The 136,710-nt window shown below is 45.9% G+C and overlaps 2 protein-coding genes across 2 annotated transcripts; both read left to right on the forward strand.

Moving 5' to 3' along the window:
- Window positions 1-58,156: 58,156 nt before the first annotated feature.
- On the forward strand, window positions 58,157-63,911 carry CIMAP1D (CIMAP1 family member D). The gene is made up of 3 exons (XM_083364992.1): window positions 58,157-58,262; window positions 61,304-61,411; window positions 63,230-63,911. The coding sequence occupies exons 2-3, from the start codon at window positions 61,366-61,368 to the stop codon at window positions 63,715-63,717; spliced, it is 534 nt and encodes a 177-aa protein (XP_083221118.1). The 5' UTR covers window positions 58,157-58,262; window positions 61,304-61,365; the 3' UTR covers window positions 63,718-63,911.
- A 9,198-nt stretch (window positions 63,912-73,109) lies between these two features.
- On the forward strand, window positions 73,110-120,073 carry SHC2 (SHC adaptor protein 2). Its single transcript, XM_083364311.1, has 12 exons — window positions 73,110-73,610; window positions 81,333-81,403; window positions 86,032-86,092; window positions 88,478-88,597; window positions 92,055-92,108; window positions 101,637-101,688; window positions 102,522-102,648; window positions 104,483-104,660; window positions 107,313-107,379; window positions 110,810-110,965; window positions 117,518-117,825; window positions 119,942-120,073. Exons 1-12 carry the CDS (start codon window positions 73,125-73,127, stop codon window positions 120,068-120,070), a joined length of 1,809 nt encoding a protein of 602 aa, XP_083220437.1. The 5' UTR covers window positions 73,110-73,124; the 3' UTR covers window positions 120,071-120,073.
- The last annotated feature ends 16,637 nt before the right edge of the window (window positions 120,074-136,710 follow it).

Here is a 136,710-nt window from a genome sequence, read left to right on the forward strand (position 1 = left end):
ATTTATTTGTTATGTATATGTAGGGGGGTGGGTCTATACCAGGGGTAGGCAACCTCGGCTCTTTTATGACTCATGGACTTCAACTCCCAGAATTCCTGAGTCAGTTGAAGTCCATGAGTCATAAAAGAGTCGAGGTGGCCTACCCCTGGTCTATACATATGTTGTATATACTGTAGTATGTTTAGGTGTGTGTCGTGTATGTGTTCCACTTTGAGAGCGGGCAACTAAATTTCATTTTTGATGTGCCCACAGTAAAAAAAAAATGACAATAAAGGTTATCTTATCTTATCTGTTGTAAGTTGAGGACTGCCTGTACAGCTGAATACATAGCCAGATTCCCACACCATGCTGAATCTCAAACTACCAGCTCCAGTTAGCCCCATTTGGGGACTCGGGAGAATTGGTCTGACTTGGTGGAAGCTACATGCCGAAAATAAAAATGTTTTCCACTAATATGTATAACAGCTAAAATGAAAAGTAGGCAGACATTTCAATTCCTTCTCCTCCTTGGCCCATAAGTCATCCCAAACTCCTTCATAGGCTTGATGGGGGAGAAAGGGGCAGATTAAGGACAGATCTGTTTTACTCTCCATTGCCTTCTGCCCCTTGGAAAAATGGCAGACACAAAATGAACTGATATTTGAATTCTAGAGGTCTCTTTATTCATTTTATTCAAGGAAATAGACACTTAATGTGAATCTTGCATTACAGTACCTTCAATTTCCTTAAAAGGCTGGAATCCTCTGTGCAGACACAACAGGAGTGTAAAACAAATAACTAAGATCAGCTTTTCTCAACCTTGGTAACTTGAAGACAAGTCGACGCCAGCTCCCAGAATTCCCCATGCTGGCTGATGTCCACCCATCTCCTAGTGGACAAGCACTTGAATATGAGCCAGCAGTGTGCTGCAGCTGCCAAAAAAGCTAGGCTGCATTAACAGAGGGAGAAAATCAAGATCATGTGAAGTGTTAATAGCACTTTACAATGCCTTGGTAAGGCCACGCTTGGAATACGGCATCCAGTTTTGGTAACCACGATGTAAAAAAGATGTTGAGACTCTAGAAAGAGTGCAGAGAAGAGCAACAAAGATGATCAGGGGACTGGAGGCTAAAACATACAAGGAACGGTTGCTGGAATTGGGTATGTCTATTTAATGGAGAGAAGGATGAGGGGTGACATGATAGCAGTCTTCCAGTATCTCAAGGGCTGCCGCAAAGAAGGGGGTGGTGGTGTTTCAAGCTATTCTTCAAAGCACCTGAAGGCAGAACAAGAAGCAATAGATGGAAACTCATCAAGGAGAGAAGCAACCTGGAATTAAGGAGAAATTTCCTGCCCCAAAGAAGAGGGAGTCAAGCTATTCTCCAAAGTGCCCGAAGGCATGACAAGAAGCAACGGATGGAAACTCATCAAGGAGAGAAGCAACCTAGAACTAAGGAGAAACTTCCTGACAGTTAGAACGATTAATCAGTGTAACAACCTGCCTCCAGAAGCTGTGAATGCTCCAACACTGGAGGTTTTTAAGAAGAGACTGGACAGCCATTTGTCTGAAATGGTATAGGGTTTCCTGCCTGAGCAGGGGGTTGGACTAGATGACCTCCAAGGTCCCTTCCAACTTTTATTATTATTGTTGTTGTTATAATTTAAAAGGCAGGAAAAACTCAAGGAAACAAACAGCCCACTTGAGTTTTGAAAAAAAGCCTTTGAGATAACTATGACCTGGATGACTGAGAATCTCCACAGACTTGGCTAAAATTGTTCGTCTTGAAATCTCAATGCAGTGCCCAATGCTCACCAGCAGGGGGAATACCAATTCACAGATATCAGCTACGAAAGTTGTCCAGGCTAAATATTTGAATTTCCCTTTTTTTTTGGCTTCCTTAGAAGCATTATTTCAAAATATTTATTACTTCAAATTCCTGAACGCTCCGTTTTGATTCCAAAAAAGAGTCCATCCCCATTTCAGGCGAAGAGTTTTATTAGCCTCGCAGAAATACTGAAGAACTTTTAAGAGACGTGTCACACAAGTTCCCGGCTATTCTCTAGACTTAGAGCAGATAAATATCTGAATAGGGAAAATCCCCCAATTTGGGCAGGCAGCCTTGATTTCCTGGCGGAAAGGTTTTACACCCAGACCTTTAGCCTTCCTTAGCTATCCAAAGCCAGAATTGCAATCTGCTGATTCTTATCGGAATGCTTAAAAATGGATATTATCCAATTGTTCACTATTGAATTTAGGCAGCGCATTAGGAGAGAGAGAGAGAGAGAGAGAGAGAGAGAGAGAGAGAGAGAGAGAGAGAGAGAGAGAGAGAGAGAGAGAGAGAGAGAGAGAGAGAGAAATGCTAATAAGGAGGATCCATTTCATCCATGCTTTGATAATTAGGATAATTGATTGCTGCCCAAGCGGCAACGTGCTCCAAGAACGTCAGGCTAAATTGGCTCTATTTGGAAGGTTATATCAGGTTGCAAATACCATTGTCATATTACAGGATAGTTCTCAGCTTATAGCCCCAACTGGAACCAGAATTTCCATCACTAAGCGAGGCGGTTGTTAGGTGAGTCGTGCCCGATTCTGCCACCTTCCTGCCGCAGTTGTTAAACGAGTCACTGAAGCTGTTAAGTGAATCTCATGGTTGTTAAAACGAATCTGGCTTCCCCCCCGCCCTCCATTGACTTTGCTTGTCAAAAGCTGTCTGGGAAGGCCTCAGATGGCGATCAAATGACTCTGGGATGTTGCAACCGTCATAAAGATCCGCTGGTTGCCGAGCACCAGAATTCCGATCACGCGATCGTAGACGCTGTGTAGATGTTGGATAGATCAGGGGTCCCCAAACCCCCAGGTTGTGGAAGCAGGCAGGCAAGCACATGCATGCAGCTCCATTTGTGCGGGGGGGGGAGGGTTTGTGCTCACCGGCTGCTCGCGTGAAACCGTCCTTCTCCCCCCTCCCCCTCCAGCCAGTCTGCAAAGGTAGAAGGGTTGGAGACTGGTGTAGATGTTGTGACAGTCGTAAGCGTGAGGACTGGTCATAAGTCACTTTTTCCCAGTGTCATTGTAACTTTGCAGAGTTGCTCAAGGAATGGGTGTAGGCTGAGGATGGCCTGCATTCGAACTGATTTACTAATCAATATGCCCTTGAACCGGGGTCTTCAGACTTGGCCCTTTTCTGACTTGTGGACTTCAACTCCCAGAATTCCTCGGCCAGCCAAAGCTGGCTGAGGATTTCTGGGAGTTAAAGTCCACAAGTCAGAAAAGGGCCAAGTTTGAAGACCCCTGCCCTGGAATCACAGCTCCAGGGCGGAAAGCCAGCATCTCCAAATGCGGTTCTCTTAATGGAAGTCAAACTCAGCTGCTTTTGCATCACGGTTTAACTCTATCCTCACTGGGGCTTCTGCAAATGTCCTTCTCACTTTTGCCTCTGGCACCTTAAGATGACAAGAGAGCCAGTTTGGTGTCGTGATTAAGGTGGTAGCTGAGAAACCACGAGATTGTCTCAAGTCCCACCTTAGGGAGGAAACCAGCTAGGTCAGGGGTCCCCAATCCCTGGTCCGTGGGCCAGTACTGGGCTGCGGCATGCCAGCAACCAGTCCACACAAACAAGCAAAGCCCAATCTGTGGGATGCAGGCAACACACAAAACCACGCACCCTCCGGTCCGCGGAAAAACCTCTCTCCACGGAAACCGGTGGTCCCTGGTGCCCAAAAGGTTGGGGACCTCTGAGCTAAGGGGACTTTGGGCCAATCATCAAGTGACGGTGAGTCCTAGTCCCGCCTTGGGCATAAAAGCCAGCTGTGTGACTTTAGGCCAGACACTGGGAGATGGTGAGTTCTAGTCCCGCTTTAAGCATGAAAGCTGCCGGGTGACTTTGAGCCAGTCAGCCAGGAGATGGTGAGTTCTAGTCCTGTCTTGCCAGCTGAGTCACCTTGGTCAGTCACACACTCTCTCTCAGCCCTAGGAAGAAGGAAACGGTGAACTACTTCTGACATCTTTCCAAGAAAACTTCAGGGACTTTTCCAGGCACCCGTCAGGAGTCAAAAACTGACTCGAACACACACACACGCACACACACACACACACACGCGCGCGCGCACACACACACACACACAGACAAAATCTCAGGAATATGAAAGACGAAGGATGATCAGGGGACTGGAGGCTAAAACACACAAGGAACGGTTGCTGGAATTGGGTATGTGTAGTTTAACGAAGAGAAGGACGAGGGGGGACATGATAGCAGTCTTCCAATATCTCAGGGGCTGCCCCAAAGAAGAGGCAGTCAAGCTATTCTCCAAAGCGCCCGAAGGCAGGACAAGAAGCAACGGATGGAAGCTAATCAAGGAGAGAAGCAACCTGGAACTAAGGAGAAACTTCCTGACAATTAACCAGTGGAACAACCTGCCTCCAGAAGCGGTGAATGCTCCAACACTGGAAGTTTTTAAGAAGAGACTGGACAGCCATTTGTCTGAAATGGTATAGGGTTTCCTGCCTGAGCAGGGGGTTGGACTAGATGACCTCCAAGGTCCCCTCCAACTTTACTGTTATGATTATGATTGCGATTACGTGCCGGGAAGAGCAATGTGGATGAACAAGGCCCTGTAAACTAAGCCCCACCATGAAGGAAGCTTGAGATGAGAAGGTGAGGGTGAGGGTGAAGATAAAGGCTGCCTTCTCAATGAGCAGAGAAGAGGTGAGCCTCTTTCACTCGTGCCCGATTGCAGGATGCAGAAGAACGGAGCTAAGTTACAGGAACGCAGATTCCTGTGGAATATTAGGAAAACAATTCCTAAATAGAAGAGGAAGAGCGGCTTGGCTAATGGAGCTGACATCCAGAGAGAGAAGGGGTGCCGTGTGACCTCCTGTCCTGGCAGCGGGGAGGAAATTTAATAATGAAGCAATTAAAACTCAGAACTTCTCAAAGTGTCCCTTCCTGTCTAAACAGACAGGCACATACATCTTCCTTTTAGTTGAACAAGCGACTGATGGCGGACCTCGGAATGCATTCATAGGTGCCTGGAGTTTTATTTTTATTTTTTTTATTTTAATTCCATTTATATCCCGCCCTTCTCCGAAGACTCAGGGCGGCTTACAAACTTAGCAGTAGCTAAGCAGTAGGAATCCAGATCATGGGAAGCCATCGTGCCAATTCTGCTCAGTTCTGGTTGGATCCTACCTGGCCGCTGTTCCCAGTTTTGGGGCATCACCCTCTGAAAACAAAGCACCATCAATTGAAACAAGCTTTCTGGAGGGCTGTTAAGACAGGGAGGGATCTGGAAACTCAGGAGTTTTGAGGAACGATTAAAAGGTCTGGGGGCTTTTAACCTGTTATGTATCCAGGTGAAGGGAACACAGACACACGTTCGTAGCAGTCACCACCAGGGGGCGTTGGACTTTTGGCGGGAACCCAGTTTCGGCGGGAAACAGAGGTTCAAACCGACTGGCCGGCTGCTCACCTGGCCAGGTATAAAAGGAGGGCAGGTAACCCCTATTCCCCAGTACAGTCACTACCACTGAATAAAGATCTGCCATGCTGTACTCATCGTCTCGGCGTCTTTCCTGCTGCCCAGAACCCACTACACAATATAACCTACAGAGCAGAAGGCCAGAGGGGAGGTACAAAGGGAGTCTTCAAAGATCTGACGGGCTGTCATAATAAGGAAGAGAGAGGGGCCTTGCTGTCTATTCACCCAGAGGGCAAGACCAGAGTCAGTGAGTTAAGCCTACAAGCAAATAGTTCAAACTCCCAACGAGGAAGAACCCCTTGACTGTACAAACTATCAGCCAGTGAAAGAGACTAGTTCACTAGCTGCTAAAGTCTTCTTGCTAGATAGAGATGGTTAGTAATAATAATAATAATAATAATAATAATAATAATAATAATAATAATAATAATAATAATAATAATAATTTGGAAGGGACCTTGGAGGTCATCTAGTCCAACCCCCTGCTAAGGCAGGAAACCCTATACCATTTCAGACAAATGGCTGTCCAGTCTCTTCTTAAAAGACTCCAGTGATGGAGCACCCACAACTTCTGGAAGCAGGTTGTTCCACTGGTTAGTTGTTCTCACTGTCAGGAAATTTCTCCTTAGTTCTAGGTTGCTTCTCTCCTTGACTAGTTTCCATCCGTTGCTTCTTGTCCTGCCTTCAGGTGCTTTGGAGAATAGCTTGGCTCCCTCTTCTTTGTGGCAGCCCCTGAGATATTGGAAGGCTGCTATCATGTCACCCCTCGTCCTTCTCTTCGTTAAACTACACATACCCAATTCCAGCAACCGTTCCCTATATGTTTTAGCCTCCAGTCCCCCAATCATCTTTGTTGCTCTTCTCTGTACTCTTTCTAGAGTCTCGACAACTTTTGTACATCGTGGTGACCAAAACTGGATGCAGTATTCCAGGTGTGGCCTTACCAAGGCATTGTAAAGTGATATTAGTACTTCACGTACTTGGTTATAGATTACTGGACGGTCAATTAACCAATGGTGCAGCTTGCTTCCAGAAGCTGTGGGTGCTTTATCTCGAGGTTTTCAAGCGAGAGATTGGATAGTGATTTGTCTGGAATGTACATAGGGCAGGGATAATCCAACCTTGGCAACTTTTAACACTTGGGGACTTCAATTCCCAGAATTCCCACCCAGCCATTCCCCATTTTTCACGATGGCTGTGGAATTCTGGGAGTAGAAGTCGACAGGTCTTAAAGTTGCCAAGATTGGACACATTTGGTATCAGGCCTCCTACCATGGGCAGGGGGTTGGACTAGAGTGCAGAGAAGAGCAACAAGGATGATCAGGGGACTGGAGGCTAAAATATATGAGGAACGGTGGCTGGAATTGGGTATGTCTAGTTTAATGAAGAGAAGGACCAGGGGTGACATGATAGCAGTCTTCCAGTATCTCAGGGACTGCCCCAAAGAGGAGGGAGTCAAGCTGTTCTCCAAAGCAGCTGAAGGCAGGACAAGAAGCAACGGATGGAAACTAATCAAGGAGAGAAGCAACCTAGAACTAAGGAGAAACTTCCTGACAGTTAGAACAATTAATCAGTGGGACAACCTGCCTCCAGAGGTGGTGAATGCTCCAACACTGGAAGTTTTTAAGAAGAGACTGGACAGCCACTTCTGAAATGATAGGGTTTCCTACCTGAGCAGGGGGTTGGACTAGATGACTTCCAAGGTCCCTTCCCACATCATCATCATCACCACCACCATCATCACCACCACATTATTATTATTATTATTATTATTATTATTATTATTATTATTATTATTATTATTATTATTATTATTATTATCAGTGCTTTTTTTGTAAAAGAAAAAGGTGCCGGAACTCACACATGTCATACAACCCGCCTTGCCTACCCTACAAGGTTCCATCCAAAAAAGGTGCCGGAACTCCGTTCTGAGCGTTCTATGAGGAAAAAAGCCCTGATTATTATGCTTCGCCCCCCCCCCCCAGACCCATCTGTGGAAACAATAGTCATCTGGCAAGAATAAGAAAGATAAACCATTTCAAGGCCGGAGATGAAGCTTGCGAAATGCCAAAAACAGAACCATTAAGAGGATGGCCGACATTCAACTCCAGGAAATGAAAACCCTGACCCCAACCTCTCCAAAATCAGAAAGGAGGCACAATCAAGGGCACGCCAGATAAACAAGGAACAAAAATCTCATTATGATTCACGTCCTTCCATGTAAACGTCTACAGCATGGCGGGCCGAGGGAGGATTCCGATCGATGTGTCAGAGGAAGACGTCACTCAGAAAAGCTAACTTTTTTTTAAATTAAAAAGTTTTACAAAAACAAAGTTTTACAATATATCCCCAAATTCCCCCCCACCCCAAACCCGCCAACTTCCGCTCAGCTGTTTTAACCAAGAGCTGAGCGACTGCAGTGGAAGAGCGTAGTTCAGTGGTGAGAAAAGGAAGGGCTCATGCAGTGGTGGGATTCAAATAGGTCAGGGGTAGGCAACCTTGGCTCTTTTATGACTCGTGGACTTCAACTCCCAGAATTCCTGAGCCAGCCATGCTGAGGGGAAAGGGAGAGGTTTCCAAGCTGAGCCATGCTGGCTCAGGAATTCTGGGAGTTGAAGTCCACGAGTCATAAAAGAGCCAAGGTTGCCTACCCTTGAAATAGGTGAACAACCGGTTCTCTGTGTGTGGATGCCGCTTCCGGAAGTCCATTCTGGGCCTGGGCAACAAAAAAATTAGCTACCGGTTCTGCCCAAGTGGTGCGAACCGGCTGAATCCCACCGCTGGGCTTGCACTTAGGCAAGAGAAACCAAACGCACAGGTATAGAATATGTGGTACCTGGCTCAACAGCAGTAATTGTGAGAGGTGTGCTAAGTGAACAACCCCTTACGTATGAGCCAGCAATGCGCTGCAGCTGCCAAAAAAAAAAGGCCAGTGCTGTCCTAGGCTGCATCAACAGAGAGACAGAATCGCAATCATGAGAAGTGATAGTACTGCTCTATACAGTACGCCACTGGTAAAGGCCACATGTGGAATACTGCATCACGATTTGGTCACCATAATACAAAAACGGTATAATAATAATAATAATAACAATAACAATAATAACAATAATAACAATAACAATAACAATAACAACAACAACAACAACAACAATAATAATAATAATAATAATAATAATAATAATAATAATAATAATAATAATAATAATATGGAAGGGACCTCGGAGGTCATCTAGTCCAACCCCCTGCTGAGGTAGGAAACCCTATATCATTTCAGACAAATGGCTGTCCAGTCTCTTCTTAAAAACTTCCAGTGTTGGAGCATTCACCACTTCTGGAGGCAGGTTGTTCCACTGGTTAATTGTTCTAACTGTCAGGAAGTTTCTCCTTAATTCCAGGTTGCTTCTCTCCTTGACTAGTTTCCATTTAGTCCATACAAAGAACGGTTTTAGGAATTGGGTTACGTCCAGTTTAATGAAAAGAAGGGCCAGGGATGACATGACAGCAGTCTTCCAAAATCCGAGGGGCTGTCATAGAAAAGAGGGGGATTGACCTATTCTCCCAAAGCACCTGAGGGCCACACAAGAAAAATGGATGGAAACTAATCAAGGAGAGATCCAACTTAGGGCTAAGGAGAAATTTCCTGGCAGTGAGAACAAGTGATCAGTGGAACAGCTTGCCTCTGGAAGCTCTGGCTGCTCCATCACTAGAGGCTTTTAAGAAGAGATTGGATAGCCATTTGTCCAGAATGGTATATGGTCTCCTGCTTGAGCAAAGGGTTGGACTAGATGACCTCTAAGGTCCCTTCCAACCCTGTTATTCTATGTTCTAAGAGCCCTGGACTGTTCTATTTTAGAGCCTTGGTGGAGCAGTGGGCTAATGCCTCCTTAAGTAACACCAGCTGCCTGCAATTAGTGCAGGTTCTCATCCCACCAGGCTCAAGGTTGACTCAGCCTTCCATCCTTCCCAGGTAGGTAAAATGAGGACCCAGATTGTTGGGGGCAATAAGCTGACTTTTGCAATAATGCCGCTTGTGGGGGGCCAAAAGCCCTAATAAGCAGGCATATACATAGAATGAACGCTATTGCTAAGCACATTGATTTGTGCTTTAAATTGTAAGCCGCCCTGAGTCTTCGGAGAAGGGCGGGATATAAATGGGATTTTAAAAAAAAATACCCCAGTTGCAACACAGTTTGGTGCCCTTTTCACACTAGTTTTGCAAGGAATGCGTCAACCTCTGAAGAAGCAGACCGCGTGATCTGAGACCTTCGCAATGTTCTAAAAAGAAGGCTAAAATAATTCAATTACCAGTTCAAGGAGATACTTCTGGAAAGGGCAAGATTAACGGTTCAAAGAGGCTTTGTTGGCTATTACGCACCCTGCGGTATTCAGGCAGGGGGCTGGGGAAGAAATGAAGTGACTATGCACCCATGACAGATTTCGTTGTACATGGTGCCCAAGGTTGTCTTTGAAAGTTTAGATGTTTTGATCGGCCCAGGTTACAGATGTTAGATCGGAAATTATAAAACTAAAAGGAGTAGAGCAGGGGTCTGCAACCCCCAGTCTGTGGCCTGTTTGGAACCAGGCCACGCAAGCAGCTGGCCGGCGCATGTGCGCACATGTGCAGCTTGACTTGTGTGAGTGATGGATCGGTGCAAGCCCATCACTTGTACTCGCCAGTTCCTCTCTCCCCCCTGCCAGGCCGCCAAGCCATAAAGGTTGGGGACCGCTGGAGTAGAACATCAGATATCTATGAAAGATTCTCAGTCATCCCAGTCATGGTTGTCCCAAAGATACTTTTCTTCAGCTCCTGACAAAATTGAAGAAGCTTCTTGGATGAGAAACGAAATGTCTTCAAGGAAACAACCCAGAAAATCCAGCTGCCTTTTGGAAAAGCCCTTTTGGGGAGCAGCATCAGATCTATTCAGGCAACAACTCCCAACTTCTGATCCAGGGTAGAAGCGCCTAATCAAGCTGTATAAAATCACGCAGGACATCAAAAATGGACAGGTTTCTGCCTTCCTCCAAATAATACACTTGAGTCTGTTCAATGGGATTGGTTGACAGCCAAAAGAAAACAACAAATCCAAATCCAAGATGTTGAGACTCTAGAAAGAGGGCAGAGAAAAGCAACAAAGATGATCAGGGGACTGGAGGCTAAAACATATAAGAAACGGCTGCTGGAATTGGGTATGTTCAGTTTAATGACGAGAAGGATGAGGTTCCAATATCTCAGGGGCTGCCCCAAAGAAGAAGGAGTCAATCTATTCTCCAAAGCGCCTGAAGGCAGGACAAGAAGCAACGGATGGAAACTAGTCAAGGAGAGAAGCAACCTGGAACTACGGAGAAATTTCCTGACAGTTAGAACAATTAACCAGTGGAACAACCTGCCTCCAGAAGTGGTGAATGCTCCAACACTGGAAGTTTTTAAGAAGAGACTGGACAGTCATTTGCCTGAAATGGTATAGGGATTCCTGCCTGAGCGGGAGGTTGGACTAGATGACCTCCAAGGTCCCTTCCAACTTTTTGCTGTTGCTGTTGCTGTTGTTGTTGTTGTTGTTGTTGTTGTTGTTCTTCTTCTTCTTCTTCTTCTTCTTCTTCTTCTTCTTCTTCTTCTTCTTCTTCTTATTATTATTATTATTATTATTATTATTATTATTATTATTATTATTATTATTATTATTATTATTCCCCCCACTGACTTCATTTATCCGAAGCCGGCTAGGAAGGTCGCAAATGGTGATCATGTGAACCTGGGATGCTGCAGTGGTTGCAAATCCGTGCCAGTTGCCAAGCACCTGAATTTTGATCATGTGACCATGGGGATGCTGTGACGGTTGTTAGGTGCAAGGACTGATTATAAGTCACTTGTTCCAGTGCCACTGTAAACTTTGAATAATCACTGGTTTGTATGTCAAGGGTTTCCTGCCTGAGCAGGGGGGGTTGGACTAGATGACCTCCAAGGTCCCTTCCAACTTTATTATCATTATTATTATTATTATTATTATTATTATTATTATTATTATTATTATTATTATTATTATTAGGACTACCTGTATCAGTGCTTCTCAAGCTGGGAAACTTTAAGATGCCTGGCCTTCAGCTCCCAGAATTCCCCAGCTAGTCATACTGGCTGAAAGAATTCTGGGAGTTAAAAGTCCACAGATTTTAAAGTTTGGACAACCCAGATACAGGGTCTCCTAGATACAGGCTCTTTGACACCCTAGATCAGACATGTCAAACACAAGGCCCGGAGGCCGGATCCGGCCTGCGAAGTGGTTTCATGTGGCCCGCGAAGCCATCCTGGAAACAGTGAGGGAATGGACCCCACTGCCTTGGCCCTGGCCCAGAGACCCTCAGATCTGTCCCAGTCCTGCCCAGGCCCCCATAGGCACCCTTGAGGCGAACGATGTAGAGCTGGCCACGCCCACCCAGTAGGCCATACGCACTCTAGCCACGCCCACCCAGTAGGCCACGCCCACCCGGCCCCTTGAGGGCAACCGCAATGCTGATGCGGCCCTCAATGAAATTGAGTTTGACACCCCTGCCCTAGATACAAGGTCTCTTTCCACGGGTAGCAGGCTGGGCTCGAAGACCTCCAAATTCCCTTCCAACTCTGTTATTCTACGTTTTATCTTCCAAGTCTGGCAAACTGCCAGCAGCAGGAATAGCCAGGCATTGTACGTCGATAAAGCCATTACTGAGTGTCTATCTTTATTTTTGGTGCTTTCCATGGAGGCTATCAAAAAAAAACACAACAACACCGCTCTATTCTCCGGTTCCATCGCAACGGAGAAGAAAAAAAAAAAAGATATTTTCCCCATTCAAGAGTTTGCTAGAAGCAAAAGTGAAGGTTGGTTTCCTCACTTCCTCTTCAGAGGAACAGGGTAGAATAAAATTTCCCACTGAGCAGGAAACAGCCAAAAAGTCTTCCTTTTTCCCCCCTTTGGGATGCCAAGTTGATTTATGGGTCATTTAGCTATGGAATCCTTCGCTAATGGGAACGGAAACCCTGTGTACACAACTTGGCCTTGGGGCATACACAGGGAGGGTAAAGGTGGGCCAAAACAATTTAAATTCTTAGATGGCTCCAGGGAACTTTTTTCCCCGTTCAGGATTATAATTTCACTTTCCTGTTCCTTGAGTGTCTGGGCTGACATAAAAACTACCCCATTCCGGTCTCATTGCTAATCTATTAGGTTAAGAAAGGTGAATTGTGAGATTTAATTTCCCGTATTATTTGGCATCTACCACAGAACACTTTCCCTTTTCATAACGAAGGGTGTTTTTTTTTTCTCTTTTTCCCCAAGAAATGAATCAATTCCCAGTATTCGCTCACAGTTCAACCCCAAAATTTCCAAACTTAGACGGCATCAAAGGTGTAATGCGGTACGGTTCCTGAAACGCACAGGAGCCAGCAAACGTATGTTGGACTGAAGAAGTAGCAAAGATCGTCATTTAAAGTTGTGTTTAACCCACTGGATGATGGGGGGGAAGAAATACAGGTAGTCCTCGACTTATGACCACAGTTGAGCCCAACATTTCCATTGCTAAGTGAGACAGCTGTTAAGTGAGTTTTGCCCCATTTTCTTGCCACAGTTAAGTGAATCACTCCTTTCTTCGTTCCCTTCCTCCCTCCCTCCTTTGTTGTTGTTGTTAGCTGCGAAGTCGTGTCTGACCCATCGCAACTCCATGGACAATGTTCCTCCAGGCCTTCCTGTCCTCTACCATCTTTTGGAGTCCATCTAAGCTCACGCCTCCTGCTTCAGTGACTCCATCCAGCCACCTCATTCTCTGTCATCCCCTTCTTCTCTTGCCCTCAACCTTTCCCAGCATTAAGCTCTTCTCCAGTGAGTCCTTCCTTCTCATTAGGTGGCCAAAGGATTTGAGTTTCCGCTTCAGGATCTGGCCTGCTAAAGAGCAGTCAGGGTTGATCTCCTCTAGGACTGACCGGTTTGATCGCCTTGCAGTCCAAGGGACTCGCAGGAGTCTTCTCCAGCACCATAGCTCAAAGGCCTCTGTTCTTTGGCGCTCAGCCTTTCTTATGGTCCAGCTTTCACTGCCATACATTGCAACTGGGAAGACCATAGCCTTGACTATATGCACTTTTGTTGACAGGGTGATGTCTCTGCTTTTTAGTGTGCTGTCTAGGTTTGCCATGGCTTTCCTCCCCAGGAGCAAGCGTCTTTTAATTTCTTTCTTTTAATTTCTTCTCCCTCCCTCGCTTCCTTCCTTCTCCCCCATTTACTTTGCTTGTGGGAAGCTTGCTGGGAGAAAGTCAGTGAGGAAGCTAGCAAGAGTTTGGAAATCCAAGGTTAGCAGGCTAGTAAGTGGCTGCTGCTGGACAGAGAAGGAGAGAGAGGGTACACGGTGTGTGCATGTGTGTGTGAGGGTTGGAAAGGGTATGCACGGGTGCATAGGAGATGCCATGTGGGTTGGGGAGAGTGCGCAGATGCGTGGTGTGTGTCAGGAAAGGTACAATGGAATGCTTGCGGTTGTGCAAGAAGTTCCATGCGGGTCAGGGATGGTGTGTACAGGGTGCGTGAGGGTGTATGAGAGATGCTGCACGGATCTGGGAAGAACACGGAGTGGGGCGGATTGGGAAGGGTGGGTGTGGGTGGGTGTACAAGTCTGAGCAAATTGGTTAAGAGGGACCCCATATATGTCCTCGAGGGACTTATATAGTTTCATTTCTGGATAGGCTCGTTAGGTGAGAAAGCAGAGAGTTATTGGGATGTAAATGTTCCCACTTCTAAATCCTTAGGGAGGTTGTTAAATGTGGCCTCCCAAGTAAACTGCGAAGTGGTCTTTATGATGATGATGATGATAACAACAACAACAACAATAATAATAAAGTTGGAAGGCACCTTGGAGGTCATCTAGTCCAACCCCCTGCTCAGGCAGGAAACCCTATACCATTTCAGACAAACGGCTGTCCAGTCTCTTCTTAAAAACTTCCAGTGTTGGAGCATTCACAGCTTCTGGAGGCAGGTTGTTCCACTGGTTAATTGTTCTGACTGTCAGGAAGTTTCTCCTTAGTTCCAGGTTGCTTCTCTCCTTGGTTAGTTTCCATCCGTTGCTTCTTGTCCTGCCTTCTGGTGCTTTGGAGAATAGCTTGACTCCCTCTTCTCTGGGGCAGCCCCTGAGATAGTGGAACACTGTTATCATGTCTTCCTGATGATTGATGCAAGAGCAGCATAAAAAATGGGGATAGGTCGTGTCTGAGGCCACCACCTGTATCTTCACTGGATTCCTTCACTCTTCTCTCAAACCATCGATCTTCCCTGTCCAAAATATGAACATTTCGTCCTCAAAGAGTGCCCTTTTTCTTTTTCCATGAAGGCAACCTGCTGATCCTGATCCTGTGATGTTGCTTCTCCCGTACTGGGCCATCCTCTTGCTTAAAGGCTGCTAAATATTGTAGTCCAGACATGTCAAACACAAGGCCCGGGGGCCGGATCCGGCCCACGAAGTGGTTTCATGCGGCCCGCGAAGCCATCCTGGAAACAGGGAGGGAACGGCCCCCACTGCCTTGGCCCTGGCCCAGAGACCCTCCTTCTGCCAGAGACCCTCAGATCTGTCCCACTCCTGCCCAGGCCCCCATAGGCACCCTGGATGCGAACGATGTAGAGCTGGCCACGCCCACCCAGTAGGCCGTATGCACTCTAGCCATGCCCACCCAGTAGGCCACGCCCACCCAGGCCACACCCACCCGACCCCCTGAGGGCAACCGCAATGCTGATGCGGCCCTCAGTGAAATTGAGTTTGACACCCCTGCTCTAGTCCAACCCTCTGATCAAGCAGGGGACCTTATTACCATCCTAGATAAATGGCTTTCCAATCTCTTCTTGAAAACCTTTGGTGATGGAAGACCCATAACTTCTGAAGGCAAGCCATTTCCACTGAAGGTTAGTCATTACCACTGTTGGGAAATTTCGTTTTAACTTTAGGTTGGATCTCTCCTTGATGACTTTCCATCCCTTGCGTATTTTCCTGCTTTCAGGGGTTCTGGAAAGTAGGTTTGACCCCATCTTCTTTGTGGCAGCCCCTCAGATATTGGAGGACTGCTATCATGTCTCCCCTAGTCCTTCTCTTCGTTAGATTAGACATAGTTCCTCAATCGTTCTTTGTACAGTTTAGCTTCCAGACTACTGATTCTCTGCCCTCTTTCTAGGGTCTCACCATCTTTTTTGTATTGTGATGACCAAAACTGGATGCAGTATTCCAAATGTGGTCTCACCAGTGCAGTATAAAGTGGCACTATCACTTCTGTGTGATCTTGATGCTATCCCTCTGTTGATGCAGCCTAGGACTGCATTGGCTTTTTTGACAGCCGCAGTACATTGCTGGTTCACACTTGAATGGTGGTCCATTTTAGGGCAATACACCTATTCCTCTCTTCCCTTCCCTTCCCTTCCCTGTAGGCAAGTAAATGGCTGCTGCTGGATGAGGAAGGGAGGGAGGGATTGCGAGAGTGGCTGGGAAACTGTCATGGAATGTTGAAAATGAGCATCATATATATATAAACCTTTATTGTCAAAGTACAACATGTGTACATTGAGATTAACTGAGCCTCCCCCCGTGCTTTCTCCCTCCAACACACAGTGACAACAAACCCTCCATCCTACCACATCATGTGAACCAACTACACCACACATCATGTGACTACAGCAGCATCTAGCAGTGCTAAAGCAGCTACAATTTCCCCAAATTTCATTCCCTTGGGAATCACGGGTCTTGAATTTTGGAGGCCTTCTATAAGTTAGCCTGTTTGAGTCACCTTTGTCGAAAAGCTATCGCCCATTGATGCACTGTTTTGCCCAGTTAAAGGTTTCAGAAATGAGACTTTTAGTAGTATATAGATTTTGAGGATGGAAATGGATCAGATGAATTGGACACTCAATATTCCTTTTCACAGATAATTATCTCTGAGTGTAGAATATCCTCTTGCAGATCTGGACTCCTATCTGATAAAAAGAAAGATCAGTGATATGTATGCCATCTTTTTTTAGAAGGATATCTGTTTATCTATCTCGGAGAGGGGAAGAAAAGCAAAATTGGCGGCAGTAGCACCAGGGCTGAGTTACAGCCTTAGGTGCTACATCAGGCCTGCTGTTTCAAAAAAACACCACTAGGAAGCCTACAAGCCTGTCAAGCCTTGAGACTCCCAATTAGCTAAATTGCAAGCGGTTCCAGGCTCAAGCCAAAATCAAGAGGAGCAGAGAAAAACATTTCACTCCAGCAAGGTATTTTATAACTTTTAATGAATGGCTGAGGAGGAGGAGGAGGAGGAGGAGGAGGAAAAAGTTGACAAGAACATCACCGAATGCTTCCTCCAGCTGGAGGTCCTTCCATTAACACTAGCACAAATACTAATTGGGATATGTTCAAGTCATAGGGCTGTGGAGGTTTTAAAAGGGAGGGAGATAATTGTTATCCCACTATCATTTGGGATATCAAATGGCATGGGTCCGGGATATCTGAGGGAACACCTGCTGCCGGCATCAAGCTCCCTTCGTCCTGTGCGCTCCCACAGGGAGGGTCTTCTCAGGGTGCCGCCGGTAAGAGATTGCCGGCGGGTAACACCCAGGGATAGGGCCTTCTCAGTGGGGGCGCCTGCCCTCTGGAACCAGCTGCCTGTAGAGCTTAGAACTGCCCCCGACCTCCGTTCATTCCGCCGGGACCTGCAGACCTGGCGTTTTGAGCTCTCTGGCCTGGACTGAGGGTATTAATTGGGGTTTTAATTGGTTTTTAACTAAGATTTTTTATATTCAAGGTTTAATATAATCATTTTAATTGTTTTAAATCTATGTAATTTGTTGTACTGTTTTAAAAAAACCTTGTAAACCGCCCTGAGTCCTACAGGAGAAGGGCGGTATATAAGTTTAATAAAATAAAATAAATAAATAAATAAAATAAATTTTGATTCCCTCTGCCTATCCCAAGCCTGGATGGGCCTGTGAAGAGGTACCCAGCTTTCAGTCAATGAAGGACAGCATACATAAGATGCAAAGCCAGTCCCGTGTTTCACTGCTAGCTTACGGAGCTAACAGGGCCGAGCCCAGAGTGACGTGGGAGCCTCAACAGGCAACTCTCAAAGTATAAAGCACCACAGATTTTTATGGCTGGTACTTGGATACCCAAGCATGGCAATTATCAGGAGTGGGCACATAATGACCCAAATGCTGGAAACCTTTTTAATTGGGATAGTTTGCTGAAGCAGTGACTTCCGAGGAGAAAAGTGAACCCGGTAAATGTCTTTCTCCAAATGGTTGTCTTCTCTCCACTCAGTGCAATCATTTTAGAACATAGAACAATTGGGTTGGGATCTGGAAGTTGAGTTATGGAAACTGGATTTCTTTTCTTGCTGGCTTGAGAGGCTTTCAGTGCTTATCCAGCTGCAGCACATGGTTGGCTTATACTTGAGTGGTGGTCATTAGGGCAATTTACCCTAGGGGAAGACAACAACCTCTGTAGCCTTGCCAAAAGTCAGCAGTGACATTTATAGAACGTAGACTATCAGGGTGTGATGACTCTCCCAGACGCTTCCCCAGATGCCTCTCCAGATGTCAGCCTGGAGGAGGATGAACCAGTTTTGGGCACGTCAGGAAGGGAATTGGCAAACTGCTCCAAGCAGCCATCTGAGAGGGATTTGGCTGCAGCACGGCTGCAGCAGGACAACCATGAGGCTTCAGGTGGAGAAAACATGAAGCTGCAGCTGGTCAGCAATGAGGAAGAGGAACTGCCTTCTGCATCCCTGATCCAAGAACACATATGTTGTGTACTGGGTTTCTTGCAAGCAGGAGGCGAGATGAGAGAGTTCAAACAGGAACAGAACTGGTAACCAAGGATTCTACGCAGCTATTTATACAGCTGGCCACTAGGCGGCAGCCAATAGGTTTGAAGGAACCTATTCCCGCCCCAGAGCCAACCAATGGTCGTCCTGGGTAGCCTACGACCGTTACACAGACTCCCTGATTAAGCAATCTCAAACAGCATTCGAAGACACGTGGAACAGTTCAAGTAAAGAGGCCCAATGCATTACAACATAGGGCAGAGAAAAGGCAGGAGCAGAGAAGGTCAGCCAGATCACTCGGGAGGAGAAAGCCTCGCCCTCCTTGAAGGGTTGCACCAGAAGTGGCTGTTTAGCACAGCAGACAGATCGAGACGATGCTGGGAACGTGTTTGTTTCCTTGCTGTGTTCTCTTGCCTTGAACTTTGGATCGTGTCTCTTCATCTGTTGCCTTTGCCTTGCCTTGCCTTTGCCTGTGGACTTTCCTTTGTCTTAGAACTTGCCTTTGCCTTGAGAACTAGCTTTTGCCTATGGGACTGTATTCGCCGTTGCTTTGAAGACTAGCGTTGGCTTCATTTGAGTAGCCTGTGCAACTCATTGGGGTTGAGCTAGTGCTGACACAGGGAATTGCTAGGGAATACCAATTCAGGCTCAAAAGCCCAAATAAAAACTCCTTACACCTGCTATGTGTGCGTGAGTGGGACAGCACACAGGGTTGGAAGGGAAATTCCTGGGAAATCATCCCGGAACGTTAAAAACGAACATCACATGACCACAGCAGCAGCCCAGAAATAGCCAGTAGCATGGAAGCACCCACAACTTTCCTGTCAGAATCCATTTATATCATATTCATAAATGTATGTTTAAAACATTATTCCATGGATTCTGCCATCTCCCGAAGAGGAGGGAACGGATGTGTATTGAGGCTGTATTAGGCATTTCAAAGGAAAAGAGAAGCCTTTTGAACTGGGGGAACAAAAGGGAGGGCTAGCATCTGGCTTGTGTCACAGAAGAAAGCAATAAACATAAAAGGTCCTAAGTTCCTTTTTCCCAAGAGAGTGATGATACGAGGTAAATGATGGGGGACTGACCAAATGGGGTTAAGGGGGGGTTAAACCGGGAACTCTTTATAAGGGTTTAGTTCGTGGAACAATATTAAGTCCTGTCTTGTATTCCTACAACCAAGCATGTCATAGTAAAGATTCTTTTTGGACTAGATTTGACTCCAAGAGTTTTATCTTCCTAAGATGTGGTTTGGGGTGGGTCCTGACATTTCCCAAATTTCAGTTCCATGGGAATCATGGGTCCCAGATTTTGGACCATTTGAGGTCCAAAACTTGATTCCTTGATTCAAAAACTGCTGCCCTATGATGCATCGTTTTGCTCAGTTAAAGGTCATGGCAATGAGAGTTTTAGTATATATGGATGAAAAGGAATCAAGCTGTCATCAAACGTGTGCATATAGGTACACGATAGCAACAACATGATGTTCAGGTCACACAGCATGCTAAATCAGAATACAGTTTTGTTTAATAACCCAGCACATCCTATTCAACCATCCATACGAATCAAAAATGTTAAACTAAAAATTAACATTTCATTGGAATTGAGGCTGTATAACTAAATGAAAGTTTAGAAAACAGCAGTTGTTGGAATGCAAGAAACCACAAAAGTTAATTATATAATATGGAATTTTTAAACTATACTTAATCTTAAATCTCTAATTTAATTTTGCATTCCCCAAATAGAAAATTGTTGATTAACACCAGGGCTTTTTTTGTCATAGAACAGGGGTGTCAAACTCAATCGACCATGGTATCTTGCTGCGGCGTCTCAGGGGATTGGGAGTGGGAGGCACAGTTTTACAGTGGTTCTCCTCCTATCTCCGGGGACGTTCGCAGTCGGTGTTGGCAGGAGGACAGAGGTCGACCGCGAGGTCTCTCATTTGTGGAGTTCCTCAGGGGTCGGTCCTCTCGCCTCTCCTGTTCAACATCTATATGAAACCGCTGGGTGAGATCATTCGTGGCTTTGGAGTTGGGTATCATCAGTACGCTGATGATACCCAACTTTTCCTTTCGACCCCAAACCACCCCAGTGATGCCCTCAACGTGATGTCCCGGTGCCTGGAGGCGGTTCGGGTCTGGATGGGGAGGAACAGACTCCAGCTCAACCCCGACAAGACTGAGTGGCTTTGCATACCTTCATCCCGGGTTTATTCGGATGTTCCACCTTTGGCTATGGGGGGTGAACTATTACCCCCCGTAGATAGGGCTCGCAACTTGGGTGTCCTCCTAGATTCACGGCTCACCCTGGAAGACCATATAGGAGCTGTGACTAGGGGGGCCTTCGCCCAGGTTCGCCTGGTGCGCCAGTTGCGGCCCTATCTTAGCCGGGATGATTTGTGCACGGTCACTCATGCGCTCGTGTCCTCTCGTCTAGACTACTGCAACGCTCTCTACATGGGGCTGCCCTTGAGGACCACCCGGAAGCTCCAACTGGTACAGAATGCAGCCGCGAGAGTTGTGTTGGGAGTCTCCCGATACTCCCACGTTACACCGCTGCTCTGTGAGCTGCATTGGTTGCCAGTTGTCTTCCGGGTGAGATTCAAGGTACTGGTAACAGTGTTTAAAGCCCTTCATGGCATGGGGCCGGAGTACCTTAGGGAACATCTGCTGCCGGCATCAAGCTCCCTGCGCCCTGTGCGTTCCCACAGAGAGGGCCTCCTCAGGGTGCCACCGATCAGAGAATGTCGATTGGTGGTCCCCAGGGGGAGATCCTTCTCTGTGGGCGCTCCGGAGCTGTGGAATCAGCTACCGGTAGAGCTCCGGATGGCGCCCGATCTTCGCTCCTTTCGTCGCGATCTCAAGACGTTTCTGTTTGTTCAAGCCGGCCTAGCCTGATGGGGATTGGTGGGGTTTTTATTCTTGTGTTTTAATTTTAACTTGGTGTTTTAGAATTTGATTCCAACTGTTTTAATATGGGCAATTATTTAATCTTGTTTTAACGTTTGTATTTAGTATTTTATTCTGCCCTGTGAACCGCCCTGAGTCCTCAGGGAGAAGGGCGGTATATAAATATTATTAAATTAAATTAAATTAAATTTCATTGAGGGCCGCATCAGCATTGCGGTTGCCCTCAGGGGGCCGGGTGTGTGTGTGTGTGTGTGTGTGTGTGGCCTGAGTGGGTGTGGCCTACTGGGTGGGCGTGGCTAAAGTGCATATGGCCTGGGTGGGCGTGGCTAGAATGCCTAAGGCCTACTGGGTGGGCGTGGCCAGCTCTACATCATTCGCATCAAGGGTGCCTATGGGGGCCCGGGCAGGAGTGGGACAGATCTGAGGGTCTCTGGCAGAAGGAGGGTCTCTGGTCTAGGGCCAAGGCAGAAGGGGCCGTTCCCTCACTGTTTCCAGGATGGCTTCGCGGGCCGCATGAAACCACTTCACAGGCCGGATCCGGTCCCTGGGCCTTGTGTTTGACATGTCTGTCATAGAACGTGCAGAACGGAGTTCCGGCACCTTTTTTGGATGGAACCTTGTAGGATAGGCAAGGCGGGTTGTATGACATGTGTGAGTTCTGGCACCTTTTTCTTTTACAAAAAAAGCACTGATTAACACTAATCTAGAATTGACTTGCTTAGGCTGGAGTTTTCCAGGACTTGGAGTTTAATTCATATATCCCAACTTCTAATTTTGAATTTTATTGAATTTATATACCGCCCTTTCCCGTAGGACTCAGGGTGGTTTACAGGGTACTTAAAACAATGATACAAAAATTAAAAACAATTTAAAAAGATTAAATTAAATCCCTGAAGAAATATAAAAACCCCAGTTAAAACTCTCAGCCTGGGCCGGAAAGCTTGAAGAGCCAGGTCTTCAGGTCCCGGCGAAATGAATGAAGATCGGGGGCAGTCCTAAGCTCCAAGGGCAGCTGGTTCCAGAGGGCAGGCACACCCACAGAGAAGGCCCTCCCCCTGGGTGTTATCCGCCGGCAATCTTTTACTGGCGGCACCCTGAGAAGGCCCTCCCTGTGGGAGCGCACAGGACGAAGGGAACTTGATGCCAACAGCAGGTGTTCCCTCAGATATCCCGGACCCATGCCATTTAGGGCTTTATAGGTCATCACCAGCACCTTGAATCTCACCCAGAGGGCAACCGGAAGCCAATGCAGCTCGCGGAGTAGAGGTGTTACATGGGAGTATCGGGAGACCCCCATCACAACTTGCGCGGCCGCATTCTGCACCAGCTGAAGCCTCCGAGTGGTCCTCAAGGGCAGCCCCATGTAGAGAGTGTTGCAGTAGTCTAAACGGGAGGTCACGAGTGCATGAGTGCTGGTGATGACCTATAAAGCCCTAAATGGCTTGGGTCCGGGATATCTGAGGGAACACCTGCTGCCGGCATCAAGCTCCCTTTGTCCAGTGCGCTCCCACAGGGAGGGTCTTCTCAGGGTGCCACCGGTAAGAGATTGCCGGCGGATGACACCCAGGGATAGGGCCTTCTCAGTGGGTGCGCCCGCCCTTTGGAACCAGCTGCCAGTGGAGCTTAGAACTGCCCCCGACCTCCGTTCATTCCGCCGGGACCTGAAGACCTGGCTCTTCGAGCTCTCTGGCCCAGGCTGAGAATTTTAATCTTAATTTTAATTTTAATTTTAACTGGGGTTTTATTTGTTCAGGGACGGATATAATTTTTTAAAAATTTTTTTAACTTTTGTATTTTTGTTTTTAATCACCCTGTAAACTGCCCTGAGTCCTTCGGGAAAGGGCGGTATATAAATGTAATAAAATAAATAAATAAATAAATAAAAATGAGTGACTGTGTGTAGGGCATCTCGGTCAAGATAGGGCCGCAACTGGCGCACCAGGCGAACCTGGGCAAAAGCCCCCCCCCCGGTCACGGCTCCTATGTGATCTTCCAAACTGAGCCGTGAATCAGAAGAAGGATGATTCAGACACCAAAAAGAGGAACATTTAAACAGTGAAAAGGCCAAATTATAAAAGAGAGAGGGGGGAAAAAGACAACAGAGAAAAGGTTACTAGCTTGGAGAGATTTACATCAAGAACAAGTGCTTCTGAACTACCTGGGTGTGTGTGTGTGTGTGGGGGAAACAGAGATATAAAGAAGGTGAGAGATGAAAGGAAGTAGGAGATGAATCATGTTGCTTGGCCTGTAGGTAGCAGAGAAACCATTACAGAGGCTCAAATGCTTAGGTAGCATCTTAAATGCATCTTCTCACATAAGGTAGTCCTTGACTTACAGCCATTCGCTTAGTGAGATTCCAAGTTACAATGGCACTGGAAATAGGGACCAGTCCTCACACTTGTGACTGTTGCAGCAGTTCTATAGTCATGTGATTAAAATTTGGGCACTCAGCAATCAGCATTTATTTATTTACTACAGTTGCAGCATCCCGAGGCCACATAATCATTATCTGTAACCTTTCTAGCTGGCTTCTTAGCAGCAAAGTCAAAGAGGGGGGGGGGAAGCTGGATTTGCTTAACGACCATGTGGTTCACTTAACAACTGCAGCAATTTGCTTAACATCTGTGGCAAAAGGTCATAGAATGGAGCATGGCCCGTTTAACAACTATGTTGCTTAGCAACAGAAATTTGGGCACGATCGTGGTCGTCAAACTACCTGTATGATTTTTCTCATACTAAATTGAATGAACTGACTGAGTATCTTGTTGACTCAAGATCTTTTGTGGTGATTGACTTACGACCGTGAAGGGCAGGCTCCATTAAGGCTGTAAGTGGAGGACTACCTGCAATTCTTCCTTATCATTAGCAATAGCACTTAGACTTATATACTGTTCCACAGTGCTTTACAGCACTCTAGGAATGGCTTACAACATCAGCATCTTGTCCCAACAATCTGGCTCCTCATTTTACCGACCTTGGAAGGATGGAAGGCTGAGCCAACCTACAGCTGGTCAGAAGCAAACCCCTTCCACGTATTAGGATAGGTTGTAAAATGAACTGCAACTCACTTAACAACTGCCTTGCTTACCAGTGGAAATTTTGGACTCGATTGTGGTTGTAAGTCGAGGACTATCTGTACAAACCATTTTTTTTGCCAGTTGTTAAGTGAAACACTGCAGTTGATAAGCGAATCGCACGGTCGTTCAGTGAATCCGACTTCCCCCGTCGTTCAAGTAATCTTTTGGTATGGTGTAATGGAGCCTGCCCATTAAGGTCACAACAGTCATAAAACAAGTCAGTCATGTGACCAACCTGATTTATAAGGGTTTTTTTTTTGTGTGGTAGTCATGATGCAAATCCATTGTTTGCTAGGGCAGAAGACTGGAAATAAGTGCCTGGTATGCTGCAAATGGACGCAAATAGAGCCATGTTGCCAAGCACCCGAAGTGTGGCCACGCAACCGCAGGAAGAGGCGACTGTCAGAACCTTGGGCCCAGGTCATGAGTCCCCTTTTTCAGACAGGTTGTAATTTCAAACGGCCGCAAAACCAACAGTCATCGGAAGTCAAGGACTACCTGAACATACGCAGGCAACAAGAGGAGGCTGCCCAGAGGGCCATTTCTGAGGCAGTGCGGACAAAGGCCGCTCTAGGAAGGGCCACACAATGGCTTAATCCAACAATGACTGACTCTTCCACTTCCAGAACCTTAGGGAGAAGGGCGGCATATAAATATAATAAATCAAATCAGAACCGACTCCTGCTGTTACTAATCCAGCCGAGGGTTGTGCAAAATTAAAAAGAAGTTAATATGTTCAAAAATCAGTGAAATCCATTCTCCATTTTTTTTTTTTAGTTTGGATGTTGCTTTTCACGATATTTTACATTTTCTAAAGTGCTTATTAAAAGCTTCTCCCCCACCCGCCCCCTTACATAATTTTTTGGTTTCTGCATTTATAGATAAAAGTTACAGACACAGTAAAGAATATTTCCCTCCACGGCAAAAAGGAGAGCTTTTACTTGACTTTTTTGTGGTTTCTGCACTGAGTGAGAAGCTGTTCTGTCAATTCTCTTACTGAGCCAAGTCTTTGAATGATGAAAACCAAGTTGCTTTTCTGAGGTTAAATGATTTGCATTAAAGGCTTTTTTTCCACTTTTTTTTTAATGTTAGCAGTGTTTTCCCTCTTTGTCTTGATACTTTTAAAAATTTAAAATCTATTTCTCTTAATTTAAAATTCCTTTTGTTGTCCTCTTATCGTTTCTTTTAGTTTTCCATTTATTTCTTGGATGGTCTAGCATTATTGTTAAAGTTCAGCGTTTGAAGTTTTTTCCTCACTCAGTTTTCCTCCATTATACAGGTAATCCTCGACTTATGGCCATCATTGAGTCCAACATTTCTGTTGCTAAGTGAGACGTTGGTTAAGTGAATTTTGCCCCGCTTTGCGACGTTTCTTTTCACAGGTTACCAAAAGTTGTTAAGTGAATCCCTGCAGTTGTTAAGTTAGTAACATGGTTGTTAAGTGAATCTGGCTTCCCCATTGATTTTGCTTGTCAGAAGGTGGCTAAAGGGGAATATGCCAGCCCAGGATACTGCAACTGTCATAAATATAAGTCAGTGTACAAATTTTGATCATGTGACCGTGGGGATGCTGCAAGGGGTGGTAAGTATAAAAAAAAAGGTCATAAGACACTTTTTTCAGTTCCTTTATAACTTTGGTCACTAAATGAATGGTTGTAAGTTGAGGACTACCTGTATCACTAACTGTATTGAAGAAAAAAAAATAAGGTGACTTTCCAGAGGAGCAAAAAAGTGAAAAACAAAAATTAATTTCTCTGCTACTGTTCTTTCCGAAAGAGTCCGGAGTATTTTATGAGAACCGTTCATGTACACGTGTCTGTATGATGGAACCATGAATTAGAAATGCGTTATAATTCTGATCCGGATAGTATAAACTCTGCAGAACAGTTTTAAACAGAAATTTATTGGTCAGGAATCCTAGGCAGACTTACGTTTGCTGTTAGGTTCATCTGTTCATGAGCATATCTGTCCATTCTAGCAGTGTAAAAAAAGAAAGGCAGATTCGCCCCATGTTCGTACGGAGCAAAGAAGCCTCGTTGCTTGGATTCAGGCAGAGAGATAATACAATGGCACGTAGCTAGGAAGTCCTGCAATGCAGGGCTTTTCAACCTTTTCACCCATTGTACCACTTTTAGGATATGGCAATATCTGAGTACCACCAGTCGCCTAGCAAGGGGTCAAAAACTTGATGACCAAAAAAAGGGGAAAAAGTGATAAAGTACAGGTAGTCCTCGACTTACAACAGTTTGCTTAGTGACTGTTCGAAGTTACAATGGCACTGAAAAAAGTGCCCCCAAGCCACAACCGAGCAAGACACCTGCCTGCCCGACTGGCGGTGCTCTTCCTCCTTGCCCAACTTTTCATTGTTGTGAGCATTTCTGTTGAGGATTGGCAGCGGACATGGGGGGTGCTTGGTTTTTATTCCCCCCACGTCCGCTCGGTGGTTGCAGCAGGCTTTGGTCACTTCACATGACCCTGGGATACTGTGACCGTCATAAATATGAATCAGTTGCCAAGCATCTGAATGTAAATCACAAGACCTGGAGATGCTGCAACATTCCAGCTGATCGGTGGTGCTAGGATCAGCACTGAGCTCCAGCTGAAGCCTGGCGCTGATCCTGGTGCTTCCGCTGAGCCCTGACAGCCCTGCAGCTCCAGCCGTCTCTCGCTCAGGCTTGTGTGCTGCTACCACCGGTTCAGCTCATTCCCCTCCCCCGCCACCACTTTTCTAGGATGGTCACGTACCACCTGCCAGGTGCCAATGTACCACAGGTGGTACCCGTACCACTGGTTGAAAAGCCCTGCTCTAACACAGTTCTTAAGTATATGATCTGGCCAGATGGTTACATACTGGTCCAGCACAGTATGCACACATGGTAAGCCGCACTATTTCCTATATATTTGGTATAAGATTACGGTTGGATTCATAGATTATGCAATTCCAGTTTTTTTTTAAAAAAAAAAAACCTGTTGTTTATAGAAGAAGTGAACTGCAGCAGCTTCTTTTTTTAACAGGAAACTAGCCCATGCTATATTATGTGGTCCCTAGAACTGACACTAATTTGATGGCACATAATTAAGCCAAAAACAGTCGGTGTTGGCAGGGGGGCCTCTTGTTTGTGGAGTCCCTCAGGGGTCGGTCCTCTCGCCCCTCCTGTTCAACATCTATATGAAGCCGCTGGGTGAGATCATTCGTGGTTTTGGGGTGGGGTATCATCAGTATGCTGATGATACCCAACTTTTTATTTCCACCCCAAATCAACCCGGTGATGCCCTCGCCGTGATGTCCCGTTGCCTGGAGGCGGTGAGGGTCTGGATGGGAAGGAACAGGCTTTGTCTTAATCCCAACAAGACTGAGTGGCTATACATACTGGCATCTCGGGTTACCCAGTTTATTCCATCTTTAGCTATGGGGGGTGAGCTGTTACCCCCCGTAGATAGGGCTCGCAACTTGGGCGTCCTCCTTGATTCACAGCTCAGTTTAGAAGATCATATAGGAGCTGTGACCCCAGGTTCGCCTGGTGCGCCAGTTGCAGCCCTATTTGGACCAAGATGCCCTACGTACAGTCACTCATGCGCTCGTGACCTCTTGGATAGACTACTGCAATGCTCTCTACATGGGGCTGCCCTTGAGGACCACTCGGAGGCTCCAACTGGTGCAGAATGCGGCCGCGTGAGTTGTGATGGGGGTCTCCCGATACTCCCATATAACACCTCTTCTCCGCGAGCTGCATTGGCTTACAGTTGCCCTCCGGGTGAGATTCAAGGTGCTGGTGATGACCTATAAAGCCCTAAATGGCATGGGTCCAGATTATTTACGGGAGCACCTTCTGCCGGCATCAACTTTCCATTGTCCACAGGGAGGGCCTCCTCAGGGTGCCGTCGGCCAGGGAATGCCGACTGGCGGCCCCCAGGGGGAGAGCATTCTCTGTGGGTGCGCCTGCCCTCTGGAACCAGCTCCCTGTTGAGCTCCGGATGGCTCCCGACCTTCGCTCCTTTCGCCGCGACCTGAAAACTTGGTTATTTGAGCTTGCCCGCCTGGAACTGAGGGTTTGGGATATTAAATTTTTAGAATGTGATTTACTTGTTGGGGCTAATTTAATTTAATTTATTTTTAACCTTGTATATTGTGTTTTAACTGCCCTGTACACCGCCCCGAGTCCTTTGGGAGAAGGGCGGTATATAAATCCAATTAAATAAATAAATAAATAAATAGATAAATAAATAAATAAATAAATAAATAAATAAATCACCTGAGAGCCAAAATAATGTTCCCTTACCTTCATTCCGTTAATTAGTCTGTTCATGTAGAATCCCTCGTGTTCTCTGAGCTTAGTTGTTTACTTGCGGACATTTCATTACCCAACTAGGTAATGTCATCAAAGAGAGTGGGGCTTGCTCTCTGTTTATATACAAATGGCTCAATGTTGGTGAAAGTGTTCAGTCTTGGGAGGGTTCCTTGATTAGGCAGCTGTTTACAGTTTGATGGTTTGTCTGAGTTAGCCGTTTCTTGACTGGGGTTTTGTTTAATTGCTTGACTGTTGGTCCAGTTAATCTTGGGGTTAATCTCTGCTGATCTGGCTGTTGATTGCCGGTGATGAGATCTTGTGGTCTTTTTATTTCCTTTTTGGCTTTTTGATTGTCTCTTTTGAATGGAACGTAGATGTTGTTGATTAACTTAGTGTGCTGAGAAAAGTCTCTAAGGCAAAACCTGTGGGGGGGAAAACACAGACATACGAGTTAACGGGATTTCAGGTCAGAATTTCAAGTAACCTTCTGCAATAACACATTCTCCAGATGTGTTCTAAAAATTGGCTTGGAAAAACAGGAAATGGAGAATGCACATATGTGTAGTTTAATGAAGAGAAGGGTGAGGGGTGACATGATAGCAGTGTTCCAATATCTCAGGGGCTGCCACAAAGAAGAGGGAGTCAAGCTATTCTCCAAAGCACCTGAAAGCAGGACAAGAAGCAACGGATGGAAACTAGTCAAGGAGAGAAGCAACCTGGAACTAAGGAGAAACTTCCTGACAGTGAGAACAATTAACCAGCGGAACAACCTGCCTCCAGAAGTGGTGAATGCTCCAACACTGGAGGTTTTTAAGAAGAGACTGGACAGCCATTTGCCTGAAATGGTATAGGGTTTCCTGCCTGAGCAGGGGGTTGGACTAGATGACCTCCAAGGTCCCTTCCAACTTTATATATTATTATTATTATTATTATTATTATTATTATTATTATTATTATTATTATTATTATTATTATTATTATTATTATTATTATTATAAAACCCTTGCAGGTAAGATTCTCCCATCCACCATTTCCTCCCACCCCCATTCACCTGCCACTCAAAACAGAGTCTCAAGTTGCTGTTTGTCTTATTTTCATTCCTTTATGACCGCATTCTCTCTCAACCAACTTTATTTTGAAAATTAAAAGACAAAAAATTGGGCATCGGCACATATATCAAATGGTTATTACAAGCAGTCCTGAACTTAGACCTCAATTGAGCCCAAAATTTCCATTGCTAAGTGAGGCAGCTGTTAAGTGAGTTTTGCTTCATTTTACGACCTTTCTTGCCAGTGGTTAAGTGAATCCCTGCAGTTGTTCAGTTAGGAACACAGCTGTTAAGTGAATCTGGCTTCCTCATTGACTTTGCTCGTCAGAAGGTCGCAAAAAGGGATCACATGACCCTGGAAGTCTGCAACCGTCATAAATACATGCCAGTTGCCAAGCATCTGAATTTTGATCACATGACCATGAGGCCACCTCATTTTTTTCAGTGCCATTGCAACTTCGAGTGGTCATTAAACAAATGGTTGTGAGTCGAGGACTACCTGTATTTGTAGCTCAGGGTTGAAATAAAGAGTCCTTGGTGCTCTCTAAATTTGTTTGATGATGATGTTACCTAGTTGGGTAATGATGAAACGTCTGCAAGAAAATAACCAAGCACAAAGGGCATCAAGAACCCCTCAAACTAGATCAGTGATGAATGAACCTTTATTGTCAAAGTACAACCATGTATACATTGAGATTGGCTGAGTGTCCCTTCGTGCCCCCACCCCCCAGCTTACAGTGACACAAACCCTCCATCTTATTACACCATGTGAGCTAATTGCACAACACACCGGCCTCGCAAGTCAATCATGCATAAAGTTTATAAAACTATATCCCGTTCAAGAGCCTAACAGCCCATGGATAGAAGCTGTTCTTCAGCCTGTTGGTGCGGCTGGCTATACTCCTATATCTCCTACCCGATAGTAGGAGAGTAAAGAGGTACCGACCAGGGTGTGAATCATCCCTGAGAATTTTCCTCACTCTTCCAAGGCAGCAGGCCCTGGCGAGGTCATCCAGTGGGGTCAGGGGACAGCCCACAATGTCTTGTGCTGTGCTCACCACCCTCTGTAATGCTTTCCTATCCGCGACTGTCAGACCAGCATACCAAACCACAATACCATACGAGAGGACGCTCTCTATAGTAGACCGGTAAAAGAGGGTCATTAGCCGTTGTTCTACCCTGTTCTTCCGCAAGACCCTGAGAAAGTGAAGTCTCTGTTGGGCCTTTCTGGCCACCTGGGTTGTATTAACTTTCTAGGTAAGATCTTCACAGAGGTAGACTCCCAGAAATTTAAAGGAGGAAACTCTCTCCACATAGTCCTCCCTGATGTAAAGTGGGGCAGGTTCCTCCTTTTTCCTCCGGAAGTCTAGCACCATCTCTTTCGTCTTGCCGATGTTCAGGTGCAAGTTGTTGTTACAACACCAAATGGATAGTTTTTGTACCTCCGCCCTGTATGCTGTCTCATCCCCACCTGTAATAAGACCCACCACGGTAGTATCATCGGCGAACTTAATTATCGCAGTAGATGGGTCGGATGATACACAGTCATATGTGTACAAAGAGTACAGATAGGGGCTAAGCACACAGCCCTGTGGCGAGCTGGTGCAAAGCTTCAGGGGGGTGGACAAAGCAGACCCGACCCTCACTGTTTGTAACCGGTCCCTGAGAAAGTCTTGAATCCAATCGCAGATGGAGAGGGAAAATTTCAAGTCAGTCAGCTTCTCGATGAGAGTGCTCGGCAAAATGGTGTTGAAAGCCGAGCTATAATCAACAAAAAGCATCCTGACATAGCTTCCAGGTTTCTCAAGATGACTTGCTACAGAGTGTAAAGCAGTAGCTATGGCATCGTCTGTCGACTTGCTCCCCCTGTAGGCAAATTGATGTTTTATCGAAATCCAGTGGGAGGCATGTCCTGAGATGTTGGAGAACCAATCTTTCGAAGCATTTCATGACTACAGACGTTAATGCAACAGGTCTGTAGTCATTCAGGCACTCAACTGCAGTTTTCTTGGGGACTGGGACAATGGTAAGCTGCTTTCAAGCACGATGGTACACATGCCATTTGCAAGGAGATGTTAAAAATCCTTGTCAGAACCCCTGCTAATTGGTCGGCACAGTTCTTAACCACTATCCCCAGCACCCCATCTGGGTCTGCGGCTTTGCTGGGATTCACAGCCTTCAACACAGTTCTCACTTGGTCTTCAGATAGGATGAGTTGCTGAAAATCAGAAGGCTGGCCAGCAGAGGCTACGGGGTCTGGTCCTTTTACTTCGTAGCGAGCGAAGAAGATATTCAGCTCCTCAGCCAACGAGGCATCGGTGTTAACCATGCTCCTCGTACTGCCCTTGTGGTTGGTTAAATGCTGCAGTCCCTGCCACACTTGCCTCGGATTGTTGTCTGCTAGGTGGTTCTCCACCTTGTGTTTGTATTACTGTTTCGCCATCCTAATGCTCTTCTGAGATTTGCCCTGGCCTCTCTGTATGTGTCTCTGTACCCTGCCTTAAAGGCAGAATCCTGGGCTCTCAGGAGTTCGTATCTCTGCAGTCATCCAGGGTTTGCAGTTCCCGTAAACTCTAATGCACTTTCCTGCTGTTACACTATCAGTGCATGTTCTAATATAAGAGAGTACGGCATCTGTGTATGCATTCAGGTCTTGGTCTTCGAATACACTCCAGTCAGTGGTTTCAAAGCAGCCCTGCAACTGGCTGAGAGCACCCACTGGCCAGGTTTTGACCCTTTTCGTGACTGCCTGAGTCCTTTCCCTGAGAGGGACATACTTTGGGCACAACAGGAGTGAAAGATGGTCGGATGTACCCAGGTGGGGGAGAGGGAATGCTCTGTATGCCTGTTTCAGATTAGAGTACACTGCAAACCTTTTACAGACCGAGTGCCCAAACTGCAACCCAAAACCCACTTATGTATTGTCGGGTGCCGGGTGGGAGAGGCCCATTGGGTGGGCATGGCTGTGTTGGTAACGGCAGACTGGGTGGGACTAGAAAGTTCAATCAATCAATTCCAACTTTGCGAGATCTTTTTTTTCCCAGCGAGAAGTTGAAATTGATTGATTGATTGAACCTTTTTTTCTTTTTTTTGCACACGGCGGCGGAGGCCTAAAGCGAACAGGTTTTATAAAACCCAGCCGAAGGCCTAGGGCTGGGGCGACGGCATGCATGGCCACAGAAAGGGCTCTGTGTGCTACCTGTGGCATGCATGCCATAGGTTTGCCACCATGGAACTAGATTAAACCAACTCTCCCTACCTTATGAATCAAGGCCTCTGCTTCAAGGCCATTCCTTGGGCCTTAGTAGCGGCAGAGGAACAAATGGTAAATCTCTCAATAACACATATCCATACACCAATTCAGGAGGAAACAACACCCTGTCGGTTTTTTCATAGCAACCATCCCAGACACAGGCAAAATTTGGTAAATTGCTCTACCTGTCGGACCACCTGAGACAGTGCTTAACCAGTTGGTTTGATTGCTGAAGCTCTGTAGATTACGGCTTGGCTTTATATAAATGGCTCCAACAACAGATGATCTGTACCTCTCCGAGACCTTGGAAAAATTCAGAAATACTTAACAGCCCACTATATGGATCTCTCTTAACTGACTCAGCAGCCATGGAAATAAAAGCTGCCCTACCAAATTTCAGCAGCTCAAGCCACAGGATACTCTGGGGGCCGCCGGCAGCCCGTGGATTACTTGATGTATCTCAAGCTAAATTATTCCACTCTGTTCACGAAACAAATTGTCTTTTGTGCATCACCTGGAGGAAAGCTTTGCTTTAAAAGGAAGCCTGGAGATAACTTTCAATTTACCCACCGCACTTGGTTCATCCCAGACGCCGCCCCAAATAACAAGCTCAGCATGATTGGAAAAGTAAACAGTTGTTCACTTTGCTGAAAAGAAATCCATTCAAGCTGGAGGCTAAAACATAGAAAGAACGGTTGCTGAAATTGGGTATGTGTAGTTTAACAAAGAGAAGGACTAGGGGTGACATGATAGCAGTCTTCCAATATCTCAGGGGCTGCCACAAAGAAGAGGCAGTCAAGCTAATCTCCAAAGAACCTGAAGGCAGGACAAGAAGCAACGGATGGAAACTAGTCAAGGAGAGAAGCAACCTGGAACTAAAGAGAAACTTCCTGACAGTTAGAACAATTAACCAGTGGAACAACCTGCCTCCAGAAGTGGTGAATGCTCCAACGCTAGAGGTTTTTAAGAAGAGACTGGACAGCCATTTGTCTGAAATGATATAGGGTTTCCTACCTGAGCAGGGGGTTGGACTAGATGACCTCCGAGGTCCCTTCCCACATCATCATCATCATCATCATCATCACCACCACCACCATCATAATCACCACATTATTATTATTATTATTATTATTATTATTATTATTATTATTATTTCATATTTATGACAATTGCAGTATCCCGGTCTCACGGGATCACCCCTCCAACAACTTCTTCTTCTTCTTCTTCTTCTTCTTCTTCTTCTTCTTCTTCTTCTTCTTCTTCTTCTTCTTCTTCTTCTTCTTCTTCTTCTTCTTCTTCTTCTTCTTCTTCTTCATCATCATCATCATCATCATCATCATCATCATCATCATCATCATTATTATTATTATTATTATTATTATTATTATTATTATTATTATTATTATTATCTTTGTGGTTTGGGGGCTTTTCACACACTGCCAGGGTATGTTAGTTCTTGTATCCGCAAAGAGCTAAGCAGTGAATTCTAGATGTATTTGCCAAGTTGTCTTGGAGCTTTAAAAACCCATCAAGAGTTCCTCTGATTAGAAAATGCCACAGAGGACATCTCATGCAGTGTAGAACAACAAACTACTTGGGACCAATAAAGTGGTATTATCATTATTAAAAACAATTGCACAAAGAAATTTGCTTTCATATTGTTGTTGTTAGCTGCAAAGTTGTGTCCGACCCATCGCGACCCTATGGACAACATTCCTCCAGGCCTTCCTGTCCTCTACCATCTTCTGGAGTCCATTTAAGCTCCCTCTTACATTCCAGGTTCCTATGGAGAAAAAAATCTTTACAGCATCGGACTTTCCTTTCACCACCAGACATATCCACAGCTGAGCGTCCTTTCGGCTTTGGCCCAGTCGCTTCATTCTTTCTGGCGCTACTAGTACTAGCCCTCTGCTCTTCCCCAGTAGCATATTGGACGCCTTCCGACCTGAGGGGCTCATCTTCCAGCGTCATATCGTTTTGCCTTTTGGTACTGTCCATAGGGTTTTCATGGCAAAGATACTGGAGTGGGTTGCCATTTCCCTCTCCAGTGGATCACGTTTTGTCAGAACTCTCTGCTATGACCTTTCCGTCTTGGGTGGCCCTGCACGGCATAGCTCATAGCTTCATTGAATTATGCAAGCCCCTTCGCTATGACAAGGCAGTAACCATTTAAACATTGTAAATTACAATTAAGAGCCAGGTTGGTATTGTGGCTAAGGAAGAGGTAGTCTTCGACCACGAAACAACCATTTCTTTAGTGACTGTTCAAAGATACAACAGTCCTGAAAAAAAAGTGTCTTAATTACCAGTTTTCACACTTAAGACCATTGCAGCATCCCCATGGTCACATGATCAAAATTCAGATACTTGAAAACAGGTTCACGTTTATGACAGTTGCGGTGCCCCAGGGTCATGTGATCACTTTTTGAAACCTTCTGACAAGTCAATGGTGAAGCCAGATTTACTTAACAACTGTGTTACTATCTTAATAGCTACGATGATTCACTTAAGGAGTGTGGCAAGAAAGGTCGTGTTGTGATTCAGGGTCAGCCTGTGGGTTCGGCAGTTGGGTCGGACGACTCAGAGGAGGAGGGGGGTGTTGAAGACCTTGCTGAGGGGGTTGAAGATCTTGCTGATGATAGCCCCCAGCCAGACCCCTCCCACTTGGTCACCATGGAGACCCAGCTGTTTGAGCCTGACAGTGTGGATGAAGATGACCCACAGCTGGCCCTGTTCAAGGACGCCCAACGCAGGAGGCAGTCAATTAGGAGTAAACAGAGGAAGGCAATGGGGCTTCTCGGCCTGAACTCTATATAAGGGGAATGTGTGGGGAGGGCTGGTTTGCTGAAGGCAACCGCTCGGATAGTGTTTCTTAAAGCTCCTGTTTCTTGGTTTGTGTCTTGTTTGTTTTTGTAGTAATAAATTTGGCAGGCGTAATTCCAGCCTCTTGCCGTTTGTAAAGGGGTTGCCTTTTCTGCAGGGCCGGTAGCAGGCTGGTACAGAACAGGTCGGAGGATGAGGCAAAACCCACTTCTGTTGCCTTGCTTAGCAACAGAAATTTGGGGCTCAGTTATGGTTGTAAGTCAAGAGCAACCAGTATCATGCTAGAAGGAAAACAGCCTAGTTTTAAACACCGGGAAAACCAAATACATCATTGTCGATTTCAGAAAAGGCAGGCACAGCCACATTCCTCTGTGCATTAATGATTCACCTGTGGAGGTGGTTACCAGCATCAAATTCCTTGGTGTGCAGCTAACAAGTAGGCTGGCTCAACAGCGAGACACTGGTGAAGCGGGCACAGCAACACCTGCATTTTCTGCGTTGCATGAGAAAAGCACATCTTCATTCCCCTTTCCTAACCACTTTCTACAGGGGAACGATCGAGAGCATCCTGTCATACAGCATCAGAGTAGTTGGGAAACATCCCTGCTTCAGACAGGAAGGCAGTGCAGAGAGTGGTGAGGATGGCCGAAAAGGTCATTGGCAGTTCCCTCCCTCCTATCCAGGACATGGCACAGGGCCCGCAAGATTGTTTTCCTTGTTACCTTCTGGGAGGAGGGGGCTTCGTGGTATCCATAGAACATCCAGATTCAACCATAGTTTCATTCCATACAGCATTAATCTTGTGAACTCTCAGGCTTCCTCCTTCCGTTATATATTTAAGATGGGCAGTATTTAATATTTAATATTTATTTGTTATGTATATGTAGGGGTGTGGGTCTATACATATGTGTATATAGTATGGTTAGGTGTGTGTCATGTATGTGTTTCACTTTGAGAGCAGGTGTCAATGCTGCTAACATCGAATGTTATTAATAATAATAAGTTGGAAGGGACCTTGGAGGTCATTTAGTCCAACCCTCTGCTCAGGCAGGAAACCCTATACCATTTCAGGCAAATGGATGTCCAGTCTCTTCTTAAAAACTTCCAGAGTTGGAGCATTCACAGCTTCTAGAGGCAGGTTGTTCCACTGGTTAGTTGTTCCCACTGTCAGGAAGTTTCTCCTTAGTTCTAGGTTGCTTCTCTCCTTGACTAGTTTCCATCCATTGCTTCTTGTCCTGCCTTCAGGCACTTTGGAGAATAGCTTGACTCCCTCTTCTTTGTGGCAGCCCCTCAGATACTGGAACATTGCTATCATGTCTCCCCTCACCCTTCTCTTTGTTAAACTACACATACCCAATTCCAGCAACCGTTCCCTATATGTTTTAGCCTCCAGTCCCCCAATCATCTTTGTTGCTCTTCTCTGTACCCTTTCTAGAGTCTCAACATTTTTTACATCGTGGTGACCAAAACTGGATGCAGTATTCCAGGTGTGGCCTTACCAAAGCATTGTAAAGTGGTATTAGTACTTCACGTGATCTTGATTCTATTCCTCTGTTAATGCAGCCTAGCACTGTGTTGGCTTTTTTGGCAGCTGCAGCACACGGCTGGCTCCTATTTAAGTGATTGTCTACTAGGACTCCGAGATCCCTCTCACAGTTACTACTATTGAGCAAGGTACCACCTATACTATACCTGTGCATTTGATTTTTCCTGCCCAAATGTAAACCTTACTTTTTTCACCATTGAATTTCATTTTGTTAGATAGCGCCCAGTGTTCGAGTCTGTCCAGATCCTCCTGTATTTTAAGCCTATCTTCTGGAGTATTGGCTATTCCTGCCAGCTTGGTGTCGTCTGCAAATTTGATGAGTTCCCCATCTATCCCCTCATCCAAATCGTTGATGAAGATGTTGAAGAGCACTGGGCCCAGAACAGAGCCCTGGGGCACCCCACTACACACTTCCCTCCATGTAGATGCAGTTCCATTGAGGACCACACGCTGAGTACGGCCTGTCAGCCAGCTACGAATCCATCTGGTGGTGATGCTATCTAACCCACATTTTTCTATCTTATCAAGTAGTAGGTTGTGATCTACTTTATCAAATGCCTTACTGAAGTCCAAGTAAATTGTTGGGGGCAATAAGCTGACTTTGTAAAAATGCCACTTGGCGGGGGGGAAAGCCCTAATAAGCAGGCATATACATAGAATGAAGGCTATTGCTAAGCACATTGATTTGTGCTTCTTAGATTGTAAGCCGCCCTGAGTCTTCGGAGAAGGGCGGGATATAAATGGGGTAAAAAAAATTATATCTACATCATTCCTCTGGTCCACTAATTTTGTCTCTTGGTCAAAGAATGCAATAAGACTTGTCTGGCATGATCTGTTTTTGACAAACCCATGTTGGCTTTTAGTAATGATTTTGTTTGCCTCTAGGTGCTCGTTGATTTGTTGTTTGATTATCTTTTCCAGAATCTTCCCAGGTATTGAGGTCAGGCTGATAGGTCTGTAGTTTCCTGGATCTATTTTTTCCCTTTTTTTGAAGATGGGAACTACATCAGCTCTCTTCCAGTCCTCTGGTAGTTCCCCAATGCTCCAGGATCTTTGAAAAATATAGTTCAGTGGTTCTGAGATCACGTCTGCCGGTTCCTTGAGAACTTTGGGGTGTAATCCATCTGGTCCTGGTGATTTGAACTCGTCTAGGCTGGACAGGTGCTCACTTACCATTTTCTTGCCTATCTTAACTTGCGTTTCTATTCTGTTTTTTATGGCACTGGTTTTGGTAGATTGGACTGTTTTTTCCCTTTGTGTAAAGACAGATGCAAAAAACGAATTAAATTGTTCTGCTTTCTCCCTGTTGCTTGTCACCTTCTTCCCACTTTCCCCCACTAATGGACCAATCATTTCCTTAACTTTTTGTTGTTTTTTATATGTTGAAAGAAGCTTTTTTTTGGTCGCAAGTCTTAGTTCATTTTGAGCCTTAGCTTCCCTCACTTCATCTTTGCAGGCACGGGCTGTTTGCTGATATTCTGCCTTAGTTATGTGCCCCTCTTTCCACTTCTTATACTTGTCCTTTTTATCTTTCAATTTATCAGAGAGTTCTTTATGCAGCCATGCTGGTTTCTGTTGAGAGCTGTTGTTTTTCTTCTTTGTTGGTATTGTGCTAGACTGGGCCTTTATTATCTCACTTTTCAAAATTTCCCAAGCTTCTTGAGTTGTTTTCCCCTTTAGGATTCTCATCCATGGAATTCTTCCCAAGGTCTCTCTAAGTTTATTGAAATTAGCTCTTTTAAAGCCCAAGACTCTAGTTTGGCTGTGTTCTATTGCTTGTGCTTCCAATATTGAATTCCAATATTGCATGATCACTTCCCCCCAAGGTTCCTGTGGCTTCGACACTTTCTATCATTTCATCTCTGTTAGTGAGAATTAAATCCAATATGGCTAATCTAATCCCCTAGTTCCCTTCTCTGCTTTTTGGGAGAGAAAGTTGTCTGCTAGGTTTGTCAGGAATCTGTTTGATCTTCCACTTGGTGCAGAGTTTGTCTCCCAGTTGATATCAGGACAATTAAAGTCCCCCATTACTATTGTGATGTGCTTCCTACATATTTTAGTTAGCTCACTAGCAAAAAGTTCATCTATTTCCTCTGCTTGGTTGGGCGGCCTATAGTATACACCTATGGCAATGTCATTTTCCCCCCTTTTATATTGGCCCAAATGCATTCAAGTTTACAGTTTTCATCATTGTTGTGCTCTATTTCTGTAGAGATAAAGTTATTTCTTATATATAGAGCAACTCCACCTCCTCTTTTGTTTAGTCTGTTTCTTTTAAATAATTTAAATCCCTCTAGCTGTGTGTTCCATTTGTGGGTTTCGTCCCACCATGTTTACATAATGGCAACAATATCATATCTGCCCTAATTTATTGCTTGACAAGAGATGCAGAAGTAACCATTTCATATGTTAAACTTGTGTATTGTTTTAAGAGATTGAGTTTAAGGTTGGGAGGGGGGAACAGGAGGATTGTACCTTCAAGGCCACCTCTAACTAAAGAAGATAAGACCTTGGTGGGTTTTCTAACCGAAGGGAAACTGATTCTTTAAATTAATTGGAGAATATGATTAATGACAAAATTAGAAAGGTGGAGAATTGCATTTTAATATATTGTGCAAGGGGCGGAGATTTCAGATTCCAGCTTCCTTCGAGCAAGCATTTGCCGGTGTATTAGGCTGAATAAAGGACTTTTAAGGTAAACAGTGCCTCAGAGTCACTTGAAAAGCCCATACGTCAGAAACCTGACAGCGGGCAACTAAATTTCATTTTTGATGTGTGCCGTTGTGCCCACAGTAAAAAAAAAATGACAATACAGGTTATCTTATCTAGAAACCATGGGAATGTGAATTCTAGTCCCGCCTTAGGCACGAAGCAAGCTGGGTGAGCTAAGGCCAGTCACTCTCCCTCAATCCTACATTAGGAAGCAAGCAATGGCAAACCACTTCTGAAAAAAAAAAAACTTGCAGGAAAACTGCAGGGACTATTCCAAGCAGTTGCCAGGAGTCAACATTGACTCAAAGGCATCAACAGGAGAGCCAATGATGCAACGGTTAAGATATCAAGCTAGAGACTAGGACCCTGCAAATTCTAGTCCTGCCTTAGACATGAAATCAAATGGAAGATTTTGGGCTAGTCCCTCTCTCTCTCCGCCCTAGAAACAGGCAATCACGAGCCACTCCCCAAATCTTGCCAAGAAAACTGGAGAGATGTGCAATAACTTGCCAGGAATGAAGACTGATTCAAAGGTATATATTTTTTTTTATTATATTTATATCCCGCCCTTCTCCGAAGACTCAGGGTGGCTTACAAGCTTAGCAGTAGCCTTCATTCTATGTATATGCCTGCTTATTAGGGCTTTCACACACACCCCAAGCGGCATTTTTACAAAGTCAGCTTAATTGCCCCCAACAATCTGGGTCCTCATTTTACCTACCTCAGAAGGATGGAAGGCTGAGTCAACCTTGAGCCTGGTGGGATGCGAACCTGCACTAATTGCAGGCAGCTGGTGTTACTTAAGGAGGCATTAGCCCACTGCTCCACCAAGGCTCAATAAGTATACACCACTCCCCCCAAATAAAGTCTGTCCATCCAACTTCTTTTTATAACTTCGGTTGGACCAAGGAAAAAAAAAATTCTGTTAGCATCATGATGGTGAGCAACCTGCTAGCCAAAAGAAATATCAACACTACTGCATTATGTATAATGGAACCACCAACTCCATCTTTATCCTACATAAGCCAGTAAATATATATTTTAATGCATTACTTACAAACCGCAAGTGAACACAGTATTAAAATAAGGAGTGACAAACCGACAATGTTCCAATCCAATTGAATTCTCTTCTGAAAAGAGAAAAATCTGGGGTGATAAGGGGGAGATTCTTATTTGGAAGAAGGAGTCCATTGGAGATGGATGGTGGCTAATAAATTAAAATGAGTTAAATAAAATGGTCTGCTCTGTTTTGTACTGAAGTTAAAAGAAATCTTCAGTTATGCTTCCTTAATTCTAAAGCTTAGTTCACATAACATACTTGAGTCACACTTTGCAGAGTGAGAAAGGTGGCATGTAAATTTCATACATACATGGCTAGATTTACTGAATCAGTCAAATGGCTGGATTCACAGAAGGTATGAGCTCTGGTTTACAGGACATAATTTAATTTAATTTAATTTATTAATATTTCTATACCGCCCTTCTCCCGAAGGACTCAGGGCGGTGTACAGGGCAAGAATAAAACACAGAAATTACAAAAGATAAAAAGTAATTAAATACATGCCCAATTAAAAAATACAGTTAATACATACTAAAACCCCAATAAAAATAATAAAAACCCCACCAATCCCCCCTCAGGCCAGGCCGGCTTGCTCGAACAAGTATGTTTTTAGATTGTGGCGAAAGGAGCGAAGATCGGGCGCCGTCCGGAGCCCAACCGGTAACTGGTTCCATAGCTACGGGGCGCCCACAGAGAAGGATCTCCCCCTGGGGGCCACCAATCGACATTCTCTGACCGGTGGCACCCTGAGGAGGCCCTCTCTGTGGGAATGCACAGGGCGGAGGGAAGTAGACGCCGGCAGCAGGTGTTCCCTAAGGTACTCAGGACCCCTGCCATGTAGGGCTTTGAACACCATTACTAATGGCTGGTTGACAAAATATACCAAGCTGTCTAGAACTCTAGAGAGCAAAAATGCTTCAATAAATGCATAAATGAGCAAATAAACCAAGCTGACTATCATGCTATCCCTTTTGAGAGAAACAGTTCCCAACTGTTGAATGATGTACCGAAGAGCAAAAATGCTGATGTGCAACATACAGTCCTCGCGTTACGATTGCAATTGAGACCCAGATTGCTGTCACTAAGCAATGCAGTCGTAAAGCCTATGTCCGTGGTGGCGAACCTATTGTTGTGATTCAGGGTCAGCCTGTGGGTTCGGCAGTTGGGTCAGACGATTCAGAGGAGGAGGAGGGGGGTGTTGGAGAGCTTGCTGAGGATAGCCTTGAGGCTCCGCAGAGCTCTCAGCCAGGCCTCTCCCATCTGGTTACTACGCAGACCCAGCTGTGTGAGCCTGACAGCGTGGATGAAGATGACCCACAGCTGGCCCTGTTCAAGGATGCCCGATGCAGGAGGCAGTCAATCAGGAGTAAACAGAGGAAGGCAATGGGGCACCTCGGAAGGAGGCAGAGAGAAGCCACGCCTTGAACTGTTTAAAAGGGGAATGCGTGGGAGGGCTGGTTTGCTGAAGGCAACCGTTTGAATAGCTCCTGTTTCATGGTTCGTGTTTGCTCTGTTTTATGTTAATAAATTTGGCAGGCTTAGTTCCAGCCTCTTGCCGTTTTGTAAAGGGGTTGTCCCTGCCTTTTCTGCAGGGCCGGTAGTAGGCTAGTACAGAACACCTATGGCAGACATGTCAAACACAAGGCCCGGGGGCCGGATCCGGCCCGCGAAGTGGTTTTATGCGGCCCACGAAGCCATCCTGGAAACAGGGAGGGAACGGCTCCCACTGCCTTGGCCCTGGCCCAGAGACCCTCCTTCTGCCAGAGACCCTCAGATCCGTCCCACTCCTGCCCAGGCCCCCATAGGCACCCTTGATGCGAATGATGTAGAGCTGGCCACACCCAGCCAGTAGGCCATACGCACTCTAGCCACACCCACCCAGTAGGCCACACCCACCCTGGCCATGCCCACCTGGCCCACTTAGGGCAACCACAATGCTGATGCGGCCCTCAATGAAATTGAGTTTGACACCCCTGACCTATGGCATGTGTGCCACAGGCGGCACGCAGAGCCCTCTCTGTGGGCACGCGCGCCATCGCCCCAGCCCTAGGTCTTCAGCTGGGTTTTATAAAACCTTTTCGCTTTAGGCCTCCACCGCCATGTGCAAAAAAAAAAAGGTTCAATCAATCAAATCAATTTCAACTTCTCGCGGGAGAAAAAAAGATCTCGCAAAGTTGGAATTGATTGATTGAACTTTTTAGTCCCACCCAATCTGCCGTTATCACCGCCGCCATGCCCACCCAATGGGCCACGCCCACCCAGCACCCGACAATACATAAGTGGGTTTTTGGATTGCAGTTTGGGCACTCGGTCTCTAAAGGGTTCGCCATCGCTGGCCGATGCTATATGATTGTACTGCTTAGTGACAGCAATCCAGGGAGTCCCAGTTGTCACTGTAACCCAAGGCACCTGGATTGTTAAGTGGAAAGTGGAAGAAGTGGAGGGGGAGGGTGCCACAGAGTTTTGTGGCAGGCCTTGGAGGCCTAGGGCAGGCCACACCAAACTTTGTATGACTGGGGTGAGTTCAAGAAAACCAGGGAAGGGGCGGGGTTTATGTGATCGCAGGGAGGATGGGGGAAGAAGAATGCAACGTGTGAGAGTGCAGGAAGAGGGGAGGGGAAAAAAAACTTACCAAAACAACTTTCAACCTTCTTGCAGGCTTCCTGTCAGGACCCACCTCAATCCACATCTTAGGAAATAAGAACTCTTGGATGCAAGTTTAGTCCAAAAGGAAAATGTTTACTAGGATGGAATCTATTGTGGCAATACAAGACGGAATCTAACAAAGTTACATTTCAACCCTATATAAAGCATTCCCATTTCAGCCCCTCCCCTCATCCATTTGGTCAGATGTCAGGCCCTTCCATGGGAAAGGGAACTCTCCTTGGTTTTATGGTTATTGCTTCCTTTTGTTGTAAATGAAGATGCAATCCAGATCTGTCCTCTCCCCCCCCCCTTCGGAGAGATGGCAGAATCCCCAGAATAAGCACATTGTTCTACCTGTACATTTATGAAATGTGATATAAATGGATTCTGACACTTCCCCATTGACTTTACCTTTGTGAAACTGGCAGAGAGGGTCACAAATGGTGATCATGTGACTGTGGGATACTGCCCCTGGTAGTATTTGCTAGTTGGTTGGCGAGGCCCCAAACTTTGTTCACCTGACACAGGGATACTGCAATGGCTAGAACTTGAAGGACCTGGTGTAAGTGACTTCTTACGGTGCTGTTGTTAACTTTGAACAGTTGCTGAATGCACGGCCATAACTTGTGGGTTACCTGTAATAATACAAAAGAAACCCCAACTTATAATTATGGGCTACTTCAGGTTTTCTTCCATTAGCAGGGATGGTGCTTTCAAATGTTACATTTTCAGCATCTGAGAACCACAGAGCTAATTATATAGTTATGTGTGGCCCACAGGAAAAAGTGACATTTTTAGCACATGTAGAGAGGATGCCTGCAGTGCTCTGGTTCAGCATAATGTATGAACCCAGCCTGTGTCTGTCACACAAGAGTCAAGCTAGTAGATCCATTGACCTGACATATGCCCAGTTTCAATCAAAAGACAGCTCTACAATAAACTATAAATGTATGTTTTTATAAAGGCCTGGTTTTATAACTCTTTAGCTTTTAATACAGTTTTTTGCATTCTCACTTAATGTTATGTACTCTGCATTAGTGAAAAGAGAACAGATGTGACCCAGAATTGATGAATTTAACTGCTCAAAATATATAATTTCACTTTTCAAGCTTTTGTCAGAGGAGTTCCAGCCATCAAACACACACACACACACACACACACACACACACACACACACACCCTCTTTACCCAGCTAGCTGAAAGTGGTTATCAAGGAGTATCAGAGTACTGGAAATGGAAGCAGCTAAAACACACAAGATGAAAACAATAAAGAGCATCACTACAACTCAGACAATCACAGATGCACAGCTTAATGTATGTAAGAGCTGATGTGAGTGAACCTTGGAAAAAATCCAAAACCTTAATTCACAAGGTAGTGAAGAGAATGTTTCTCTGTTCTGCATAAAGGCAATCTATATTGAAGAGGTGGACGTGACCACGTCCAGGAGTATAGGTTTAGGCAACTCACAGTAGCCCTAAGATTTTAAATTATTACAGTACAGATGGTTCTAGGCAAATGACCGTAATAGAGCCATAAGTCAGAATAGTTGTAAAATGGATCAATCACACGAGTGACTTGATTTTATGAGCTTTCTTTCTACTGCTCCAGAACTTCTCAAAATGAAAAAGTTGGGGAATGGGGGAGGAATTATCTACCTTCTATCTTGTGGGACTATGACTGTCCTTACTGAGGCTCAATATTCCTAAATTTGAAAGCCCCACTCAAGCATACATTAAAAAGTATCCTTCCACACCCAGGCAAGGACTGTCGTGCACCAAATAAACTTATTCCCCAATTCACAAAGGGTACTTTTCCTACTATATTATGTTCACAACCAGGAGGAAGTACAGGCAGTCCTCGATTTACAACCACAACTGAGCCCAAAATTTCTCTTTCCTAAGCGAGCCATTTGTTAAATGGGCTTTGCCCCATTTTGCAACCATTCTTGCCTCAGATGTTAAGCGAATCATGGCAATTGTTAAGTTGGTAACATGGATGTTGCGTGAATCTGGCTTCCCCATTGACCTTGCTTGTCAGGTTGCTAAAGGTGATCACATGACCCGAGGACACAACTGTCAAATATAAGTCAGTTGCCAAGTCTGAATTTTGATCATGTGACTATGGAGTTGCTTCAACAGTTGTGTGAAAAATGGTCGTAAATCAATTTTTTCAGTTCCCTTGTAATTTAATTTAATTTAATTTAATAACATTTATATACCGCCCTTCTCCCTGAGGACTCAGGGCGGTTCACAGGGCAGAATAAAATAACCGATACAAACATTAAAAACAGATTAAATAATTGCCCTAGTTAAAAACAATATAAATACAACGCTAAAAACCCCCAGAAAAATTAAAAAACAAAAGATAAAACAACCCCAACACTCCCCCTCAGGCTAGGCCGGCTTGTACAAACAAAAATGTCTTGAGATCGCGGCGAAAGGAGCGAAGATCGGGCGCCGTCCGGAGCTCTACCGGTAGCTGATTCCACAGCTCCGGAGCGCCCACAGAGAAGGATCTCCCCCTGGGGGCCACCAATCGACATTCTCTGATCGGTGGCACCCTGAGGAGGCCCTCTCTGTGGGAACGCACAGGGCGCAGGGAGCTTGATGCCGGCAGCAGATGTTCCCTGAGGTACTCCGGCCCCATGCCATGGAGTGCTTTGAATACCGTTACCAGTACCTTGAATCTCACCCGGAAGACAACTGGCAACCAATGCAGCTCACGGAGCAGAGGTGTAACGTGGGAGTATCGGGAGACTCCCAACACCACTCTCGCGGCTGCATTCTGTACCAGTTGGAGCTTCCGAGTGGTCCTCAAGGGCAGCCCCATGTAGAGAGCGTTGCAGTAGTCCAGACGAGAGGACACGAGCGCATGAGTGACCGTGTACAGATCATCCCGGCTAAGATAGGGCCGCAACTGACGCACCAGGCGAACCTGTGCAAAGGCCCCCCTAGTCACGGCTCCTATATGATCTTCCAAGGTGAGCCGTGAATCTAGGAGGACCCCCAAGTTGCGAGCCCTATCTACGGGGGGTAATAATTCACCCCCCATAGTTAGAGGTGGAATGTCCGAATAAACCCGGGATGAAGATATGCAAAGCCACTCAGTCTTGTCGGGGTTGAGCTGGAGTCTGTTCCTCCCCATCCAGACCCGAACCGCCTCCAGGCAACGGGACATCACGTCGAGGGCATCACTGGGGTGGTTTGGGGTCGAAAAGAAAAGTTGGGTATCATCAGCGTACTGATGATACCCAACTCCAAAGCCACGAATGATCTCACCCAGCGGCTTCATGTAGATGTTGAACAGGAGAGGCGAGAGGACCGACCCCTGAGGAACTCCACAAATGAGAGACCTCGCGGTCGACCTCTGCCCCCCTGCCAACACCGACTGCGAACGTCCCAAGAGATAGGAGGAGAACCACCGTAAAACTGTGCCTCCCACTCCCAATCCCCTGAGACGCCGCAGCAAGATACCATGGTCGATGGTATCGAAAGCCGCCGAGAGGTCTAATAGGACTAGGACAGAGGAATGCCCCCTGTCCCGAGCCCTCCAGAGATCTTTGAAGGGTCACTAAACGAACTCTTCTAAGTCAAGAACTACCTGTACTTTGCCACTTTCATCCTTACTGAGATTTGTTGGCCAATGTTATTTTAGGAATTCAAGCCCTCTACTAGGAATTGAACCCAGGGACTTTTGCCCACTTGAGAAGACTTGGCAGCGTGAAAATGTATGGATTTCAACTTCAAGAATTCTTTGTACTGTGTTGGATGAAGGGATATACCTATATACCTGTAAGTTCAGCGCCCATTGAAAGTGAACTGTATATACTTTTATTTATATCTCATCTTTATTATTTTCACACATAACTCAAGCGGTGAACACACTATCCTTCTATTTCCCCCCACAATAACCCTGTGAGGTGGGCCGGGCTGAGAAAGACAGGCCCAAAGTCACCTAGTCAGCTTTCATGCCTAAAGTGGGACTAGAACTCACAGTCTCCTGGTGATTACCCCACAGCCACCCAGTTGGCTTTCACGCCCTAAGGTGGGACTTGAACTCAAGTCTCCCGCTTTCTAAGACTGGTGTCTTAATCACTAGACCAAAGTGGCTCTCTAAAAATCTATCAAATACTACACACTTGTATGCACCAACGTCAAGAAGCAAGGACATAATCCTTGTATGCTGGCACACGCTTCCACGTAAGAGTTTGTGTGTTTCTCTACTGCCACTGAGCTTGGTATGTAGGTCCTGCATTGCTAAAAAGGAGCTTCCACTTTCTCCCAGGGCTGCAGACGAGATTGCCACCCAAGCAAAGATTGTGCATTTGGGAGCAATATCGAATTGCGGGCATCTAACCCCCCATAATTTTACATGGAGCCACTGCTCCCGTTCCGCTTGAAAGCACTTGTAATGGCAGAAGAGCGACAACAGAACCACACAAGAGATTTGGGGAGGGTTGTCTCTGCAGAAGTCTCACCGGCTGGATTCGTAAGACACTTTAAACACCCAGCACACAGCCTCCTTTGCCCAGATGCTTAACCAGGTTAAGGCTTCATCTTCACTGAAGAATTTTAAAGTCCAGGCTCTTCCCACCCCCACTCTCTCCCAGACTGGATGGAAACTAATCAAGGAGAGAAGCAACCTGGAACTAAGGAGAAACTTCCTGACAGTTAGAACAACTAACCAGTGGAACAACCTGCCTCCAGAAGTGGTGAAGGCTCCAACACTGGAAGTTTGTAAGAAGAGACTGGACGGCCATTTGTCTGAAATGGTATAGGGTTTCCTGCCTGAGCAGGGGGTTGGACTAGATGACCTCCAAGGTCCCTTCCAACTTCTTCTTCTTCTTCTTCTTCTTCTTCTTCTTCTTCTTCTTCTTCTTCTTCTTCTTCTTCTTCTTCTTCTTCTTCTTCTTCTTCTTCTTCTTCTTCTTCTTCTTCTTCTTCTTCTTCTTATTATTATTATTATTATTATTATTATTATTATTATTATTTTGGGACAGGATGATTGATGCTCTCTTCCTTTTCTGTTCCTCTCCTGCATTTACTTATTTTTGCCATTGTTGTTGTCTTCTGCTGCTTTTGTATTTGTTTTTGTATGTTTTTAACAATTGTAAAGCGCTCACGTTGATCGGGGTTAAAGGAAGCTGCATAGAGTAGTATAATTATTATATATCATGGCTCATTGCAGCCAGTCAGATATTTAGACATTTGTTATTTCTGTCTGCCTACTGAGCCCTTCCCAAGGAACTGGGATAGGCAGACGTTATTTATTTAATGGTGTTAAAAGATACCTTGCAGGACATAAGCTATTTATTCCATGTCAAGTTGCCTTTTGCAATTGACTGATGGGGAATTTGTCAATGCTGATGTTATTCAAACAGCGCTCCAGATGTTTTGGGATTGCGCCCCAGGCATTCTTTTGCCATAGCTGTCCCATTTTCAGGTCTTGTGCGTTTTGTGATTTTCTCCAGTGTTTCCGCTGTCTCCAGGTACTGCTGTTGCTATTACAAATGATAAAAATATTATAATATGAACCCATCCTATGTGGTGGTTTGGGTGAACATGGGAAGTGGATTTCCAGGATCCAGGCTCAAGAGGCGACCACTGCTTGCCCTCTCATCAAGGGTGGACGGTTTCCTCCGGGTTTTTGAGGGGGACCTGAGGAGAATTGCTGCTCCCCGGGCCCACCGGGCGAACCGCTCAATTCCAGGGTCGAGCTACCCATTCCCGCCTTTTTCTCTTCGCCTCAGGCAGCCCCATGTTAACAGATGACTGAGGGGGAGGCTCGCGCATGCGCGCGAGCAGACAAACAGGACGGTGTCGTTCAGAGGCTGCACATGCACAGACCCCGCCCAGCCCACATGTGTCAAACAAACTGAGCCCGCCTTTGTTTTCTTTGAACATTCGGATTCCGCCCGCCCCTCCTCCGCTCCGCCTATGACCGCTATCATCCAATCAAATCTGGATTATTTTTTTTCCTTTCCCCGCCCACCTCGGCAGATCCGCTCATCACAATCGTTCTCCACTTTCTAATCTGTTTCAAGGCTAAGACACGCCTAATCTCACTTTTCAAGCCAATCAGCCATCTCGTCACACTCATGTCTCCGCCCACTTGCCACGAGCTGGCTCTCTCAGCCAATCTTTTATCTTTCTCCTTCTTCTCCTTCTTCTCCTTCTTCTTCTTCTTCTTCTTCTTCTTCTTCTTCTTCTTCTTCTTCTTCTTCTTCTTCTTCTTCTTATTATTATTATTATTATTATTATTAATTTAATTTCTATACCGCCCTTCTCCCGAAGGACTCAGGGCGGTGTACAGGGCAATAAAATGCAATAAAAATACAATATACAAAAGTTAAGAATTAAATAGAAAATCCCAATTGCAATTAAAAAAAATTAAAATTATCCAACCTATTAACCCTCTGTCCCTCTTTCTCCAATTTTTTGTGGAATTCAGATGAGATTGGGTATCGAGAACTTATTTGGGTTTCCAGTTCTTCTTTCTCCTACATCGGGGTCTTCAAACGTGGCCCTTTTATGACTTGTGGACTTCAACTGCCAGAATTCCTCAGCCAGGCATGCTGGCTGAGGAATTCTGGGAGTTGAAGTCCACAAGTCATAAAAGGGCCATGTTTGAAGACCCCTGCCCTACACGGATTTTTCCCCCCCAGCATGTGTGAATCCCCATTGTGTTCTTCCATTTTGGAGTAAGCAGCATTGGAGAGAAAGCACAAAAAGTAATAAAATCAAAGACATTAAAGGGAAAAGTTGAGGGAAAAGACAATAATGTAGTCTGGTGTCAAACTGCCGGCCCATGGGCCGGACGTGTCACAAGGAAACCACGCCTACCCCATTGCCGGCCCCGTTGCCGGCAATGGGGGAAAAGCTCCGATATGTCATGCGATGTCATGTGACGTCGCGAGTTTGACGTGCACCCTTCTCAATTTTGGCAACTTTTAAATCTGTGGACTTCAACTCCCAGAATTCAGAAGTCCACACCTGGTGGTTGGGGAATTCTGGGAGTTGAAGTCCATGCATAGTAAAATTGCCAACATTTTTTATTTTTTATTTATTTTAATCCCATTTATATCCCGCCCTTCTCCGAAGACTCAGGGCGGCTTACAATCTAAGCACAAATCAAGTGTGCTTAGCAATCGCCTTCATTCTATGTATATGCCTGCTTATTAGGGCTTTCACACACATACCCAAGCGGCATTATTACAAAGTCAGCTTAATTGCCCCCAACAATCTGGGTCCTCATTTTACCTACCTCAGAAGGATGGAAGGCTGAGTCAACCTTGAGCCTGGTGGGATGCGAACCTGCAATAATTGCAAGCAGCTGGTGTTACTTAAGGAGGCATTAGCCCACTGCTCCACCAAGGCTAATTGAGAAAAATCAATTAAATGTACCACAGATGATCTACATGCCATGACCAACTTGGCTTCCAATACATCCATTCATTGCATCCTATTTGCCTTTTATGTAAAAACTTTCTTTTGGATGATCTCATTAATAATAATAATAATAAGTTGGAAGGGACCTTGGAGGTCATATAGTCCAACCCCCTGCTAAGGTAGGAAACCCTATACCATTTCAGACAAATGGCTGTCCAGTCTCTTCTTAAAAACTTCCAGTGTTGGAGCATTCACCACTTCTGGAGGCAGGTTGTTCCACTGGTTAGTTGTTGAACTTTGTCCAACTACAGGTAGTTCTTGACTTACAATCATTTGTTTAGTGACTGTTTGAAGTTATGACATTGAAAAAAGTGACTTACAACCAGTTCTCAAAACCACTGAAGCATCACCGTGGTCACAAGATAAAGGTTGGGCGCCTGGCAAGGAGTGTGTATCTAGGACCTTTGCAGCATCCTGAGATTATGTGAATGCCATTTGCAACCATGCTGGCTTCTGACAACAAAGTCAGTGGGGGAAACCAGATTCATTTAATGACCTCATGATTTACTTAAGTGCAGAGACTGGTCAACCATTTGTTTGAATGGATAAAGCAGGGGTCTTCAAACCTGGCCCTTTTATGACTTGTGGACATCAACTCCCAGAATTCCTCAGCCAGCGTTGTGGGAGTTGAAGTCCACAAGCCATAAAAGGGCCAAGTTTGAAGACCCTTGCGATATAGGGTTTCCTGCTTGAGCAGGGGGTTGGACTAGAAGACCTCCAAGGTCCCTTCCAACTTATTCTGTTACTCTGGTTCCAATAGGCCAGGGGTGTCAAACTGCCGGCCCATGGGCCGGATGTGTCATGAGGAAACTGCACCCACCCCATTGCAGGCAATGGGGAAAAAGCTCTGATACGTCGCATGATGTCACGTGATGTACGGTCACTCACGCCCTCGTGACCTCTCGTCTGGACTACTGCAACGCTCTCTACATGGGGCTACCTTTGAAGACCACTCGGAGGCTCCAACCGGTACAGAATGCAGCCGCAAGAGTTGTGTTGGGAGTTTCCCGACACTCCCATGTTACACCTCTGCTCCGCGAGCTGCATTGGCTTCCAGTTGTCTTCCGAGTGAGATTCAAGGTACTGGTAATGGTGTTCAAGGCCCTACATGGCATGGGTCCGGAGTACCTTGGGGAGCACCTGCGGCCAGCGTCAACTTCCCTCCGCCCAGTACGCTCCCACAGAGAGGGCCTCCTCAGGGTGCCACCGGTCAAAGAATGCCGACTGGTGGCCCCCAGGGGGAGGGCGTTCTCTGTGGGCATGCCGGATTTATGGAACCATCTTCCGGTCGAGCTCTGGATGGCGCCTGACCTCGCTCCTTTGCGCGCAATCTCAAAACCTACCTTTTCGAACAAGCTGGCCTGGCCTGATGGGATGGGGTTGGGTTTTACTAATCTGTTTTAACCTACTTTTTAATGTGTTTTAACTTATTCGTGGGCATTTTGTTTAATCGTTTTTAATTTTTGTATCTTGTTTTTTTAATATGTATATTAAAAAATATATATTCACCGCCCTGAATCCTTCGGGAGAAGGGCAGTATACAAATAAAATTAATAATAATAATAATAATAATAATAATAATAATAATAATAATAATAATAATAATAATAATAATAATAATAATGTCGCGAGGTTGACATGTCTGCAATAGGCTAAGGACGAAGACTATACATGTATTTGAACTTTAGTAACGTTCAAACTCATTATTATTATTATTTTTATTATTATTTATTAAATTTATATACCGCCCTTCTCCCGAGGGACTCATTATGCCTCATTTTAATGTGAAAACCACACCTATTTAATATAAGGATGAGCAAGAACAAGTTCATATCAAGAATATTGGGATGCTATGAAATGTTATATGTTCTATCTATATAAATCTACTGAGCATGCTTGCTTTATCATAGATAAGTGAAATGATGCTAATTAGAATAACAGAGTAACAGTTGGAAGGGACTTTGGAGATCTTCTAGTCCAACCCCAATGCCGTTTCAGACAAATGGTTGTCCAATCTCTTCTTAAAACCTCCAGAGTTGAAGCACCCACAACTTCTGGAGGCAACTCATTCCACTGATTAATTGTTCTGTCAGGAAATTTCTCCTTAGTTCTAGGTTGCTTCTCTCCTTGATTAGTTTCCATTTGTTCTTTCTTGTCCTGCCTTCGGATGCTTTGGAGAATAGCTTGACTTCCTCTTCTTTGTGGGAATGTTCAGATATTGGAACACTGCTATCATGTCCTTCTTTTCATTAATCTAGACATACCCAATTCTTTCAACCAATCAAATGCATAGGTACAGTATAGGTGGTACCTTGCTCAGTAGTAGTAACTGTGAGAGGGATCTCGGAGTCTTAGTAGACAATCACTTCAATAAGAGCCAGCCGTGTGCTGCAGCTGCCAAAAAAGCCAACACAGTGCTAGGCTGCATTAACAGAGGGATAGAATCAAGATCAAGTGAAGTACTAATACCACTCTACAATGCTTTGGTAAGGCCACACCTGGAATACTGCATCACGATGGTCAGCACGATGTAAAAAAGATGTCGAGACTCTAGAAAGGGTACAGAGAAGAGCAACCAAGATGATTAGGGGGCTGGAGGCTAAAACATATAGGGAACGGTTGCTGGAATTGGGTATGTCTAGTTTAATGAAGAGAAGGCCGAGGGGTGATGTGATATCAGTGTTCCAATATCTCAGGAGCTGCCACAAAGAAGAGGGAGTCAAGCTATTCTCCAAAGCACCTGAAAGCAGGACAAGAAGCAACGGATGGAAACTAGTCAAGGAGAGAAGCAACCTAGAACTAAGGAGAAACTTCCTGACAGTGAGAACAATTAACCAGTGGAACAACCTGCCTCCAGAGGTGGTGAATGCTCCAACACTGGAGGTTTTTAAGAAGAGACTGGACAGCCATTTGCCTGAAATGGTATAAGGTTTCCTGCCTGAGCAGGGGGTTGGACTAGATGACCTCCAAGGTCCCTTCCAACTTTATTATTATTATTATTATTATTATTATTATTATTATTATTATTATTATTATTATTATTATTATTATTATTATTATTATTATGTGTTAGCCTCTACCTCCTAATCATCCTTTTTTTACTTTTCTCTGCACTCTTTCTAGAGTCTCAACCTATTTTTTTATATTGTAGTGACCAAAATGGATGCCATATTAATCCAGGGGTTCCAAGTGGCTGAACAAAACAAAGGTAGTTAAATCCATGGTTGTTTTTAGTGGATCCGTACCTCAAGATCCCCTCCCAGCAAATTAACCACCACCTCAGTAGTCTGCTGGCTTTATGTGAGCTACCCTGATCAGATGAAAAAAGAATAATTGACACACAGAATCCCTCTTTGGCCACCTGCTGCGTCTCTGCTTACAGCTCATCTTTTTATCTCCAAGGACGCACCCCATGGAATTATATTTCACTTCTCCGAGCTTCCCCAGACACTGTTTTCCCACTAAGTCTGCTTTGGATGGTATAAATTCATTTCCCCCTCCCCCTTTTGAATTGGGTTGTTCTTTTGCTTGGAGCGGGCACATTGTTAGTTTGTTTGCTTGTTCCTCCATTGCAAAAAAATTGTTGGCCTTTTTTCATAAGTGGCCTTGGTGGGAAGGAGGGGAGGAGTGGAGAAGCAAAACAGAAGACCAGCTCTCCTTCATCAAAGAAATGTGTGGGTTGAAGATGGAAGACTCTCAGCCAAAGAAATCCCCAAAGATTGGAGCCCTTGAGACAGGTCAGGAGAAAAGGGACAAGATTATATACTTTGGGTGGTAGATTTTAAAAATAGCCTGTGTGGATTGTAAACCATGGCTTGTGGCTTGGTGTATTTTGTGAATCCAACCAGTTATGGGTTAAGCCAGGGGTAGGCAACCTGCCCTAGGCCAACCTTGGCATCTCTATGACTCGTGGACTTCAACTCCCAGAATTCCTGAGCCAGCATGACTCAGCTTGGAAACCTCTCCCTTTTCCCTCAGCATGGCTGGCTCAGGAATTCTGGGAGCTGAAGTCCAGGAGTCATAAAAGAGCCAAGATTGCCTATCCCTGGGTTAGGTGGTTTTACGGTGGTTCTCCTCCTACCTCTCGGGCCGTTCGCAGACAGTGTTGACAGGAGGGCAGAGGTCAGCCCCTAGGCCCCTTAGTTGTGGGGTGCCTCAGGGGTCGGTACTCTCGCCTCTCCTGTTCAACATCTATATGAAGCCGCTGGGTGAGATCATCCGTGGTTTCGGGGTGAGGTATCATCAATATGCCGATGATACCCAGCTCTTTATCTCCACCCCGAACCAAGCCAGTGATGCCCTCGATGTGATGTCCCGTTGCCTGGAAGCGGTATGGATTTGGATGGGGAAGAACAGGCTCCAGCTCAACCCAGCCAAGACTGAGTGGCTTTACGTACCGGCATCTCGACTTGTCCAAGAGGTTCCATCTTTGGTTATGGGAGGAGAGGTGTTGCCTCCCGTTGATAGGGCGCGCAATTTAGGCGTCCTCCTGGATTCACGACTTAGTTTTGAAGATCATATTGGAGTCATGGCCAGGGGGGCATTTGCCTAGGTTCGCCTGGTGCGCCAGTTGCGCCCCTATCTGGACCGAGATGCCCTACGTACGGTCACTCATGCACTCGTTACCTCTCGGATAGATTACTGCAATGCTCTCTACATGGGGCTGCCCTTGAAGACCACCCAGAGGCTCCAGCTGGTGCAGAATGCGGCCGCGCGGGTAGTGATGGGAGCATCCCAATACTCCCATATTACACCCCTCCTGCGTGAGCTGCATTGGCTACCGGTTGTCTTCCGGGCGAGATTTAAGGTGCTTACCTTTAAAGCCCTACATGGCTTAGGCCCAGGATATCTGCAGGACCGTCTGCTGCCGGGGACGACTTCCCATCGCCCAGTGCGCTCACACAGAGCGGGCCTCCTCAGGGTGCCGTCGGCCAGACAATGTCGGCTGGCGACCCCCAGGGGAAGGGCCTTCTCTGTGGGAGCGCCAGCCCTGTGGAACCAACTTCCCCTTGAGCTTCGGATGGCCCCGGACCTCCGGTCCTTTCGCCGCGACCTCAAAACGTTCCTTTTCCATCAGGCTGACCTGGATTGATGATGGGTTTTTAAAAGTTTTAATTTTTAACTGTGTAATTAATATTTGGGGCTGTTATTTAATTTTTTCTTAACTTTTGTACTGTTGTTTTTTATTGCTGTTAGCCGCCCTGAGTCCTCTGGGAGATAGGGCGGCATATAAGTCCCATAATAAATAAATAAATAAATAAAAAATAAGCAAAGCATGTTTTTGTACATTTTGTAAACATAACCAGGAAGTTGTTAGTTAGATGCATTGGTGTATAAATGATTTGCCTTATTTAAGAGGAATCTGTAGACTATTCAAAATGATTGTTTCAAAAAATCTCTAAAAAGGTGTTTTGTTAACATCCTGTTTGGTTTAATGGTTAAAACATCTAGCTAGAAATTAGGACGGGGTAGGCAACCTTGGCTCTTTTGTGACTCGTGGACTTCAACTCCCAAAATTCCTGAGCCAGCCATGCTGAAGGGAAAGAGAGAGGTTCCAAGCTGAGCCATACTGTTCAGGAATTCTGGGAGTTGAAGTCCACGAGTCACAAAAGAGCCAAGGTTGCCAACCCCTGGACTAGGAGAAGGTGAATTTAGAATTAGAATTTAGAATTCCACCTCAGGCATAACAGCTGTTTGGGTGATTTTGGGCCAATCACCAGGCGACTGTGAGTTCTAGTCCCGCCTTAGGCATAAAAACTGGCTAGGTGATTCTGGGCCAATCATCAGTAGACTGTGAGTTCTAGTCCCGCCTTAGGCATGAAAGCCAGTAGGGTTGACTTTGAGTCAATCACCAGGAGACAGTGAGTTCTAGACCCATCTTAAACCTGAAAGTCAGCTGAATAACTTTGGGCCCCTCCCACTCTCCCAGCCCAACCCACCTCACAGAGTTGTTGTGAGGAAAGTAGTAGGAGGAAGGCCTGTTATGTATGTTTGTTGACTTGAGTTACTCATAAGAGGAATGAAAGTGGGATAAAAGGTCTATTCCACCCCCCCCACACCCTTGCTCAGACTCTGAACCCAAACTACTTTGCAACCTTTTTCTGCGGATAAGATTGTGATCCGCTTGCAAGAAGCCCTGAGGAATGGTGGGATGTAAAATAAACAATGGCGTAGGGCAGAGGTCATCAACCTTTCTTGGTTGGTGGACCAGAAGGAAAGGGAGGGGGAAGCAGTTTATATGCACACATGGGACCACGAGCACCACATGTGATGCAAATGGGTGTGGCTAGCACTTGCATGATACTCGCTAGCCCTGTCCCGTTCTTGTGGGGCTCAGCGCCGTCCGTTTTTGTGGCCGCAGCACCGCAGCAGTGTTCCGTTTCCCCCTCCTGAGGTGCAGCGGCGTCCCATTTTTGCACCCTGCAGCGTGGCGGCAGCGTCCCATTCTCCCCCCCCACGAGGCACAGTGGTGTCCCATTTTCACATCCCGCAGTGCGGTGGCAGACTGTTTTCACGCGCCGCAACTGCGGCGCTACCGCAAGTGGGGGCATGTTCACGCACACGTGCGCGCACTGGCCAGCCTGTCCTGCGGCCCAGTGGCCAGCAGGCCACAGCCCACTAGGTTGGGGACCCCTGGTGTTGCGCTTCCTGCTTGGGCTAGACCAGGGGTTTCCAACCAGTGGTACGGGTACCAGCTGTGGTACATTGGCACCTGGCAGGTGGTACACAACCATCCTGAAAATGAAAACCTCGGACAGGAGGAAGAGCACCGCCGGGCGGGCAGGCAGGTGTCTTGCTCGGCTGTGGCTTGGGGGGCGCTTTTTTCAGTGCCATTGTAACTTCAAACAGTCACTAAGCGAACTGTTGTAAGTCGAGGACTACCTGTACTTCATCACTTTTTTCCTTTTTTGGTCATCAAGTTTTTGACACCTTGCTAGGCGACTGGTGGTACTCGGATGTTGCCATATCCTAAAAGTGGTACAGTGGGTGAAAAGGTTGAGTGACGTTTTCCTTTTTAGAAGAGGATATAATCATGAAATTAATGAAGACTAAAGAAAAATAAAAAAAAATGTTCTCATGTCCTCTTAGGTCCTGGACCTGGATGTTACAGCTTACCGCCCACGATTGGATTTGTCAACCATGATTATACCCGCTTCACCAGTCCTGCTTATTCCTTTCGTCAGAGGCTCAACAATCACGGTGAGCAACAGCATTGCTGAGCGTCGTAACCTGTAAGACGGGGGATGGTCACTCAAGAGATGCTTCCACTAAAATAGGTTCTCCAAACTTGACAGCTTTAAGACTTGTAGACTTCAAGTCCCAGAATTCCCCAGCCAGCCAGGTTTGGAGACCCCTGCACTAAAATTTCCATCGTTCGTAACTGCCTCTGATAGGAGATGGGGACAGATACAGGAAGTCCTCAAGTTACGACCACAATTGGGGCCAGAATTTCTATTGCTAAGCAAGGCGACTGTGAAGGCAGTCACTCCTGATTTTATAACTGTTTTGCTGCAGTTGGTAAGTGAATCGCTATATTTCTTTAGTGAATCATTAAATGAATCCAGCTTCCTTCCCCCATTGTCGTTGCTTGTCGGAGGTTGATTGAGAAGGTCACAAGTGGTGATCACGTGCCCCCAGGACTCTGCAACCGTCGTAAATAGAGGTAGTCCTCGACTTACAACCACAACTGAGCCCCGAATTTCTGCTGTTGAATGCAACATTTGTGAAGTGAATTCTGCCCTGTTTTGCGACACTTTCCTGCCACAGTTGTCAAGTGAAGCACTACAGTCGTTAAGTTGACAGCACGGTTGTTAAGTCAGTCTGGTTTTTCCCTATTGACTTTGCTTGTCAGAAGGTCGCAAAAGGGGACCGCGTGTCCCGGGGACACTGCAAGTGTCATAAATATGAGTCAGTTGCTAAGCGTCCAAATTTTGTTCACATGACCATGGGGGATGCTACAGTAGTCATAAGTGTGATGCTGTGGCCCGATGCCAATACAGACTGCACTATTGCACTGAAATACCTTAGGAAAGTTGAACTGGTGACTTAATAATAATAATAGAGTTGGAAGGGACCTTGGAGGTCTTCTAGTCCAGGGGTCCCCAACCCCCAGTCCGTGGATCAGTACCGGGCCACGGCATGCCAGCAACTGATCCACACAAACGAGCAAAGCCCGATCTGTGGGATGCAGGTAGCACACAAAACCACGCACTCTCCAGTCCACGGAAAAACCTCTCTCCACAGAACCAGTCCCTGGTGCCCAAAAGGTTGGGGACCTCTGTGCTAGTTCAACCTTGCTCAGGCAGGAAACCCTGGCCTATACCATTTCAGACAAATAGTTGTCTAACCTCTTCTTAAAAACTTCCAGTGCTGGAGCATTCCCGGCTTCTGGAGGCAGGTTGTTCCACTGGTTAATTGTTCTCACTGTCAGGAAGTTTCTCCTTAGTCCTAGGTTGCTTCTCTCTTTGATGACTTTCCATCTATTGCTTCTTGTCCTGCCTTCAGGTGCTTTGGAGGATAGCTTGACTCCCTCTTCTTTGGGGCAGCCCCTCAAATATTGGAACATTCCTATCATGTCCCCACTCGTCCTTCTCTTCATTAAACTAGACATACCCAATTCCAGCAACCGTTCCTTATATGTTTTAGTCTCCAGTCCCCTGATCATCTTTGTTGCTCTTCTCCGGAATCTTTTTAGAGTCTCAACATCTTTTTTACATCGTGGTGACCAAAACTGGATGCAGACTTCAGACACCCGTTCTCTGCAAAAGTGGATGGGTGCCCGATATTGGACTTTATAGACCAGAGTTTCTCAACCTTGTCAACTTTACAATGTGTGGACTTCAATCACTTTCAGTCCAAACAACCCACCTCATAGGGTTATTGTTTGGAAAGTGTGTTGGATATGCTTGTTACCTTGATTGACTCATCAGCAAGAACGATGAGTCAGCATATAGAAAGGAGGTGGAGAAGTTAATAGACTGGTGCAAAGCCAACAACCTGTCTCTGAATGTAGACAAAACAGAAGAGATGGTTGTTGACTTCAGGAGGACAAAATATGACTGCTCTCCTCTGAACATCGATGGCTCCTTCGTGGAGATTGTAAGGAGCACCAAATTTCTTGGTGTTCATTTGGCGGAGAATCTCACTTGGTCCCTCAACACCTGTTCCATAACAAGGAAGGCCCACCAGTGTCTTTACTTTCTGAGGAAACTGAGGAACACACAGCTTCCACCACACATCCTCACAATCTTCTACAGAGGGACTGTTGAGAGCACCCTGAGCAGTTGCATTACTGCCTGGTTTGGAAACTGCACCGTTTCGGATCGCAAAACCCTACTAGCGAATAGTGAGGATGGCAGAGAAGATCATCGGGGTTGCTCTTCCCTCCGTCATGGATATTTACATCACACGTTGCATCCATCCGTAAAGCCAGAAACATTGTGGCTGATTACACCCCCCCCATACACACTCTTCACTCTTTTGCCATCCGGAAAGAGGTAGAGGAGCATTTGGGCTCGGCCATCCAGATTGTGTAACAGTTTCTTCCTACAAGCCATTAGAATTCTCAACACGAAGAAACTGGAACTATAAATACTTGTATTTGTAGTTTTTTTAAAAAAAGTTTTTAGTTTAGAGTTATGTGTAGTTTGTGTTCTGTTCTTTTTTGATTCGTGTCGTCTGATGTAGCACCTTGATCCTAGGGAAACGTCGTTTTGTTTCACTGTGTACTGTACTGTATATTGTTGAAATGACAATAAAGTTGTCTACTACTACTACTACTACTACTACTACTACTACTACTACTAAAAGGTAAAGGTTCCCCCGCACATGCGTGCTAGTCGTTTCTGACTCTAGGGGCCGGTGCTCATCTCTGTTTCAAAGCCGAAGAGCCAGCGCTTGTCCGAGGACGTCTCCGTGGTCATGTGGCCGGCATGACTAGACGCCAAAGGCGCACGGAACGCTGTTACCTTCCCACCGTAGCGGTCCCTATTTTTCTACTTGCATTTTTACGTGCTTTCGAACTGCTAGGTTGGCAGAAGCTGGGACGAGTAACAGGCGCTCACTTTGCTACGCGGCACTCGGGATTCGACCCGCCAAACTGCCAACCTTCTGATCGACAAGCTCAGCGTCCTAACCCACTATTACTACTACCAGCCAAATGCTAGAATAAACTGAAGCATTAACCCTAGATCCGAAGAATTGTTTACAAATAATTCTCTCTCTTTGTTTTTTCTTCTCAGGCCACGATGCAAGTCCTGGACCCTGTTACTATGTGTCCCCTGAGCACACACGCTTCGGCAGGATGACGGGTCCTTCTTACTCCATGCTGGGACGAGCAAAACCTCCAGGTAAGCGCCAAGCAATAATGACAATAGGAATGGGAAGGAGGGAAAGGAGGCAAGAATGAGGGAGGGAGAGAGGGATGGAGGAAGGAAGGAAGGAAGGAAGGAAGGAAGGAAGGAGGGGAGGGAGAGAGAGAGAAGAAAGGAAGGTGTAAGGAAGGAGGAGGGAGGGAAGAAAGGAAGGAGGAAAGTAGGGAGAGGAAGGAAGGAAGGAAGGGAGGAAGGAAGGAGAGATAGAGGGAGGAGGGAAAGGGAGGGAGAGAGAGAAGAAAGGAAGGTGGAAGGAAGGAGGAGGGAGGGAAGAAAGGAAGGAAACTAGGGAGAGGGAGGAAGGAAGGAAGGAAGGAGAGATAAAGGGAGGAGGGGAGGGAGAGGGAGAGAAGAGGTGGAAGGAAGGAGGAGGGAGGGAAGAAAGGAAGGAGAGATAGAGGAAGGAAGGAGGGAATGAGGGAGGGAGAGAGAAGAATAAAGGAAGGTGTAAGGAAGGTGGAGGGAGGGAAGAGGAAGGAGGAAAGTGGGGAGAGGGAGGAAGGAAGAAAGGAAGGAGAGATAGAGGAAGGGAGGAGGGAACGAGGCAGGGAGAGAGAGAAGAAGAAAGCAAGGAGGAAGGAGGTGGGAGGGAAGGAAGGAGGGGGTGAAGGAGGGAGAAGGAGGAAGAAAGGAGGGAGAAAAGAAAGAAGGGAGTGAGGAAGGAGGCAAAGAAGGAGAAGGGCGAGAGGGAGAAAGGAGGGAGGGAGGGAGAGAGAGAGAGAGGAAGAAAGGATGAAGGGAGGGAGAGAGGGAGGAAAGAAAGAAAGAAGAAGGGAGGAAGGGAAATAGGAAGGGAGGAAAGAAGGAAGGAAGCAGGCGGGGGTGGGGGCGAGAGAGAAGCAGGCAGGCCAGAACTGAAGTCCACCCATCTTAAAATCACCCAGCTGGAGGAACTCTCTGCCCTGGTGGTTCATTGCTTTGCTCCTGGTTCCTAAGGCCAACTCCCTCCCCTCTTCCCACCACCTGCTGTCAAGTTGTATGGGCTTCTCAAGTGACTCTGAGGCACTGTTTACCTTAAAAGTAAACCAGGTCGACTCAGCCTTCCATCCTTCCCAGGTAGGTAAAATGAGGACCCAGATTGTTGGGGGCAATTAAGCTGACTTTGTAATAATGCCGCTTGGGGTGTTTTGTGTGAAAGCCCTAATAAGCAGGCATATACATAGAATGAAGGCTACTGCTAAGCTTGTAAGCCGCCCTGAGTCTTCGGAGAAGGGCGGGATATAAATGGAATTAAAATTTAAAAAATAAAAATAAAAAAGTCCTTTATTCAGCCTAATACATCGGCAAATGCTTGCTCGAAGGAAGCTGGAATCTGAAATCTCCTCCCCCTTGCACCATATATTAAAAGACAATTCTCCCCCTTTCTAATTTTGTCATTAATCATATTCTCCAATTAATTTAAAGAATCCAGTTTCCCTTCCACCCGACAAGGTCTTATCTTCTTTAGTTAGAGAGATGGCCTTGAAGGTCCCATCCTCCTCTTCCCCCCCCTCCCAACCTTAAACTCAATCTCTTAAAGCAGGGGTAGGCAACCTCGGCTCTTTTATGACTCATGGACTTCAACTCCCAGAATTCCTGAGTCAGCATAGCTGACTCAGGAATTCTGGGAGTTGAAGTCCATGAGTCATAAAAGAGCCGAGGTTGCCTACCCCTGTCTTAAAGCAATACACAAGTTTAACGTAGGAGATGGCTGCTTCTTCATCTCTTGTCAAGCAAGAACATTCGACGTTCGCAGCGTTGACACCCATTACAAAAAGTCTCTAAACTCTACATTTGTCTCTGCACCTTCCCCAGCTCTGCCTCAAACCCCCGGACCGGGTACATACAGTCCAGAGAAGCTGGGACTCAACCTTCAGCAGCGGGCACCCACCTTCTCCATAGGTGCCCGCCCTAAATCTCGTCCACTGGATGCCGTTCCGGCTCCCAACAGCTACACCCTCCCTTCACTGCTCAGAGCACGGATTCCCGGCAGACACTCCAAGCCCAGCCGGGCTGCTATCTCCGGCCGGAACGCTAAAGGCACCGCTTCCAAGGGACCTTGCCAAACGCCAGGCCCGGCAAACTACAACTCCCAGGCACCTGCCCTCTGCTTCTGCCGCCCCCCAGCATTCTCCATGCTGAAGAGGCTCCAGAAGCCCCCGAGAGCCTTCCAGACCCCCGGGCCAGGGGCCCACAGCCCAGAAAAAGTCAGCGTTCACAAGACAAGGGGGCCGTCTTACTCTTTGGGGGTTCGTCACTCCGAATACCTCATGCCGTTTATCGCGGATGCTCCAAAGTGGTAGGGCAGCAGAAAGGAGAGGGGGGGTGGTTGTCTTCTGGAGTAATTTTTTTTCAAAAAAAAATTTTTAAAAAAATTATTCCTTATTAATTCCTAATTATGAATTGTTTTAATTTTTTTCTACAAAAAGCATAAAAACTAATGCAAATTAGTGAAAGCAGGAGAAAAGAAAGCAAAAGGGGAAAAAAGAAAGAAAGAAAAAAAGAGAGAGAGAGAGAAAGAAAGAAAGAAAGAAAGAAAGAAAGAAAGAAAGAAAGAAGAAAGGAAGAAAGGAAGGAAGGAAGGAAGGAAGGAAGGAAGGAAGGAAGGAAGGAAGGAAGGAAGGAAGGAAGGAAACTGAACTCTTAATTCCACCCCTGTCACAGAAGCTCGCTGGGTGACTTTGGACCAATCAACCAGGTGACGATGAGTTCTAGTTCCGCCTTAGACTTGAAAGCCAACTGGGTGACTTTGGGCTAATTACCAGGTGACTGTGTGTTCTAGTCCCGCCTTATACACGAAAGCCAGTTGGGTGGCTATGGGCCAATCACCAGGAGCTGGTGAGTTCTAGTCCCGCTTTATGCACGAAAGCTGGTTGGGTGGCTATGGACCAATCCCTCTCTCAGCCCAACCTACCTCACAAGGTCGTTGTTGTGAGGAAAATAGGAGGAGGGGGGGATTTCCTCGCTGTCTTGAGTTCTGCCTCCAGAAGCTGTGAATGCTCCGACATTGGAAGTTTTTAAGAAGAGACTGGACAGCCATTTGTCTGAAATGGCATAGGGGTTTCCTGCCTGAGCAGGGGGTTGGACTAGATGACCTCCAAGGTCCCTTCCAACTTTACTATTATGATTATGATTAAATACAGTGAAATAAAAGAAAAAAAACGCAGAAAGAAAGAATAAAAAGAATAGAAGCTTTGGATTTCCTTTGCAGCCAATTAATTTAATTTTAATTTAATTTAATAATATTTCTATACCGCCCTTCTCCCGAAGGACTCAGGGCGGTGAACAGGGCAAGAATAAAAATACAGAATTACAAAAGTTAAAAAATAATTAAAAACATGCCCATATACTAAAAACAATTAATACATCTTAAAACCCCAATAAAATAACAATAACAACCCCCCCAGTCCCCCATCAGGCCAGGCCAGCTTGTTCAAAAAAGTATGTTTTTAGCTCGCTATAACCACGGGGGAAAGATCATTTTTTTCCTATTATCTATTATCAAAACTGAATTTGGAAAGTTATCTATGTTTAAAAGTTTTTCTTTTCTTTTTTTCTTTTCTGGCAGTATTTGAGCAACTGGAAATTAATAATGAATAATTTGAAAGGCAGGACACTCCTGTTTTAATGAGGCAATTGGAATGAATTCTAATGGTAAATAAGACATATTGATGTTTCTATTAGTGCTGATGTTATTATTATTATTATTGTTATCTTCTGATTGGGGACTGTGGCCCTGATGACAAGCTTCTCTGGCATTTATACACTGCTGTACTATTTAATTTTACTTGATCTTATTGATTACAGTCACTTCTTTGATGTTTCGGTTGTGTAAATTAAGCGCAGCATAGAATTCATGCAACACATTTTAGTTAATCAACGTTTATCCATCCTTATCAACATTACTGTATATTTTTGACTGTGAACAAAAATTCGTAATTCCCACCACAAGAACATCACAAAACCGCAACGTATATTATTAGTATGCTTTGTATGGTCTAACTTATCTACAAAAATTATCTTTTTTGTCATATACTGTTACCTCTTTGGGATTCAGGGTATCAGCTGCCATGGTTTTTAATGTGTCTCCTTAACATTGTTGTGCAGCGAAATTAAGCTGATACTTCCTTTTTTTCTTAAACACAAGGTAAATAATAGTAATATTCTTTTCAGTTGAGTTTATTTAGATAGGCGTGAAAGCCGGGTTACGTGATTTGTTTTTCACTGTCAGATACCTATCGTGCCTTTGCAAAATGAGGAATCTGTTTATTCAAGCAACGTTAAGAGGTCTGCAACTTTTTTTTTTTTGGATATTTTTGTTCTCTTCCTTGCTGGATTGTATTTGTGTTCGCGTCGTACGGCATAGAAAATGCACCTCCCTTTAAGCAATTATACTTTCTCTATTCCCCTTTGCCTTTGGCAGCTTTAAAAATGATTTATGCATTAACTGGCTAAGGGTGAGACCCAAGCAAACAAAAGACCACAAGTTTACTTATTTAAATATAAATATTTAAATCTGGCTGCCTCCCTCGCTTGTGGGGGCTAAAGATAAGTGCCTGGAGGGCTGAAGCCAAACAGGGATAAAATAGAAAATAAAGGTACAGAACAGCTAGTATAATTTACATACAGTGACTGAAATCATTCCGTTTCTGGTCTGAAGGCTGGATCGAAACACACCAATCAACCAGCTGGGGTCCACTTAACTTCCCAGGCCCAAATCTTAGGGAAACAACCAATCTTTCATGCTTGACAAAAGAACCACAGGGTCATACAATCTGGATCTCGGAGGAGGGGCAGTGATGAGATTCAGCCAGTTCACACCAGTTCGGCAGAACCGGTAGCTAATTTTTTGTTGCCCAGGCCCAGAATGGACTTCCGGAAGCGGCATCCCACACGGAGAACTGGTTGTTCATGTGATGTAGTGGGTCCTACGCAAGGAAGAGATGCCAGCCGGAGTACGTGTTCAGCTCTTTATTGTGGGGGGTTTCATACTGGAGAACAACGGCTACCTGGCCTCCTTATATACCTGGCCAGGTAGGCGGCTAGCCAATGTGGTTGGCCCTAGGTTTCCCGCCGAAACTGGGTTTCCCGCCAAAACCGTCCAGGCCAACGCCCCCTAGTGGCCGCTGCTATGCAGATGCCTGCACCTGGATACATAACAGTTCACATATTTGAATCCAAGCACTGGGTCAACCTATTTTCCAAAGCACCTGAGGGCAGGACAAAAAACAATGGATGGAAAGTACTCAAGGAGAGGAGCAACCTGGAATAAAGGAGAAACTGCCTAACAGCGAGGACAAGATGCCCTACGCGCAGTTACTCATGCGCTCGTGACCTCCCGTTTGGACTACTGCAACGCTCTCTACATGGGGCTGCCCTTGAGGACCACTCGGAGGCTTCAACTGGTGCAGAATGCGGCCGCGTGAGTCGTAATGGGGGTCTCCCGATACTCCCACGTAACACCTCTACTCCGCGAGCTGCATTGGCTTCCGGTTGCCCTCCGGGTGAAATTCAAGGTGCTGGTCATTACCTATAAAGCCCTACATGGCTTGGGTCCGGGGTATTTGAGGGAACACCTGCTGCCAGCATCAAGTTCCCTTCGTCCAGTGCGCTCCCACAGGGAGGGTCTTCTCAGGGTCCCACCGGTAAGAGATTGCCAGCGGGTAACACCCAGGGATAGGGCCTTCTCAGTGGGGGCGCCTGCCCTTTGGAACCAGCTGCCTGTGGAGCTGAGGACTGCCCCCGACCTCCGTTCATTCCGCCGGGGCCTGAAGACCTGGCTCTTCGAGCTCTCTGGCCCAGGCTGAGGACTAATTTATTTTAACTGGGGTTTTATCTGTACAGGGATAAATTTAATCTTTTTAAAACTGGTTTTAACTTTTGTATTTTTGGTTTTTAATTCCCTGTAAACCGCCCTGAGTCCTCCGGGAAAGGGCGGTATATAAATGTAATAAAATAAAAATAAATAAATAAATAAATTAACCAGTGGAACAACCTGCCTCCAGAAGTCCTAGGTGTTCAATCATTGGAGGCTTTTAAGAGGAGACTGGACAGCCATTTGTCTCAAATTGCACAGGGTCTCCTGTTTGAGCACGGGGTTGGGCTAGAAGACCTCCAAGGTCCCTTCCAGCTCCATTCTGAATTTGGAACTTTAACGTGGGCCTTTCCAGTTGCTTGACCTTCAAGCAGGTGGCCTCTCACAATGTTACGGGATCTTCACTCGCCCAAACATAATCAGAGCCTGTTAGGAAGAAATGTTTGGGGGAGTTAGTGGAGCATTTCCAAATTCTTGTCCCCATCTCTTTACATGAAGACAACTGCGGTGGAGAAGCGTCCAAGTGGGCTAAGAGAAGCGGAGTCTTTTCACACTAATTATGTCACCCACGTGCGCCAGGCAAGGTGCGACCGAAGGATAAGCCGGCTTCCAAAGCGGAGGGCTCAGAATGGCTTCGCAGTTAACAGGGGAAACACGATCTCATTACCAAGTGTCATCCTCTCTCCTGTCCCCAAGGAGCTGGATAGGAGCAGATGGTGAGGCTGCTTTAGAAAGTCTGGAGAAGAGGACTGACCCTCCCTAACTCCCTCCCTCCTCCCTTCCCATTTCCTCCCTCCCTCTCACTTCACATTTCCTTCCTTCCTTCTTCCCTCCTTCTCTCCCTCCTCTCTCTCCTTTCCCATTTCCTCCCTCCCTCCCTCTCCCTTCCCATTTCCTCCCTCCCTCCCTCCTCCCTCTCCCTTCCCATTTCCTCCCTCCCTCCCTCTCCCTTCCCATTTCCTTCATTCTTTCCTTCTTCCCTCCTCCTCTCCCTCCTCTCTCTCCTTTCCCATTTCCTCCCTCCCTCCCTCCTCCCTCTCCCTTCCCATTTCCTCCCTCCCTCCTTCTCCCTTCCCATTTCCTTCCTTCCTTCCTTCTTCCCTCCTTCTCTCCCTCCTCTCTCTCCTTTCCCATTTCCTCTCTCCCTCCCTCTCCCTTCCCATTTCCTCCTCCCCTCCCTCCCTTCCCGTTTCTTCCCTCCCTCCCTCTCCCTTTCCCTTCCCATTTCCTTCCTCCCTCTCCCTTCCCATTTCCTTCCTCCCTCCCTCCTCCCTCTCCCTTCCCATTTCCTCCCTCCCTCCCTCTCCCTTCCCATTTCCTTCATTCCTTCCTTCTTCCCTCCTTCTCTCCCTCCTCTCTCCTTTCCCATTTCCTCCCTCCCTCCCTCCTCCCTCTCCCTTCCCATTTCCTCCCTCCCTCCTTCTCCCTTCCCATTTCCTTCCTTCCTTCCTTCTTCCCTCCTTCTCTCCCTCCTCTCTCTCCTTTCCCATTTCCTCTCTCCCTCCCTCTCCCTTCCCATTTCCTCCTCCCCTCCCTCCCTTCCCGTTTCTTCCCTCCCTCCCTCTCCCTTTCCCTTCCCATTTCCTTCCTCCCTCTCCCTTCCCATTTCCTCCCTCCCTCCTTCTCCCTTCCCATTTCCTTCCTTCCTTCCTTCTTCCCTCCTTCTCTCCCTCCTCTCTCTCCTTTCCCATTTCCTCTCTCCCTCCCTCTCCCTTCCCATTTCCTCCTCCCCTCCCTCCCTTCCCGTTTCTTCCCTCCCTCCCTCTCCCTTTCCCTTCCCATTTCCTTCCTCCCTCTCCCTTCCCATTTCCTCCCTCCCTCCCTCCTCCCTCTCCCTTCCCATTTCCTTCATTCTTTCCTTCTTCCCTCCTCCTCTCCCTCCTCTCTCTCCTTTCCCATTTCCTCCCTCCCTCCCTCCTCCCTCTCCCTTCCCATTTCCTCCCTCCCTCCTTCTCCCTTCCCATTTCCTTCCTTCCTTCCTTCTTCCCTCCTTCTCTCCCTCCTCTCTCTCCTTTCCCATTTCCTCTCTCCCTCCCTCTCCCTTCCCATTTCCTCCTCCCCTCCCTCCCTTCCCGTTTCTTCCCTCCCTCCCTCTCCCTTTCCCTTCCCATTTCCTTCCTCCCTCTCCCTTCCCATTTCCTTCCTCCCTCCCTCCTCCCTCTCCCTTCCCATTTCCTCCCTCCCTCTCCCTTCCCATTTCCTTCATTCCTTCCTTCTTCCCTCCTTCTCTCCCTCCTCTCTCCTTTCCCATTTCCTCCCTCCCTCCCTCCTCCCTCTCCCTTGCCATTTCCTCCCTCCCTCCTTCTCCCTTCCCATTTCCTTCCTTCCTTCCTTCTTCCCTCCTTCTCTCCCTCCTCTCTCTCCTTTCCCATTTCCTCTCTCCCTCCCTCTCCCTTCCCATTTCCTCCTCCCCTCCCTCCCTTCCCGTTTCTTCCCTCCCTCCCTCTCCCTTTCCCTTCCCATTTCCTTCCTCCCTCTCCCTTCCCATTTCCTTCCTCCCTCTCTCCCTTTCCCTTCCCATTTCCTTCCTCCCTCTCCCTTCCCATTTCCTTTGCTTCCTCCCTCCCTCCTCCCTCTCCCTTCCCATTTCCTTCCTCCCTCTCCCTCTCCCTCTCCCTCTCCCTCTCCCTCTCCCTCTCCCTCTCCCTCTCCCTCTCCCTTCCCATTTCCTTCCTTCCTTCCTTCCTTCCTCCCTCCCTCCCTCCCTCCCTCCCTCCTTCCTTTCTGGGTTTATTTTTTCCCCCATCCTGTTCTTCTCTCTGTTTTGCAGGGTGTTTTTCTATTATCCTTTATTATTAAATGTTTTAACAATTGTAAATCACCTAGAATCGCTGGGAGTCCGGCAGTAAAGGTATTGTAGGGGATGGCCAGACTGAGCCTGAGGGAGGGGTCAAGTATATCATCAGTCTCAATTCTCTTCACACCCACAGGAGATCTCAGTCCGTGAATTCCTCATCTACCACCAACTTGCTTTGATTGTTCATAGTTCAGATTCTGTAGAGAGCTTAAGCTTGCAATAAACCTATATATTCATTTGAACTGCCTGAATCTCCTGATTTCTGGCTCTTGACAGGTAAACTTCAACTTACGACTACAATTGGAACCGGAATTTCCATCCTAAGCCAATGCAGTTTTAAAGGCAGACATCCTAGGGTCAGACCTGATTTTGTGACCACTTTAACTGCGCCATTAAGTGAGCAGTTGTTAACTAAATGTAGCTTTCTCAATTGACTTTGCTTGTCGAAAGCTGGCTGGGAAGGCCGCAGATTCTGATCACGTGACTACAAGACGTTGCTACTGTCATAAATGTAAGTGGTTGCCAAGTGGCAAATTGCAATGGCGTGACCATTGGGGGTGGTATAATGGTTGCAAGTCACTTTTTCTAAGGCTGTTGTAACTTTGAAATGAAGTTAAATCAGATTGTAAGTCAAGGACTACCTGTATATAAATTGAATGCCATATTATTACTCAAGTAGGCCAGGGTTAGGCAACCTTGGCCCTTTTATGACTCGTGGACTTCAACTCCCAGAATTCCTGAGCCAGCATGGCTCAGCTTGGAAACTTCTCCCTTTCCCCTCAGCATGGTTGGCTCAGGAATTCTGGGAGTTGAAGTCCACGAGTCATAAAAGAGCCAAGGTTGCCTACCCCTGAAGTAGGCCTACGTGATGAAGTTTGTTTCTGCTACCCAGTTGCTGCTAAAATGAGTTTGATGGTGACACTGATGAAGCAGCCCCAGCTATGCAGATTCCTGGGGACACAAATGATGGTCAGACGCATCGTGAGTTCCAGGAACCTTAGAAAATGATGGTTTCCCAGTGCCACTGTTGAATGAAGACCTCAGCAGACGCCTTAAAGCAGGGATCGCCAAACTTGGCAACTTTAAGACAGGTGGACTTCAACTGCCAGAATTCCCCTATTTTGGTTTTAAGGAAACTTTAAGACAGGGGCCCTCAAACGTGGCCGCTTTAAGACTTGTGGACTACAACTCCCAGAATTCCTCAGGCAGCCTGGCTGGCTGGGGAATTCTGGGTGTTGAAGTCCACAAGTCTTAAAGTGGCCAAGTTTGAGGGCCCCTGCTTTAAGAGGAAGGAAGGAAGGAAGGAAGGAAGGAAGGAAGGAAGGAAGGAAGGAAGGAAGGAAGGAAGGAAGGAAGGAAGGAAAGGGTTGGCTGCCTGAGGAATTCTGGGAGTTGAAGTCCACATATCTTAGAGTGGCTGTGGGGAAGGAAAGGGGATCACATGGTGGGGCGGTCTGCTGAGATTGCAAAGATTGCTTGTGGCATTTCCTAACTGAAGGTTCCCCAAGGGAATAGGGAAGCTCCTGGCTTTGTTGCTTTCTGAATGCGGTTGCCAGGTGTGCAACAGGTCTTGACACCTGAAATCCTTCGGATGAACATGGCTTAATTTGGTTCTCATCTAAATTTGGCTTTAGCCTTTTATTTCTTATTAGATTTCCTTCTCTGAGCGTGTCTTCGTAAATGTCAGCCTGACTGGTAAAGCTCCTGGTGACAGCAGCAGAAAAATGAATTAAATCGCAATACTCAATCACTTTCAATTTCCTTCCTTCCTTCCCTCCCTCCCTTCTTTCCTTCCATTCTTCCTTCTTTCTTCCCTCCCTCCCTCCCTCCTTTCCTCCTTTCCTTCCTTCTCCCCTCCCTCGCCATCTTTTTTTCCTCCCTCCCTCCCTCCCCTCCCTCCTTCCCTTTCCTTCCTCCCCTTCTTTCCTTCCATCTTTCCTTCCTCCTTTCTTCTTTTCCTCCTTCCATCCTTTCCTTCTTTCCTTCCATTCCCCCTCCCTCCCCATCTTTTTTCCTTCCTTCCTTCCTTCCTTCCTTCCTTCCTTCCTTCCTTCCTTCCTTCCTTCCTTCCTTCCCTCTTTCCTTCCTTCCCCTTAACTCTCCCTTCCTTTCTCCATTTCTCCCTCCCTCCTTCCCACCCTCCCTTCCCCATCAAAATCCTTCCTTCCTTCCTTCCTTCCTTCCTTCCTTCCTTCCTTCCTTCCTTCCTTCCTTCCCCATCAACTATCTTCCTTCCTTCCTTCCTTCCATCCTTCCTTCCCCCCTTCCTTCCTCATCATGTGGAACAGAACAGAATAACTTTATTGTCACTTTGAATGTACAGTAATCAGCATACATTAAAATGAAATTTCGTTGCATACAGCATTCAGAGGGTCACCACCTCCAGTATACACACATAAATACCTTCCTTCCTTCCTTCCTTCCTTCCTTCCTTCCTTCCTTCCTTCCTTCCTTCCTTCCTTCCTTCCTTCCTTCCTTCCTTCCTTCCTTCCTTCCTTCCCTTCTTCTCCCTCTGCCTCCCTCCTTTCTTTCTTTCTTTCCTTCATTCTTTGCTTCCGTCCATCAATCCCTCCCTCCCTCCTTCCCTCTTTCCTATTTTCTTCCCGCCCTCCCTCCCTCCCTTGTAATGCTTCCTCGAAACCAAAACATCATGTTCCGCTCCCCTTGCCTGTACCTCCCCCCTCTCCACCTTCTACACTATGGCTGAAAGGAGATGGGCAACCATCCATCCGGCCAGCCCGCGGAGGGAAGAAGAAGAAGCATCTCCAGCGGTTCCATCCTCCCAGCGTGCAGCAGTTGGTCAAGCAGAGGGGGTGGGTGGGAAAAGAGAGAAACCACAGTGCCATTACATCATAGTGTGAACTGATCTTCCCAAGGGGACGGGGTTGGGTGGGGGAGGTTGTTTCTAAGCTTGGGAGGGAGTGTAGTGTGTGTGTGTGTGGGGGGGGGCTGATGTGCTGTGGCAGGGATGATAGGCGAGCCGGGCAGAGGAGTCATCTGAGCACTCTAAAAGCACTTAGCCAGACCGTCCACAGCAGACAGAATCCAAGTATGATCCTTTTCGGAAGGACTCGCTGACGCCCTCCGAGAAGCCAGCCATGAGCAGCAAGGTCACCGCAGCCACCCCTCTGCCCTCCTCAGCTGCCCCCCTGAGCCCCCCTGGCCCGTCTCCCCTGGGGGAGGAACAGGAGGTGGTCACCACCTTCTGCACCCTCCTCCCTAAGATGCCCCAGTGGAAATTCTCCGGCCCGTCCGGTTTTCTCAGCCGCAGCCCCTCCAGCGCCAGCAAAGATCTCTCGGCATCGGCCAAAAGCGGTGGCCTGGCAGAGGCTGGCAGTGTCACGGTCCCCTCCTCAGGGTCAGGCCTGGCCGCTGTCCTCGGTGCCTGCCAACCAGTCTGTGCCACGCCCTGCAGTAGGCTGAAAGGAGGTTCGCCCGGGGGCAGGAAGACGCCTCGGGGCCCGGGACCCCGAGCCTCTGGGGAGGAGTGGAGCCGTAAAGGGAGTTTCATCAGCAAACCGGTCCAAGGTTGGCTGCATCCCGACGAGAGAGTTTTAGGGCCCGGCGTCTCCTACATCGTCCGGGTGAGTAGCCTTTCGTCTTTTCCGCAACCAAACAAAGCAGCTGAGCTACCTTGCTTTGTTGTGGGGGGGGGGGAAGACATGGTCTGGGGTCCATTCGATGTTTGTTTGGGGAGTTTTGCTGATTTGGGAGGTTGGCTTGCCGCATTTAGCATCTGGATCATCTGCCGAGCAGATGGCCCCCAACTTAGCCCTGCTCATCAGTTCCAACGGAGGAAGCATTGGGGCTTTGATTAGCAGAATTATCTTATTGTTTTTCTCCACTTCTTAACCGTTCAGGTGGGCTTTGGTGATTCAATTCCCTCTCCGTCTCTCTCAGATCTTTGGAAACTGCGCTTGGTAGATGCTCAGAGGCAACGTGTGACGTAGTTTCTCCTCCACTGAGGTGCCCCTAATACATTATAGGCAGGAGGTGGTAGAGTGAATATTCTGAGCCTATTTAAACTCCAGTCCTTATTGTTATGAGCTGATGCCGTTGCCTCGTCGTTGTTTTAATTGGTGTTTTGGCCTGGAACGATATTAGAAGCAGAATATAAAGCTCCTTACAATCACCTTGAGCAAAATGCTCAAGTAACAGGCCATTTCTAAGATTTTGATAGTGCTGCATGCAGCTTAGGAAGCCTATCTCATTTTATCTCTTGAGTTACGGATTCCAAGATTGTTTGTTTGCACCTTCAAAGGTTATTCTGGAAATTGGAGGATTGTAGAGACCAACTAGGATGATAACGGTGTTGGCTAAACTTGAAGGAGAAATGATCATTTACAGACCACCCTGTAAATTGTAGATAACAATCACCAGACTAGTAAAGGGAAGATCAGAAAGCAGGGCTAAAATCTGAATAACAGAGAACCATGTCTTTGAATAACACGGTCTCCTCATGCCTCCTTTGGAAAGTACATCTTTAAATCAATTAGCAGATGGAATTGCACAACTAACCCCTTGTTCTTAATTAATTTAGGGGTAATTTATGTTGACAGTTAAATTGGGCTAGCAAACCTTTCAGAGTTCTCTTCACTTCCTCATGTGGCCTAGCTGAGGGAAGAGATTCTCAATCATTCCTCGTTCAATAAGGTTACAAGAAATAAAGCACCAAATTATCGCCGGTTCCTTCACAAGCTGGACAACGGAGTCCTCCACGCACAGCATACGGTGACATCACAACAACCAAACAAAACAATTTGTGGCCAGAGTTGGTCATTGGCTAGCGTGGGATCTAAGGGGTCGTGTGCTGGCAGTTGAATACGTCACCCTGTCTAGTAGATTTCCAAGCGTTCGCTTCTCTTTGTATTTTCTTGTGCTGAATCCCAACAAAGTAAATATGTAATTTCCATTTAGTGTAAAGCTCAGGGGAAAATATTCTCCAGCCTTCTCCCATAAAACAATAGGAAGAGAGTTCCTTGGTTCTGCATTCACTTGGTTGTGAACTAACAATCCGGCGCTGATAAACAATTTGGCTGCGAAAATATAGATATTTCAACCAAACTGTTTTGTTTTAATCATTGATAAACAACGACGTAGTGGAGACTTTGGCGCTATGCTCAGGAATTTATACTTCTTTTTTTTAATAACACCAGAACGGCTTAAAATACTTTGCTTGCTGTCTTTTATTAATGCCATCTTGAGCAGTAATTGTACAAGCACAATAATTATCTGCTCATTTGGGGACAATCTCTTGTTTTTGAAAATAACCCTTTTGTTTTAAATAACATAAAACGGAAGAGTGAGGGAGGTAGACAGCCGATTCAAAAATGTGATCAATAAAAAACACACCCGCACAGACTGTTAATGTGCCGTTTAAAAGAGAGAAATAAATCTCTCTATCTTTATAGGTTGTATTATTGCTAAAAACAACAAGGGACTGCTCCTTTGGGAGAGGCTAATGGGACAGAGAAGATTCTCACCTCCAGGTTGCCCATCATCTGAGTTTTTAAATTTAATTTTTAACTTTTTATTCTATTTTGATGTTTTTTTTGTACTTTTAAACCTTCATTGTATCGTCAGCTGCCCAGAGTCTCTGCACAGGTAGTCCTTGACTTATGACCACAATTGAACCCAACCTTTCTGTTGCTAAGCAAGACGGTCGTTAAGTGAGTTTTGCCCCACTTTACGACCTTTCTTGCCAGAATTGTTCAGTGAATCCTTGCAGCTGTTAAGTTAGTAACATGGCTGTGAAGTGAATGTGGCTTCTGCATTGACTTTGCTGGTCAGAAAGATGCAAAAGGGGATGTGACCTGACCACCACCCCGGGACACTGCAACCGTCACAAGTCAGTTGCCAAGCATCTCAATTTTGGTCACATGACTGTGGGGGGATGCTGCAATGCTTGCAAGTATGAAAAACGGTCATCAGTCAATTGTTTCAGCGCCGTTGCAAATTCAAACGGCCACTAGAAAGAGCACAGAGAAGAGCAACAAGGATGATTAGGGGGCTGGAAGCTAAAACTTATAAATAACGGTTGCTGGAATTGGGAATGTCCAGTTTAATGAAGAGAAGGACGAGGGGTGACAGGATAGCAGCCTTCCAGTATCTCAGGGGCTGCCCCAAAGAAGAGGGAGTCAAGCTATTCTCCAAAGCGCCTGAAGGCAGGACAAGAAGCAACGGATGGAAACTAACCAAGGAGAGAAGCAACTTAGAACTAAGGAGAAACTTCCTGACAGTCAGAACAATTAACCAGTGGAACAACCTGCCTCCAGAAGTGGTGAAAGCTCCAACATTGAAAGTTTTAAGAAGAGAGTGGACAGCCATTTGTCTGAAATGGTATAGGGTTTCCTGCCTGAGCAGGGGGTTGGACTAGATGACCTCCAAGGTCCCTTCCAACTTTATTATTATTATTATTACAACTAAATTATTATTGCAACTAAATTTCATTTTTGATGTGTGTCATTGTGCCCACAGTAAACAAATGACAATAAGAGCTTATCTTATCTTATCTTATCTTACCTTACCTTACCTTACCTTACCTTACCTTACCTTACCTTACCTTACCTTACCTTACCTTACCTTACCTTATCTTATCTTATCTTATCTTATCTTATCTTATCTTATCTTATCTTATCTTATCTTATCTTATCTCACTAAATGAACTGTTGTAAGTTGAGGACTTCACTGTATTAGTGAGACAGGTGGCATAGAAATTCAGTAAATAAATAAATAAGGTTTTAACTTAAAGCAGTGGGCCCCAACGGTTTGGCCACCAGGGACCAGTTCCATGGAGAGATGTTTGCCCTTGGATAAGAGGGGGTGTGCTTTTGTGTGCTGCTTTGCATCCTACGCATGCCCCAGTTTCTAGCATGCCACGGACCGGCAGTGGTCCGTGGACTGGGGGCTGGGGAATCCCTGACTTAAAGACTTCCAAAATTGCAGGTTTCGTAGTAATATCTGTAGCAAGGGGTCTGTCCACAAGTCTTAAGCTCGCCACATTTGGAGACCCCCCTGATCTGTAGTACAGAGAATAAAAACTTAAGGTGCGAAACATTCATTCTTTTCTTATGAACAGTGGCAAGATAAGATGACTTAAAAATAAAAAAACGCATGAAAGGGATTTCGTTGCAGTTCTAGCTGAACAGGGTTGGGACTTGGCTTTTGTATGGAAATGATTTACAAATTACTGTAAAGCCATTAGATGCAAAACAATGGAGGGTATGGAATGCAGATTGGCAAGTCTTCAGTTCCCTCTTGAAGAGTTCAAACATAAGACCCCTGGCACTGAAATCATTTCAAAAACTCTGGGGAAAAATGGAATCCTATTGAAAGTAAAGTGCATGCTTTCTGAAGCTATTGTGTGGGAAAATGTCAGTATTTGTGAATATATGAGTAACAAAGATGATTAGAGGAGTGGAGGCTAAAACATATAAGGAATGGTTGCGGGAATTGGGTATGTCTAGTTTAATGAAGAGAAGGACGATGGGGGGATATGATAGCCGTCTTCCAGTATCTCAGGGGCTGCCCCAAAGAAGAGGGAGTCAAGCTATTCTCCAAAGCACCCGAAGGCAAGACAAGAAGCAACGGATGGAAACTAATCAAGGAGAGAAGCAACCTAGAACTAAGGAGAAACTTCCTGTCCATGAGAACAATTAACCAGTGGAACAACCTGACTCCAGAAGCTGTGAATACTCAAACAGTGGAAGACTTTAAGAGGAGATTGGACATCCATTTGTCTGAAATGGTATAGGGCAGGGGTGTCAAACTCAATTTCATTGAGGGCCGCATCAGCATTGCGGTTGCCCTCAGGGGGCCAGGTGGGTATGGCCAGGGTGGGCGTGGCCTACTGGGTGGGCGTGGCCATCTCTACATCGTTCGCATCAAGGGTGCCTATGGGGGCCTGGGCAGGAGTGGGACAGATCTGAGGGTCTCTGGCGGGAGGAGGGTCTCTGGGCCAGGGCCAAGGCAGTGGGGACCGTTCCCTCGCTGTTCCCAGGATGGCTTCGCGGGCCACATGGAACCACTTCGCGGGCCGGATCTGGCCCCCGGGCCTTGTGTTTGACATGTCTGGTATAGGGTTTCCTGCCTGAACAGGGGGTTGGACTAGATGGCCTCCAAGATCTCTTCCTCCTCCTCCATTATTATTATTATTATTATTATTATTAGTATTAGTATTAGTATTAGTATTAGTATTAGTATTAGTATTAGTATTATTATTGTGTTAAGAGGGTTGGGAAAACCTTTGCATATTTGGGGATTGGCAGGATTTCATTTATTGAGAAATAGTTTGGTCTAGTCTAGTGGACAAGGCACCAGAATAGAACCCAGGAGCTGGTGAATTCTAGCACCACCTTAGGCATGAAAGGTGGCTGGGTGACCTTGGGCCAATCACCAGGAGACTGTGAGTTCTAGTCCCACTGTAGGCATGAAGAGATAAAAACGGGTCCAAATGTGGATGCATCTTTGAAACTTCAAAACCAGGGGCCCAAAGACGCTTTTTCAAGAGACAACTGGAGTTTCTTTGCTTTTCCTTAAAGATAACAACAACAACAACAACAACAACAACAATAATAATGGAAGGGACCTTGGAGATAATAATAATAATAATAATAATAATAATAATAATAATAATAATAATAATAATAATAATAATAAGAAGAAGAAGAAGAAGAAGAAGAAGAAGAAGAAGAAGAAGTTGGAAGGGACCTTGGAGGTCATCTAGTCCAACCCCCTGCTCAGGCAGGAAACCCTATACCATTTCAGACAAATGCCTGTCCAGTCTCTTATTAAAGATGCTTCACTTCTTGTCCAAGAAGATAAGAAGAACTCATCAGTTAGAACTGAAGAAGCTTCTTGGATGAGTGGCGAAATATCTTCAAGGAAAAAGAAACTGCAGTTGTCTCTTGAAACAGCACCTTTGGGACCTGATTGACCGAGAATCTCCACAGACATTTGAAACTGGAACATAAGTATCTTTGGGGGAGGTTGTCCATAGTTTTGAACATTTGCTAAACGACGGTCGTAAGTGGAGGACTCTCTGCAAATGGCAGGTCTTCCGTAGTATACTCAGATTGGGAGCTGTAATCATCCCCTGAAATGTTTTCAGGGGTTTTCAGCCCTGGTTTCGGGTGCTTTGGGGAAGGGTCTTCTCAACCAACAGTAAGTTTTATGGAATTTTCTCGATTTGCACCTTCTTTGTGTCTTTTAAGAAAATGCTAAATCTTTCGAGCTTTTCCCCTGGTTTCCCTGGATATTTTACAATGGTGGTTCTAGATTTCAAAGCCCTCTATTGCTGTTGTTTATCATTGGTCGTTTTCCTGCTTTTCAAGGAAATCTTAACGTTTTGCTGCTGATGTTTCCCCTGATTTACCGTACATTTGCTCATTTGACTGGGATCAAGCAGAAGGGATAAATAAATAAATATGTAAAAATAAATAAATAAAAAGGAATACGAACTAAAGCAAATCGCAGCACTGGGAAAACAAAAGCTGCTGATTTGTGAGGCTTTTGGTTTGTTTGCCATGAATTGCAAAACAGTTTTAAGGATTCCGGGTGACAGCTGCTGAACTGTGAAAGGGAGGACACAGCCTCCCTTGCTAATTCCCAGTAATCACACTGGGGTGCTGTGGGGCTCTGAAATTCGGTTGAGGAAGTCAGGGATTAAGCCTTAATGCAAAAAAAAAAAAAAATGTTGGACCAGCTTGAAGCAACAGGCTATATTTACTCATTATGACAAACTGCGCAGACCGACAATTGAAAGAATTTTTATTTTTATCCTCGTTGGTTGGCAAGATCAGCTGAACGCATTTAAACTAGGATTTCACCCTAGAGAGCACCCATGGGTTATATGCAACAGAACTGAGCTAGCTTAGTGTTTCTCAACCTTTGTTGTGATTCAGGGTCAGCCTGTGGGTTCGGCAGTTGGGTCGGACGACTCAGAGGAGGAGGAGGGGGGTGTTGAAGAGCTTGCTGATGAGAGCCCTCAGCCAGGCCCCTCACACCTGGTCACGACGGAGACCCAGCTGTGTGAGCCTGACAGCGTGGATGAAGATGACCCACAGCTGGCCCTGTTCAAGGACGCCTGACGCAGGAGGCAGTCAATCAGGAGTAAACAGAGGAAGGCAATGGGGCACCTCGGAAGGAGGCAGAGAGAAGCCACGCCCTGAACTGTATTTAAGGGGGAATGCGTGGGAGGGCTGGTTTGCTGAAGGCAACCGCTTGAAAAGCTCCTGTTTCTTGGTTCGTGTCTTGTTTATTTTTGTATCAATAAATTTGGCAGGCTTAATTCCAGCCTCTTGCCTTCTTGTAAAAGGGGTTGTCCCTGCCTTTTCTGCAGGGCCGGTAGCAGGCTGGTACCGAACAACCTTGGCCATCATAAGATTGGTGGACTTCAACTCCCAGAATTCCCTAGCCACTCTGCTGGAAGTTGAAATCTACACATCCTGACTGGTGAACTCTGGGAGTTGAAGTCCACCTGTCTTAAAGTTGCCAAGGTTGAGAAACACTGAACTAGATGCTTGAAGGTTAAAGCTATTTTTCCCAATCTTGTACACGTCAGCTGTATTGAACTCTAAGGAAGGAATATTGTGTGTGTTTGCCTCCTTGAGTTCTTTATAAAAATAAAGCCAGAATATAAAATAAAATAAATAATAAATCCAGTTTGAGGCCACCCCTTAAAACGGATCTCTACAACTCAAAATGAATTATAAACTGCCCACAGTCATTGAAGGAGATAGGCGGCTATAGGAAGTGAATGAATGAATGAATCAAATAAAGAAAATACTAGAAGTGATCAATTATTAGGATTGATCATAGCAACTGTCTCCAATTGGGTTGAGATTGCAAACTCCCTAGCCAATGTGGCTGAAGCTTGAATTAGTGGGGATTATAACTGCAAACAACAACAACAACAACAACAACAACAACAACAACAACAACCCCCAGGATAAAACCTAGGACAGGGGTAGGCAAACTTGGCTCTTTTTATGACTCGTGGACTTCAACTCCCAGAATTCCTGAGTCAGCATGGCTCAGCTTGGAAACCTCTCCCTTCCCCCTCAGCATGGCTGGCTCAGGAATTCTGGGAGTTGAAGTCCACGAGTCATAAAAGAGCCAAGTTTGCCTACCCCTGTCCTAGGAGAGGTTGCTTCCTGGAGAACCCGCTTAGTTCAGACAGGGGAGTTAAGCAGATCATCCTCCAAAGGATCACAGGAGGTACATGGAGAAGTGTGGGACCAGATTAGTTCTTCCAACAAAATTAATACCGGTGGATTTATTTTGTATCTTCTTTTTTCCCCCCTTAGTATATGGGTTGTATTGAGATCCTGCGATCAATGAGATCTTTGGATTTTAACACCCGGACGCAAGTCACCAAGTAGGTACCCCTTGTCTATCTTCTTCTTTCTTTCTCCTCTGGTTCTTGGTGTTCTCTGTTCTTGTCTCTCCCTGCAGATGTTTCTGTCAAGGTTCCGACTGACGAACCCAACCAAGCAAGCGCCCCCTGAGACGATCCAATCTCTTAATGCCAAACTCAATAGGTTTTGAGTGCATCATTTTGGCACGATTGCAAGCTAAAGCAAGCTTTGGCAACCGCCCTCCCAATCCCTATAGTAAAAGTGTAAAATTCCCCCTCCTTCTCCATTTTAGTCCTATCACGTTGCCCAATTAGGTGTTAAAATATTGTTATGAGAAAGTGTCTCAGAGTTTGGCCAGACATCTGGTGCACTGTCCTTGGTTCTTACGGTCTGATGTCTTGATCTCTGGAGCCGGCATTCCATTCCATTCCACTCCATTCCACTCCATTCCACTCCACTCCACTCCACTCCACTCCACTCCACTCCACTCCACTCCACTCCATTCCATTCCATTCCATTCCATTCCACTCCACTCCACTCCATTCCATTCCCCTTCCCTCCCCCCAACTTCATTGGCAAACTGAGAAGCAATAATTGTTGCAACAGCAAAGGACACTTCGAACTGAGCAGGTTAGGTAACCTCATTGGCACTTGAAAGAGTTGAATTCACTGGCTGCTTAGATGTGTTCACTTTCCTACCAGCCTCAACAGTTTCTACCAATATAGGTAGGTAGTCCTCGACTTACAACCATTTGTTTAGTGACTGTTCGAAGTTACAATGGCATTGGAAAAAGTGACTTTTGACTGTTTTTCACCCTTTTGACCGTTGCAACATCCCCATGGCCATGTGATAAAAATTCGGATGCTTGGCAAATGATTCATATTTATGACGGTTGCAGTGTCCCGGGGTCATGTCATCCTCTTTTGCGACCTTCTGGCAAGCAAAGTCAACAGGGAAGTTGGATTCACTTAACAATCGTGTCACTAACTTAAAAACTGCAGTGATTCACTTAACAACTGGGGCAAGAATGGGGCACGACTGTGGTAAAACGGGGCAAAACTCATTTAGCAACCGTCTCCCTTAGAAATGTTGGGCTATGTCATTGTCATAAGTCAAGGACTACCTGTAATAGATAATATATGTAGTTCAGGATTGAACTCATGGTTCTTGAGGTCCTCTGAACATCTGCATGTGTTCCTTTATCAGGCTGGGTGACATTATCTGTGCATGGGGAAGTGAATGTGCTGATTGTTTACAAGCAGCTCTCAACTTACAACCACAATTCCCACTGCTAAGCAAGGTGGATAAGTGAGTTGCACCTGATTTTATAGAATCACCGAATCAAGGGCTGGAAGGGAACTTGAAGGTCTTCTAGTCCAACCTCCTGCCCAGGGCAGGAGTTCTTATACCATCCCAGACAAATGGTTGGCCAAATCTTCCCTCGAAACCCTTCAGAGCACCCACAAACGTTTTGATCTTTTTAGAAATCTTTTTTGCCACCATTGGTATGCAAATCACAGTAGTTGTCTTGAAGGAAAAGTCTTCATCGTGGTTCAGTCCAAGCCGGGAGTAAACAACATGGCGACTGCTTTAGAAAGAAGGTTGCAGTTTATTGAAGAGAGAGTCAGACAGGAAGATGGCTCTGGAAGAAAAAAAGAGAGAGTGAGCACATGTAGGGAGTGGGTTTTTATACCCTCTGGAGCCTTTTTTTTGGGAGTTGTTTCCTGTTCCTGTTTGAGGCTTTGTATTTCCTGTGTCATGTATTTTGACCTGAGTCCCTTTGGCATCTGTGGGTTAATCCTATTATGTCCTGTCTTAGAGTTTGGGTGGGCTATGTAGATTTTAGGTGTCTTTGTCTTCCTAAGCTTCTAGTTGGAGGGCTATAACCTTCCTGAATGGATTATCACATCTGCATTTCTACAGAGTTGGTTTCCGCTTGGGGGAGGGAGACTTCGGGCTATTAAGAAAAACTGTGCATGCTTTTCTGCCTCTTTTAGGAAATATATTTTTCTTCCCTTTTAATATGCCCTTCTCTGGTGTGTGTGTGTGTGTGTGTGTGTGTGTGTGTGTGTGTGTGACTTTCCACAGTTGTTAAGTGAATCACATGGGCATTAAGTGAATCTAACTTCCCCCATTGACTTTGCGTTTCTGAAGCTGGCTGGGAAAGTCGCCAAAGGGGATCACATGACCCCAGGAGAGTGCAACTGGCATAAATACATGCCAGTTGCCAAACCTCCAAATTTTGATCAGGTGACAATGGGGATGTTGCAACAGGGGGAAAACTGGCCACAACTCACTTTTTTCAATGGCGTTTTTTTTAAAAGGTTTTTTTTTATTTTTTCCCCATACGTTCAGTAGTATTTATTCAAATAACGTGCTGTCTGAGTTTACATTCGCTAATACATATTTAATTCCTAATCCTTTATTCTTTTCTCTAGCCATCGATAAAATAAGTCCCAAGTTTGATAATATACCGTTTCTTCTTTTTCTTTCAGTCTCAGTCTATCCATCTCCGCGCATTCTAATATTTTTTTTGTAATTATTTCTTCACCTGATGGTATTCCTTCATTTTTCCAACATTAAGCAAATATAATTCTTGCCGCTGTTGTAATATGCAAAGTCAAATATATGCTTTGTTTACCGGTCTTTTCTGGCATTATACATAATTAAAAAAAGTTCAGGTTTAAAATCTACGTGTTCTCCCAACATCTTTTCTAGCCAGGCATGTATCTTTTCCCAATAACTCTTTGCTTTGGCACATGTCCACCAAACATGGTAATAAGTGCCTGACTTCTGTTTGCATTTCCAACATCTATCTGACATGTTTTTAAACATTTTTGCTAGTCTTGCTGGTGGCACGCTGGCTGAGTGGAATTCTGGGAGTTGAAGTCCACAAGTCATAAAAGGGCCAAGTTTGAAGACCCCTGAGCTAGAACATAAAGAGTTGGAAGGGATACCTGGGAGGTCATCTAGCCCAACCCCCTTCTCAAGCAGGAGAGTCTATACCAGGGGTCTTCAAACGTGGCCCTTTTATGACTTGTGGACTTCTACTCCCAGAATTCCTCAGCCAGAAGGTGAAATGAATACCTTTCTTAAGCTTCTAAGATACCTGATTAGAATACAGTTCTTTATTAGCCAAGTGTGGTTGGACACAGACAAGGAATTTGTCTCCAGTGCATAAGCCAGGGGTCTTCCAACTTGGCCCTTTTATGACTTGTGGACTTCAGCACCCAGAGTTCCTCAGCCAGCGTGACTGGCTGAGGAATTCTGGGAGTTGAAGTCCACAAGTCATGTGGAAGACCCCTGCTCTAACTTAATGGCCAGTTTTTTCTTGCTAGCTTTATTATCACAAGAGTCAGTTAGCCAATTGTGGGAAAGATTTTGTTTGTCAGAGAATGAAGAGAGCTGCTGTCACCTTCTGGTGTCACGGGTGAGCCTCTTCTGAATCTTCCCACTCAGATGCCCCAAATTTGGTTAGATCATTAAGGGGAGGGTTGAAGGGGGTGTGACAGATTAAACAACAACCTCATAGGTGGGAAAGACCAATATGGAGCCATTGGTGGTAGGTGGGAGATTTTTAAAGGGTAAATCACTGAGAGCTTATGCCAGGGGCCTTCAAACCAGTCATAAAAGGGCCAAATTGGAAGACCCCTGGCCTATGCACTGGAGACAAATTCCTTGTGTGTGTGTCCAACCACACTTGGCCAATAAAGAACTATATTCTAATCAGGTATCTTAGAAGCTTAAGAAAGGTATTCGTTTCACCTTCTGCATATTTGAAACTCCAAATTGTCCACAATGGATTCAAAATTCCACCTGCTGACATAATTTACTTGGGGAGTGCTGTGGAAGAAAAATGGGGCCTACAAGGCTGTAGGTTGCTTGCCCCGAGGAGAGATGGACAAATAGATTGCCCTGCATGAGTTAGCTTCCTCATGTCCCAAAAAAGGAGAATATTTGTAGTTCAGGGTTGAAATGAAGGGTCCTTGGTGCTCTCTGAGCTTGCTTGTTTTCTGGCAGACATTTCATGACCCAAACTAGGTAACATCAGACTAGCACTGATGATTTACCTAGTTTGGGTAATGAAATGCCTGCAAGAAATCAAGCAAGCTCAGAGAGCATCAAAGACCCCCCTTGTTCCATATGTCCCTTAAAATAACAGCCTCCTTTTCGTAATTAGCTCCTTTATATCCCTTAAGAACTGTCTCCTTTCCATAATTACTTTCCTTATGTCATTTAAGAAGACAGCCTCTTTTCAATAAGATACTAGCTTTTTTTGAAATGGGAAGATAATTTGTCATGTTGTCTTTTCAGTTTGCAGCCAGAAGTCCCAGCATCTTTGCCTGAGAAAAGATTGGGAAGCAGATGGATGCTACTGGCATCCTGACATTGCTATGCAACATAACCTGGTTAATTAGATGGGTGAAACTATTAAGAGGTATATTTGTAGCAAATCCGTAGGGTGGTTAGCTTTCAGATAATTGGGATAATGTTTTTGGGCTTCAGTGTGAACTTTTGGAGAAATGTTATAATATGAGTCATTTGCAAAATAGGTCTAGAGGACCAAAACTAGCTAAGTCAAGTTCTGACTAAGATTTTTTCTTCTTCTGTAATTAATATCCATTCCTGAAATTATCTTTGCTGCAGGGAAGCCATCAACCGACTGTACGAGACAGTCCCAGGAGTCAGAGGGAACTGGAAGAAAAAGGTGAGTTTGTTTGGATCACTCCAGCCCCCCCCCCCCAGTACACATGAGTAAAGAGTAAAGGAATCTCTGCGGATTTTACTCCGATGTTGTTGTTATTAGTTGCGAAGTCGTGACCGACCCATCGCGACCCCATGGACAACGTTCCTCCGGGCCTTCCTGTCCTCTACCATCTTCTGGAGTCCATTTAAGCTCACGCCCACTGCTTCAGTGGCTCCATCCAGCCACCTCATTCTCTGTGGTCCCCTTCTTCTATTGCCCTCAAGCTTTCCCAGCATTAGGCTCTTCTCCAGTGAGTCCTTCCTTCTCATTAGGTGGCCAAAGGATTTGAGTTTCAGTCACTGCCAACTCTAGGGGCCATTGAGTCAGTGCTGTCCAAAGACATTTCCGTGGTTACGTGGCCAGCACAGTGTCATGGAGCACCGTTACCCTCCAACCGGAATGGTACCTATTTATCTACTCGCATCTGCGTGATTTTGAACTGCTGGGTTGACAGGAGCTGGGGCAAGGACGGGAGCTCACCTCCGTTGCGTGTCGCTGGGGTCTCCAACCTGGGATGCCGGCTTTCCAGCCAACAAGCCTAGTGCTTTAACTGCTGAGCCACTGGCCCCGCAATTCCCCCCTCCCACGTACACACGAATACTGTACATTATTAAACAATTATTGCACTGGAAAGTTTATGCAACAGAATACTGGAAGCGGAAACCTCTGTGAGAGACGGAGAGCTGCTGTGACGTACTACAGTGAATTGGTAGGTCCCAAGAAGGAGGGAGAAGATTCCGGAAAGGGTGTGTGTGTGGGGGGGTGCGCGCACGTTCGTGCGTGCGAAACAGGCACCACAGCCCGGAGATGGATAGGAGTCAGAGGAAGAGAGTGTTGTGATTCAGGGTCAGCCTGTGGGTTCGGCAGTTGGGTCGGATGACTCAAAGGAGGAGGAGGGGGGTGTTGAAGACCTTGCTGAGGGGGTTGAAGATCTTGCTGATGAAAGCCCTCAGCCAGACCCCTCCCACTTGGTCACCACGGAGACCCAGCTGTGTGAGCCTGACAGCGTGGATGAAGATGACCCACAGCTGGCCCTGTTCAAGGACGCCCGATGCAGGAGGCAGTCAATCAGGAGTAAACAGAGGAAGGCAATGGGGCTTCTCAGAAGGAGGCAGAGAGAAGCCACTCCCTGAACTCTATATAAGGGGAATGTGTGGGGAGGGCTGGTTTGCTGAAGGCAACCGCTTGGATAGTTCATGTTTCTTAAAGCTCCTGTTTCTTGGTTTGTCTTGTTCCGTTTGTTTTTGTGGTAATAAATTTGGCAGGTGTAATTCCAGCCTCTTGCCTTCTTGTAAAAGGGGTTGTCCCTGCCTTTTCTGCAGGGCCGGTAGCAGGCTGGTACAGAACAGTGAGTCAGGATAGCCACTCCCTAGAACAGTGATGGCGAACCTTTTTAGAGACTGAGTGGCCAAACCACAACCCAAAACCCACTTATTTATCGCAAAATGCCAGGGCCGCATAAGCATTGTGGTGCCCTCAGGGTGGGCATGGGGGCGTGGCCCACTGGGTGGGCATGGCTGCTGTTGTCATGGCAGACTGGGTGGGCGTGGCTGGGGTGGGCACGGCCACCTCAATGTTGCTCATGGGGGGGATGCCTGTGGGGGCTGGGCAAGGTTGGGGGAGATCCAGGGGGGCTCTGGTGGGTGGGGTGGTGGGCAGGAGGTCCAGCTTAGATGACAGGAAGGCACGCAATCCTAGCTGGGACTGGGGGGCCATGGTGCCGATGGGGATCTGGCCTTTGGCTTGCTGGGTGTGGGCGTGCTCTACCATAAAGATGATCAGGGGACTGGAGGCTAAAACATATAAGGTATGCTGCTGGAATTGGGTATGTCTAGTTTAATGAAGAGAAGGACGAGGGGTGACAGGATAGCAGTATTCCAGAATCTCAGGGGCTGCCCCAAAGAAGAGGGAGTCAAGCTATTCTCCAAAGAGCCTGAAGGCAGGACAAGAAGCAACGGATGGAAACTAACCAAAGAGAGAAGCAACCTAGAACTAAGGAGAAACTTCCTGACAGTTAGAACAATTAATCAGTGGAACAACCTGCCTCCAGAAGCTTTGAATGCTCCAACACTGGAAGTTTTTAAGAAGAGACTGCACAGCCATTTGTCTGAAATGGTATAGGGTTTCCTGCCTGAAGAGGGGGTTGGACTAGGTGGCCTCCAAGATCCCTTCCAACATCATCATCATCATCATCATCATCATCATCATCATCATCATCATCATCATCATCATTAAGTGAATCACACGGTCATTAAGCAAATCCAGGTTCCCTCATTGACTTTGCTGAGTTGATAAAGGGTTGAAGAGCTTTCATAGATTGGTTGATCTCTAATTCTGTCTTCCCAGGCACCAAACAAAAGTCTGTTTTCAATTCTGGGTAACAGCAATCTCCGCTTTGCCGGCATTAGCATAGCTGTCAACATTTCCATTGATGGGTTAAACCTGATGATCCCCACCACCCGACAGGTAAGACCGCCATCCTCCATTTGGGTTGTTCCATCTGCCATCTTGACTCCTTCCACAGGTATGTGTTGGAAGAAGGCAACTCTGAAAACCTCCACTTCAAAACACCTTTTGCTGAGATTAGGAATCTGTAGGAGAGGACCAGGCTGGGCCCGAGGGAGGGGTCAAACGTGTCATTAAGTCTCCAGTCCCTGCACGTCCACAAGAGATCTAAATGCAGCCTGCTCTGAATGCCTTTCTTATCTCCCTCTCATTTCCCTTGACTGTTAGTTGGTCAGGTTTTGGTAGAGAGTTTAAGCTTGCAATAAATCTTCATACTCCTTTGAACAGCCTGAATCTCCTGATTTCTCCCGGCGTTCAACAGAATCTACTGAAATATTTATTTATTTATTTTATTTTAATTCCATTTATATCCCGCCCTTCTCCGAAGACTCAGGGCGGCTTACAAGCTTAGCAGTAGCCTTCATTCTATGTATATGCCTGCTTATTAGGGCTTTCACACACACACCAAGCGGCATTATTACAAAGTCAGCTTAATTGCCCCCAACAATCTGGGTCCTCATTTTACCTACCTTGGAAGGATGGAAGGCTGAGTCAACCTTGAGCCTGGTGGGATGCGAGCCTGCACTAACTGCAGGCAGCTGGTGTTACTTAGGGAGGCATTAGCCCACTGCTCCACCAAGGCTCTCTATATATTTGTTTTATTTATTTATTTTATTGCATTTATATTCCGCCCTTTCCCTGAGGACTCAGGGCGGTTTACAGGGAGTTAAAAATCAACCATACAAAAGTTAAAACCCAATTTAAAAATATTAAATCAACCCTGTACTATTAAAAACCCCAATTAAAATGAATGTCTCCTCATTATATATAAATATAAAACACAGGCTGTATCTTTATTTATTTATTCATTTATTTATTAATTTTATTTATTTATTTATTCATTTATTTATTAATTCGGTTTATATACCGCCCTATTCCCGAAGGACTCAGGGCAGTTTACAGGGCAGAATTTAAAAACAATACAATATAAAATTAAAATAAAATAAAATTAAGTATAGCCCCAAAAAGTCAAAATCACAATTTAAAATCATTAAAACCCCTCAGTCCAGACCAGATAGTTCAAAGAGCCAGGTTTTTAGGTCCCGGCGAAATGAACGAAGGTTGGAGGGGCAGTCCGGAGTTCCGTTGGCAGTTGATTCCATAGGGCAGGCGCGCCGACAGAGAACGCCCTCCCCCTGGAGATCACCCGCCGGCAATCCTTGACCGGCGGTACCCTGAGGAGGCCCTCCCTTGTGGGAGTGCACAGGACGATGGGAAATTGACGCTGGCAGCAGGTGCTCCCTCAGATAATCCGGGCCCATGCCATTTAGGGCTTTATAGGTCATCACCAAGTCATCCAGGTCATGGTTGTCCCAAAGGTGCTTTTTCAAGAGGCAGCTGGACTTTTTCATTTTTCTTTGAAGGTGTTTCGCTTCTCATCCAAGAAGCTTCTTCAGCTCTGACTGGATGGTGGGGAATGGAGGGATTTATATTTCCTGCAGACAGCTGGTCATTTGCATTCTTTCAGAGCAGGGGTAGGCAACCTTGGCTCTTTTATGATTCATGGACTTCAACTCCCAGAATTCCTGAGCCAGCACAGCTGGCTCAGGAATTCTGGGAGTTGAAGTCCATGAGTCATAAAAGAGCCAAGGTTGCCTACCCCTGTTTTAGAGAGTTATTGAGGCCACTTGGAGGTTTGTCTGTGTCCTCAGGGTCAGGGCTTTTCAACCATTTCACCCATTGTACCACTTTTAGGATATGGCAACATCCGAGTACCACCAGTCAACTAGCAAGGTGTCCAAAACTTGATGACCAAAAAAGAAAGGAAAAAAGTGATGAAGTCCAGGTAGTCCTCGACTTCCAACAGTTTGCTTAGTGACTGTTCAAAGTTACAATGGCCCTGAAAAAAGTGCCCCCTAAGCCACAGCCGAGCAAGACACCTGCCTGCCCGCCCAACAGCGCTCTTCCTCCTATCCGAGGTTTTCATTGTTGTGAGCATTTCTGTTGAGGATTGGCAGCAGGGGTGGGGGTTGGGGTGTGTTTGGTTTTTATTCCCCCCGTCTGCTGGGTGGTTGCAGCAGGTTTTGGTCACTTCACATGACCCTGGGACACTGTGACCGTCATAAATATGAATCAGTTGCTAAGCATCTGAATGTAAATCACAAGACCCTGGAGATGCTGCAACATTCCAGCTGAATGGCGCTTCTTCTGGGCTCAGCAGACGTGCCAGGATCAGTGCTGAGCTCCAGCTGGAGCCTGGCGCTGATCCTGGCGCTTCCACTGAGCCCCGACAGCCCCGCAGCTGCAGCTGTCTCTCACTCAAGCTTGTGTGGTGCTGCCACCGGTTCAGCTCATTCCCCTCCCCTGCTACCACTTTTCTAGGATGGTCGCATACCACCTGCCAGGTGCCAATGTACCACAGGTGGTACCTGTACCACTGGTTGGAAAGCCCCGCTCAGGGTCACCTGAGTAGTGCAAATGTGTGTGGACCCTTTTTGGCTGCGTGATGTTTTCTGCCCTGTTCCTGCAGTCTGCAATGTTTTCTGGAAATCCGTTCATACTCCAGTCAGAGCTGAAGAAGCTTCTTGGATGAGAAGCAAAACATCTTCGAAGACAAAAAAAACCCAAGGATGTCCAGTTGCCTCCTGAAAAAACACCTTTGGGATAAAACACAGGCATACGTTGCCAATTTAGAGTGAGATTTTTGGATTGACCATATGAAGGATGCCAGTCAATTAGGGATCCTTTCTTGAATGGGTAAGATCAGAAAGCACTGCCTTGCTGTGAATTCAACTTACAGGCAGTCCTCGACTTACGACCATTTGTTTAGCAACTGTTTGAAGTTGACTTGCAGTTGATCCTTGCGCTTTACAACTGTTGCAGGATCCCCATGGTTACATGATTGTGATCTGAGTGTTTGGCAACCAGCTCACATTTTTGACAATTGCGGTGTCCCGGGATCCCATAGTCGCCCTTTGTGACCTTCCTAGCTGGCTTGCAACATTGGGGAAATTTGTAGGGAAGGACGCAAGTTGCGGACATACGATCCCTCGCTTAATGACCGGGGGAAAAAAAAGATAAATGGAGTCACGTAGTACTTCACTTAATAGCTGCATTGCTTAATGGTGGATTTTCTGGTTTCAACTGTGGCCATAAATCAAGGACTACCTGTAGACCAAATACCTGGTGTTTTTCAACTGGCGACATGGGTGATCCCAGCCAATTAGGGATTGGGGAATTCTGGCAGTTGAAGTCCACAAGTCTTAAAGTCGCCAAGTTTGGAGACCCCTGTGGTTGAACAATATGGTTCCGCCATTTGCTGAGCAACGCCCAAGCCTCTTTACTGGCCTTTTCCCTTCTTCTTCATAAAGCAGATCACACCTTCTTTTCCATCTCTATCTGTCTGTTTCCACCGTAGATCATCGCGAATCACCACATGCAATCCATCTCCTTCGCTTCGGGGGGTGACACGGTAAGGGGAACATTGAACTTACATGTCCTGTGCATGGGAAGGAGCGTGGTTGCTTAGATTCACAGGAAAGAAATGCAGACTTGTTATTCTTGTGTTATTACGGTTGGTTGCACAGTCAGCCAGATGTTCAGGCTGGATTTGGCATTTTTGTCCACCTATTGAGTCCTCCCCAAGGACCTGGGATTGGCAGATGTTGTTGTTGTTGTTTAATAATATTAAAGGTATTGCAGCAGGATGTCAGCTGTCCCAAGCAAAGCTGCCTTTTGCAATTGACTGATAGGGATTTTGTCAATGCCGATGGTGCTCCAGATGTTTTGGGACTGCCCCCAAGGCACCTATCACTGTTGGTGCTGTCTTTTTGCACAGCTGTTCTACTTCTTTTTTTTCAGGTCTTTGTATTTTGTGATTTTCTCCAGTTCTTTCTCTTTTACAGGTAGTCCTCAGCTTACAACAGTTCATTTAGCGACCGTTCAAAGTGACAATAGCGTTGAAAAAAATGACTGATGACCATTTCATTACTTACTTACATTTGCAGCATCCCCATGCTCATGAGTTCAAAATTCAGACGCTTGGCAACTGACTCATATTTATGACGGTTGCAATATCCTGGGGTCACGTGAACCCCTTTTGTTACCTTCTGACAAGCAAAGTCTAAACAACCGTGGCCAGAAAGGTGGTAAAATGGGGCAAAATTCACTTAACATCTGTCTCGCTTAGTAACAGAAAATTGGGGCTCAGTTGAGGTCGTAAATCGAGGACTACCTGTATTCTGCCTTCTCCAAGTATGGCAATGTCCATTATCCAGGCTTTTAAAAAATCTTTCTTATCAACAGGGGTTAAGTTTGGATTGTTATGTGGCAGAATTATTATTATTGCTCTATTTTACTTTTCCTAGAGCATTACAACATATATACAGTATATGGAATTAAAAGGCAATAATCTTTAATTTTGAATTTCCACAACTAGAAATCCATACAACAATATAACATATCTAAAGGGGGGACAGATGGATATAGAAATTGCTCAGGGGTGGGGAACCACGGCCCTTTTATGACTCGTGGACTTCAACTCCCAGAATTCCTGAGCCAGCATGGCTCAGCTTGGAAACCTCTCCCTTTCTCCTCAGCATGGCTGGCTCAGGAATTCTGGGAGTTGAAGTCCACCAGTCATAAAAGGGCAGGGGTGTCCCACCCCTGAAATAGTTAAACACAGTTCAACTATCTGGCAGTTCAAAAAAGTCAAGATGGCGGTCGCAGCCAGATGATCAAAACTCTGCTCCATTTTTTATGGCCACAGAAATGTAAGAATCCAAGGACAGCCATGTTGGATCAGGCTGGTAGCCATATTAATCTAGCAGTGTGCTCTTCTAGCAGCCATGCAACTTTATTTACATGTATTGCAACACCACTGCTGGTAATCCTTGACTTACAAACGTTCAACTGCAGTGGTTCACTTAGCTACTCTGGCAAGAAAGTTGGCAAAACGGGGCAAAACTCACTTTACAATTGTCTCGCTTAGCAACAGAAATTTGGGGTTCAGTTTGGGGTTCTAAGTTGAGGCCTACCTGTACTGACTACCTTTTTCAGGAGGCAACTGGACTTTCTTGTTTTCCTTTTTTTTTAATTTAAAAAGTTTTACAATACATTTTAACAAAACACAGCCCCACCCCACCCCCTTCCCACTCCCCAACCCTCCCCAGCCCCTCCCTCCCTTCCCCCTCCCCGACTTCCCAGAGCTAAGTACAGGGTATAAAAATACAAACAATCATAATCTACCTTATGCAAACAATCATAAACTATTAAAGCTATCGCACTTTAACTCATATAAATTAACTCCAAACAGTATAAATATCACATCAATAATTATTCAAATGCTGGATAATACTTTTTAGTCCCATATTTACTCCACAGTATCTCTCTGTTGCAAATAGTCTTTCACGTTTCACTTCTCCTCCAAGAAGCTTCTTCAGATCTGACTGGATGGTGGGGAATGGAAGGATTTATACTCCTTGCAGACTGCTGGTCACTTGCCTTCTTTTAGAGAGTCGTTGAGGCCACCTGGAGATTTATCTGTGTCTCTCAGAGCTGAAGAAGCTTCTTGGATGAGAAGCGAAACATCTGCAAAGAAAAAACAAGAAAGTCCAGTTGCCTCCTGAAAAAAAGAAAAGGCACCTTTGGGATAACTCTTGCAAGATCCACAAGCCTTGGTAGATTCGCCTTACCTGAATTTCTCCGGGTGTCTTAAAAGCCATCCCAGTTGGTGGCCATTCCTGGCCTTAGGGCCATGATTTCTGCAGGGAAATGAGGCATTCTTTAAATCTTGTTATCCTGTATTCTTATTTTTATTGCCCTGTGCACCGCCCTGAGTCCTTCGGGAGAAGGGTGGTATATAAATCAAATAAATAAATAAATTCTGTGTAGAAGTGGTGCCTGCATGGAAGTTATTGCCCATGCATTATTGAGCTACGTTCCTCCTTCAGGTCAGCTATCTCAGAATCTAACAAAGCTGACATTTTCAAAGCAGCAGATAAGGTAACCTTGGCAAGCAGGTGTTTTGTTTTTCCCCCAAACTCCACTGCTGGAAGAAAAGATGCTTAAAATAATGTCTAAAAGGCAACAATGAAGGCAAGGGGAAAGGGAAGGGGAAAGGGAAAGGGAATAAATGGATAAAAAAAGGAAGGAAGGGAAGGGAATAGTTATTATTATTATTATTAATTTTATTTGTATACCGCCCTTCTCCCGAAGGACTCAGGGCGGTGAACAGGGCAATGCATGTTAAAAGACAAAATACAAAAATTATTAGTTAATTTAATTAGTTAAGAAAGGGAAGGACAAAGAAAGGAAAGGAAGGAAGTGGGTGAAAAAGGGGAGGAGATGGGAGAGGAGAGGAGAGGAAAAGAGAGGAGAGGAAAGGAAGTAAATAAATGAAAAAGAAGGGGAGGAGAGGAGAAGAGAGGAATGGAAAGGAAGTAAATGGATGAAAAAGAAGGGAAGGGAAGGAGGAGAGGAAAGGAAAGGAAGTAAATGAATGAAAAAGAAGGAGAGGGGAGGAGAGGAGAGGGAAGGGAAAGAAAGGAAAGGAAAAAAGTAAATGGATGAAAAGGAGAAGGGAAGACTCAATTACTTGGATCCTAATCCTCATAGTATAGAGAAGGGGTAGGCAACCTTGGCTCTTTTATGACTCATGGACTTCAACTCCCAGAATTCCTGAGCCACCACAGCTCAGCTTGGAAACCTCTCCCTTTCCCCTCAGCATAGCTGACTCAGGAATTCTGGGAGTTGAAGTCCATGAGTCATAAAAGAGCCAAGGTTGCCTACCCCTGGTATAGAGGCTCTTCATCTCTTCCGCTTATTTAACTAAGAAAATATTTTCAACAACAACATTTTCAACAACAACACAACACTTGCTTTCCAGCTAAACAGGGACACAATCCATAGAGTTTTTGAGAAACACCAGCCTTAGTCTAACATCAAAGATGGGCACTGTCTTAATTAACAACGATGATACTACAGATAACCCTATTAGTTGAATTATCACTGAAAATTGCAACGGTGCTTTGACTTACAACTGGTCCTCACACTTAGGACCATTGCAGCACCCCAGTGGTCATGTGATTGTGATTTGGGTGCTTGGCAACCAGCATGTATTTATTTATTATTTATTATTTATTAATTTAATTTGTATACCGCCCTTCTCCCGAAGGACTCAGGGCGGTGAACGGGGCAATACATATTAAAAAACAAGATACAAAAATTAAAAGCGATTAAACAACAATGCCCATGAATAAATTAGTACACATTATAAAGTTAAAACCAATTTATAAAACCCAACCCCATCCCATCAGGCCAGGCCAGCTTGTTCAAAAAGGTAGGTTTTGAGATCGCGCCGGAAGGAGCGGACGTCGGGCGCCATCCGGAGCTCGGCCGGAAGATGGTTCCATAAATCCGGCGTGCCCACAGAGAACGCCCTCCCCCTGGGGGCCACCAGTCGGCATTCTTTGACCGGTGGCACCCTGAGGAGGCCCTCTCTGTGGGAGCGTACTGGGCGGAGGGAAGTTGACGCCGGCCGCAGGTGCTCCCCATTTGAGACAATTGCAGCATCCTGAGTGACCGGATGGCCATTTGTGACTTCCCAGCCAGCTATCGACAAGAAAAGTCAAATCAGGATTCGCTTGGTGATTGCATGACCATGGCAAAGAGTGGGATGTAACTCACTAAGCAACAAGTTCCAGTGCCAATTGTGGTTGTAATTCTGCTGCTGCAGAAAATGAAAATAATGTCTTTTAAAATAATGGTGATACTGATATGGCATCTTCTTGGTACAGGTGATCCTTGACTTACGACCACAATGGAGTCCAAAATTTCTGTTGCTAAGGAGACGGTTGTTAAGTGAATGTTGCCCCATTTTACAACCTTTCTTGCCACGGTTGTGAAGTGAAGCACTGCACTTGTGAAGTTAGTAGCACGGTTGTGAAGTGAATCTGGCTTCCACCATTGGCTGTGCTTGTCAGAAGGTCGCAAAAGGGGATCACATGACCCCAGGGAGCACTGCAACCGTCGTAAATATGAGTGAGTTGCCAAGCGTCTGAATTTTGATCACGTGACCATGGGGAATCCTGCAATGGTTGTAGGTGTGAAAAACCGTCCCAGCCCTTTTTTCAGTGCTTGAACTGTCACTAAATGGTAAGTTGAGGACTAGCTGCATGGTGTTTTACAAAGACATCTCTGCTAAAATTTTCCCTTCGATGGGGATGAAATGCAGGTGAAGGCATGAAGGTAACACAGAAACACCTGCACGCGTACACACAGGCACAGACACAGACACATAGACACACACACACACACAAACACACACAGAGAAGGATCTGGACAGACTCGAACACTGGGCACTATCTAACAAAATGACATTCAATGGTGAAAAAAGTAAGGTTCTACATTTAGGCAGGAAAAATCAAATGCACAGGTATAGTATAGGTGGTACCTTGCTCGATAGTAGTAACTGTGACAGAGATCTCGGAGTCCTAGTAGACAATCACTTCAATATGAGCCAGCAGTGTGCTGCAGCTGCCAAAAAAAGCCAACACAGTGCTAGGCTGCATTAACAGAGGAATAGAATCAAAATCACGTGAAGTACTAATACCACTTTACAATGCTTTGGTAAGGCCACACCTGGAATATTGCATCCAGTTTTGGTCACCACAATGTAAAAAAGATGTCAAGACTCTAGAAAGGGTACAGAGAAGAGCAACAAAGATGATTAGGGGGCTGGAGGCTAAAACATATAGGGAACGGTTGCTGGAATTGGGTATGTGTAGTTTAACGAAGAGAAGAGTGAGGGGTGACATGATAGCAGTGTTCCAATATCTCAGGGGCTGCCACAAAGAAGAGGGAGTCAAGCTATTCTCCAAAGCACCTGAAAGCAGGACAAGAAGCAACGGATGGAAACAAGTCAAGGAGAGAAGCAACCTAGAACTAAGGAGAAACTTCCTGACAGTTAGAACAATTAACCAGTGGAACAACCTGCCTCCAGAGGTGGTGAATGCTCCAACACTGGAGGTTTTTAAGAAGAGACTGGACAGCCATTTGCCTGAAATGGTATAAGGTTTCCTGCCTGAGCAGGGGGTTGGACTAGATGACCTCCAAGGTCCCTTTCAATTTATGATTATGATTATGATTACGTGTGCAGAAGATAACAAAAGGTCCATTTCCAAGCCAGAAAAAAAGCTTGCCGCTTGCTCAGGTGCCAAAATCTCAAAGTGTTTGTCTGGGTTGTGTAAATGTCACAGAAAAATCGAGCGAGGGATTCTGCCTTGTAGGAAACGAACAAAGGCAATTTACCAACTAATGAGCTGGATTTTTTCCCCCAGCCTCTCTGCCTGAGGTAAAGCTAGGAAGCAGCTCCTGTGCCTTGCTAAATGCTACTCAAATTCACAGGCCCTGCTTCGCCCAGATGAGATTAAAAGCCCAGCGGCTGCATTCTCACAACCATTAATCTCGGTTAGGTTATTTTTGTGAGGCAACATATAGGGTGAAATCTAGCTTGCCCAGTCAGAAGAACTGAAGAACAGAGTTGGAAGGGACCTTGGAGGTCTTCTAGTCCAACCCCTTGCTGAAGTAAAAAAAAACAAACCCTATAACATTTCAGTTTATGGATCTGTGGACTGGAAGAACTCAGAGCACGGCCAATTTGGTAAGTGCTTGTCATGAATGCAACCTGTAAAACACTGATAATTAGGGCACGATTAGGTTCTCTGCTTCCCTTTACAAAATTCTAACGGCTGGAGCACAGTTTTGAAATAAGCCAGAGAGTAACCTAGAGCTTTTGTGGATCTATGACAGCGTGTCAGATGAGGAAGCTGTTGTGGGATTCTGCTGCTGCGGTCCAAGAAGATGTGGGACTGAGCAAGGAAGTCAAATCTGAGAGGCCACAGGCCTGAATTGTACCAAGTATGAAAGAGCTGAGGTCGAGTTAAAAAGATTTAGACTAAGGTTTCTCAACCTTAGCCACTTTAAGCCGTGTGGACCTCAGCTCCCAGAATTCCCTAGCCAGCATGGCTGGCTGGGGAATTCTGGGAGTTGAAGTCAGTATGTCTTAAAGTGGCCTACTTTGAAAAACGCTGGTTTAGAATCCTCAAATTCAGAGCAGTTCTTGGCAGCTTTAGAGACGTTTTCTCTCATCTAAGATTTCCTGGTGGTCTCTTTTCTAGTACTAATCAGGACCAACCCTCCATAGCTTGCAACCTCAGACAAGAACTCCCAGCCAGAAAACTCATACTGGCTAGGAGTTCTTGTCTGAGGTTGTAAGATATGAAGGGTTGGCTCTGATTAGTATTGGACAAGAGACCACCAGGCAATCTTAGACGAGAGAAAACAGCGGTAAACCACTTCTGTAAAGCTGTTAAGAACTGCTCTGGATCTGAGGATTCTAAAGCAGTGCTTTTCAAAGTAGACCACTTTCAGATATATGGATTTTAACTCCCAGAATGCATTGTAACAATCCAGCTAGCTGGAAATTCCAATTTGCAGCTAGCCAGACAGTTACAATGCATTCTGGAAGTTGAAGTCCAGTTATCTGGAGAGCACTCAGATTGCTGAAATCTGAGCTCAGGAGTCTTTAGCACATCCAGGTTGAAATATCTGCAAATATGGGCAGAGATTAAAGCAGAAAAAAAAGATTGACACCCGGCAACATTTGGGTCGAGTGTTATTTTACACATAAAAATGATAGAGAAGATGCATTTACCATATTTTCTTGTGCACCTGTTCATTGCCATCCTGTCGAGCTGCCTCATTACATTACATTCATGTTATCAATTCCTCTCTTTTTTCTAAAGTTTGTTTTCGGCACTCCCAAGCAGATTTCATTAGCTGTCATTGACTGTCATTTTATTTTCCCAGAATGTCAAGCTGTATTGATGTCAGAGCTTTCCAGGGTTTGTGTACAGAAATGTCCTTATAGGGTGGTGTTTCTTAATCCAGTTCACTTCCAGAGGTGTAAACTTCAAATCCCAGAATTCCACAGTCAGAGAAGCCATTTAAGAGAATTCTGGGAGTTGAGTCCATACGTTTTAAAGTGTCCAAGGTTGGGAAACCTTGATGTAGAGGGAAGGAGTCAAAAAATCAAGATGGCTTCTTGCAGACATGACAGAACCCTTATGCCATTTTTACATGTATTGTGCATGCATGGCCCAAGCAAAAGCAGGTCTTGATTGCATTGTCATAGCCACCATTTTGATTTCTTTGAACCCCCCTTGATTCCTCTGTTTGAATTCTGACATCTTCCCATAAACTTTTTTTAAATATGGTATTCCCTCCTCCCCATGTTATGGCCTGGACCAAGGTCAATATGGGATCAGTTCTTTTCATTCAAGGCAATAAAAATATCCTGTTCAACTCAAAGGCGACCTCATGGGAGGTCACAGAAGTCAAAATGGCAGCTCAGCTCGGCTGGTGGGATTGAAGCCCCACCCCCTTTAAAAAGGGGTGGGGCTTCAATCATACAGGTATAGTTGAATCAATTCAAATCTTTATTATTGTCGTAGATCGGCATAGGAAGGGTAGAATAAAAACAGTAAAAGCTTTAAAAAAGCTTGTTAAGCTTTTAAAAAAGAGTAAAAACTTTAAAAGCTAGAAAGAATATAAAATGCACAAAACAACAACAACAAAAAGACAAATTGAAAAAGCCAGCTTTGGTCAGCCTTTTGACTTTTTTTTTAACCCAGCTGCAGGCATCATTGGTTAAAACATAACCCCAAAAGTTAATTCGGTATTTTGGGGACTTTCTCACACAGTCCTGCCTACTGAGCTTCAAGAAACAAAAAACAATGAAGGAAGAAGAGACTCAGACATAGAGTGTAGTCAGAAGACATGGGTCTGTCAGGAAAAGTCTGAATAAAGGAGAGAATATAAAAAGATTTAAATAAAGGAGAAAAAGAAAGGTTTGGTGTGCCTGTCATGAGGGAACCCTAGCAGAGATGGGCCAAATAACAACAACAATATGGTGGCAATCACAGCAGCTATCTTGACTTTTTTGCCCCCAACTCTATGGACATCCCTCATTGTGAGGTGTATACATTGTCCTATTTGGATTGCAAACATTAAGGCACCCTGTAGATGGCACTAAAGAGTCACAGTTTTCTGTACTGTATTGCTTTATTTCATGGAGTAGTGTTTCTCAACCTTGTGGGCTTGAAGGCCTGTGGACTTCAACTCCCAGAATTCCCCAGCCAGCATAGCTGGCTAGGGAATTCTGGGAGCTGAAGTCCCCAAGTCTTCAAGCTGCCAAGCTTGAGAAAGGATTGTCATGAAGGATTGAGGCACATTATTCCAGTCCATTTTTAACCAGCTCAATCAAAAATCTAGCAGATGCATTCCCACAACATGCTAAACAAGGTTAATAAGCCATAACCTTGGCTAATTTATTCTTTTATAGATTCCTTGAATGAAAAGGTTAGAAGGGGCCCTGGAGGTCATCTAGTCCAGCCCTTCACCCAGGGTAGGAACCCACCATTACCAAATCTCCCCCTGGGGTCTTCCCAATTTCCTTTAAATCTTTCCTCTGAAGAAAGGTCCAGTCAATTCACAACTGATCAGCTCTCGCCATGGGGAACATATTTTTTCTGATCGTGAAATGTAAAACTGAAGTTTAAAAACAAACTGAGAAAGGTGGTCAGGAGGAATTCTGGCCAATGCAGTTGCTCAGCCCAGAAGTCACCTCTACCCTCCGTAAATAAAATTTCCCTCTTATTCAGCTAAACCGGTGCAGTGTTGATATCATTCCCATCCTTGGCCCACCTCTGCATTCTAACGATGTTAAATTAAAAAAAATCATCACACCAAATCCTGTGGCAGGGGATTATGGGAACAGCACAGCTGGAGATTGTGGAATGCTACTGAACCTGGCTGTAACCTAGTCAGGCTAAATTTATTCCTCTTAATTCCTCTTTACTTCTTTTGACTGTAAGTCCTGCTTCTTAGCCTCAGCGGCCTCAAACTTAACTCTTTTTTTCTGAATTATATTTCTGGCCAGGATATAACCGATTACGTCGCTTACGTTGCCAAGGATCCCATCAACCAACGAGGTGAGTGTGATTAGAGAAACGGCATGCCGCTTTTTAAAAGCTTAAACAATAGTACAAAAATTTGCCAAAGATTTTATTTAAAAATTATGCTATGTTTTATCTGTGTTTACCGACTAATGCATACACCATGCGTGAGCCGTGTTTTTTCATAGGTGATATATCCATATCCATACCCATGTCCATGTATTTTGTGATATAGTCCTTCACTTACAACCATTCATTTTAGCGACTCTTCAAAGTTACAACTGCATTGAAAAAAGTGACTTACAACCATCATAGCATCCCTTTGGTCATCTGTTCAAAATGTGGCCACTTGGCAACCGGTGTATATTTACGATGCTTGCAGTGCCCAGGGATCATGTGATCACCCTCTGAGACTTTCTTAGTTGACTTCTAACAAGCAAAGTCAATGGGAGAAATGGGATTCATTTAACAACTACACGATTCATTTAACAACTTCAGTGGTGCGCTCAAGCATCGTAGCAAACAAAGATTAAAAAAATCAAGGGGGAAGTGAGATTCACTTAACAACCGTGTTCCTAACATAGCGACTGCAGTGCAAGACAGGTCGTAAAATGGGGCAGAATTCATTTCACCACTGCCTCGCTTAGCAAGGGAAGTTTTGGACTCAACTGTGCTCATAAGTCGAGGAGTACTAGGCTGTGTTCACCAGGCCCTTTGGCTCTGTTAACACAGCCTATGAGTGCATTGGCTGTTTCTGCAGCTGCGTTACGCTGCGGGAACCTGTTTGTGTCTTGTTGTGTACCTGTTTTTTTTTTGGGGGGGAGAAGCGTTTAACTTCTAGCTGTGAGTCTTCTCTTTCTCTCTGGCAGCCTGCCACATCTTGGAATGCTGTGACGGATTGGCGCAGAGCATCATCAACACTGTCGGTCAGGCCTTTGAGCTCCGCTTTAAGCAGTACCTGCATAGCCCTCCCCAAACTGTAGCACCACATGAGAGGTATGGGATCGTAGCCTCGGTTTCCCCCTGGGCATTCTGCTGAGACCTGTGCATTTGGACTTGCAGGTTCTAGACCAGGGGTAAGCAACCTTGGCCCTTTTGTGACTCGTGGACTTCAACTCCCAGAATTCCTGAGCCAGCATCTGGCTCAGGAATTCTGGGAATTGAAGTCCACGAGTCACAAAAGAGCCAAGGTTGCCTACCCTTGTTCTAGACCAGGGGTAGGCAACCTCGGCTCTTTTATGACTCATGGACTTCAACTCCCAGAATTCCTGAGCCAGCTATGCTGGCTCAGGAATTCTGGGAGTTGAAGTCCATGAGTCATAAAAGAGCCGAGGTTGCCTACCCCTGATCTAGACTGCCCTCTCTATATTTCCCCCCCTCCCCCAGGTCTAAGAAGCTGATTGGCTGACTCTGGGCCAGTCCCTCCCTCTTACTCCAAGACCCAATCAGGTGTACTCTAGTGGAGAAGGGGCTGGACTGAGGACAGGGAAATCTGGATTCTAGTCCCCACTCAGCTACAGAAGCTCATTGGCTGAATATGAGCCATTCCCTCCCTCTCAGCCCAAGAGCCAATTGTGTTTGGTGGGCGGGGCCTAGACTAGGCGTGGGGAGACCAAGGCTCTAGTCTAGTCTTCCCTCAGCCACAGATGCTTATTGGCTGAATGTGAGCCCAGTCCCTCCCTCTCAGCCCAAGAGATATAGTGGGGAAAGGGCTGGACTAGGAGAGAAGACCCCCCTAGGTTCCAATCCCTCCTCAGACGCGGAAGCTCATTGGCTGAATTGACTCTGTCCCTCCCTCTCAGTCCAACAGCCAATCAGGTGTGGTGGGGAAAGGGCAGACTATGGATTGGGAGACCCAAGCTCTAGTCCTCCTTCAGCCATTGGCTGACACTGGGCCAGCCCCTCCCTCCCTCCCAGCTCAAGAGCCAATTAGGTGTAGTGAGGGAGGAGCTGGACCAGTTCTAATAAAAAAAAAAGATGACACCTGAAATTGAAGCCCCTCCCAATGTATAAATGGGGTGAAGTTTTGATCGTTCAATTACAGCATCCACCTTGATTTTTTGTACACACATACTCTCACTCTCTCTCTCACACACACACACTTTCTTTCACAAACACACACACACTCATCTCACACACATACTGCCTCTTACATGCACAGAGATTCACACACACATGCACAGTCTCCCTCTCAAACACACATACTCACACAAATACACATACTTTATCTCTCACACACATATAGACTCAGTCTCTCTCACACATACATATATTCTCTCACAAAGATACATTCTCACCCACACAGACTCTCACAAACACACACACTCTCTCTCACACACTCACAAACACAAACTCACACACAGAGACTGTCACACACACACACACACACACACACACACACAGAGTCTCACAAACAGATTCTCTCACAAACACAGGTGTCTCACACACTCTCACTCTCTCTCACACAGACTCTCGCACATAGACGTAGACTCTCACAAGCACACATACAGATTCTCCCTCTCTCTCCTCACCTCCACACCTACATTACAGGTGTCCCATGTTTCTTAAATATGTGACATTCTTCCCTCATTTGTGATGTTTGATTGATTGTTGATTGATAGATTCAGGGCTTTTTTTCTCATAGAACGCTCAGAACGGAGTTCCGGCACCTTTTTTGGATGGAACCTTGTAGGGTAGGCAAGGCGGGTTGTATGACATGTGTGAGTTCTGGCACCTTTTTCTTTCACAAAAAAAGCACTGGATAGATTCATCCATTCATTTACTCAATTTCTATAGCGTTGGCCTTCTTGCCTTTTGTCTTTCTAATCAGGACAATGGGAGTGGACGATTCTTGGGGTGAAGAGGAAGACCCCTCAGGACACAACTACTACAACAGCATCCCCGGGAAGCAGCCCCCCCTTGGAGGTCTGGTGGACTCTCGTCTCCATTATGGATCGGCTTCCAGCCACACGCTCTCGCTGGGTTCCTACGCGACACATTTCAGCCAGGTGACCCCAAAATCCTTGGCAGGTTCAGCTGGTGTATCCAAGCCCGTTTAGCTCAGCTAAAGGGCATCATCGCTTGTTCCTTAACCGTGATCTCTTCCCGCCCTACCCCCATTAAAACGTTCCTGTGGTGAAAGAAGAATTGATGCCAGAACATGGCGAATGATCCACGTAATTAAGGAAATCGGTTGTTTTTAAAATCTCTCTTTCTGCAATCAAAACGGGGCCGCCCCCTTTTGTCAACCACACACTGGATGTGTGTGTGTTTTTTATTTAAATCTTTTTTTCTTCTGCAGAAAAAAATCCTATGACAAAGGACCGCAGGGAGTCCTTGACTTATGTCCAAAATTGGGCCCAACATTTCTGTTGCTAAGCAAGGTGGTTGTTAAGTGAGGTTTGCCCCATTTTACAACTTTTCTTGCCACACGTTGTTAACCGAATCACTGCAGTTGTTAAGTTAGTAACATGGTTGTAAAGTGAATTTGGTTTCCCCATTGACTTTGTCCGAAGATAGCAAAAGGGGATCACATGACCCGTGAACACTGCCACCATTACAAATATGAACCAGTTGCCAAGCAAGTGAATTTTGATTGTGTGACCCTGGGGATGCTGCAACAGTCATAAGTGTGCAAAATGGTCATAAGTCCCCGTTTTTCAGTGCCATTGTGACTTTGAGCAGTCACTAAAGAAAATGTTTTAAGTTGAGGACTACCTATAATTTAGGAAATTGGTTGTTTTAAAACCTTTAATTTTTAATTTAAATCTTTTTCTTCTGCAGAAAAAAAAATGTATGGCAAAGGATTACTTTTTTTTCTCTGAACGGCAAAATAAAACTATCGTGATAGGAGAATGACATTTGGAACGGAATTGCTGATTAGAATACCTTGTCTTGAAAAAAATGCCATTCCTGCAGGGGGAACTACAATTTTCATTATCCCCAGGCAACAGTCCAGCCCTACAGGAGAACCCCAAATTGGCAAAGTCTGGCCAAGAACAATTTCCTTCTGGATTATGAATGGATTTCTGCCCTAGACTCACCTAAGGGCAGTGGGGGATGAAAGCGCAGGCTAACCAATTCTTTGCACTTGTAATAAGATCCTTTGGGTGGAAATCCGAACTCAGCAGGAGCCTCTGCTAGGGGATGGGCTCCTGAGAACGCGCAGAGCATTAAAGAAACATGAGCAACTCAGTCGCAGAACCAATTCCAAAAGATAAATGCGGATAGCCTAGTTTGAATGCCAAGAAGAGGCTTAGCCCAGCTGTGTTGGTGAATGCAAACAGACGTTAATTATATCTGGAGCGAAAGACTTATTGAGAAAATACACAGTGCAGGAAAGTTTGATGTAAACGACATACTTAAGACCGAGAAACCCAGGAGTGAAAGAAGGAAGTAGCTCCTTAGTTTCTTAATCACAGAGACAAAATCATTTGAAGAACAGTTGCAGGAATTGGGAACGTCTAGTCTAGAGAAAAAAAGAAGGATTAGGGGTGATATAATAGCAGTCTTCAAGTCTTCGAGGGGCTGTCACAAAGGGGAGGGAGTCAAACTATTCTCCAAAGCACCAGAAGGCAAGACAAGAAACAATGGATGGAAACTAGTCAAGGGGAGAAGCAACCTGGAATTAAGGAGAAACTAACAGTGAGGAAAAATAATCAGTGGAACGATTTGCCTCCACAAGTTGTGGGTACTCCATCATTTTTAAAAGAGATTGGACAACCATTTGTCTGAAATGGTGTAGGATTTCCTGCCTAAGCAGGGGGTTGGACTAGATGACCTCCATCATCCCTTCCAGTTCTGATATTCTGTATTCTGTATTTTATTCACAGCAGTCTAGTGGAGAGAGAGGCAAGATGTAAAAAAAAAACAACCTTTCACATTGTCGTAATGATCAAAACGTCTCACAGATGTGAAGATGAAATTTCTCCGTACTTTTCCATGACCAACTCAGCTTATAGATAGTCCTCGACGTATGACTACAATTGGGACCCTAATTTTAGTTAAGCGAGGTGGTTGTTAAGTGAGTCGTGCCTGGTTGCATGACCTTTTTTGCCCCAGTTGTTAAGCGAATCGCTGCAGCTGTTAAATGAATCATGCGATTGTTAAGCACATCCAGCTTCCCCCATTGACTTTGCTTGTCAGAAGCCAGCTGGGCAGGTTTCCCTTAGAGACCGCTTCACTTAATGACAAAGTTGCACTTGCTAAATGAGGACTACCCATACAGCCTATAAAGGGGAAATGTGATGATCTGTGTGGAAGGGCTAGTTCATAAATCACGTTTGGATAATGCTCTGTGTATTCTGCTTAACTATCTTGAGCAGGCGCATCACGTCGAAACTATTGGCTGACTCTCTATCTTGTGGCAGTGAGTTCCATAGGTTTTCCCTAAATATGTCTTTCCCTTACCTTCATGTTAATCATGTAGGTCAGGGGTGTCAAACTTGCTGCGTCACGTGACTTGTCGCAACGTATCACGACTTTTTCCCCCTTGCTGGGGTGGGTGCAACTTCCGCGTGACACATCTGGCCCGTGGGCTGGCAGTTTGACACTCCTGATAAGACCGTCTACGTGTTTGACACCCCTGATGTAGATGGTCTTATGAAAAAGCATCCTTGCTCCTGTGAGCCAATATAATTCCATTTCTTTTCAACCCACAGGTCGGATCTTCAGCCAGAAGGGAGCCCAGTAGCCACTCAAACTTGAACTGGGATGCTGATCTTACTGGTAACTACTATATTTATCCTGTGGGCTACCGTGTTCCATTCTATTTATGAAGCTAGGAGATATCTGGCATTGTGAGAATTAGGCAAAGATTGTAAAAAAATAAATTAAATCAGTTTTTTTTTAAAGGTGCTGGGTTGGAGGCAGCCCCTAGAGCAGTGTTTCCCAACTGTAGCCATTTTAAGGTGTGTGGACTTCAACTCCCAGAATACAACAGCCAGCATTGTTGGCTGGGCGCATTCTGGGAGTTGAAGTCCACAGATCTTAAAATGGCCAAGTTTGGGATACGCCTCTACAAAATCAGCCAAAACCAGGCTGTATTTGAAACTGATTCACCGTCTCAATTCTCAACAAATCTTCTTCTTCTTCCATCTAGTGCCACAACTGGCTGTGGAAAACTCTGGATTTATATTTATTTATTTAGTTTCTTACAGGCACCCTTCTCAACAAGTTGCAGGCTGCAACTCCAAGGCATGCAGATGAGAGCAGTTTGGGAAAAGCTGCAATAAAATGTTGCAGTGTCAAATGTTCCTCTTTGGTTTTCCATCAGCCTGGTCCTTTGCTTTCTTCTCTCTCACCTCTACGGCTATGGAGATGCTCAATCATCCAGGTCACGGTTGTCCCAAAGGTGCTTTTTCCGGACTTGCTTTGTTTTTTCCTTGAAAACATTTCACTTTTCACCCGAGAAGCTTTTTCAGTTCTGACTGCATGGTGGAGAATGGAAGGATTTATATTCCTTGCAGTCATCTAGTCCAGGGCTTTCCAACCAGTGGTACGGGTACCACCTGTGGTACATTGGTACCTGGCAGGTGGTACGCGACCATCCTAGAAAAATGGTAGTGGGGGAGAGGAATGAGCTGAACTGGTGGCAGCATCGCACAAGCCTGAGTGAGAGATGTCTGGAGCTGCAGGGCTGGCAGGTCTCAGTGGAAGCGCTGGGATCAGCGCTTCTTCGGGGCTGTCAGGGCCCAGCGGAAGTGCCAGGATCAGCGCCAGGCTCCAGCTGGAGCTCGGCACTGATCCCGGTGCTTTTGCTGAGCCCAGAAGAAGCGCCGATCAGCTGGAATGTTGCCGCATCTCCAGGGTCTTGTGATTTACGTTCAGATGCTTGGCAACTGATTCATATTTCTGACGGTAACAGTGTCTTAGGGTCATGTTTAAGTGACCAAAACCTGCTGCAACCACCCAGCAGATGGGGGGAAGAAAAACCAAACACTCCCCACCCCACCCCACCCCCGCTGCCAATCCTCAACAGAAATGCTCACAACAATGAAAACCTCAGACAGGAGGAAGAGTGCCACCAGGTGTCTTGCTCGGCTGTGGCTTGGGGGGCACTTTTTTCAGTGCCATTGTAACTTTGAACAGTCATTAAGTGAACTGTTGTAAGTCGAGGACTAACTGTACTTCATCATTTTTTTTCCTTTCTTTCTTTTTTTTTTTGGTCATCACATTTTTGACACATGGCTAGGTGACTGGTGGTACTGGGATGTTGCCATATCCTAAAAGTGGTACAATGGGTGAAAAGGTTGAAAAGCCTGTTATAGCGCTCTCTTTGAGGACTGTCCTTTCGGCAGTTCCCTGAGGGCACAGATTAAACCTCCAAGTGGCCTCAATAACTCTCAGAGAGAGCGCTCATGATCAGAGGACTGCAAAGGATATAAATCCTTCCGCTCGCCACCATTCGGTCAGAACTGAAGAAGCTTCTTGGGATGAGAAGTGAAACGTCTTCAAGCAGAAACAAATAAAGATGGCTCCTTCCCTCTCTTTGTAATTGTTTTCTTCTCCCACTGTCGAGCTTTTCTTCATTCCTCACCTCCCTCCTACATTCTTTTTTTAAAAAATCCCATTTATATCCCGCCCTTCTCCGAAGACTCAGGGCGGCTTACAATTTTTTTTTTATTGAAAAGTTTTACACTACATTTTTTAAAAACAAAACCCCTCCCAACCCCCTCCCCTCTCCCCAAACCTCCCCAACTCTTCCCTCCCCTCCCCCTCCCCCCTCCCCGACTTCCCAGAGCTAAATACAGGGTAAAGGTAAAGGTAAAGGTTCCCCCGCACGTGCGTGCTAGTCGTTTCCGACTCTAGGGGCCGGTGCTCATCTCCGTTTCAACCCGAAGAGCCAGCGCTTGTCCGAGGACGTCTCCGTGGTCATGTGGCCGGCATGACTAGACGCCAAAGGCGCACGGAGCGCTGTTACCTTCCCACCGGAGTGGTCCCTATTTTTCTACTTGCATTTTTACGTGCTTTCGAACTGCTAGGTTGGCAGAAGCTGGGACGAGTAACAGGCGCTCACTCTGTTACGCGGCACTCCCCGACTTCCCAGAGCTAAATACAGGGTATAAAAATACAAACAAACATAATCTACAATATGCAAACGACAATAAAATATTAAATTCTATCGCACTTTAACTCTTAATAAAATAACTACAAGCAATTTGTATATCACATAAATCCAATACTTATTCAAATGCTAGGTGAAACGTTTTAGGGGGCGGCTTACAATTTTAAAGCACAAATCAATGTGCTTAGCAATAGCCTTCATTCTATGTATATGCCTGCTTATTAGGGCTTTCATACACCCCCAAGCGGCATTTTTTTTACAAAGTCAGCTTATTGCCCCCCAACAATCTGGGTTTTCATTTTACCTACCTTGGAAGGATGGAAGGCTGAGTCAACCTTGAGCCTGGTGGGATGCGAACCTGCACTAATTGCAGGCAGCTGGTGTTACTTAAGGAGGCATTAGCCCACTGCTCCACCAAGGCTCTATTCTTGCCTATTAGTGGTGCAGTTTGGGCTTTTTTTTTAAAAAAAAATCGGCAATGATATTCTTAGCTTCAGGAGCCGAAATGAATTTACAGATTTTTATTATTATTTATTTTTTAGTTTTGGTTTTGCATTTTTTGCCAGCTGCCGCAAGCTGGCTTTCTCTCAAGTAGTGCTGTTTTGGATAGAAAAGCAGCCCGTCGAGTCCAAACTTCTGAAATGGATGGAAATAAAGAAGGCGGTAGGGGGGTGGGGTGGTGGTGGGAGAATGCAGTTTAGTTCCTACAAACTTAATTAATTCGGAATAAATTCTCAAGTCAAGATCAGGACTGGAACTTTTCCTATTTGGCATTTTTTTTGGGTGGTGGTGGTGGTGAGTTTTGTGATGCTCCCTCCTTCTGTTCCAAAAATACATAGGTGGGGGAAAAAACGGTAGGAAACAGAAGTATATGGGGGAAGAACTTCCCAAAATATGTACAGTATATCATAAAGCCAGAAAATGTATGACAAATGTAAAACACAGAACTTTTTTATTTTTTTTTTTATTTTTTGGAATGTTGGAAGACGCAGACTGATTTGGGAAACGGGACAGAAGGAATTTACGAGTGTAAATGAGAGAAACAGAATGTAATTAAAATGTTGGAAATAATGGTGCCGTTCTGTCTTTCAGGCCAGTGTTGCGATGGCTACGTTCAGGCAGACAGCAAACCTTTGGGCTCCCAGGATTATGAACAGCACATGTATGTCAACACGGAAAACTTCAACAGCTGGGAGGCCAGTGCTGGGAAACCGGATGAGAGTCCTCCCAAAGATCTTTTCGATATGAGTAAGAGAGGGGGCTTATGGGGAAAGAAGGATTTTAGCCAGAGCCAGTTTGGTCTAGTAGTGAAGGCGCTGACCTAGAAACCAGGAGACTGTGAGTTCTAGTCCCGCCTTAGGTCTAGAAGCCAGCTGGGTGACTTTCAGATAATCACCAGGAGGTGGTGAGTTCTAGTCTTGCCTTAGGCATAAAAGCCAGCTGGGTGACTTTGGGTCAATGACTAGGAGATGGTGAGTTCTAGTCCCGCCTTAGGTCTAGAAACCAGCTTGGTGACTTTGGGCCAATCACCAGGAGGCAGTGAGTTCTAGTCCCGCCTTAAGTCTAGAAGCCAGCTGGGTAACTTTGGGCCAATCACCTAGAGGTGGTGAGTTCTAGTTCCACCTTAAGTTTGGAAGCCAGCTGAGTGACTTTGGGATAATCACCAGGAGACAGTGAGTTCTAGTTCCACCTTAGGAATCAAAAGTGGCTGGGTGACTTTGGGCCAGTCTTCCTCTCTCAGCTTAGCCTACCTCGCAGGGTTGTTGTTGCAGGGAAAATAAGAGGAAGAAGGAGTATTAGTATGTTCGCCACCTTGAGTTACTGATAAAGTAATAAAGGCAGGATAAAGATCTAATTAAAATCATGTTTGCCAGTGCTGTCAGTGCCAACGACAGGAGTTTGCAGCTCCCCCTTTGAAAAACGGAATAATAATGCTATTAATAGTTTCCTACTTCAGAGCGATGCTCAGGTTGCATCAAGAGGAGAATCGGGAAAATAATAAGCACAAAATTTCCATGTGTTGGGAAAAAGCGATGAGGGCAGGGGGGAAAGTTTATTTTCCTGGGCAAAATTCCTAATCCATTTTAAAGGAAGACTGGAATCCGGACTTGGTGGGTTAATTAGAAACAGTTGGACTGTTATACTCAAGCTCTGTGTCCAAACCGGTCTTTTCAACCACTTTAAGATTTTAGGTTTTTGAGCTCCCAGAATTCCCCAGCCAGCCAATTCTGGGAGTTGCACTCCAGTAATCTTAAAGCAGCCAAGGTTAACACACACACTGGTTCAGCCTCTTCCCAAGTTTACAGCTTAAAGAAACATATCGGTAGCTGAAAACACTTCAATGCATTTCCCTATGGTGCAATAATTTCTTAACAGAATAGCATAATCACAGACGTAGAAGGCACTTCTCCTAGTCCAGCCCTCTGCTTACCTATACCCGTGGTGGCGAACCTGTGGCATGCGTGCCACAGGTGGCGCACACAGAGCCCTCTCTGTGGGCACACGTGCCGTCACCCCAGTCCTAGGCCTTCAGCTGGGTTTTAGGAAACCTTTTCGCTTTAGGCCTCTGCCGCCGTGTTCAGTCAATCAATTTCAACCTCTCGCAGGGAAAAAAAAAACATCTCGCAAAGTTGGAATTGATTGATTGAACTTTTTAGTTCCACCCAGTCTGCCGTTACCACCGTAGCCACACCCACCCAATGGGCCACGCCCACCCAATGGGCCACACCCACCCAATGGGCTACACCCACCCGGCACCCAACGATACATAAGTGGGTTTTGGGTTGCAGTGTGGGCACTCGGTCTCTGAAAGGTTCGCCATCACTGCCCTATACCATTTCAGACAAGTGACTGTCCAGTCTTTTCTTAAAATCCTCCAGTGATGGAGCACCCACAACTTCTGGAGGCAAGTCGTTCCACTGATTAATTGTTCTTACTGTCGGGAATTTTTTCCTTGGTTCTAGGTTGCTTCTCTCCTTGATTAGTCTTCTTTCGTCCTTTGGTTGAAGCTGGAGATTCACTGAATAATTGTTCTTACTGTCGGGAAATTTCTCCTTAGTTCCAGGTTGCTTCTCTCCTTGATTAGCTTCTATTTATTGCTTCTTGTCCTGCCTTCAGGTGCTTTGGAGAATAGCTTGAGCACCTCTTCTTTGTGGCAATATGGCAAGACTGCTATCCTGTCACCCCAGCCCTAATCCTTCTTTTCACTAAATTAGACTTATCAAATTCCTGCAAACGTTCTTCGTATGTTTTAACTTCCAGTCCCCCGATCATCTTCTTTGTTGCTCTTCTCCGCACTCTTCCCAGAGTCTCAACATCTTTTTTTTATATCGTGGCAACAAAAACTTGGATGCGGTATTCCAAGTCTGGCCTTCCCAAGGCATTATAAAGTTTTACGAACACCTCTCGTGATCTTGATTCTGTCCCTCTGTTAAGGCAGCCTAGTGCTGCGTCGGCATTTTTTGGCAGCTGCAGCACACGGCTGGCTCCTATTCAAGTGATGGTCCACTCCCAGATCTCCATGTCTGTTTGTTGAAGACAGACCGAGGGTTTGAACTGGCTTTGCAAATGGGTTCAGGGAAAGATGGCTGGGAAAGCATACCCGTAGTTGTGATCAGGAGTGAAGCCTGCCAATGTGGATTCAGGACCATGGACAGGGCTAATAATTTTGGACTGGATTCCTGCTCGGACAGGCCTGCTCAATTTCTTTTCACTGTAAAGAGACATTGCAGAAATAAATAATTCACGCTTCATTTTAAATAATTAATATTTGGTTCCCCGAACCCAAGGTCTAAGCTGTGTTCCTAGAAGTTTTCTTTAGGCTACGTTGCTGCCGTGGCTGTCCTCCTTGAGATGGAAGTAGCAAGAAAACAGCTCAAATGCATCCAAACAAAGACAGGTTTTAATCCCCTCTAGAGAAATATGGTGCTGGAGAAGACTCCTGCGAGTCCCTTGGACTGCAAGGCGATCAAACCAGTCAGTCCTAGAGGAGATCAACCCTGACTGCTCTTTAGAAGGCCAGATCCTGAAGCTAAAACTCAAATACTTTGGCCACCTAATGAGGAAGGACTCACTGGAGAAGAGCCTAATGCTGGGAAAGATTGAGGGCAAGAGAAGAAGGGGACGACAGAGAATGAGGTGGCTGGATGGAGTCACTGAAGCAGTAGGCGTGAGCTTAAATGGACTCCAGCAGATGGTAGAGGACAGGAAGGCCTGGAGGAACATTGTCCATAGGGTCGTGATGGGTCGGACACGACTTCACAGCTAACAACAACAACAGAGAAATATGGGAATGAATGCTGAGCAGTCTACTGTGTTTCCCCGAAAGTAAGACTGGGTCTTGTATATATTTTTTTGCCTCCAAAAGAGGCACCAGGTTTTATTTTCGGGGTAGGCCTTACCTCAACTCTGGCACCGACAGCCCCACCCAGCTGGTCCACTTCTTCTGGGGCCGAAGTTCTGCAGCTGCATTTGGGCCTGCATTTTGTAGTCAGGCCTTTCCAGAAGGCCTAAGCAGCCGAGTACCGAGCTATGGATTGAATCCCTAGCTTGGTGCTCGGCTGCTGAGGTCTTGCAGAACCAAGCTATGGATTGAAGCCATAGCTCATTTCTTGGCTGTGCAGGCCTTCTGGAAAGCCCTGTGAGTGAGAAATGCAGGCCTGGCTGCAGAAGAAGCCTCAGAAGAAGAAGTGGGCCGGCAAGGAGAGGCTGGCTGCAATGTAGGTGTTTTTGAAGATGTTTCACTTCACATCCAAGAACTTCTTCAGCTGTGAGGCCACCTGGTTTATCTGTGTCGTCAGGGTAATCTGACTAGTGCAAATGGCTGTGGAGCCTTCCGGGTGGCCTCAACGAGTCTCTAAAAGAATGGAAATGACCAGCTGTCTGCAAGGAGTATAAATCCTCCCATTCTCTACCCACCAGTCAGAGCTGAAGAAGCTTCTTGGATGAGAAGCGAAACGTCTTCAAAGAAAAACAAGGAAGTCCAGTTGCCTCATGAAAAAGCACCTTTGGGATTTAAAGAAGACGTTTTTAGAATGGTCTCTTCGAAGTGTAAGTATCATGCTTCCGACAGACAGAGACAAATAAAGCAGAACTCAGAGGCTTGGAAATTCCTAAAAGAACATGTTTATTAGTATCAGCAGGATCAAAAGTGAAACCAAGTTTGAAATTCCCACTAAAAATTTCCCAGTTACAAAGTATAATGTTCCACCCACAAAACTATGCCATCACTACGTTCCCCAATATATACATTTGGCGGGAGCAGTAGATGACCTTGGTTCCCATGGGACAGAAGATTATTTAGACTCATGAAGCACCTGGGCAAGCCCCCCCTCCCTCCATTCTACGTGGTAACCTAGAATGAAGAGAAAGATGGCTGCAGCCAAGTTCATTGTAGAGTTGACAACAAGAACAACAACAACAACAACAACAATAATAATGATGATGATGATGATGATGATGATGTTGGAAGAGACCTTGGAGATCATCTAGTCCAACCCCCTGCTCAGGCAGGAAACCCTATACCATTTCAGACAAATGGCTGTCCAGTCTTTTCTTAAAAACTTCCAGTGAATTCACAGCTTCTGGAGGGAGGTTATTCCACTGGTTAATTGTTCTCACTGTCAGGAAATTTCTCCTTAGTTCCAGGTTGCTTCTCTCCTTGATTAGCTTCCATCCGATGCTTCTTGTCCTGCCTTCAGGCGCTTTGGAGAATAGCTTGACTCCCTCTTCTTTGGGGCAGCCCCTGAGATATTGGAACACTGCTATCCTGTCCCCCCTCGTCCTTCTCTTCATTAAACTAGACATACCCAATTCCAGCAACCGTTCCTTGTAAGTTTTAGCCTCCAGTCCCCTGATCATCTTTGTTGCTCTTCTCTGCACTCTTTCTAGAGTCTCAACATCTTTTTTTACATCGTGGTGACCAAAACTGGATGCCGCATTCCTAGTGCGGCCTTCCCAAGGCCTTGTAAAGTGGTATTAACACTTCAGGTGATCTTGATTCTGTCCCTCTGTTAATGCAGCCTAGCACTGTGTTGGCTTTTTTGGCAGCTGCAGCACACGGCTGGCTCCTTATCTAAGTGATTGTCCACTAGGTTTGGTATGCAGCTGTGTTCCGTTCCCGTTGACCTGGAAGCAGCCTTGGGGGGGGAAGATAGAGGGAACTTTTCGTAACCCTTGAAATTTTCCCCCTCCCCTCCAGCCCCCTCCTCGGAGTTCATGGCAGACCGGCATCCAGAGGTAGCGAAGCACAAGAGTGAGCTGGCAGCTGACACTAGCAGTTTTCCCGGGTGGGCCAGCAGAAACCAGCCTTCCCCCATTCCCCCTGCTACCTGACCCTTCTCCTCTAGAAATGCTAAATGCCGAATTGGACATTCCTTGCATCCAAATATTGGTATTTATAACTTCAATCTATAGGCCAGGTTTCCTGACTCTGGGTTGTTTGCCGTGGTTGAAAATAATTGCTCCCTTTTATCTCCTATTGTCTCGCTACAACCTTTTGCTAAGTTCTCAGTTTGATCTCTAGGGCTTTCCCCCCCCTTTCCCTCCCTCCCTCCCTGTTCGTGCTTTATTTGCTTCTTCCGTGGATAACTGGCCCATTTTTCAATCGCTGAAGTGCTCTGGGAGATGTACAAGAGGAAAATGCGTTCCACACACAGGCACGCTTTCGATCCTCCTCATTTCGATGCACAACGGAAGCTCTCCAAACTGAAGAAGAAGAGGGTGGCGGCCTGACCGGAAACCCCTTATGGCCTTTTTTTTTTAAATTGAAAAAAGAAAAAAAAAATGTGATTTATGAGTTTGACGATGGAAAGGGCAGATTATGGAAAGGAGGAAATGACGATGTCATCCTAGAGAAGGTAAAATATAAATGTGCTTGTAATTACTGTTAAGAAGATCAGAAGCTGCTTCTTTATAACTTTTCTTATTTGCCTTTTCTCTCTCTTGCTTTGCATCCTTTTCTCCCTTTTCTTGTGGCTTTTCTTGACTCTTTTGAAAACTTGCATTGTTTGAATTCTCTTAATATTTCTTTAATAATTTTTTTCAAAAAAGATAAGTCTATCATATCTATATCTATCTATCTATCTATCTATCTATCTATCTATCTATCTATCTATCTATCAGCTATCCATCCATCATCTATCTATCTATCTATCTATCTATCTATCTATCTATCTATCTATCTATCAGCTATCCATCCATCATCTATCTATCTATCTATCTATCTATCTATCTATCTATCTATCTATCTATCTATCTATCACTATCTATCAGCTGTCCATCCATCCATCCATCCATCCATCCATCCATCCATCCATCCGTCTGTCCATCCATCCATGTCTGTCTGTCTATCTATCTATCTATCTATCTATCTATCTATCTATCTATCTGCTGTCCATCCATCCGTCCATCCATCCATCCATCCATCCATCCATCCATCCATCCATCCATCCATCCATGTCTGTCTGTCTGTCTATCTATCTATCTATCTATCTATCTATCTATCTATCTATCTATCTATCTATCCTATCCATCCGTCACTATCTATCTATCAGCTGACCATCCACCCATCCACCAACCTACCTACCTTTCTTCCATGTTTAATTCTCAGGGACTGTGCAGTTTTCTGGACAAGATGTTTTCAGAACTGGTTTGCCATTGCCTCCTCCTCAGGGCAGAGCGAAAGCGCCTGGCCCGAGGCGAGACTGGCCTACACATTATTAAAAAGACAGGCAGATGGCACTAGGGATGTTGGCGGGCCTCAGCCGTCCTGACGCTCTCCTCTCCCCCTCCCCACCCCAGGGCCCTTTGAAGACGCTCTGAAGCACCACGAGTCCATGTCCGCTTGCGGGGCGCAGAGCGGCCTCCCGGTGGAGGACCAGTGGCCCAGCCCGCCCAGCCGCAAGGCCCCCATCGCCCCCACCGAAGATCAGCTGAGGCAGGAACTGTGGTACCACGGCAAGATGAGCCGACGGGAGGCGGAGAAGCTGTTGCACACGGACGGCGACTTCCTAGTCCGGGACAGCATCACCAACCCCGGGCAATACGTCCTGACGGGCATGCACGGCGGGCAGCCTAAACATTTGCTCCTGGTGGATCCCGAGGGAGTGGTAAGCGCAAGTCAGGGCAGGATTTGGGGAGGCTGGCGCTGGGCTAGGCAGGCTGCTGTAGAAAAGGCAATGAGGCAGGGAGGGTGTCTCGAACCCTGGGCTTTGCAAGGAAGCTGACCGGCTTAAATGAGGGTCCCCGTGAGAAAGTCTGGAGTGCTTCGCTAGAGGGATCACCAGCAGGAAAAGGGAGATCCTAAATCCCGATTTCCCCCCCCCCCTTTCCCTTCCTTCTGTATTGGCTTCCTTTCCTTTCCTCCCCCTTCCTCCACTCTGCTCCCCTCCCCTCCCCTTTCCTTTCTTTTCCTCCCTCCCTCCTTCCTTGTCTTCTCTTCATCATCTTCCCTCCCTCTTTCCTTCCTTCCTTCCTCTCCTTCCTCCCTCCTTCCTTCTTTCCTCCCTCCTTCCCTCCTTTTCTTCCTTTCTTCCTCCCTCCCTCCCTCCTTCCTTCCTTTTCTTCCTTCCTTCCTCCTTCCTTCCTTAATCCCCCCTTCCTTTCCTTCCTTCCTCTCCTTCCTTCCTCCCTCCCTCCTTCCTTCTTTCCTCTCCTTCCCTCCCATTTTCCTTCCTTCATTTCTTCTTCCTTCCTCCCTCCTTCCTTTTTTTCTTCCTTCCTCCCTCCCTCCTTCCTTCCTTTTCTTCCTTTCTTCCTCCTTTCTTAATCCCCCTTCTCCCTTCCTTTCTTTCCTCCATCCTTTCCTTCCTTCCTTCCCTCTCTTTCCTTCCTTCCTCCCTCCCTCCTTTCCTTCTTTTCTCCTTCCCTTCCACTTCCCTTCCTTCATTTCTTCTTCCTTCCTCCCTCCCTCTCTCTTTCCTTCCTTCCTCCTTCCTTTTGTTCCTTCCTTCCTTCCTCCCTCCTTCTTTCCTTTTTCCTTCCTTCCTTAATCCCACCCTTCCTTCCTTCCTTCCTTCCTTCCTTCCTTCCCTCCCTCCCTCCCTCCCTCCCTTCCTTCCTTCCTTCTTTCCTCCCTCCCTCCCTCCCTCCCTCCTTCCTTCCTTCCTTCCTTCCTTCCTTCCTTCCTTCCCTCCCTCCCTCCCTCCCTCCCTCCCTTCCTTCCTTCCTTCCTTCTTTCCTCCCTCCTTCCTTCCTTCCTTCCTTCCTTCCTTCCTTCCTTCCTTCCTTCCTTCCTTCCTTCCTTCCTCCCTCCCTTCCTTCCTCCAACTGCAAGATCAAGTGATAAATGAGCTGGCAACATTTGTGAGCAATAATGGGGGGAAAGGATGATTATTATAGTAGACTCGGTTGATGGGCCAGTTAATATGTTGCTTTTAATTAATACTCAGCATAATGAATGACCTCCTTGTCGCCGGAGTGCAGCAGGCAAGCAAGGCTGGGAGATAAGGTCTGGCACAACACCACAGCACGGCTCCTCAAACAGGAAGTGTGGCTGTGAGAAAAAGGAAAGAAATGTGTGAAAATAATTGGGAAACGTTGCGAAAGCTGAAAGGACGCCACTGACAGATGATGAAGAGGTTGCCCTGTTATCTCTCTGTATGATTCATCACCCAGGGCTCTAAGTCAGGGTCTCCGAGACTGGGTAATTTTGACTTATTTCCGCAGGGGAGGTAGACATATCCATTACTTTATGTTCATGGGAAACGAGTTGCACCCACGATGGAGCCCAACATTTCTGTGGCTAAGTGGGACATTTTGTCAGGTGAATATTCCCTCCTTTTGCGACCTTTCTTGCCCGAGTCGTTAAGCGGATCGCCGCAGCCGTTCAGCTAATGATGCGGTTGTTAAGCGAACCTGGGATGTCCCCCGCCGACTTTGCTTGTCCGAAGGTCGCCAAAGGGGATCGTGCGACCCCGGGACGCTGTGACCGTCCTCAATTTGAGCCAGTCGCAGCGACGGTCGTCGGTGTGGAAAAAAATGGCCGTGGCTTACTTTTCCCCCAACGCCGTAGCAACTTTGAATGGTCGCTAAACGAACTGCCGCAAAAGCGGAGGACTTATCTTGTCTATCCGTGCGGCGGTGATGGAAAACCAGTTTCCCGGAATCGGCAAGTCCGCCTTCTCGTCTGTTCTGTTTATAGCCCACCGCAATCTTGATTCTGGTAATAAGGAAGCGAAATGCGGGAGCTTTCACACTCCTTGTTTGTCCCCGTTGTCTCCCCAGGTGAGAACGAAAGACGCCTTGTTCGAAAGCATCAGCCACCTCATCAACTACCACCTGCAAAACGAGCAGCCGATCGTGGCTGCGGAGAGCGAGCTCCACCTGCGCCAGGTGGTCAGATGGAAGCCGTGACGTTGGCGGTAGGGCCCTGCGGTTCTCGTCACGGCACCGGGGACGTCGGGGTGGGTAGAAGCAAAAGGGGTCTGTGAGAATGACCTTGGGGAGGTGGGGGTGGGGAGCAAGAAGGAGGAAGGGCCGCAGCCGAGAGAATGGTTCGGGTAATAAGGGATACCTCAGCCCACCGAAGGAAAACGGGCGCGGAAAGGGTCCCACGAGGAGACCCTTGTTTTCTGGAAGGCAAAAGTAAAGGAGGGGAGAGCCGTTTTTAGACCTGGGCGATTCTGTTGTTGTCACCTTACGATGAAGCTCGGAGTTAGGTTTGTAAGATTCTATAATATTTGCCCCGAGAGTAGCATCAAAGATTCATTTCTAAAGCCTTCCCTTCCCCTTCCCCTTCCCCCTCCCCTCCCCCTTTTCTTCTCTTTCCCCTTCCCCTCCCCCCTCCCCCTCTCCTCCTTTCCGCTCCCCATCCCCCTTCCCTCCCCTCCCCTTCCTCTCCCCCTTTCTTCTCTTTCCCCTTCACCCTCCCCCTCTCCTTTCCCCTCCCCCTCTCTTCCCTTCCCTTCCCTCCCCTTCCTCTCCCCTTCTTCTCTTTCTCCTTCACCCTCCCCTCCCCTTCCCCCTCTCCTTTCCCCTCCCCTTCCCTTCCGTTTCCTTCTTCTCCCCCTTTTCTTCTCTTTCCCCTTCACCCTCCCCCTCTCCTTTCCCCTCCCCCTCTCTTCCCTTCCCTTCCCTCCCCTTCCTCTCCCCTTCTTCTCTTTCTCCTTCACCCTCCCTTCCCCTCTCCTTTCCCCTCCCCCTCTTCCCTTCCCTCCCCTTTTCTTCTCTTTCTCCTTCACCCTCCCCGTCTCCCTTCCCTTCCTCTTCCCCTCCCCCTTTTCTTCCTTCCCCTTCACCCTCCCCTTCCCCCTCTCCTCCTTTCCCTTTCCCCTCCCTTCCCTTCCTCTTCCCTTTTCTTCTCTTTCTTCTCCTTCACCCTTCCCCTCCCCTTCATCTCCCCCTTTTCTTCTCTTTCCCCTTCAACCTCCCCCTTCCCCTCTCCTTCTTTCCCCTCCCCCTCCCCTCCATCCTCCCCCTTCCCCTCCCCTTCCCCCTTCCCCTCCCTCTCTCCCTCCCCCTCCCCTTTTTCTTCTCTTTCCTCTTCCTCTTCTCCCTCCCCCTTCCCTTCCACCTTCTTTCCCCTTCCCCTCCCTCCCCCTCCCCCTCCCCCTCCCCTATTTAGTTGCTAGCTGAATCCAATTGGCTCTTACTTCCTACATTGCGCTCAGCTGGCAAGCTGTAAATTTGAAATTGCCACCTCCGTCTGGCTTTATTTCTCCCCCCCCCCGTTTTCCATAGGTGAGGAAACGATCCAAATGCACCCCCTAAAATGGAATGCAGAAAGATGGCGCAATTCAGAAATAAACGAACGGATTATAGGCAACTGGGAAGCTGAAATGAAGGGCCAGGGGGAAAAAACGGACACGGGGTGCTCATCTCTCTTCCTTCTTTCCTCTCTTAGGAGCCTTCCCCCCCCCCCTCGTCTGTTCTGAAAGAAACACTGGACAGTTTCCAAAGTTTATTTTTGACCTGGAGGCCAGCAAGCCCACTGAACCGCTTTGCAGGGCTTCACCTCTGCCTTTCCAGCAAGAGAGACTGAACTCTTGGAGAAAAGCCACAAAAACATGCGCTTAACTCTTTTACTGTCCTCACTTGATCTTCTCTGAGCGGTTTCTTACTGCTACCACTTCCCTTGCGTGTCCCAGGGTGGTTGTTGTTTTTTGTTTCTTTGTTTGTTGCAAAGGTGGTAGGAACCTCAGGAGCCTACCTTGCAAGATGGATGTGCAAGTGACGATTAGCAAACAACGTATTTAGCTTTTTGGAACTAACAGCCCCCCCCCACTCCCCCAACCTCTTTCCCAAAGGACCAAAAGGGCAAGTTGAGAAACAATGGACGGAAACTAACCAAGGAGAGAAGAAGCAACCTGGAATTAAGGAGAAACTTCCTAAGGGTGAGAAGAATCAACCCGTGGGACAGCTTCGCCCCCCAGAAATCTTGGGGGCTCCATTGGTGGAAGCTTTCAAAAAAAAAGAGAGAGAGAGAGACTGGACGATCATTTATATGAAATGTACAGGGTCTTCTGCTCAAGCGGGGTGCTGGGGGTGGACTAGAAGACCTCCCAGGTCCCCCTGCCATCACTATTATTCTATGTTCTGTGAAAACACTGCGAGGGTTTGCTGGGGGTGGTTGGGAACACAACTTAAGCAACGACGTAGGGGGTGTGCGAGTGGGAAGAAGAAGGAAGCGCAGAAGCAAAACGGGTCTCCTTGTTCCAACCTCTAATCCAATTTTTACACCAGGACTTAAAAAAAAAAAAAAGACATCGTTGAGGACATGAAGGGTGCCTGTTTCCGTTCAACGCGGGGAACTTTTGACAGGGCTTTTTCTCCCGATCATTCCGTTTCCCCAAACCAAAAAAAAACCAACGACGAGGGTGTATTATTAGATTAAATTTCTCCCAATTCTCCTCCTCCTTTTCCCCGCCCCCCCTTCTTTATTTGTCTTTGCTCACGCAACAAAACCCAATGGCAAAGAAGATGCAACACGAAACAATCTGGGATTTCTACTGCCTTTGACCCGGCCCTGAAGTGTTTCATCTCTTAATTCCGTACGTTACAATTCTAGGATTTTGGCTCGATGGTAGAGGATGCGGTAGGGCTGTTTCCCCCCCCCCTCCTGCCTGTATTTCAGAGAGGCCCTGAAGTTCCTCTGAACCAGCCTTGCGAGGTAGTCCAGACAGGAAGCACACCCCAAAGCACTAATTCTAATTTTACTACTGTTGCGGTTAGTTGCAAAGCCGTGACCCACCCATCGCGACCCCCACGGACAATGTTCCTCCAGGCCTTCCTGTCCTCTACCATCTTCTGGAGTCCATTTCAGCTCACGCCTACTGCTTCAGTGTCTCCATCCAGCCACCTCATTCTCTGTCGTCCCCTTCTTCTCTTGCCCTCAACCTTTCCCAGCGTTAGGCTCTTCTCCAGTGAGTCCTTCCTTCTCATTAGGTGGCCAAAGTATTTGAGTTTTAGCTTCAGGATCTGGCCTTCTAAAGAGCAGTCAGGGTTGATCTCCTCTAGGACTGACCGGTTTGATCGCCTTGCAGTCCAAGGGACTCGCAGGAGTCTTCTCCAGCACCATAGTTCAAAGGCCTCCATTCTTTGGCGCTCAGCCTTTCTTATGGTCCAACTTTCACTGCCATACATTGCAACTGGGAAGACCATAGCCTTGACTATACGCACTTTAATTTTACTCTAAGGATGCATTTACAGAATCTCGCAAGTCAGAAAACACGTCTCTTCTCTCCCCCCCCCCATTACGGTCCAAGAAACTCGGGAGGGTCCCTTCTGAGATGTTTGCCAGGCCTCATTCCTTATGGAGGCTAAGCTGCCTGTTATCACCAGGGCTAGCACATCAGCGGCAGTAGGACTGATGGTGTTACCTGGCTGGGTAATGAAACATCTGCAAGGAAACAGCCAAGCTCAGAGAGCACCAAGGACCCCAAAGTTACCTTAACAGAACCTTGCAAGTTGGAAAGTTCCCTCGCCTTTACAGTCCGGGAAACTGGGGGGGGTGTGTCCCTTCTGGGGAGTTATCCCATGCTCCATTCCTTCCGCAGGCTCAGATGCCTCTTATCCGCCCACTGCCTGGTCCGCAGCTCTTTCTCCCGTCCCCCAAAGCCATAAGCTCATTCCACTGCAGCACCGTTCCCAGAGAAGATGGAGTCTCACCTTGGCCCAAGGGTTTCATTCTAAGGCAGGGGTCTTCCAACTTGGCCACTTTAAGACTTGTGGACTTCAACTCCCAGAATTCCTCAGCCAGATGCCTCTTATCCGCCCACTGCCTGGTCCGCAGCTCTTTCTCCCGTCCCCCAAAGCCATTCGCTCATTCCACTGCAGCACCGTTCCCAGAGAAGATGGAGTCTCACCTTGGCCCAAGGGTTTCATTCTAAGGCAGGGGTCTTCCAACTTGGCCACTTTAAGACTTGTGGACTTCAACTCCCAGAATTCCTCAGCCAGATGCCTCTTATCCGCCCACTGCCTGGTCCGCAGCTCTTTCTCCCGTCCCCCAAAGCCATTCGCTCATTCCACTGCAGCACCGTTCCCAGAGAAGATGGAGTCTCACCTTGGCCCAAGGGTTTCATTCTAAGGCAGGGGTCTTCCAACTTGGCCACTTTAAGACTTGTGGACTTCAACCCTGGCTGGCTGAGGAATTCTGGGAGTTGAAGTCCACAAGTCTTAAAAGTCGCCAAGTTGGAAGACCCCTGTTCTAAGGGGTCAGTTGAGACGCTAATAGGAAGCCTAAAGCCCCCACAGAGGTTTAACCTTGATTTATCCCTTTGTAACCATGATTCCCCAGATCTTAGCCCCACCCACTTCTGGAAACTAGGGAGGGTTCCTTCTGAGGTGATTCTCACCCTCATTTTCCTTCTGAGGGCTCAGCTGCCTCTTATCTCTTCTGTAGTCTGTGGGTCTTTCCCCCACCCCACCCCCGTTTCCCAAGGTGATTTGCTCATACCCTTATGGGGAGTCCTTGGCTTACAACCGTTAGTTGAGCGACCGTTCGAAGTTACAAAGGCACTGAAAGAGAATGACTCACGACCGTTTTTCACGCTGACAACCATTGCAGCCTCCCCCGTAGTCACGTGATCCAAATCCAGGCCCTTGGCAACTGACTCGTCTTTATGACCATTGCCGCGGGCCGAGGTCATGTGATCCCCTTTTGCGACCTTCCGAAGAGCAAAGTCAATGGGGGAGGCCAGATTCACTTAGCAACTGTGGCAGTCACTTAATTCACTTAATGACTCTTGCAAGAGAGGTCGTAAAATGGAGCAAATTTCGCTTTTCGTTTTGGGCTCAGCTGTGGCTCTAAGTCGAGAACTACCTGTACATCCCTAAACTCATCAACCCTTCAGAAAGAGCCCAATTGCTCACGCCCTCCCCAAACCTTTACTATATGAAAGTAATTTAACAAATATCATATTAAAAAGACCCCACCAATGTATCAGCCTCGACTTAGATAGTCCCATATGGTCCTGCCCAAATCTATACTGCTCAAAAAAATAAAGGGAACACTTAAACAACACAATGTACTGTATTTAATAGTAGGATGTCTTGTGTTCCCTTTATTTTTTTGAGCAGTATATATTTTAAGTTGTAGATTGGGAGGGAGAGTTGGGAGAAATGCCCAGACAGGTCACTAGGGGGTGCTGTGATGCCAGAACTTTTTTTTCTTGACAATTTTTTTTAAAAAAAATATTTAGCCTTTGCTTCTTTAAAGTTTTATTTTTCCCTCTTTTGGCGATTCCCCTCCCTCTTTCAGCTGAATAGCTAAGAGAATTTTTAGCACACACACACACACACACACACACACACACACACACACACACACACACACACACACACATATATATATATATATATATATATATATATATATATATATATATATATATATATATATATGACCTATGCTGTAATCATGCAATTATGCAGAAAAGCATCAGAGGACCGAAAATCAGGTTTTTAAAATTATGTTTTAATTGAGTGTACAGATGTTTAATGTGGCCCCAATTCTTTTTTTTTTAAAAAAACCTTTTCAGTCCTTCACATTTTGTATACAGGTATATAGAGTATCCCAACTTCTCCAAAAAGCCTTAGCTCCTAAGGATTATTATTATTATTATTATTATTTTAAAAAAGAATAAACAATTCAAACTGTTAAAATACTTTAATTACAATACTATAAACCAGGGGTCTTCACCCTTGGCCCTTTTACGACTTGTGGACTTCAACTCCCCGACTTCCTTAGCCAGCGTGCCTGGCTGAGGAATTCTGGGAGTTGAAGTCCACAAGTCATAAAAGGGCCAAGCCCCTGCTACAGACTAAGGGTGACGAACTATAGCCCCCCTGTATGACCTGTGGACTTCAACTCCCAGAATTCCTGAGCCCAACCATGCTCAGGAATTCTGGGAATTGAAGTCCACAAGTTATAAAGGGGCCATCGTTCCCTACCTCCATCTTTGTTGTTGTTGTTAGTTGCGAAGTCGTGTCCGACCCATCGCAACCCTATGGACAATGTTCCTCCAGGCTTTCCTGTCCTCCATCTTAGAGGACAAGAAAGTTCCTTGATTGGCATGGCTGGCTCAGGAATTCTGGGAGTTGGAGTCCACAGATCATAAAGGGGCCAAAGCTCCCCATCCCTGCTTTACCCACTGAGAGATAAATGCACATAGAACATAGCGGAGTTTTCTTTTGATTAGGCTCGGGTTAAGGTTGTGTGGGCTAGGATTGTAGGCTGACAATTTCAAAACGGCTGTCTTGGGATTGCAATAGGCTTTCTCTGTTCATTAATTTAATGGGCAAATAAACCAGAATGACTTGCAAAGAGAGACTGCTTCCATTTCCTGAAACCTTTTGTGGCCAAGGGAATCAAACCTGTTATTTATTATTATTACTTTTTGGCATTTGAGAACTGTAAAAGGCAGGGCAATCATACATTGAAATCTTGCTCTATTTTTATGGCGTGGGCGTGGGTTTTAAAACCAAACAAACAACAATAACGCTCAAGAAAGTAAGTCTCTGTGTTTCTTATTTCCGAGTTTGAAAAACAGGGAGATTATACAACCAAGCTTTTGCACGTGGAGGCCCTGTTTCATAGAATCATGGGGTTGGGGGGGGACCTTAGAGATCATCCAGTCCAAACCCAGCCTTGGACAGGAATATTGAATGACTCGTGGTCTGGTCTTTCCTTGAAAAACCTGTACAGGTAGTCCTCGACTTATGACCACAATTGAGCCCCAAATTTCTGTCACTAACTGAAACATTTGCCCCATTTTACGACCTTTCTTGCCCGAGTCGTTAAGCGGATCCCTGCAGTTGTTCAGTTAATGACACGGTTGCTAAGTGAATCTGGCTTCCCCCATTGACTCTGCTTGTCAGAGGGTCGCAAAAGGGGATCACACGACCCCTGGGGACGCTGCAACCGTCATAAAGATGAGCCAGTTGCCAAGTGTTCGAATTTTGATCAGATGCCCCCGGGAATGCTGTAAGTGTTGTCAGTGTGAAAAGCGGCCGTAGGTCACTTTCTTCAGCGCTTTTGTAACTTCAAATGGCCACTAAACGAACTGTTGCAAGTCGAGGACTACCTGTAGCGTTGCCCAGGCTGTTCCTCTGATTCCTTCGTTTTGTGATCTGGAAATGTTTGAATCTGCTTCTATAAATCTTCCACCTGATGGTTATTGTTGTTTTATTGGACACTGTGGAGAATAAATCCACACGCTCTTCCCCGGGACAGGACTTCAAGGATCGGAAGACTTCTATGATGTCTCCTCTCCGCCCCCCCCACTGCCAGCTGTCTCTTCTTTAGGCTAAGGTAAAGGTAAAGGTTCCCCCGCACATGCGTGCTAGTCGTTTCCGACTTTAGGGGCCGGTGCTCATCTCCGTTTCAAAGCTGAAGAGCCAGCGCTTGTCCGAGGACGTCTCCGTGGTCATGTGGCCGGCATGACTAGACGCCAAAGGCGCACGGAACGCTGTTACCTTCCCACCGGAGTGGTCCCTATTTTTCTACTTGCATTTTTACGTGCTTTCGAACTGCTAGGTTGGCAGAAGCTGGAACGAGTAACAGGCGCTCACTCTGCTACGCAGCACTCGGGATTCGACCCGCCAAACTGCCGACCTTCCGATCGACAAGTTCAGCGTCCTAACCCACTGAGCCACCGCGTCCCTTCTCTTTAGGCTAAATGCAGCCATTTCTTTTATCCTTGTATTCTCTGAGCTTGGTTGTTTTCTTGCAGACGTTTCATTACCCAACCATCTAACATCATCAGTGCCAAGCCTTTGTTTATATGCAGCAGTTTCCCCACAATAGGGAATCCTGGACTAAGCGAAATCCAAAAACATGAGGGAATTCATGGAAGTCCCAAAGGTGCTTTTTCAACTGGACTTCCTTGTTTTTCTTTGAAGACGTTTCGCTTCTCATTCAAGAAGCTTCTTCAGCTCTGACCAGAGGGTGGGAAATGGAAGGATCCAGTCAGAGCTGAAGAAGCTTCTTGAATGAGAAGTGAAACGTCTTCAAAGAACAACAACAAAGGAAGTCCAGTTGCCTCTTGAAAAAACACCTTTCAGACAACCATCAGCTGGATGACTGAGAATCTCCATCGACGAATTCATGGAAGCTTGGCATTCAGACAAATCAGCCATCAATAGGCACACAGAGATAAGCTGCATTTACACATCATTCAAAACAGTCAAGAAAAAGCTAGGAAGCAAGCAAAAAGACCAGAACTATCCTCTCCAGCAGCAACAAGCCAGATAAGCAGGGATTAACACAAGAGAAACAATCAAGCAGAAAACAATTCCTTAAACAAGGATAGATAGATACTGTAGATATATATATATATGGATCTTTGGTTATTCGGGTTTTTCCCCGCGTAGAACTAAAGGTGTAGGCGCAAGAGGAACAAACAGCCACATGCTTCTCCCAGAAGAAGGAAGCTAAAGCCACCAGCCTGATGATGACGGATGGGATTCCGTCGAAACGTTGCGCCTACACCTTTAGTTCTATGCGGGGAAAAACCCGAATAACCAAAGATCCACATACAAACACCCGCGAAAACCTCAGAAAACAAATATAGATAGATAGATAGATAGATAGATAGATAGATAGATAGATAGATAGATAGATAGATAACTATTGTCATTTTTTACTGTGGGCACAATAGCACACATTAAACATGAAATTTAGTTGCTTGATCTCAGAGTGTACACATAACAAGCATTTAAACGTACTATATAGAACATATGTATAGACCTACACCCTTACCTATAAGCAACATATAAATATTAATCACTGTCTATCTTGAATACATAGCGGAAAGAGGAAGCTTTAGAGTTCACAAGGTTAATATGGTATGGAACAAAATTGGGACTGAATCAGGATGTTCTGCTTCGGATACCACGGAGCCCCCTCTTCCCAGAAGGTAACAAGGAACACAGGTCGTGAAGAGGGTGTGTAGTGTCCCAGATAATCTTACGGACCCTGCTCAAGCAACACTTCTGTGCTATGTCCTGGATGGAAGGGAGGAAACTGCCAAGGATCTTTTCTGCCGTCCTCACCACTCTCTGCACCGCCTTCCTGTCCGAAGCAGGGATGCTTCCAAACCAGACTGCGATGCCGTATGACAGGATGCTCTCCGTCATCCCTCTGTCGAAAGTGGTGAGGACAGGGGAAGGAAGATGTGCTTTTCTCATGCAACGCAGAAAATGCAGGCGCTGCTGTGCCCGCTTCACCAGGGTCTCGCTGTTGAGCGACCAAGCCAGCCTACTCGTTAGTTGCACATCCAGGAATTTGATGCTGGTAATCACCTCCACAGGTGAATACCCAAGAGGGAAACCACGCCCCCACTGAAAAGGGAAAGGCAAGCTACTGTACATCAACAGGTATATAAACAGGGAGCAAACCCCCTAGTTGTACTGATGATATTACCTAGTTGGGTAATGACATGTCAGAGAGCACTAAGAACCACACAATTACAAGATAGTCCTCGACTTACAACAGTTCATTTACTGACTGTAGTTACAACAGCACTGGGAAAAACGACTTACGGACATTTTTCGCACTTACAACCTTTGCAACTCCCCACGGTCATGGGCTGCTTGTCAGCTGGCTCATATTTATGACCCTTGCGGTATCCTGGAGTCACTGCTAAGCTTGTAAGCCGCCCTGAGTCTTCGGAGAAGGGCGGGATATAAATGGAATTAAAATAAAAAAATAAAAATAAATAAAATGTGACCAACTTTGGCCACTTTCTGATGAGCAAAGCCAATGGTGGAAGCCAGATTCACTTAACAACCGGGGCGCTAGCTTAAACACCAGTAGTGATTCGCTTAACAACCGTGGCAAGAAAGGTCGTAAAATGGGACAAAATTAACAACCGTCACACTTAGCAGCAAAAATGTTGGGCTCAATTGGGTCCGTAAGCGGAGAACTACCTGTACGTATATTCTCTTTTGTTGGCTGTATTTTGTTGTTGTTGTTTATTTATTTGATTGATGCTGCTCAATTCTACTGGGTTCTGGGTAGCCTCCAGCATAAAAACAGAATGACAAATATACATGAAAACGGAAGATACAGTGTACAATCCACATAGCGATAAATAGGTGGCAGATGCTTTTTTTTTTCCTTTTGAGCACTTCCCAGCTTGTGTCAGTTCTGGGCGCCTCATTTTAACAAGGATTCAAAGAAGCCAGCACAGGTTTGATCACAAGAGTACAAATGAAGTCTTCTGCAGCTCGTTCAAACGAACTGAACATACTCGGCGTTGAGAAGGAGGAGAAAAACAACAACGCAGGAAGATCGGAGGCTTCTCTTCAACTATTTGAGAGCGAGGCAGAAAACAGTCAAGACCTGTTCTGCTTCGTTTCAGAGGGAGGAACTTGCAATAAATAAATTTAAATTACAGGCCTGCCGGGTTCCAAGGGTAAGTTAGGAAATAAAACAGCTGCCAAGACGAAAAGCCGAAGACAAAAGTTCTCAGGAAGGAACTTGAACAGAGAGTTTCAGAAGAGCTGTTGGAAGAGACCAAAAAGCAATCTGTAAGACATCGAAGATAGGCACAAAAAACGGAAAAACAAACCCCCAATGTGAACTTTCCAAAAGATCCCTAAATTCAGAAGGCAATTCCAGCCTTAAATTGGTATGCTAAAGGAGGCTAATTGACAATTGCTGTTGTTGTTGTTAGCTGCGAAGTCGTGTCCGACCCATCGCGACCCTATGGACAACGTTCCTCCAGGCCTTCCTGTCCTCTACCATCTTCTGGAGTCCATTTAAGCTCAGGCCTACTGCTTCAGTGACTCCATCCAGCCACCTCATTCTCTGTCGTCCCCTTCTTCTCTTGCCCTCAACCTTTCCCAGCACTAGGCTCTTCTCCAGTGAGTCCTTCCTTCTCATTAGGTGGCCAAAGTATTTGAGTTTTAGCTTCAGGATCTGGCCTTCTAAAGAGCAGTCGGGGTTGATCTCCTCTAGGACTGACCGGTTTGATCGCCTTGCAGTCCAAGGGACTCGCAGGAGTCTTCTCCAGCACCATAGTTCAAAGGCCTCAATTCTTTGGCGTTCAGCCTTTCTTATGGTCCAGCTTTCACTGCCATACATTGCAACTGGGAAGACCATAGCCTTGACTATACGCACTTTTGTTGGCAGGGTGACGTCTCTGCTTTTTAGTGTGTTGTCTAGATTTGCCATGGCTTTCCTCCCCAGGAGCAAGCGTCTTTTAATTTCTTGGCTCCAGTCCCCGTCTGCAGTGATCTTGGAGCCCAGGAAAATAAAATCTGTCACTACCTCCATTTCTTCCCCATCTATTTGCCAGGAACTGAGAGGGCTGGATGCCATGAACTTGGTTTTCTTAATGTTAAATTTCAAAATTGACAACTGTAACTGACGCCAAGAAAACGAAAGATGGAGGGAATACAGGTAGTCCTCAAGTTATGACTATAAGGAGCCGGCTAAGGTCGAATCGGAAGAATTTGTATTCCTTGCAGTCATCTGGTCATTAGCACTCTGTTGAGGCCATTTGGAGGTTTACCTGTACCCTTAGGGCAGGGGTGTCAAACTCAATTTCATTGAGGGCCGCATCAGCATTGCGGTTGCCCTCAGGGGGCCGGGTGGGTGTGGCCAGGGTGGGCATGGCCTACTGGGTGGGCGTGGCCAGCTCTACATCATTTGCATGAAGGGTCCCTATGGGGGCCTGGGCAGGAGTGGGACAGATCTGAGGGTCTCTGGCAGAAGGAGGGTCTCTTGGCCAGGGCAAAGGCAGCGGGGGTCGTTCCCTCACTGTTTCCAGGATGGCTTTGCGGGCCACATGAAACCACTTCACGGGCTGGATCCGGCCCCCGGGCCTTGTGTTTGACATGTCTGCCTTAGGGGTTACCTGAATAGAATAAATCTCCAAGTGGCCTCAACGATTCTCAGAAGGAGTACTAATGACCTGATGACTGCAAGGAATATAAATCCTTCCATTCTCCACCAGCTGGCAGTTCTGAAGAAGCTTCTTGGATGAGAAGCGAAACGTCTTCAAAGGGGAAAAAAAACAATCCCAAGAAAGTCCAGTTGCCTTTTCAAACAGCACCTTTGGGAAAAACCAGGTCCTGGATGCCTGAGAATCTCCATGGGTATAAAATAAGAACAAAAACAATACAAACCCTTAACATTACACAAGTGAAATAAAGGCTACAAACTAATTTGAAACGATCCAGCCCTTCGGCTTGTAACGCAAAGTCAAGAAGGCTTCTTTGCCTTAGGATTTTAGTTGTGCCCTTAGGCTTTCAAGTTTAACAGTTCAGCTTTGGCTTTGAAGCAAAATAAAAATAAAAATAAAAATAAATAAAGCGTTTGGGAAAGGGAACATCGAGAGAAGAAGGTTTGTCAAGAAAGATTAGCTTGGGCGAGCAGACTTTTCCACCCATATTTAAATATGAATTTTGTGTGCGTGAAGTGCTGCTGTGAAAAGCAGCCAGCGTTTCCCCGTGGTGGATTCTGATCTTAGCACTGAATTATTCTTTATCTCATTCTCTTCCCCAGACGTCAGGAACCTCCCCCGTTAAGAGAGAAATTCTGACTCTTTTTTATTTCATCTAATTAGTTTGCCCTCTGCAGCCTTGGATATGGAAAAATTGAGTTTGGTCCAGTAGCTGCCAAAAAGCTGCCCAGGTCTGTCTCAAGACAGTATACTGCAGGGGTGTCAAACTCAATTTCATGGAGGGCCACATCAGCATTGCAGTTGCCCTCAGGGGGCCAGGTGGGTATGGCCAGGGTGGGCGTGGCCTACTGGGTGGGCGTGGCTAGAGTGCGTATGGCCTACTGGGTGGGCGTGGCCAGCTCTACATCGTTCGCATCAAGGGTGCTTACGGGGGCCTGGGCAGGAGTGGGACAGATCTGAGGGTCTCTGGCAGAAGGAGGGTCTCTGGGCCAGGGCCAAGGCAGTGGGGGCCGTTCCCTCACTGTTTCCAGGATGGCTTCGCGGGCCACATGAAACCACTTCGCGGGCCGGATCTGGCCTCCGGGCCTTGTGTTTGACATGTCTGGTATACTGCATCCAGTTTTGGTCCCCATGTTATAAAATAGATGTTGAGAGAGGGCAGAGAAGAGTAACTAAGGTGATCAAAACATATGAAGAACGGTTGCAGGAATTAGGTAAGGATAGTCTAGAAAAAAGAAGGGGTGACATAATAGCAATATTCCAACATTTGAGGGACTGCCACAAAGAAGAGGGGTGTGTGTGTGTCAAGCTATTCTCCAAAGCGCCTGAAGGCAGGACAAGAAGCAACGGATGGAAACTAATCAAGGAGAGAAGCAACCCGGAATTAAGGAGAAACTTCCTAACAGGGAGGGCAATTAACCAGTGGAACAGCTTGCCTCCAGAAATCATGGACGCTCCATCACTGGAGGTTTTTAAGAAGAGCCTAGACAGTCACTTATTTATTTATTTATTTATTTATTTATTTATTTATTTATTTATTTATTTATTTATTTATTTGATTTGTATACCGCCCTTCTTCCTAAGGACTCAGGGCGGTGAACAGATCATATAGTGGCTGTGACTAGGGGGGCTTTCGCCCAGGTTCGCCTGGTGCGCCAGTTGCGGCCCTATCTAGGCCGGGATGACTTATGCACGGTCACTCACGCGCTCGTGACCTCTCGTCTGGACTACTGCAACGCTCTCTACATGGGGCTGCCCTTGAGGACCACCCGGAGGCTCCAACTGGTACAGACAGAATGCAGCTGCGAGAGTTGTGTTGGGAGTCTCCCGATACTCCCATGTTACACCTCTGCTCTGTGAGCTGCATTGGCTACCAGTTGTCTTCCGGGTGAGATTCAAGGTACTAGTAATGGTGTTTAAAGCCCTACATGGCAGGGGTCCGGAGTACCTTAGGGAACACCTGCTGCCGGCATCAATCTCCCTCCGCCCTGTGCGTTCCCACAGAGAGGGCCTCCTCAGGGTGCCACCGGTCAGAGAATGTCGATTGGTGGCCCCCAGGGGGAGATCCTTCTCTGTGGGCGCCCTGGAGCTATGGAATCAGCTACCGGTTGAGCTCCGGATGGCGCCCGATCTTCGCTCCTTTCACCGCGATCTAAAAACATTTTTATTCGAACAAGCCGGCCTGGCCTGATGGGGGATTGGTGGGGTTTTTTATTGCTGTTTTATTGGGGTTTTAATTGTATTGTATTGATTGTTTTTAGTGGGCATGTATTTAATCTTTTTTTAATATTTGTAATTTTTGCATTTTTATTCTTGCCCTGTTCACCGCCCTGAGTCCTTTGGGAGAAGGGCGGTATAGAAATATTAATAAACTGTACTAAACAGTGAACTTGTCTGAAATGGTATAGGTTCTCCTGCTTGAGCAGGGGGCTGGACTAGAAGGCCTTCAGGGTTCTATTCTATTCTATTCTATTCTATTCTATTCTATTCTATTCTATTCTATTCTATTCTATTCTATTCTATTCTATTCTATTCTATTCTATTCTATTCTATTCTATTCTATTCTATTCTATTCTATTCTCCAAAGCACCTGAAGGCAGGACAAGAAGCAATGGGTGGAAACTAATCGAGGAGAGAAGCAACCTGGAAATAAGGAGAAACTTCCTAACAGGGAGTGCAATTAACCAGTGGAACAGCCTGCCTCCAGAAGTTGTGGGCGCTCCAACACTGGAGGGTTTTAAGAAGAGACTGGACAGCCACTTGTCTGGAATGGTATAGGGTCTCCTGGTTGAGCAGGGGTTTGGACTAGAAGTCCTCCAAGCCTTCATACTGGCTGGGGAATTCTGGGAATTGAAGTCCACCCCTCTTAAAGGGGCCGAGGTTGAGCAACACTGGTTTAGATGGTAATTTCCTCCCGATTTGCATGCTTTTATGTTCACCCGCTCTCTGGCCCAGATAATTGCATTGCTCTCTGTCCCGCCACCTCATAAACAGCTGCTGGAAGCATCCTCTCCACCTTTCGCAGCCTCCACCGCCATCATTACATGAAGGGGCTCTTTGGGGCTCCCTGAGCTGCATTTTCTCCTATTGCTTCTGAGCGTTCGCTCCTTCCTGAAGAGGCTGATTTTACATGCCAGAAAATATAATCAAGCCAGGGAAGGAGGAAGGGAGGCTGAAATGAAGGGGGGGGGGAGAGTGAAATTTATGCATGCTGTTTGTAAAATCTCCTTTCTTTTTCTTTCTTTCTTTCTTTCTTTCTTTCTTTCTTTCTTTCTTTCTTTCTTTCTTTCTTTCTTCCTTCCTTCCTTCCTTCCTTCCTTCCTTCCTTCCTTCCTTCCTTCCATGTTTTCTCCCTTCTTGGCCATCTTACTTAGATATATGCCAAGGCAAGCTTCAAAACTACGAAGAGATTTTTTACTTTTTGCCGGCAGGGGTCTAATATTGCAGTTTCCCCATCTATCTAACTATCATCTATCTATTTCTATCTATCATCTAGGTCTATTTGTCATCTATCTATATAATAATAATAATAATAATAATAATAATAATAATAATAATAATAATAATAATAATAATAATAAGTTGGAAGGGACCTTGGAGGTCATCTAGTCCAACCCCCTGCTCAGGCAGGAAACCCTATACCAGGTGTAGGCAACCTCGGCTCTTTTATGACTCGTGGACTTCAACTCCCAGAATTCCTGAGTCAGCCATGCTGAGGGGAAAGGGAGAGGTTTCCAAGCTGAGCCACGCTGGCTCAGGAATTCTGGGAGTTGAAGTCCATGAGTCATAAAAGAGCCGAGGTTGCCTACCCCTGCCCTATACCATTTCAGACAAATGGCCAGTCTCTTCTTAAAAACTTCCAGTGTTGGAGCGTCTATCTGTCTATCATTTATCTATCTATCATCTATTTCTATCATCTAGGTCTATCTATAATCTATCTCTATCTGTCTATCAATTATCTATCTATCTATCTATCTATCTATCTATCTATCTATCTATCTATCTATCTATCCATCTATCTATCTATCCATCTATTTCTATCTATCATTTAGGTCTATTTGTTATCTATCTCTATCTGTCTATCAATTATCTTTATATCTATCTATCATCTATCTATCTATCTATCTATCTATCTATCTATCTATCTATCTATCTATCTATTTCTATCTATCATCTAGGTCTATCTATAATCTATCTGTCTATCAATTATCTATCTATCTATCTATCTATCTATCTATCTATCTATCATCTATCTATTTCTGTCATCTGTCTTATCTGTCATCTATCTCTGTCTATTAATTATCTCTATCTATTTATCTATCTATTTATCTATCTATCTATCTATCTATCTATCTATCTATCTATCTATCTATCTATCTATCTATCTACCTATCTACCTATCTATCATCTATTTCTCTCATCCGTCTTATCTGTCATCTATTTCTATTAATTATATCTATCTATCTATCTATCTATCTATCTATCTATCTATCTATCTATCTATCTATTTCTGTCATCCGTCTTATCTGTCATCTATTTCTGTCTATTAATTCTCTCTCTCTCTCTCTCTCTCTCTCTCTCTCTCTCTCTCTCTCTCTCCCTATCTATCTGTCTGTCTATCATCTTCCTCTCTCTCTCCCTGTC

The sequence above is a fragment of the Vipera ursinii genome (assembly GCF_947247035.1).
Source record: "Vipera ursinii genome assembly, chromosome: 1".
NCBI lineage: Eukaryota > Metazoa > Chordata > Lepidosauria > Squamata > Viperidae > Vipera > Vipera ursinii.

Coding starts and splice junctions, on each gene's coding strand:
- CIMAP1D (XM_083364992.1), top strand. CDS start 61,366: ATGACGGGTCCTTCTTACTCCATGCTGGGACGAGCAAAACCTCCAG. Junction 61,412..63,229: donor GGGACGAGCAAAACCTCCAG/GTAAGCGCCAAG, acceptor CACCTTCCCCAG/CTCTGCCTCAAACCCCCGGA.
- SHC2 (XM_083364311.1), top strand. CDS start 73,125: ATGAGCAGCAAGGTCACCGCAGCCACCCCTCTGCCCTCCTCAGCTGCC. Junction 86,093..88,477: donor GAGGGAACTGGAAGAAAAAG/GTGAGTTTGTTT, acceptor CTGTCTTCCCAG/GCACCAAACAAAAGTCTGTT. Junction 110,966..117,517: donor CAAAGATCTTTTCGATATGA/GTAAGAGAGGGG, acceptor TCCCCACCCCAG/GGCCCTTTGAAGACGCTCTG.